At 38.1% G+C, this 121896-nt stretch overlaps 5 protein-coding genes across 11 annotated transcripts in view; 2 read left to right on the top strand and 3 right to left on the bottom strand.

Annotated features, from left to right (window-relative positions):
* Nucleotides 1-328: 328 nt before the first annotated feature.
* Nucleotides 329-28900, bottom strand: smad2 (SMAD family member 2). Of its 5 annotated transcripts, none has more exons than XM_056735993.1 (12): nucleotides 28728-28900; nucleotides 28416-28494; nucleotides 27314-27746; nucleotides 11439-11528; nucleotides 10521-10714; nucleotides 5328-5462; nucleotides 5142-5216; nucleotides 4894-4947; nucleotides 3187-3399; nucleotides 2793-2930; nucleotides 2565-2709; nucleotides 329-2395 (listed from the first exon to the last, which is right to left on the bottom strand). In XM_056735993.1, the coding sequence occupies exons 3-12, from the start codon at nucleotides 27550-27552 to the stop codon at nucleotides 2272-2274; spliced, it is 1407 nt and encodes a 468-aa protein (XP_056591971.1). In that variant the 5' UTR covers nucleotides 27553-27746; nucleotides 28416-28494; nucleotides 28728-28900; the 3' UTR covers nucleotides 329-2271. The 5 variants fall into 5 exon arrangements, with proteins under 5 accessions (XP_056591971.1, XP_056591973.1, XP_056591972.1 ...); XM_056735995.1 differs by having other exon boundaries at nucleotides 27314-27586; XM_056735994.1 differs by lacking the exon at nucleotides 28416-28494.
* A 21035-nt stretch (nucleotides 28901-49935) lies between these two features.
* LOC130412119 (vitellogenin receptor-like) lies at nucleotides 49936-56839 on the top strand. Its single transcript, XM_056737260.1, has 8 exons — nucleotides 49936-50046; nucleotides 50771-50890; nucleotides 51032-51262; nucleotides 51452-51565; nucleotides 51948-52067; nucleotides 56485-56610; nucleotides 56692-56784; nucleotides 56820-56839. The coding sequence occupies exons 1-8, from the start codon at nucleotides 49995-49997 to the stop codon at nucleotides 56837-56839; spliced, it is 876 nt and encodes a 291-aa protein (XP_056593238.1). The 5' UTR covers nucleotides 49936-49994.
* si:dkey-88l16.3 (prolow-density lipoprotein receptor-related protein 1) lies at nucleotides 56792-107521 on the top strand. 3 transcript variants are annotated; one of them, XM_056735865.1, is made up of 46 exons: nucleotides 56792-56895; nucleotides 56976-57144; nucleotides 57235-57403; nucleotides 59146-59374; nucleotides 59735-59854; nucleotides 59949-60167; nucleotides 63407-63727; nucleotides 63820-64038; nucleotides 64139-64306; nucleotides 64866-65144; nucleotides 65220-65435; nucleotides 65613-65819; nucleotides 65890-66156; nucleotides 66234-66449; nucleotides 66858-67067; nucleotides 67166-67432; nucleotides 67521-67736; nucleotides 71925-72077; nucleotides 72210-72476; nucleotides 73497-73712; nucleotides 74948-75100; nucleotides 75194-75460; nucleotides 83712-83927; nucleotides 84032-84184; nucleotides 88035-88298; nucleotides 88374-88589; nucleotides 90023-90196; nucleotides 90282-90482; nucleotides 95582-95743; nucleotides 95833-96048; nucleotides 97263-97492; nucleotides 97865-97994; nucleotides 98072-98262; nucleotides 98871-99057; nucleotides 100106-100321; nucleotides 101244-101427; nucleotides 101500-101701; nucleotides 102243-102407; nucleotides 102504-102707; nucleotides 103245-103791; nucleotides 105518-105643; nucleotides 105867-105974; nucleotides 106046-106279; nucleotides 106531-106807; nucleotides 106895-107009; nucleotides 107461-107521. In XM_056735865.1, exons 1-46 carry the CDS (start codon nucleotides 56880-56882, stop codon nucleotides 107500-107502), a joined length of 9324 nt encoding a protein of 3107 aa, XP_056591843.1. In that variant the 5' UTR covers nucleotides 56792-56879; the 3' UTR covers nucleotides 107503-107521. The 3 variants fall into 3 exon arrangements, with proteins under 3 accessions (XP_056591843.1, XP_056591842.1, XP_056591844.1); XM_056735864.1 differs by having other exon boundaries at nucleotides 97865-98000; XM_056735866.1 differs by lacking the exons at nucleotides 83712-83927; nucleotides 84032-84184 and having other exon boundaries at nucleotides 97865-98000.
* An 11355-nt stretch (nucleotides 107522-118876) lies between these two features.
* Nucleotides 118877-120545, bottom strand: cldn23.1 (claudin 23.1). Its single transcript, XM_056735879.1, has one exon. The coding sequence runs from the start codon at nucleotides 120482-120484 to the stop codon at nucleotides 119678-119680; it is 807 nt and encodes a 268-aa protein (XP_056591857.1). The 5' UTR covers nucleotides 120485-120545; the 3' UTR covers nucleotides 118877-119677.
* Nucleotides 120546-121040: 495 nt separating this feature from the next.
* cldn23.2 (claudin 23.2) overlaps nucleotides 121041-121896 on the bottom strand; it is a 2839-nt gene continuing 1983 nt past the window's right edge. Inside the window, exon 1 of the mRNA XM_056735880.1 lies at nucleotides 121041-121896. This exon is cut by the window's right edge and continues 1983 nt beyond it. The gene's annotated coding sequence lies outside the window, so the exon portion shown is untranslated.

Here is a 121896-nt window from a genome sequence, read left to right as displayed (position 1 = left end):
CAGAAGAAAATAGCGAAAATAAAGTTTGTTCTACCACACATATTATCCATATGAAAAAGAAAGTAAACTTATTATATTGTACATTTTTCTGGAATTGTACCCTTCTAAAGAAAAGTGTAGGACAGATGGAAAATGTACAGTTGTTCATGAACCTACTACATCATTAGTAGACAAACCAAGTAACAAATATTAACAGATTAAATTATAAATTAATATAGATTTTGCATAGTTAAGTCTCACTTTAATATAAACCTTTTACTAATGTAAACATGTAATTTTACAAAAAAAATATTAACTCATTGCGAAATAAAGACAACAGTCATTACCATGAGAATTAAAACTTTTTATTAGTGTATTTATGAAGTCTGCATATGCAACACGCCTGAAAGCTTATCTCCTGAAGTTCACATACTACCAACACATCTCTCTAATGGTAAAACAAGCTCACCAACTGTTAAATGCTTTGCAACAAAAAAGAAAAGTAAATCATATGTATATGCATATACTTCTGGTCCACTTTAAGTTCCATTTGCTTTTCTTTCCACACCCAGTCTAAGATGCCAGCAGAACGCTCCCAGTGTTGTATGGCTGCTGCTTCGGGTTTAAAAAAAGTGGGCCACAACATCTTCATAAGATTTTACTAGATGCACTTAAAAGTACAATCGCTAGAGTAGAAAGATCAATGAAGGAAAATATGACAACTGGTGGGAAAGAGGGGAATGGTTATTTGATACGCCTTTGTCACTGCCACAACAAGTAAATAACAGACAGCTATATCATTCATAAGTAAAAGTTGTACAATGATCACACATACTTAAGTTGAACAGTTATCCTTGTATAAAAAAAGCAGCAACCTGATCCAAAGTCTTTTCCCCAGTTGCAAAACAAACAGAACATTTCAATGTTTTTGTAGCATTCAACAGCAGGCTGAATTTCCCCTTAAGATAACCATATGCTCCAGGGCAGCAAAGAATTCTGTTAAGCAGTTTTTTGGCAAGTAAATGTGGGAGAAGCACCTAAAAAGAAAAAACATTTTAGGACAATTGGTGTTTTTACCATCAGGTTAACCGGGACAGCGGCTTGAATTGTAAACCGAAAAGAAAGGTACGCTTGTAAAAAACGTCATGCTAAATAACCATTTTGATAGGACATTTTATTATGAAGTCATGTTCCTTTAAAAAGAGGGCATGATCTAAAAAAATATTTAATTCTAATAAAAAGGAAGAGAGCTTTAAAGATCTTAAATATATTTATATATAAAAATACATGAAAATACAAAAAAGTAGCTAAAAGAAAGATAAAAGGGAACAAAATCTTGAAGGATAACCTAGTTTATTAACACTTACAGCTTAAATACTTGGATTCACTTTTTTTGTCTTTTATTTTTTGAAAGATTTGGACTGTTTTAATAACCTTTAAAAGTCTTTGTTCGTCCTTAAAAGAAACGATTCTGTTGCAAGAAACCCGACTCCTAAACTGCAGCTAACTAGTGAATATTTAACCAGTTGAATAAAAAGTTAATAGGGAAGGATACCGCACAGGAGGAGGGTTAAAATTGAACTTTGTTTTTTGGCTTGTGTCACTTGCAAAACATTCCTAAGCATGTCTAACAGCAGCATACCTCAAATCAATGCAACATTCTTAAGTAGTGGTTTGGGGCAATTGAACAGATAAACAAAGGTTTAATTTGGCATTCGTTTCAGAAATTTAAGTCAAAAACCATGATCGAGTCATAATGTGCTAAACTGTCAATTATTTGACGTAAAACAAAGGATGCAACTTTTTGCCAGACAAAGTCTCTTTCTTAAACAACCAGATTGATTACCCAAAAAGATTCCCCCTTACAAGCTGAGCATTACGAGTATTCACTTCATCAGGGGGAGAAGAGCTTTACTGCTACATATGTGTGAAGTTATTTACTGCCTTCTTGAACTTTCACACAAAATACCTGCCTTCCCTCCTTTTCAAAACCAAAAAAACTAACAATAGAAATTTCAAATTCTACTACTAATACATTTAATATTGAGGGTTTATGAAAGAAAAGAGAGAATTAAAGGTGCATAAAGCTGATGTGACAGCAAGTGCCATGTTCAGGTCTGAAGAGCAAGATCATCGGGGTTCGGGGGGATTTAGAGATAGATAAAGGGTCACAAATACTATGAAAGAGAAAGGGGGATTATAGAAAGTCTGTTGTTCTCCGAGTTGTTGGTTGATGTGATTGTAGAGTCAGTTGTTTTGATGGGGGCAAGGGAAAGAGATTCATCAAGGCGATTAGGACATACTGGAACAGCGTACAGAGGGCGACCCCATCTGGGTCAGAACCTTATCCAGCCACTGCAGCGGACCGTTCAGGTGCAGTTCGATCCAGCAGGGTGTGCTCGTCACTGTCTGCCGTCTGCCAAACAGGTTAGAATCAACTTATGTTTAACGGAGCAAGTGTGGTGTACCATAACATCATGATTTAACTCTACCATGTTCTGGCACTGTCAAGCCTGCTATTTGTACACATTTTGAACAAAGATGTACTAGATGATATGATAGGACACTTGGGGGGGGATAAATACCTGTATTCAGCTCCCCAGCCTTTGACAAAACTCATGCGAATAGTGCACATCCTGGTCAACTGATATACAGCCTCAAAGCCTTGGTTCACAGACTGGGCCAGTAGTGCAGCAAACTCCTGGTTATTAAAGATCTTCAGGTTACAGCCTAGGAAAGATGGCTTGGCATCATTATTATTAAACATAAATGAACAAATTAGCATAGCAGGAAACATGGGTATTGTATCTTACCTGGGGGGATTTTACAGACTGTGGCAGGGTGCCAGCCATACCTCTGATTACAGTTAGGGCTTTGAACGAAAATGGCACTGTCGCTAAGACATTCGGCAAACACTTCCCCACCAATGTAATACAGCCGGACCCCTCGTCCTGAAACACAAACACAGCATAAACAACCTTTCCAATGCAGCAGTGGATTTGTTTTTTAATAACAGACCAGACTACGCAGTGTTGAAATCAGAGTTATCCAGCAAAATTGTATTCAATGTTTCATAAATTGAGCTGCAACAGCCAAAAGAAAATGGGGTTATTGTTGTATCAATCTCAGATGACCCTTTCTGCCTTATTATTAGCCAAGTTACAACTGTGTATGCAAGTCAGGTTTGCAAGACTATGGGCCGTGTACCTATGTGTCTGCGCGTCATCTCCACAGTTGCATTGCGGTTGACGTTGGACAGCAGCCCAAGGCAGAAGCGTTCAGAGTTTGAGGGGTCTGTGAAGCCGTCCACGGTGAGGGAAGGCTGAGAGGCGTGAAATGTTTCCCCGACACGCTGGTTCAGCTCATAGTAAGCTATGGAGCACCAGAACGCAGGCTCTGAATAAGTCACAGGCTGCAGGTCTGAAACAAATAAAATTAAACTATGAATCAAGGCTTTGAAAAAACAAACTATTTCTTAAGATTCTGTATTTTAAAAAGTATAAAATGTCAGATATTTAATCTGTATGAACTGTGTGCTTATGACTAGGACACATTGCTATCGGCCGATAAGTGTTAATTGTTCATGTTACTATATTTGTCCGGTAAGAAAATTAGGCAGATATATTAAAGCAAATAAATAGTTAATTATTTTCTCCAGCGGAACCATTTTAACCCCACGCTGCTCACCAGCGTCATGAATTGCGCCTTCCGCATGACATCAGACGTTCACATCTAGACAATAGTCTATGCACACTGTTTTAGAGTTTGTGTTAGGGGAGAAAGTTCTGAGTCGGATGTGTGGGAGTTCTTTACTGGAAGAAAACATTAAAAAAATATTTTTGTAGGAACTGCGAAAGTGACATAATGCGAGGATTTAGTAGAGCAATGCACAATAATGGAGCAAGAGGCACTTTTATTATAAAATAGCACCTAATTCAAGCATTCATGACAGTGTAACATCCATTTTACGATTGCAGTCCACAAAGTAATTACTCAAAGTAATTATTTATTTATTTACATTGGATTTTGTGTAAGAGAATCATACATTATCATTGTGGTCAGCGTGGTCTTGCATAAGCAATGTCAGAAAGTCCATGACAGAACGAACATTGGTGCTTCCTGACGGAGCCTAAAAGCTTACGGACACTGTCTTTCAGTCGTGATCATTCTCTTAATGCTATTAGAACAACACTGTCGATGTGGAAACCTTAAGTAGGTATTTATGTAAACAAAAGCTTATGGTTTGTGGCAGATCAGTACTTAAATGCTTTACTTAATAGAAAGATCTGATTCGTCATTAATATAAATGTATCCTGTGATTCCACAATGATTGTGTGTACTTTTGTACACCTGATTCAACTTGTGAATCCTTGTTAGGTTCTATTTCATTTGGTTGCATGTTCTCCGTTTAATTGACGGTATTCAATAAAAAGCCTTTTACAAACTTCATGTTATTGTGTAATATTACAATCATAAATAGTTTGTGGCTTTGAGACCACTGTTTTCTATGGTGCTCTGGAACATCTATATATTTATGTATATATAATCCCAAAAGATATTTTCAGTAGTCTGAAGTCAACAATTTAAAATAAAAGCTGCTATTATTGTATTTATTTGCTTTTGTGTTAGGCCAATATGTTGTTTTTTGGCCCCTAGACAAGAAAATGATCTGTTAACGATATTGGGCAAAAAAATCCTCCTCGGTGCATCCCTACTTAGGACTAGACAACATGGCTACATAACAAAGATTTTTTTGCCTTTTGACAAACTTCTGTATGCAAATAAGTGGATACTGAACCGAGGATAAAAATTCAAATCAAGCTCATAGCCAAATGTTTCATATTGCGGCAACACCACATTTACAAGTTTTCTAAAACTCACACCAAAACATCAAAGATGTTACGCAGTGCTTACCCATGCCATGATTAACCGGTGAAAGTGTACTCGGAGAAAGTTCTGCAGGAGAACCTGACAAGATAAGCAAAAACACAACAAAACTAATCGCAACATGCAATACCGGTCCAACATCTGTAAAAGTTTCCCTATCATTCAGTGTTAAGTATTATACTAATGAAGATTATAATTGAGGAAAAGTAATTGGAGCTCAAAATATAAAGCAAAATACACTTTCTGTCTCACATGACTTCACTGTGGGAATGTACCTGTGTCCATACTTTGATTCATCTGCTGGTCGCTGGCTTCCCCATCCTCACTGATGTATCCCGGCGGGGGGGTTTCTGAATAGATTTGACAAATATCATACAACTTTTAAACTACACAACACAAATTTACAAAACAATCACAATGGAACAACGGCATGTAAAGCTCATTATGGGAAATATCTTTACCTGGTATGTAGTTGTTAGGGGGCTCGATGCCCGTCGGGAAGTTGGTGTTTTCAGGTATGGAGTTGGTGTAGTCGTCAAGAGGTGGCAACTCGGTCAGGATCTCCGTGTGTCTTGGCACAAGGACTGGAGGAAGGACTACACCAGAAGGTGAGTTCAGAATCAACAGGTCAGTGCTAGTACTCAATGCACAAAGAGAACATTCCTTGCGATGGCTTGAAATGGAGATTAGCCATTGTCTGTTTATGCAGTTCTGCAGTGGGACCAATTTAACGTTTGTCTAGCTTCTAGCATTATCTTCTAGATTCACGTATGTAAACAAACCTTAAAGCATAGTTATACATTTCTATATGCAAAACAGCTAAGGGTATGTTCACATATGGCATGTTTGGTTTGCAATTGCTCTGTTATTGTGGTTTATTTGAGTAAATTTAAACGTTGCCATCTGAACTCTTCTGCGCACCAAACAAGCTTTGTGGTTTCGAATAAACTCTTGCGCGGTCCGAATTGAAACATGAACGCAACAAAGACCACATGCATCTACACTAACCAAAAACTGGAATATGGTAAAGTAAAATAGTGACAAATGTGCTTGAAGCAAAAAGACATACTAAATAGCACCAACTTAAAATGCAAGCACTGTTAATACAATGCAATACAATTTTTTTAAGATTCTGCAATTCAACATGGTTGCATATTTAAGATGTTAATTTTTCACATTGAAAAATTTCACACAGTTCCAACATTTAAAAATTCAATAATCAAAATTCTAATTTTAAATTTCATTAACTTTTTTTACTTGTTTTAAAATATAACTTTTAATAATAGACAGACCATTTTTAGTACATATTATTCCGATTTTAAAAAAATTTAGTGGTTCAAATTCGACTTGAAATTCAAATGTGAATTTCACATCCCGGGATCCCAGGAGAAGCAATTGAGTGCTGATTCCGCCGATGCATGATCTCTACCTGCTGCCTGACCGCTTCAACAGCAGGTGGTTTAAGTCTGTTCTGACGAAGACCAAAGTAAGAAATTCAGATACTTTTTTTTGTATGCCACACAGTCCACTCATCTGCTTGATCAAACGCACGCATTACCCCCTTGGTTAAGATGGTGTGGGTTAAGTAGGTATGTACCTGAAAAGTGCCAGCAAAACACATGTGTATCATATGCACGCAAAAGGTAATTTCTTTAGCTCATCAAATACAAACATAAAACTGTGCTATTGATCACCACCATCTTAAATCATCTAATAATGGTTTGAGCTTCAGGGATGAGAATTTTTTAACATGTAACAGTGAATTAATGAACCATACGGTGTATTGATTAAATGTCTCAGAAAACAAGACAACAAAATTTTAAAGCATTACATTAGTTACATAACACAATCACAATAAACTTAAAATAAATCATTTTATTTTGGTATAAAACTAAAAAGAAAATAGCAATAAATATAAATTTTAAACAGAAAATAGTTGTAATTGAAATAATAGTGCAAACAGATGTAAGAACAGGCCATCAACTATTTTCGAACTGAACGTGAAATAATATACAATCTTTTTTTAAAAATCTAAGAATACAATATTTTGTAAATTTAACTTTACAACACCACTTAATGAGAAATATCAATGGAAATAATTATGCCTACTTTTCATCTGAAAAGTTCAGAACGTAAACAAAATAGAGCTAATTATAGCCTTTTCTGTAAACAAATTAATTAAAAAATAATCTGGTATAATGCAACAATAAAGACACCTACCTAACTCGCGTCATTGTTTCAATGTTAGGTCTGGTACATATATGAGAAATAACCTTTATTAAAAAGGTGTAGGCTATACTAATTTGAGTCATCTGGTTTGATCATTAAGCGTTTTTGCACGGTACATCGGCAGCGATGGCGTGGTCCGTGGATGCTAAACTTTACAAGACATAATTAGGTTAATGCCGTGAGTGATTGACATTTAAGCATTTCATGAACAGACAGCAACTGAAGCAATTTGGCATATAGTCACACTCCCATGTTTGTGTGTGGCACATTATTGGAAAACACAAAAACCAACAGCCTGCAACAGTTTGTATCTTTGCACTTAAAAACCATCTTATAGCTGTTGGATCCATAACGCCGTGAGGGATCTTGCTTAGCTGCACAAGAGGTTTCTAGATTGGTCTAGATGGGTTCTAAAGAAAGTGCTGATTATTTTTATCTGGTCTATTTTATCTGGCCTGTTCAAGAAGTTTGCTTGGCTAAAAGATCAGTTTTTCTGTCTCGTATTAACAAAATAAAAAATGACTAACGTTTCCACAATTCCATAACATCCAGCATTTTCTGAGAGTCGCAAATTGAAACAAAATCATGTGAGGAAATTAAAAATAAAGTTTGTAGAAATTGCTTCTACGTCATATAAACAGAAGTGCAAAGTAGAAGAGTAAGCGTTAAAATCAGAGCAGTTGTTAATAAACTGGTAGTTGAGATCTGACCACTTTAAACACAAAAAAATTCCTATACATGCTGACTATGCATAATATTTATGTGAACATGATGTGCTGAAGTAAAAAATAACTTAATTACGACAAGCCAGAGCAAGAGGGCAGTCAAAGTCTGAGCATAATAGGAAGTTGGAAGTGCAAGTAAAATTTCTGAAAATGTTGATGATGCATAAGAACAGATAAGTGAGAAAAACATAACAAAAAACTTAATTGAGCAGATGAGTGGACTGTGTGGCCAGTATACCGACTTGCATCATCTGCTGGTTAAGCTGTCAGACAGCAGGTAGAGATCATGCATTGGCGGAATTGGTGATCTATTGCTTCTGGGATTCCCGGATGTGAAACTTTGAATTTCAAGCCACATTTGAACCACTTACTCGGGGAGGCAAATTTTAACCCGAAAAAATATTAACTGAACATTTTTGTTATTCTGTTCTGCATCATGTTCAGAAAAAAGTGTGTCATTCTGGTTGTAAATCTCTTCACATCCTGACAGATAAATACATTCTGGCGAATATGGCATCCCACTTCACGCAGACATCATACGTCATCAGCGCACTCACGTCCGCTATGTCAATGTAGGGAGAATGGCAGAGAAGCAGCAACACCTAACTTGCCGGCGGAACTTTATTTCACAGTGTCATGTTACACAAGCGACAAATTGCTACATCAAACTCATATGTAAACATTTTTTTTTACTACAGTAATGTAATTCACTTTGTACGGCAATGTTTTCTCACCGGTAAATGTCCCATGTGTCTCGCCATAGCGCCCTCCAACAGCTTCTGATCTGTGCGCCTTCATGTGTTTTGGAGGAGGCATGGCTCCGCACGGCGATTCGCATAGAGGGGGATCATGATTTCTGTGCTAGCAGGCTAAAGCTAACACCTTAACTTATGATGCATTCTGCCTTTTAAATTTCATTAAACGTTGTATTTTAAAACAAGTTGACATTTTTAAAGGTGAATTTTGATTATAGAGTTTTTACACAGTGAAACTGGGTGTGAAATGTTTCAATTTGAAATAGTCACAGCTTAAGTGTTCAACCATATATTGAATTGCAGACTCTAAATACGCAAGCGCTGGTAATGCCACAGGTTTATTTTTGATTAGTAATAATTCAACATGCTTTTCTGCTTCAAAGACTATTGGCATTATAATACTTCCATACAGGAAACGGTAACAAGACGTGACCCTGAAAACCAAGGAGTGTTTATAACATCTAAGCTTGTGCGTGAAAAAGAGGAATTCCTGGCGTTGTTTTGACTGCTTTAAAGACAGACTATGACGTCTTCGTGAGTGATTAGCTTGTTAAAACTACCATCATATGTGCAAGCATACATAGAGCATGTATTACATGGCACACAGCATTGTTTTTAATGTCTGGTAAATTATGTAACAAAAATAACCAAGAGAACCGAACTACAAGTATGAACACATTCTTAATCTTTATGAAAGGGATAGCTCACCTTCTAAATTAACATTTTGTCATTATTTACACGCCATTTCAAACCTGTATGACTTTCTTCCGTGGAACACTAAAGAAGATATTTAGAAATAATTTGGTAACAGAATACCGTTAATCCCCATTGACTTGCATTGGTTTTGAGTCCATACAAATAGAAGTCAATGGGGACCAATGTTTTTTGGTTACCAGCATTTTTCCAAATATCTTCTTTTGTGTTTTTCAGAACAAAGAAAATAACACAGGTTTAAAATTACAACTGGGTGAGTAAATGATGAGAGAATTTTCATTTTGAAGGTCAACTACTCCTTTGAGCAGTTCAGGCATTTGTGTGTCTAAATATTTTAAGGACATGTGAACGTGGGTGCTTTCATAGGCATAAGGCTTATGCGTCACAAAATATGTTTGCTATAATTGCGGATCAAATGAATTTTGCGATTTAACTCAAAATCAGAGAAACTCTGCGAAAAAAAACTTTGCTACTTGAGAATTTCGATATATAGAATCTCAAAAACTGTGAATTTTTTTTTTCTTACATATTTCAGCAAGCACTGAACATTCTTAACCTGAATGCTATTGCTACTACTATCCGCTAGATGTCACTTTTCTTTTTACAACGGGTGGAAGTTACAACAGGGAGCGTATCATTCATTAATTACTTAATTAACATGGCGGATGCAGCCGTTAATATCATCTTCACATAAAAGGCAGCAGTTAATTTGATTGCAAATTTTTTGTTAAACTGTCTCTCAAATGTAAAATAATCTGTTCTGTTTCAATATATACCCAAGTGTGTTTAAAGTTTAAGATACAGGTTTGCGGCTCTTCATTGTGCTTTTGAATCGGAATATCAGAATCGATACCCAGCCCTATTGTGTCCAAGCCTTTACTTTTTTCTCCTGGTGTGCAAAATACTATACTACATGAAAACAGCAAATCTTCAAATACTAAATTAAAAATAGTCATACTTTACAAAAATAATTTTATTTTCTGCATTAAAATACATATTTTAATAAAAATGCATAAAACATAAAAATGACACTTAGTTTACCAGGTTATTCTCTGAGAAAATATCCCTTTTCTATAAAAAAATCTTTTTGTACTTGCCCCAAGTCTGATAGATTTTTATAAGGCCATCATTTTTTAAGACTCATTTTTTGGTAATCCAACCTATCCTTTAATAGGATAATTATATAACCAACAACATTCATAAAACAACCAGAGAAAAAATATTTTCATACCCGGTGTCTCCACCCGTTGGTAGTGGTAGGGATTAACGCAGACTTCATCCTTCTTGAGGTTGAAGGCATACTCGCAGGTTTCGATGGCACGCAGCTCGTGGTGGCTGTGCAGGTCGGGCCATCGCCACAGACGGCAGTAAATGACATGAGGCAGACCTTTACGGTGAGACACCTGCAGACGCCCATCCAGAGATCTGACCCGAGCGTCCCCAGAGAGAGAATCGAGAGAAATGGAGAGGAAGACGTGCCAAATGACAAGAGGAAGACATGCATGGATGGAGGGAAGAGCAAAGAAAGCAAGATCAGACAAGAGAAACGTTATTCGTCCATTATGCTTAAAATATCGAAAAATGTGCTTCAATTAAATATTAATAATGTTGTACAGCAGTGGTTCTCAACAGGTGAATTGACAAAACAATATTAAACAAATGATTCAAACTAACAATATAACCCTGCAATGGTTGTTAACAAGACTTAAAAATGGGGTAAAACACACTTTCCATATTTTGTTATCAGCCAAGGCTTTCCATTCAAGCTCTATCAGACTATTTTGGCACTTGGCAGAAGCTACACAAAATACACAGTATGGAAAAGTTAAAAGTTAAGTTTACATTTGCATATAAAACAATTTCGGTATTGCACTAGGTCTATACTTGATCAACAAAACTAAGCAAAACCAGCTGAGAACCACATTTTCATAATTCATAAGTTTGCTTTTCTAAAGAGAGTTTTTTTTCTTCAAAAATTAACATTGCGAATTAAACTTCTACAATAATGTAAATTTGCTAAAGAAGGAACACTTTAATCTAATCCAAGTTTAACAACATGTTAAATAGATGCCCAGAGAGCCCCTTGTGCTCTTTCATCCCCACCTGTGGCCCGTGGGGTGAGTGTGGCACAATGTCAGAAGATAGTCACCTGGTTTGGTCAGGGTAGCTGTAAAGGCCTGAGGTATCCCACTGTTCTATCGTATTTGGTGTACTCAGTCCCCAAATTTCAGAGCAATTGCTGTGCACAGAAAGTAAAATAAAACAAACAAACAAAAAAAAGAACACAAAGAAACAAAAAAATGATAAACATGGGGCATGATTCATTCAAAAATACCAAGATGAAGTACAATGGGGGAAATCGAAGGGCACTGTTTCTTTTATTGGAGATGTTCCGTGCCATTCACCTCTCTTTGGCAAACCACACAGCCCACCTTGAATAAAAGAAGCCACTCTGATGGAGAATTCACATACAACAGTGAGATGATAAAACCGAAGAGGAACTGACAAATGTATTCATACTTAAAGTGCATTACCTCCAACATGCACATTATAAAATGGAACAAACAGGGCAGTTTAAGTTTTATAAAAGACGTTTCAACTGGATTGGATTTTGGTTGGAGTTCACATTAGATATTAACATTACATCATGCAGCACAGGACAAGAACCTACAACCTATTGTTGTTAACCACATCAAGAAAGCGAATGCCATCAATCCGACACACATGGGGTGAAAGACAGACATGTTGAAGTGACAGTGACAGGACTCGCACAGACTTTGACTGTGACATAATGTTTTGGCCCCCTGTGGTGTACTAGCATGAAACAAGCTGGACTCGAAAGATAGAGAGTCAAAAAAAGACAAGGCAAACTCTTATGAGATGCATGTTATCTTATCACATGAGCACTAAAAAAGCCTTTTATAAATACTTTGAACTTTACACTTTATTTGGTGCAAGAATTATATATTATGTTTTCAAATATAAACATACGCTGTGGTAGCAACCATATGGAGAAGGCCAAGCTAGTTTTTTTTGTAACACTACTTTTCAGTGCTCTTGTTACATGTACTCACTAAAGTAGCAACAAACTGTACAAATTTACAAGCAACCAATTTTTATCCTAACCATACCATACAAAAAAAAATTTTTGGGCCCTATGATTTCCACCGTGCGGAAAACATTAACTGAATCGCAGAATCCAGGCAAAAAAAAAAAACGCAGAATGACACAAAATCTGGCATGTGTATTATTTCCCAACCAGAAAGTAGCGCTGAATGGCTAACAAAATTACAATTGTGCTATCAAAAACAAAAAGAGTGGCACAGTTGTGTGTACAGCATCCACGTCTCACTATTTTTTCCCTGTATGATTCCAAGTATCTACTGTAGGTTTTTATTACAGTTTGTAAGTGAATACTATAGTACACTAAAGGACAGAAAACATAGAATTCAGAAAAAATAAATTAGGTGAAAACTGATTTTATAGGACCATTCAATTTACATGCTTCATTGGTTCTGAAAAAAAATACTAAAAACATCAGTTTAACACCCAGATCTCAGGCATTTACACTCAGGGGGGGAAATTGTTATCTTAATGTATTTGATGTAATAAATTCTTTGATTTTCGATAAGTTTTGATTGTCTGTATTTCTGCCATTTGCCTCTTGTGTAAATTTGTTAGTTTGATGGTGACACTATTTCCAGATTTTTCCAGCAGAAATAAAGGGTAGATTGACTAATTTAGGCACTTGTGACCCTAGTAAAATGTTGAGTGGCTTTAACAGCACTGAAAGCATTTATCAAACTAACAAATCAGCATTAAAACTTTTAAGGGAACAAAAGGAGTGCATAAAAGAACCCATGGGGAAAACATTAACATTTAAGTGGGTTATCCGATCGTTGTGTGCATCACTAACCCTCATCCTGTAAACCTGCTGCTACCTGCAGGCAAAAGTTAATGACACTGACCCTGATGTAATGTTGTCACCCGAGATATTGAGTGATGCTTGCTCAAAGTAAAGCGGGGAAAATAAGTATTTGACACATCGGCATTTTTATCAGTAAGATGGTGTATCCATCAAGCCAAATAGTGAATTCATACAAAGAAATCAGAACATTTAAGTAAACAAGTTCAGTCATAATAAATAAAGTGAAATGACACAGGGAATAAGTATTGAACACATGAAGGTAACAAGGTGCAAAATGGCATAGAAAGTCAGGAGATCAGCTGAAATCTGTCAGTATTAAGAGAGAAACCCTGCCCCCATCAGTACTAATTGATATCAGCTGCTTTAATCCTAATTGATGGCCTATAAAAGGCTTCTCATTACCTAGGAGGCACACAGGAAAGACTTCATGATGGGTAAAAGCAAAGAACGCTTTGTAGATCTTCGTAATCTTATCGTTGAAAAGCATTTTGATGGGAATGGTTATAGGCGCATTTCCAGAATGCTGAATGTTCCTGTAAGCACTGTGGGGGCCATTATCCGAAAATGGAAAGAGAATCAGTTCACCATAAACTGGCCACGATCAGGTGCTCCACGTAAGATCTCTGTCCGAGGAGTCCAAAGAATAATCAGGAGAGTTCTCTAAGAGCCAAGAACCACTCGGGCAGAACTTCAGGAAGACCTTGCATCAGCAGGTACTGTTGTTTCAAAGAAAACTATAAGTAATGCACTGAACCGCCATGGCATCCATGCACGCTCACCACGCAAGACTCCATTGCTGAACAAAAAGCATGTTGAGGCTCGGTTAAAGTTTGCGAAAGAGCATTTGGAGAAGCCTGTGGATTATTGGGAGACTATATTATGGTCAGATGAAAGCAAAATTGAACTTTTTGGCAGTCATTCTACACACCATGTTTGGAGAAGAAATGGCACTGCCCACCACCCCAAGAACACCATACCAACAGTTAAGTTTGGGGGTGGAAGCATCATGGTTTGGGGTTGCTTTTCAGCAAGGGGTACTGGCAGACTTCATTTTATTGAAGGCAGGATGAATGGAGAAATGTACCAGGACATTCTGGATAAAAATCTGCTGACATCTACCAGAAAGCTGAAAATGAAAAGAGGGTGGACATTTCAGCAAGACAATGATCCCAAACACAAGGTCAAGGACGCAATGAAGTGGTTTCAAAGAAAGAAAATCAAGCTGCTTGAATGGCCCTGTCAATCACCTGACCTAAATCCCATAGAAAATCTATGGCGAGAACTGAAGATTTAAGTTCATAAAAGAGGTCCAAGGAACCTTCAAGATTTAAAGACCATTTGTGTGGAAGAATGGGCCAGAATCACTCCTGAGCAATGCAGACGACTGGTCTCTCCATACAAGAGGCGTCTAGAAGCTGTAATCACCAACAAAGGCTTTTCTACAAAGTATTTAATAAAGTGTGTTCAATACTTATTCCCTGTGTCATTTCACTTTATTTATTATGACTGAACTTGTTTACTTAAATGTTCTGATTTCTTTGTATGAATTCAGTATTTGGGTTGATGGCTACATCTGGTGGAAATGTTGTGTCAATAGCCCACTTAGAAATCCCCTTACTGATAAAAATGCTGATGTGTTAAATACTTATTTTCCCACCTGTATATTGTGTCCTTTTTCAGGAGTTTAACATTTCATGAAGTCTTATGAACACAAAAGTTCTTGTTTGCACTTTTTAAAAGATTTACATTCACATGACAACAATTTTTAAAACGATCGGTGTTTACATTAGAGGTCGACCGATATGGGTTTTTCTCTGGTCGATTTTTTTAAATCAGGCCATCGGATGGTCGATATATGAGGTCGATATGTTTGGACGATTTTCTTTGTTCCACCTTAATCTCATAAAATTTAACAGTGAAGTAATTAGAAGTGATACAGAATATTGCTTAAATTAACCATTTATTGAAGACATGTCTCTTCAAATCAGTGCACTTGATTGAGAAAGATTCAGTAAGTGTTTATAGCAGGGTACAAGATGGTAATCTAATTCATAGTAATAATACATTGCTCAAAACTTTTTAGCACTTTCTAAAACTGTTCTGAAGCATGCTTTTTGTTTATGTTTGTTGGCAGACACTGCTATTTGTCAAATGGTCATAATCTAAGTGAAAAAAAAAAAAAAAAATATTACACAGCCTGCTGCTTTTAGTTATATTTAGCTTTAATCATTTTGCAGTTTCATAGGAAAAGCCTGAAAGGAAATTAAAGTAGACGATTTAAGCAGGAATGTTTAGCGAGCACGATTTAGCCAGTGGTTTCTCGTCTTTTAAAGCGGCCCTAACACACAGGGTTTCTGCCAATCTCATATTAATCTCGAGTACGTCTAGAGTAGTATTGCATACATCGTATTTTCGAAGAGAATTTAGTTTGATCACATTTATAAAAGATAGATACAGCTGTACGATTACTTTCGAAATCATATGGCACATGTGCGGGGAGGGTTAGGCTGAACTAAAGCACATTGTCAACAAAACACAGACATCAGTTTCACTCTCCGCATGCGGTTCATGTCCGGCATCTTTTAACGCTGGGATGGCTCCATATATCGGATTCAAGCGATCTCCAAACCTTGCGTTATATCCACCATTTATATAACATTCATAGAAAAATAGATACAAAACAGTTTTATATGTTTGAAAAAAACTTTCCGAAACCTGTACGGTCGTTGGGGGAGTGTATTGAGCACAGAAAAACTACGTAATAAACTTGTTTTTTGACAAGTTGACCATGTTAAGCATGAGAAGACATCACATTGTAAATACGTTTAACATTGTAAATAAGTCAGAATGCATGACAAATCGTTGCAGCACCCCTTTAACAAGGCATGGCTGCAGAGTGCAAGTTAATTCGTCTCACACGCAGCCTCAGGGAGTGAAATTCTCCGGTACAGAAACAGTATTGCTAGCATTTTAGTTTATCTAGCTATACAATGAATGCCGACTACTGTAATAATTGAGTCGCTGGGCTCCTCGCCATGTAATCGATCAAAAACACATAAAAAGTTTTTGGTCGTAAAAACGATCCCTCAGTTGTCAGTGTTCATCTGGGACCAATGGAACAGGGGCCATTGTTCTACTGGTTATGTTTTGATTCAAGAAATGTGTAAATTATACATAAATGAAATTAGTAAATATATTTTAATTTCTTTCAAAGTGGGATGCAATTTAATGACGGTAAAAAAGTCTAACTGTTATTCGTTTAGTTTCATCTAACTAGTTCAGCTATTTTTTACAGCATGCATGAGTTTGTCAACTCAACCTTATTGATAGTAAAACTTTAATGCCCAGCAATGTTGACAGAAAAATACGAGAAACCATTAAAACAAGTGAAACCAGTTAACATGAACTCACATGAACTGCTGTAGGGGGATGTGATCTAAATTTCAACACAAGTACATAAAAGGTTTCCCAATGCTCTTAAAACACCGATGCTGTCACACAATCACAATAATTTATTAATCCTTCAATAATGAGTAGAGCAGATGTGTCAAGCATTATGCAAATTAATGACCAAAGATTAGAAGCAATTCTATAAACATGACCCTATTTTATATCACTTGTGATTTAAATGATGATATCTTCTTTTTAACAATAATAGGATATGAGACTATAACAAATAGACCAGCCCTAAATATTACCGTTACCATAAATACATATGTTTATGTTTAAGATTTGTGCTTACATTCCGCTGGCTCTTATTTGACTCTGTAGTATTACGGGACCTTCACACTGGACGCAAAAAAGCGCTGGGATAAAACAACAGATTCCTTCACAGTACTTGCAATCATTCCTGTAGCGAGGAAGCAAAGATTTTTTCAACCAATGTTAACAGGGAACATATTATAGCATTGTTATTTGTATTTCGTTTTATTCGTTTTAGAAGATAATTAAAGTGGGTTTGAATCCTAGATAACATACAAACTACAATGTATGTATGCAATACACTCTAGTTATAAATATAACATAGCCCAAATATAACTTTTGAAAAAAATTATGGAAATAGTCATATCAAGTGAGTACATTTTAAAGTTAGTTCTAATACCACAAATGCGCCATTTATAAACCACCAAGAATTGCTTAGTGCAAAACCATCTTTTGCCAATTTTACACTTCACTTGAACATGATCCATTTCATGTAGTTTATCAAGTAATTTAACCTTGGAGCAAAAATTTAATTACATTAACTATGGCCTAAAGCATCAATTATTGAGGTCCGAGAATGTTTGGAAAAATGGGGAAAAGGACCTCAGCTGGACAATTTTTAAGACTGAATCTCTTGGATAAAGTGCTAATAGAATTATTTATGCAAGAATTTGGCAGACTCTTTTATCCAAAGCGGCTAACAGTGCATTTTAGTCAATACCAGTATTAGTAGCATGTGTAACTTTGTTTTGTAACTTTATTCACAATTGTACAAGTTAGCTGCTATGTAGTATGTATGTTTCTGCTTAGTCAACAAATTCACGTGTAGGTGGAAGCTTATGCAGTGACAGTATTTACGACTAGGGATGCACCGATACTACTTTTTCCTTGCCGATTCCGATATCTGGATTCTGGGTAACGGCCGATGCCGATCCTGATCCGATCTGATACTAGCACTGTTTTTCAAAGTAGAGTTGCATATTTTATCTTTTATTGCCAGAGGTGGATAGTTCTTAAGCATGTTTACTTTCAAGTACATTTTAAAATATCTGTACATTATCAGAGTACTTTGGACAAAAAATACTTCCCTACAGTATGAAGCACATCATACTTATTCCACTACAGTCCATAAATAAATGGTTTTTTTTTTACTTTAAATCCATGAGTACATTAAAATCTATCAATTTCCTTTTCTTAAGTATTTATACTTTTAGACGTAGAAAAGTATGATTTTTTAATGTAATTAAGTGCTGTATTAAACTTACAAAACAAAAATGTGGTCTCATAAAGTTAAGATACGTGCAAAATGTTTAACAAATAAATCCGTGTTTATTACGCAAAACTATCACAGTATAAAATTCTCCAAACTCGCTCATGCACATACTGGACAAAAAATGATGCGCTTAATACATTCGCTTTTACGTTATTTAAAGTCATGCGCATTGGAAGCAGAATGATGCGCTTAATGCACCCGCTTCCCTCACCAGCATCCCGGATAGTGATGATCCTGATGTCGCGGGGATCTTTGCTTCCAAAGTTCAAACAGTTATAACACAAAGTGAATATATATGTTATGTGTTTAAATCATATACATTGCATCCATCCTAAAGTTAAAAAAATAGTTATTGTGTATGAATGACGCATAACATAGACCGCTTCAAGTGATTGAATCTAAAATCGTTACACTCGGCGAGTAACGTCTCCGGCTAAATGCATTTTAAACAAAACCACAGTCTATTATCTATGATTATGCGAGTAACGTCCTGACTGTTCCCGGACACACGCATGCTGGATGGAGATTGACAGATGACCGCACCAGCGGAGGTCAGAGTTATTTTATTTATGCTTTATTGGTTTATTCATGACATAAAGCTATCAAAATACATGACATCGAATACAGTGCATGACAACTTTTATGGTAATTTCCTGATAGTTAATCCTTTTTGAAGCTGTAGAGTAACATCCACTGGTATCGCAACGGATCGGACTGAAGAGAACCCGTCAGTCAGATACCCGATCCAGCAAAAAAGACCCGTATCGGCCCCAATTCCGATCCAAAGATCGGATCGGTGCATCCCTATTTAAGACATTGATAACAAACAATTGCGCTCATCAATCACATGGGGGAACCATACGCCAAAGTTCTCTAATGTTGCCTTAAAGCACTAATAACAAAAAAGTTATGAAAGAATTTTAATAAGTCAAACCATTTAAATGTTATGCAAATTAATACACTTATTTAACTGTATCTTCTAAATTATTGAATGTATCCTAATGTCAATTAATTTTTTTGTCATCAGGGTATGAGATGATTAATACGAAATTTGGTGTTAATTGGACAAATGGTCTAGATTAGATTTAATTCTTAAATTAGATTTAATTCTTAAAATCACTTTTACTATTGATTGCTATCAAAGTGTGAAGAGACCATAATAACAATTGACCATAATAACAAAAATGCTTAAGAAAATAATTTCCTACTCTACCTTTACAAAAACAAATAATAATGTTATCCTTGCTCATACAATTCTTATCCTTTTGTTAAAATGGTTTATCTGATTCCTAATCCGTTTTCCTCCATTGATCATACCATTCTACTGAGATCATCTAAGAATGTGCTTTTGTTAACTTCGCCCAACCTGCTCGCTCTGTGCTTATAATGTTTAAAGTGTAAATTGCGACCCTGTTTTTATGATGCAATTAATAAGAAGAGCATTTAAATCCCTTGCTTCCATTCTAAAGCCATTTATAAAGCTCAATGAAAGCAGGGCATTAATTATTATAAAAAAAAAGCATTGCAGACAATGTAGTCATCAGGTTACAAATCAATAAAGTTAAAATAAATAAAATGTGAAGCAGTCTGCTCACTGTCCACATAGAGGAGAAAGCCTCACCACATTCTTTCACTCTCTGACGGCATCTTACAGATACACTATCAGCACTTCTACACCAAGACCTGTGCTGATAACCCATGCGGCTGAGAACAGGAAGTCAGGTTGAGATAGATCTGTTCTGTTTTTCCTTTAAAGGCAACACACAAAACCAATAATGAAACATGACTAGCAACATTTAAAAACTGATGCTCTCATACCGCATATCAGAGCTAGTCAACTGGCAGCCCCGTGGGCCAAATACACCCTGCCAATCATCTTTACCTAGCCCGCCTTAACATTTCAAATACGTGAAGAGACTTTTAGAACTGCGTGCTTTAAGAAATACATGTCCTGAGAGGCCACATCTTTGAACGTCCAAAGCGCTGCTAACATTACATTCAATACAAAAGTAATTCCCGTGGCTCAGAACGATAAACTGACGTTCAACAAAGCCATTTGATCCGTCTTTCCAAGAAACGTAATGTTATTTACAATGTTATAACTGGCCATGCACAGCCACCGGCACTGGTTTGTGCATGTGAAAGATTGCGTTCCTAAACGCATCCTCTGCCCTTGAAAGTTACTTTGTCTCAGATACCAGACAAACTGTGTGGTTTTTATTACTGTGTTCATTATGCATGATTTAAATGGCTAAATTTACGAAAAATGGATGTTCATCTCACTCCAGAACTCCCATTAAAGGATCTGCCCTTGTATGTTCGTGAGGCACATGAATGCAATTGATTTCACCTGAAGATGCGATAATAGCGTTCAGTGTCTTGCAGAGATCAATCGATTCGCTTTATATAAGACACCAGTCACAGGGGGCAGGGATTACTTTTGTGCTGAATGTAGTAGCATTTTTTTCATTGATTTGACTAATTAATTGAACTAAATATCTTCATAAATAACTTCTTGAAAAAACAATCCCAAACACATCTTGGATGTACTGGGCGTGAGTAAATTAACAGCAGAAATATAAAAGATAAGTAAAAAAGACAATATCCTTTTAAATAAAATATCATGAAAAGGCAAAAATACTGGATCCAATATTTGTGTGCATGTTTTAATATATGACTGATAAGTGACAGCAGCAAAAACAATATAAAAGGAACAATATGCAATAAATAACAAAATACAAAATAACAAAAGGATATGGTAAAAAAACGGGCCCGCCTTCTATTTATACTTTTGGAAACCGGCCCTCAAAGAAAACCAGTTGAAGACTCCTGCCATATACAATATACTTATGTAAACATCTTCATGTGTTTGTGTAGGATTTCCAACACAAAGTCTGTTTTAACTAATGAAACACATGGTATAGATCTTGATCGTTTTGAAGCATCCGTTTATTAACCTATCAATGGGTCAATGGATACAATGACCACTTATCATGTAATGCGACAAATAATATCAATAATTGTTAGGTTGATTGATTATATTGATTATATATTCTGTTCATTTTCACTACACAACTATGGTGAGAATGAAACTTTTTGATTTGAAAAGCAAATTGCTGCAATTGTCTTTTAGAAACAACAACGTACATTTAAATAAATTTCAAAGGCATTATTCTTTGTAAAACAATATGTTTCTGTACTGTTCCGCTGACATAGTTGTGAGCACTGAAAATGTATGAATGTTTATCCAAAATGACGCTGTCGTTTTTATAAAGGTAAAGTCTGTGTAAACTCTGCACCGCTCGGTTGTGCGTGCCTGAAAGAAAATGATCTGATGCTACCAACTCTACAAAACAGGGAATTTCAAATTTCCCTCATTGTTATCACTCAAAATGACAGATGGCCTTCAGATTTTTCAGTCACTGGACAAAAAAATCCTTCAATGACGGAACAAATTTCCTTCATTCAGGGTTTTTCCTGGCTCAAAATGAGGCCGAGGTGGTGCCATCCTTATCTTGTACACACGCACGTGTAGGCTTCACAAAACACTTCGCATATTATTATTTTTTTAAATGAAAGTGACTATTATTAAATTATATAAAACATTACTTAAATTCAACCAAATAGAAAATGTTTCCAAACCAAACTTTTCAGCCCACAATGAACTAACCAGTCTTACTAAATTTGCAAATCTCATTCATATTCTGCGTTCTCTTTTGGTTTACTGAGCCTCAATGGGCTGATAACAAGACAGCTTTACTGCAGTTACAAATGACAGAATATACGCAGTGAATAAAATCCTTCATTGACAGAACATTTTCAGTTAACGCGAACTCTAGTGTACATAGGTATTGCATATTTATTACCAGACCAAGCGCCCCACACTTTAAAATCCCCTTGCTGAAATGCACAGTTGTATAAATTTTGCACTTAATGTCCGGAAACCATTGGATATATATTTTCATGTTATATTTTTATAAGTGTTATTTTTATGATGTATTTAACAAATTCAAGTGAATGCACCAAAAAAGAACAGTTTACAGGTGTCTTTTTTTCCACAGGTATGCAAGATAGGTTGGAGGACAGTTTAAAAAAGCTTTTGGAAAGCTTTTGAGAAAGCCATTACCGAACTGGAAACGAGCCATTCCCACCAATCCCCAAGGTTAAAGAGGAGATTAGCAACAAAAACAGTTTCCCACCCTTTGAATCAGGGATAGACAGCACTCTGAATGATTCGGGTACAGGTCAGACCTTCAGAAATGCTTTCAGGTCCAGAATTGGAATAATATACATTTATTAAAATTATTTTGTCTTAAACTATAACAAATAAGTGAAAACTAACATTTATACCATAAATGAAAAAACATAAGAGGGTTACTGCTTTTAAACTATGCATTAAAAAGTATCTACTAAAAACAATTAATGTTTGCACCTGTCGCGACTTTTCTTTGCTGATAAATTGCTTCAGACATTATTGTGATAGTCGATGTTATTGTCATTTTAAGTATTAAGTATTTTATACCACTGATAAAGCGATGATAATATTATAATGCAAGTACACCCTTTTAAAGGGTGTAAATGTATTAGGTTTATGGGGCAATTAAAGAACAAATTCCTTTAATATTATATTTGGACAAAGAAATTGGAATGTAAATAATAACTGGATTGTAGGGATGGACCGATTGCAATTTTCTTTGCCAATTCCGATTTTATATCCACAAACTATAATTGACAGTATATAAAAAAAACATAAATTTTCTTCAATACACATTTTTTCATATTTTTTTATTATCATAACATAAATTATTGAACATTACAGTTTCCCTAAATACAGTTCTAAAACCTGCAGTAAATTACAGAATCTTCTCTTGCCCAAATAACTCTTAAATTGAAGAACTCTGAGATTGAAAATAAATAAAATGTATATAATATATAATAAAATATAACTAAACTTAATCACTTAATCGACCTTTTTCATTTTTGTACTCTCACAAAAGTCTAAGATAACAATAAAATACTTCAACTTTATTCTTGTCTGTTTCTGTTTATGAAACTATCACTGCTTTATGTAAAATAATTTTACTATATCTTGGGTCTGTAGAACTAAAAGATGATTGATTTAAGCTGCCACTTCAATAAAAGTTAAAAATCTTATGAGTGAATTCTACTCTAAATACGTAAATGTATTTGCCTTTTTTGTGTTAGTAAAGAACTCAATAAGATATACATCACAAATATTGGTTGATTTATTCATTTTTTTATAGTTTGGATTTTTTCTAGTCAGTTTAGCATCACAGTTAGCATTTAGTACATACCCCAAGTAGACTGAGCAACGAAGGTGAACTACTGGACATTCAAAAATTGTCTGTGCATTACATGATGTGTGTGCGCGCGCGCACGCGGAGACTCGCTTAGTTCGGTGGAACCACGCAGTCACAAGCGAAAATGAGCCGCGAAAGACAGCCGTCTTGAACGGACGTTTACTTTCTTATTTGACGTCATTGCCCGCATCGCTGGCAACATACGATCGGCTTCCAATCGTTAGAGCAAGACTGACCGGCCGGTCACCCGTCACGGCCGATTCCGGTTTCTGACCGGTCGATCGGTGCCCCTCTACTGGATTGTAAATATTTAAAAAAAATAAAACCGACACTAACAGTACTTTTATTATTATTGGTTGATTTACGTTACAAACAGTTATGATGAAGTTTAGGGTAAGCAGAGCCCTTGATATGTGAACTCTAGAGAGGGTAGCACGATTGTTTGTCATAATGTGTCCGTTTAAAATGAACTTGCCCAATCGAGCAATGAAAAACAATGTCTCTTTATCTGTAACGACTTTTTGAGTGGCGTTACATTCATGAAGTGCCCTTCAAAGGAACAATAACACTGTTTGAAATACGTCTAAGGTGTATTCATACATGGGACATGACAAATTTTACTTCACTGTCTGCAAGGCCCTCTCTCGAGGTCCAAATGCAACTTTTGTTTTAATCACCTGTATTGCTGTTTTCGCTACCTACGTATTTAAAGAGTAGTGGTTCTTGTTAACGCGCCCCTTTGTTTTCATATCAGAGTTGGAGATTTGCAGCTTTGACACCAAGCCAATTAGGCCTACAACACTATTCCGAACTGGCTTTATTCACCAGGAAAACACAATGTAACTTCTCAACTCTTTTCACCTGCCGTTGTCCGTCCCGTGTGCGACTGTGCACACGCGTGTGATAGTGTGTGCGTGCGACTATCGCGAAAGGCCTAGCTCTAAGAAGTGCAAAAAGATAAGTGCAAAAAGCTAGAACACCCAAACATAGTATCTGGAAAGTATTGATATTAATCTTTTGATGTGTTATGGTTGCGGCACGCCATCTACCCCATTAAGTCCTGCTTCTTGACAAATTGCCAGATTATTGACAAAGGCAATCAATTGTACGACATGTGGACTGTACTAGAGTTGATATGAAAGGGTGATGCTGTACAGAATGACCTTAACTCAAGTTGTGACATGCTGGAGAAGTCATTTAAAGAAACAAAGTGCTGATATTTTACAACTGTAGACGCAACTCCAGCCAGAGACATACTATCAGATATTTTCAGGCAAGAGCAGATTTAGCCACTAGCCAGCAACTACATTTCTAAATGTCTAGGAAACAACAAATATGTGCTGTTGTTGGATGTAAAATGGAACATAAAAGCAGGCCGGGAGGAGAACTTTCCGACGAGCCCGGGTTTGTCCCGCTACGACCTCACCTGTCAGTATATCATGGGTTTCGCAAAAAAAAAGATTCTCAAGAGTGGATCAGTACCAGCTGTTCGCAATCAAGCTTCATCTCCAAAAGAAGTATTACACATCGTTTTAAAAATCGTCTTTCTTAAATAATGTGTTTAGCACGTTAACGGCTGTTGTTTAAATGTTCACGGCTAAACCAGAGACTTTACATTGGTCCAAAGACAGGTGTTGTGTCGTAACGTTAGTGGTAAAACGCATCGCGCCCATCGGTTCAGAAGACTTGTGACCGACATAATTTCTGTAAAGCTTATTCATTTCAACGAAAGAAAGTTATAGCAGTGTCTTTCTCGGTGAGTTCAGTGTTTTCTCTTATGTCCTAAGTGGGACAATACTTGCAGCTTATAGATACAGAGTGTACATTTGTCAGACAACCTGGTTGCTGATCTTTACATACCTGTCTGTCATATACAAGTAATGCATGAATGCATGTTTTTGCTTATATCCGTGTTTATGTCTGTTACAAATATGCATGCACATGATTTATCATCAATGGCCAACATTTCATACAGCATATGTTGTTCTATGTTTTTGTCTTCTCCATTTAATTTGTATTTATAAACATGGGATTAAGGTGATTTTTATTGCAGTTAGTGTATCATTTATTGCGATTTCCACCATATATATATTTTTTTGTCATTCAAAGCACATGTGTAAGTGCTTTACATGGCCATGTTCAACATATTGTAATAAAAAAAATGTGGTATATTTTGATCTGAAACTTTACAAGGGACATTCTGGGGATACCAATTACTATTTTGACATTGCAGAAAACACCAGGATTTGCAGCCCATTAAAAAAAAATAAGTAAATAAAATGTAAGTTTTAGATTTTTGCCTATTCTGTATGTTTCGGAAGCAATAGAACATCCTGGCTTGACCGGTGCAGTATTGCCTCTTTCTCAGCATCTACTCAAATTACAGTAGGGAAGCTTACACATATAGGAATGAGTAGAAAACTATGTTTCCAAGCAAGCCAGTATTACAGACTGTTTGGATATAGAGTATGAAGATAAACATTATTCGATTGTAGAAATGCACAGTTTAACCGCTTTTACATATTTTTTTCTTTTTCATGTATTTAAGACAAATGCATAATACAGCCATATGTTAAGGTAGGTGTATGGTGCGTTAAACAGACAAGACAATGTTGTGGTTATAAATCAGGATTTCAGCAATTCAGAAAGTGACTGCTTGTTGTAGTAACAATGTCATGTTTCTGTACTACTTAACACGCATTTCAAGTCTGACAACAGAAACAAAAATTATGCAAACGAGAATGCCTTTACTGGGCATTAAGCTGCATTAAAATACAGAATGTGACAGTTCAGAGAGTAGAATTGAAACGGAAAAAAAGTCCCAACACTAGTCTTAACAAATATGACGCAACAACATCACATAAATGTTCATTAGCGTGTAATGCTATCCAGCGGTATAGTTTCACTAAATCCTGTAGGAAACACTGTTTAAACGTTTGTCCATTTTGGGAGACGCAAACATGGAGATTTTCAGTGCTGAGCCAGGCACAAGAGCGCTCTGCTAAATTGGGAATAGCGAACAAGCATCATAGAAAAAGGTCTTAATCTTATGGCAAATTAGAAATTGATGATGAGAGAAAATGTGCAAGATAGTTTACTTAGCAATAAGTGGTTTATGTTTTTTTTTCACGTATCGAAAGCAGAACCGATAAGTGAGGATGTTATCACTTCAGGGCCCATTTAACACTGGGTTTTGGTACCAGTCACTATTTCAAACAGTATGCTCTTTTCTACAGCAGCCTTTTGCAATTGCTGTCTATACAACAACTGTCCATGATGACCTCTGTCAAGCTCTAAAATCGATATACATGTCCATGCATCCATACTCCGTAAAGTGATGAAAGACTAATATTGCCATTATTCACAAAAGGCTTTCCCCTGTCGTAGCAGCTCTTAAATGTCATTACCTAAGCATATATCCCATTGATCCTGGAACCGATGACGATTGATGTAAAGCTATTTCTACATGTGGATGCAAATAATATTCCTGAGCTTCAGCAAAGGAAAAATATTGTAGCATGCTCCTCACACAAAGCTACTGTATGTCTAGAATACCTACATATGTGCAGAAGGATAACATCAATTATGCTTGCTGCGATTTTGAAAATTTGTACAAAAAACGATTAAAACAACAGCATATGGGTTTGGAATTACATGAGGATGAGTAAATGACAATTTTATATTCAGGTGAACTACAAGTTTAAGTTTTAAACTGTAAACATTCAAACTTGCAAAGCGAAAATGTAAGACAACACTGATCAAGAAAAGCAAACTAGTGAGATGTTCTGTTGCTGGCGTACCTGGGGATAGTGACACACTTGGTGTTGCAGTTCTGTGTTGTGATGGCTTTCTCCAGCTCATCCAGTTGACCTGTTTTCTTGAGCTTCTTCACCAGACTTTTGACAGCCTTCTCGCACCATTTCTCCTCCTGGCCATTCTGTTCTCCTCCCCCTCCTGCTCCACTCGACCCACTGGCTGACTTCTTCCAGCCCAGAAGACGCTTTACCACAGGCGGGGTGAAAGGCAAGATGGAGGACATGTTTTGGGGTGTCCAATGAGTGGTCAGCCCCCTACTGGGCAGGTGGATTTAGAGACAGATGGAGGTTTGGTGAAAGTGTAGGAACAAACCCACGTTCCAAACAGACCTTTAAAAAGTGGGTCTCTGGGCTAATTATAAGAAGTAGGGGTCAGAGATGCTTGGGAAACAGGAGAGGAAAGGGAAAAAAGTGTTACCTGAGTGGAGAAGGTAGAAATAAAGTCAAGATTATCACCCTGAAAAGGGATAAAAAAATAAACTCCCTTCTCAGAACAAATTTGGGTTTCTTTTTAATATTATTTTTGGTAAATAAATAAGGTCCATTCTTGTTCTGAGACCACAAAAACTAAAACTTTACATCATCTTTACCTTCGTGCCAATTTGTATTTATTGTCAGACTTTATTAATAAACAAAAGGTGATTGTCTCGATTACTTGGGGAGCATTGGGCTAACAAAACACCATTATTCCGGTAGTTTATCATGATGAAATGAGAATCATTTGTTACTGCTGGACTGTATGCACGGGTCTTAGTTTAAACGGCATACATCTAAGCGCTGTATAAAAACAGCAAATTTTTTCATGTTAGATTAACGTTGGAGGAATCTGGCGTCCTCCGAGTTAGGAGCATTTCTGAACACACATTTGATGCAAACGTGTTGCCTTGTTAAGGTGCAAAAACGGCCTCTTTGACATCCTTTAAGCAAACTGACCAATTAGGAATTAAAAAAACAACAAACCACAAGTTCACCATTGTCTGCATTATTTGTGGCTTATGCAAATAATTTGGTATTCATCAGATCGTTTGTGTACGTCAATATCTTGAGTTTAATAAGGTTATTGTTGATAAATGAAGGCAATGTTTACCTCCTCCAGTGATCTGATGCTGGACCACGAACTCGTTATGACTGCATGGGCCGCTAAACGACTCACTGTCCCGGCTTGCCTACAATATAACAAACCCCATAATGTATAAACTTGCACCATATGCTCCCTTATAAGCATTTGATCTGTGTGCATCCGAATAACACCTGCGATGTTTTCGAGGTAGTGAGAGTATCTGTGATCTGTAATTTTTGTGTTAACCGCTAGCAGGCTGTGCTACTTTTTGACAGAAAAAATAAACAAATTTCAAACGGGGTAGCAAGGCGTTATCTTTTGTTTAACCCTTCAACTCACCCTTTGAGCGAGAAGCCGTCTCTGTGAAAAAGGCGTGAGGTAAAAAATCCAAGTATATCAGATTATTCGTAAAAGTGTAAAAGTCGATTTTAAGCAATATTTTCCTTCCTCCTGTAGCCGAAAATTCAACTGCAGACGACGAGCTTTGATGAGCGCAACCTAACCTTAAAGCGCACAACGTGACACGCTGTCAGCATTAGCCTCGCCTCCTTCTTTCCTGTTGGATAAAGAAAAGCCTGTCACGGGTGTTCCGCGTGTTGATTGGCTGGAAGCGACGTCCGTCTTGTCCGAAAACTTTTTATACGCAATTTTTTACGCAATAGACATAGTTCTTATTGGCTAATCACATCTTCTCTTGTAGTGACGTTAAGGTTCTTGTAGGGAGGCAATGGTTTGTCGATGTGGCTGTCCATCAATTGACATCTTTAGAAAGCACACTTAACAGGATTTGTGAAATTGTAAGCGAGTCGAGTGCTTCTATCAGAACAACAGAATACAATTATTGTGTTCATCCGCGATTCAGTGTAGAAGAAATAGGCCTGAAATGGTCATTGTGTTAATAAACACCGAAGTATGCGCTAATTCAGTATTAAAACATAATAAAGAACTGTAGTAACCCTTAAAAGCATGAGTGGTTCCTGAATCATTATCACATATTGGGCTCTGTAGTGACCTGGGATGTTTAGCTAACGCGATTGGATCTCTTAAGTGCCCAAATAGTTATAAACTGTTCTTATATTTCATTAACAATTAAACAATAATAAATTATAGCATCTTTTTATACTTTGACATTTAAGTTGTCATCAAAACTATGTAAAAAAATTAGTTAAATTTACACTACCATTTCAGACACCGTGAGCACTGCCAACATCTGTATCAAACTATATCTGTCCATATATCCATCTATCCATTCATGCTTTTTCCAAACAAACTTATCGGGTGCTTCTCAATTCTAATTTGTGAATCCTCGTTTCCTTTCCTCGCATCCTTTCCTCGCGTCTTAGCTACACAACTTTCAGGATGCGAAGGAAGGGGTCAAGGAAAAGACGCGAGGACGGAGGAATTAAATCAAGTGAAATGGCATATTCTCGCTCTCTAGCGTCACTTCATAGCGTCGTCAATTGATGATGACTGTACACATCGCACATTGAAAAAATAAAAAATTAAGTAAAAACATACCTAAGGCAGATGTCATAGTCACCACTATACAATAAAATAAGTTAAAACATGCTTAACAGTGCTTAGAAATTGATATAAGTTGTGTCAAATATATGTGTACATAAATATTAACTATATGAATATATTAACTAAATGAATATTAACTTTACTCTCTGTAATAGGTCTACATGTAATGTAATATAATGCTTATTTATAACATTTATGCATGTTTGAATATGATGTTAAGATGTGCAGGGGGAGAAAAATAATACGCATGTCAGAGGATTCCTCGCTCCTCCGTCCTCCATCCTATGACTCGGAAACCGATCGAATAAAAACGTCTCAATTCTATAATTGCATTGGGAGGAGGCGAAGATCGAGGTGAGATAAGCCTTTCTAAGAGTCGTGAGCGAGGATACACATGTATTTCCTTTGCGGAAGTGTCCACAAAACGTGACGCGCGTTTTATTCTCCACCCCCTGCACATCGTCACATCTTTAGATCATATATTCAAACATGCATAAATGTGATAATTACGCTTTCTTTGGTAAATGTATACCTATTTCAGACAGTATAGTTACTATTCATCTAGTTAACACATATATATAGTTAATATTTATGTTTAACATATATTTGACATCCCTTATCTAAACTCCTTTTCCAATTTTTAGCATGCTTTCAACTTATTTTATTTAAGTGAGGATTGTGAAATATGTGTTTAACTTTATTTTTTTATATTTGTAATGTGTACAGTGATCATTAATTGATAATGCTCTGAAGTGACGCTAAAGGGAGTGAGGATCTGCCATTTCACTTCTTTTGATTCCTCCGTCCTCTCTTCTTTTCCTTGTTCCCTTCCCTCGCACCCTGAAGGGTGGAGCTAAGACGTGAGGAAAGGAAGCGAGGAAACTAGGATGCACAAATAAGAATTGAAAAGCACCCTTAGTCGATAAAACACTTCCGCATAGGATACACCTGTGTATCCTCGTTCATGACTCCTCAGAATGCTTCCTCTCTCCTCCATCATCGCCTCCTCCTGGTGCAATTAGAGAATTGAGCTGTTCTTAAAGATGGCTGAGGTCGATCGGTTTCCGGGTAATAGGATGGAGGAGCAAGGAAACGAGGAGGCATATTGAGAAGCACCCATATCCTATACAAGGTTGGGAAAGAATTGGAACCTATCCCTCCATCTTGGGTCACAGGGAGTGAGACAGACAACAGTGCCTACTCACTGCCAATATGTTAAACATAATTTTAGTCACCATACTAAAAGAAAAAAGAAATACATTATTTTTTTTACACAATTACAAACCTTTTTATTATCTTTACCCTTTGACTTTTTCAGGCAAAGGCACAGGAAATGTGTCAAATTCGTGCAGTATTTCCATACAAATGACATTTATTTTGTTGTTCTCTTATTTTTTTGAAGATGTCTCTGAGAGGTGTTATAGGTCTAATTACTGGAACATGCACGTGGCGTCACCAGACAGGTCTCGACACGTTAAGTAAAGTGAGTCACGCCCAAGGAGTGGCAGAAAGCAGTGTTTACCGCTCTCTTTACTCAAATTATATATAACTTTTTTACAACTGATGAAAAACAGAAAAAGCAAATGTATTGCTGCAATTTTCAAAAAAAAAGGGAATACTTAATTTGGATGTTTCTTGCCATTTAATATTTATTGAACCATACCATAATAGTGTTACCGACCTAATTTCTAAACCTCCATATGTTGTGTAAATGTAAATGTGATCTTTTAACATTTTAGGCAGATATATTTCAGTTAAAACTAAAAGCGTAACATATTGTCAAAACCGTAAACATTTGCAAGAGCACTGTAAATCTTGTCAAATTCTGTTTCTTAAACCACTAAAAGTCGTTTTGCTAGAGTAGATTGTCTACACAAGACACGACGCAACACGAGCTGGAAGGCATAGTTTGCATTGTACAACCATGTTGTTTGCATTTTTCTTTAAAACCCAAAAGAGCTAAAAAAATTCCTTGAACTTGATAGGATGGCAGCATCATCTCAACTAGCTGACATTAAATCTGCATATGTAGATGTGTTTTTGCGCAAGCACCAGCAGATGGCTCACCTGAGTCATCATTGAAATCAAATTCTTATTTGTTTTAAATTCAACCATTGTAATCCTGATAGTATTTCCCTTTTTCACAAAATGTAACTGTAATCTGATTATGTCTTATGTCATAACTATGACGAATTACAGTTACTAGTTACAGTTAAAGTATTTCAGTAACACATGTTTTGCTATACACATGTTTATTCCCATTGTGTGTATTGGAACAAAACCAAAAAAAGGAGGGAAAAAAGAAAATTTGACAATGTCACACAAATCTCCAAAAATGTTCTGGACAAATTATTGGCACCCTTAACTTAATTTGGTTGCACACCCTTTGGAACAAATAACTGAAATCAATCACTTCCTATAACCATCAATAAACTTCTTGCACCTCTCATCTGGAATTTTGGACCACTCTTCCTTTGCAAACTGCTCCGGATCTCTCATATTGGAAGGGCGCCTTTTCCCAACAGCAATTTTAAAATCTCTCCACATGTGTTCAATGGGATTTAGATTTGGACTCATTGCCGGCCACTTCAAAACTCTCCAGCTCTTTTTTGCCATCCATTTCTGGGTGCTTTTGAAGTATGTTTGGGGTCATTGTCCTACTGGAAGACCCACAATCTCAGACGCAAACCCAGCGTTCTGACACTGCGACCTACATTGCGACCACAAATCCTTTGGTAATCCTCAGATTCCATGATGTCTTGCACACAGTCAAGGCACCCAATGCCACAGGCAGCGAAACAACCCCAAAACATCTTTGAACCTCCACCATATTTGACTGTATGTACTGTGTTCTTTTCTTTGTAGGCCTCATTCCGTTTTCGGTAAACAGTAGAATGAAGTGCTTTACCAAAAAGTTCTACCTTGGTCTCATCTGTCCACAAGACGTTTTCCCAGAAGGATTTTGGCTTACTTTAGTACATTTTGGCAAACTGTAGTCTTGCTTTTTTATGTCGCTGTGTCAGAAGTGGGGTCCTCCTGGGTATCCTGCCATAGCATTTCATTTCATGTAGATGTCGACGGATAGTTCGCGCTGACACTGATGCACCCTGAGCCTGCAGGACAGCTTGAATTTCTATGGAACCTGTTTGGGGCTGCTTATCCACTCTCCGGACTATCCTGCGTTGCAACCTTTCATCAATTTTTCTCTTCCGTCCACGTCCAGGGAGATAGCTACAGTGCCATGGGTTGCAAACTTCTTGATAATGTTGCGCACTATGAACAGAGGAACATCTAGATCTCTGGAGATGGACTTGTAAACTTGAGATTGTTGATATTTTTTCCACAATTTTGGTTCTCAAATCCTCAGACAGTTCCCTTCTCCTCTTTCTGTTGTCCATGCTTAGTGTGGCACACACAGACACACAATGCAAAGACTACGTAAACTTCTCTCCTTTTTATCTGCTTTCAGGTGTAATTTTTTATATTGCCCACACCTGTTACTTGCCCCAAGTGAGTTTAAAGGAGCAATCACATGCTTGAAACAATCTTTTTTTGTATATACAATTATAACTAATTCGTATAATGTGTTTTTATTATGAATCTATGTTGTTATGTAACATGTCTATGTTACAGAAGCTTTGTTGTTTAGCTCTACAGAGCCCAGAGACAACTAAATAAAAATCTACAACAAATCATCATCAGGTTACAGACATGTTCACAAGTCTCTGAGGTCCGTGTCAAGTCTCAAGTCTTTGAGGTCGGGTTTAAGTCAAGTCTCAAGTCTTTAAAGCAGAGTCCAAGTCAAGTCTTGAGTCTCTGAGGTGGAGTCCAAGTCACATCTCAAGTCTTTGTTCTATTTTTTAGCAACAGTTCTCTCATTAGGTTATTGTGATTCACAGTGTATGAAGCTAAATCCGTTTTGGAATATTACAACTAATTAACAGAATATCTTGGATATTCGAACCAGTGCTGTTACTGTTTTTATACCCTGCGTTTTCTTTTTACTAGGTCTTTGCGCCACATTTACCAGTGCAAAATCCATTTTATGCGCAATAATGATGTACTAATATGAAACATTTTGCTCTAATCTAGGCCAAATTAAGTAATGTACTGAATTGCATGATGTGTAATTAAGTATTCCAAACAAAGATTTAAATGTTTTTACATCATTTACTTGACCTTAGAATGAAATTCTAGAGAAATTCTTAGAATGACCAGGTCATTACTTTATTTTTCAGAAAAGTTTGCATTGTTGCAACACAGAGAATATTAAACCATGAACACATGTACTGTACTAGTTCATTACATCTTTAATTTGAGTCGTTCAAGAGGGCGTATTCATTAAGTACATTCAACCAATGAAACTCATGGCATGCCTCTATAAAAAACAAAGCTTCACTTTTTGCTTGGGACTGATTGAGAAATATCTTTCAAAAAGACATATTACAGAAACGGTCTTACATTTCTTCAATCATGCAAACATTTTACATAGCTTGACCTGATTTTGCTAAGTGGTTGATTTCCTCAGAACAACATATTTTGTTGACCGAAGGACAACATTTTTATAAATAAAACCTAAACCCACTCCAAACCCCAACCCCAACAATAACTTACCCCTAAAATCAGAAGGAAACGATAAGTGAAAAACAATAGAAGCACCTAATCCTGGCGGGAAGAGCTTCAGGGTGACTCGCCTGCAGTCGCGCTTCAAGTTGTGGCGCTTTACCGGCAATTTTGAAGGAAAATAAGACGCTTTGTAAACCGCGTGGAGACAGAGAATACATGTCAGAGCATCCTCTTTACACGGAGAATTCTCTCTTCCGATTATATGAGATAAGAAGCCCATGAGCGCAACCTGATGTCCGCCAGGTCGCACAAGAATATTTTCGTCTCGCATTTATAAGTGTACGAAAATGTCTTTTACAGTTTTCGTTATCATGCATTATTTTATTTTGTTACCGTCCTGTTTTCCCCAGTGAAAACATGTTATTAACCAATCGTTTTCGTTATAGTTTTCATCAACGAAATTAATAATGATGCAAACTATTTAAAGTTAATAATCCCGTATTATATCTGCTGCATTTAAATGGTCTGGACAGAAGCTACTAATGTAAGATTTTATTCGTTTATAACTGTCGATGAACACGAGTCTTCAAGCTGCGTCTCGCATGTAGGCCTACAATAATGCTGACTTTGTGTGTTTACATTAATTGTTGTGACATTTGCTGCAGAGCATAATGGATTGGGAATTAATAAAAAAAAGTGTTATATGATGCGGTCATGTTGGGAAGTAAATGAAGAATGAGAATGAAATATTCTACCAAAACTATACAGGCCCCTTTAAGTAGGTATGATGACAAAATTTTCAAACACCCCTAATCTCAAAATGGATCACATGAATAGACAGAGCTGAAATTTCCCTTTCCGACGACACCTGAATTGTGAAAATCAGTTGAGGATTGCGAAAGTTATGATGTTTATAGTACCGAGGAATATAGTAAAATAATTAACATTAACTCCAATAGAAGTCGTGTGACCGAAAATGCTTATTCACACATTTTTGCTTGTAACTTCCTTATTTTATCAGATAGTTGCATGAAATTTGAATAGAAGGTAGGATTTTGTTAGTTCTCAAATTAAATCATGAAAATATACTGTTTTAGCTGGAATGGACATCAGACCCATGGTACATCACTCAAAACAAATAAAATTAATAAGCGTTCATTCATATTCGTAAACATTTATTTTGAGAATACAAGGGAAAAAAACAATACACATCAAAATTAATTGCTAATTCATATTCATACAACACATATGATGTGCATATTAAACTACATAGCATGACTAATTGAGAGAAATTTCAAGAAAAACACAGTCAGAATGAGTTGAATACCGACGATGTTTTTTTTAGAACGGAGCCTGCATTACATTCGCTAATCTACCCGCCACAAATGTGACTTCACAATTTCCGCGATTTAGTTAAATACTTTCTCCTCGATGGATTTCGATGGAATTTCGTAAGTAACAAGATAAGACCTATGTATTTAGGTCCAACTACCTTTCATTAGTGTCCAAAGCTTAGATGAAGCCCACCGACCGGTTGAACGCAACGCAAATTTTCTGAAAGCCGCGGTGACCTGAAATCACATTAGGGCTGAAATCCCGAAGGGTCCAACGCTTCAGGGGCTTGCACTCTATGTAGTTATCGTCGTATTCTGGAAAAACATACTCCCACCAGGCGGCCAGGAGAAGATATTGAATGACACACACATTTTAGTACCGCGCGGGTTGGAACACATTTTTGAGTCAGAATGTTCGCCGCGAGTGGTTACGATGTCATCATACCTACTTTAAGGGAGCCCCTTGTCTGTTTCCGGTCTGCGTGATACGTCGGTTATGTTACGTCTGGTTGCATGCTGGAGCCAATGGTAATAAAGAACATCGAGTTAATAATGTCCAGCACTATTGTGAATTAATAAAGACACACAACATGGTGTCAGAAGATGGACTCTACGCCTGCATAAACCATATTCGCTCAGACATTTGATCGAGCCTGCTTGGAAGGTGATACACGCACGTGTTGCTGCTAACTTCACCATGGCGGATTGTTTCCAAAGACCCGACCCGCTCAGTTTTGATGGAAATATTGTCGACAATTGCTGGATTTTCGAGCAGGACTATGACATGTTCATTGTCTCCTCCCATATTCGTCAAAGAGTCCTGCTGGTGGCGGAGAGGAGTCAGGGGACAAGGCGACAACCGGAACCCCGACCTGTGAGGGCTCGTTCTCTGGGGTAGTTGCTACGCGAGGGGAGTACGATTTGTCCGGGGAGTCGGATTTCGGTACAACACCTGTTCTGTGAGAGGCGCCGCCACGGATAGTGCCCTGGACTCCTCACGGTCCATAGCGATCCGGAGCCAGTCCATGGAGCCCAGGGCACTCGTCCTGCGCATGTCGGCCAGCACAAAGGGTTCATCGAGGCAGCCATTGAAGATTGCCTTCAACTCTGCCTCACTGAAATCCGTGCTTTGCGCAATGGACAGGAAGTCAGTGGCGAAGACTCTCACAGGGATACCCCTCTGCCGGAATCCGCACAGGATACGAGCCTGGTAGGAACGCATGGAGTCCGTTGCTGCCCGCTGGGTTCCTTTTGGTGGGTTCATTCTGTCACGAAACGTGTGTGGGCAGAACCCAAACGCAGGCAGGTGGAGGTAACAAAGAGACTTATTAAATAAAACAAAACCCACGATGGGGCAAAACAGAGACTAGTAATAACAAACAGGAAACCTTCCACGAGGGGAACAAACAAAACAATGTAGCAAATAAGATAAGTCCAAAACACGAAATACACCGACAGAACTCACGGGGAGGAAACATATACAATACTTGAAACAGGGTAATCAAAATATCATCCGGGGCACGACTAGAAAGGCAAATAAACTACAATGAACCCACGAGGTGTGGGGGGGACGGAGCTAGTCCCTATTAGAAACTAAATAGGGACATAATAACGAGGGGAGATTGCACAGGGACGGAGAAGGGCGGGTGACAAGACTAAACACTAATGGGAGACAGGTGACGGAGATAAAACACTAATGGAAACAAGGGGGCGGAGCTACACGGAACACAGGATGACGCGCGGTAAATTATCCAAACAGCCACGTGTCTCCACATAAAACAAAACATACACAAGACATGATACTGTAACAACCCTGTCCCCAAGGCACGAAATCTAAGAACAGACCGGACAGGATCGTCACAAGAATAGTGTTTAAATAATACTGTTCCTCATTGAATTATCTACACCTTTTATTTAGAGAACAACTTTACGATAAAACATCAAAACCTCCTTGAAGTAGTTGCAGCAAATTCTGTGCTCTAAATAAATTACAGTATAAATCACAGATTAAAAGTACATCGCATTTTTAATTAAAATACATCCAATGATTCCTTGACAACATTTACAAAGCCGTCAAAACCTAGCTCTCATCTACAAATAAAGACGTTATTATAAGTTCAAACTTTTCATTCAAACAAATTCATTCTCTGAGCATTTTTATGTCACGTCCATAACGCAAAATGTCACGTCCATAACGCTGGAATTGTTTTTATGTCACTTAATCCAAATCTAGTTGTTTATTCATATTAGTTCATTGATTAATGTTAACAAATACTACAGTTAATATTTTTAATTGATTACCAATTATTAGTTCAAGTTAGCTTACAAACTTTTAGAAATGGAACCTAGTTGTAAACCGTTATCAATGCTGGTAATGTTGGCCTGTCACAAAATAAATCATAAAGCACAGTGTAAACGCAAATGTTCAAGATAATCAATCAGATTAAGTAATGTAAACCTAATTTGTTAAAATTAATTTTTCTATGCAAAGCTATTTGACCTGTACCATATGTTAGTTACCAGTGAGCAGGAACTGTGCTAATGCCAGTTCTGAGATCAGTCTATTCTTGCTCATTTTGGGATGCATAAATAAAAGTGTTTGATTCATGAATATTAAGACTCAGAAATATGTAAAATAAAAAAACTGAAAGAATTTAGTTTAGTTAACTTTGGTGTAGTTATGTGTAAGTTCTGTCTACTTAATTTCATAAAAAGGATAGTTTAAATATTTAAGTTGCACTTGCTAAGATTTGGAAAGAACTTTAACTTAACAGTAATCAAAATTTGAAAGTCCTGCTTACTTAAACCAAGGACCTCTTAAAACTCAAAAAAAATTGAGGCAACAAAATGTTGGAGTATTGCCAACTGATTCGGTTACTCTGCATTATTCAGCCTATTGTTATCATTCACAAAGGCTACCTGTCCGTTTTTAAGTTCTTTAAACGGGTCGGTGTGTAAGTTGGTGCTTTGCCAAGCTGATAATTTTGGCACCTTTGGTCTGCACTTCGGCGCACGCTTTAACCCGGGTATAATGCCCCTTAACGCAACTGCTTCACTGACAAGCCGTGAACAGACGGAAAAGGCATGTTTGCTGCCATGACTTTCATTTCGTCGTCAACCCCGAAAACTGCAGCGCAAATTCGAGGAAAGACAGTTGTACTCGTCCACTGACCGAAGAGTGCGCTGAGAGCACATGCGCGCGCACACATACGGCTGCCGCAAATGGACAATGGACGCATTTCAGGATGCGTTTTCTTGGAAACGCGTGGGTCATTAAAATACAGGTACAAAATAAATGAGAAATTGGTATCTTTTAAACAGAAGTGTATCGCGCTACTTTTCTAGTACCGGTATATCGTGCGACTGTACTAAAAATAAAATAAATTCACTCCTGTCTCTTCCGAGGTTAGGACTCCGTCCAGCGACTACATTGCATGTTGTCGACATTACATTTGCATTTAGGCATTTGGCAAACGCTTTTATCCAAAGCGACTTACAGTGCACTTATTACAGGGACAAAACCCCTGGAGCAACGTGGAGTAAAGTGTCTTGCTCAAGGACACACTGGTGGGGGCTGCTGGGATCGAACTAGCAACCTTTGATTTACCAGTTCAGTGGTTTAACCAACTAGACCACCATCTACACCATGTCGACAAACTTTAGCCATGGTGTCACGTACACCGTGGTCGCTTGTGAAAAAAAAACAATGGCGGCAGCGCCGTGGGTGGAATTCTGTAGATTAAGGGGAGGTAATATTATAATAAGAGGACATTTTTGTTTAAATTGAGCCGCGCGTCTTCACAACGGAGAATCACATCATACGCGCTCTCTTTATCTTGCGCCAAATGCGCTTCGTTTGAACCCTGTGTGCAGACACTCAGAGCAGGTAAATGGACACACGACAGTAAACAAAATGCAGCAACATGAAGTATTTGTATCTGTCAGTCTGTTTACCGTTTGTAGGTATCCAACCTTTCGACAATATTTGTAATGTTTTATGAACCATAAGTGAAAGTGAAGTGAAAGTGACCTATCTGTCAGGTATGGTGACCCATACCCGAAATGTGACCTCTGCTATTAACCCATCCAGTGAGAAGTGAACACACGCACAGCAAGTGGTGAACACATGTACACCCAGAGCAGTGGGCAGCTATCACTGGAGCGCCCGGGGAGAAAGTAGGGGAAAGGTGCCTTCGTCAATCGTTACCTGCCGGCCCTGAGGATCGAACCGGCAACCTTCTGGTCACGAGTCCGACTCTCTAACCATTGGGCCACGATTGAAAAAATTATGATAATTTGACAACCCAGACTAAAGATTTATAATCTAATTAATTATAAATTACAAAGCATCCAAGATTATTTTCAAGAATTAATTTCAATCTTTAAAATGGGATTATTCAGTCAATTTTGAAGATATTATTGTTATATTTTCACCGAGTATTCTTTAGGATGATTTTATGTAGAAAACTGTAAAAATACTTTTGCTTGTTCTTTACAACCAGGGACACATTATGTTATGAACAACGTTGTAATTGGGAAATAATTTGGAAATGCTAATTTAGCCTTAACAAAGTAACTTTGTTTTCTGTTTTTGATGAGAGCATTTTTATTTCTATGTGGCGGAAATAGGCTTCGATACGTATGTACCAAGAGCTCATAAAAGGTTAACCCCACTAGGGGGAAGTATTTGTCTTATTTTGGGGCTTGGCGATTGCAAAGTTTATGAGCAAATGTCTTCTCTGATGGGCTGATGGCAGGAGACAAGTGCTTGTGTTCAATAATAAACATATGGTTTGAGAGACACCTGTCTGTGCATGGGGTGTATTAAATTCACTACACAATAAGAAAGTAGCGTTACTACACATACTGAACTCACCGAGATAGAGATAGGCAAAGAGATATTTAAAACTCTCCTTCACTCTATTAAAAAAAACGTAGGTTTAATACTACGTTTACATTAGTATGTTTGATGCGTGGAGATTCTCTGTAGAAGCGCCACAGACGCGCATCTGGATTTTTAGCAGAAGTAACGCCCTCCAACTAAAGCCCACTTGAAAACGGCCAAGTGACGTATGGAGTTTTTTTGTGTCTTTCTATTCAATCAAAAATTCTGTGTTTGAGAGTAAAAATACAAGATCGCAAAAAAACTCTGATATTGATAACAAAATTATTTGCATTGTATTCTTTGTGCACTTCAAAAACTTTTCATCACGAAACCACAAAAGTAGCTCTCTTTTTTATTATTTGGTTTAACGTCACTACTGAATAGGTTTAATATATGAATTACCTTCAATATACGTCCCCAAGTAGTCACTATAAAAACAAAGGTATGATTTTAGTACATTTATTCTGTTACTTCAATAAATTACTAACAACATTAATTGGAAATATTTCAGTATATGTGTGTATAATGACCTGTGTACCAATAGTATTTGTTTGTATTCAGTCCAGTTGGAGAAATACCTTTAACACTTGTTCTCTTTCTTGTAATTTAGTAACTCATATTCATTTCTCAGATGACTCTTTACTTGAGGTTACACTGAAGTCAGGCGATGACAGGTGATATTGTGGTGGATTTTAAAGAAAAGGAGGCCATGAATCTACAATGGTTCAGATCTTACTTATCAGACAGATATCTATATATCCATTTAAATGGGAAATCGTCAAATCTCACGCAAGTAAAGTATGGATTACCTCAGGGATCGGTTTTAGGACCCCTGCTTTTCTCCATATACATGCTGTCCCTTGGCAACATTATTAGAAGACATGATATTAGCTTCCACTGTTATGCAGATGATACTCGGCTATATACAGCTGAAAGAAAAAGTATGTGAATCCTTTGGGCTTACTTGGATCTCTTCATAAATTGGTCATAAAATGTGTTCTGATCTTCATCTAAGTCACAACAATAGAGAAACACAGTCTGCTTAAACTAATACCGCACAAACATTATACGTTTTCATGTTTTTATTGAACACAACATGTAAACATTCATCGTGCAGGGTGGAAAAAGTATGTGAAACCCTAGGCTAATGACTTCTCCAAGAGCTAATTGGAGCCAGGAGTCAGCCAACCTGGGGTCCAATCAATGTGATGAGATTGGATGTGTTGATTAAAGCTGGCCTGTCCAATAAAAAACACACACCAGTTTTGAGTTTGCTGTTCTGAAGAAGCGTTGTCTGATGTGAACCATGCCTCGCACAAAAGACCTATGATCAAGAATTGTTGACTTACATAAAGCTGGAAAGGGCTACAAAAGTATATCTAAAAGCCTTGATGTCCATGTGTCCACGGTAAAACAGATTGTCTACAAATGGAGAAAGTTCAGCACTGTTGCTACACTCCCTTGGCGTGGTCGTCTTGTAAAGATGACTGCAAGAGCACAGCGCAGAATGCTCAATGAGGTGAATAAGAATCCTAGAGTGTCAGCATTTTTGTTGACAAATCTACAATAAGGAAAACATTAAACAAGAATGGACTTCATGGGAGGACACCACGGAGGAAGCCACTGCTGTCCCAAAAAAACATTGCAGCACGTTTGAAGTTTGCAAAAGAGCACCTGGATGTTCCACAGCACTACTGGCAAAACATTCTGTGGACAGATGGAACCAAAATTGAGTTGTTTGGAAAGAACACACAACGCTATGTGTGGAGAACAAAAGGCACAGCACACCAACGTCAAAACCTCATCCCAACTGCGAAATATGGTGGAGGGGGCATCATGGTTTGGGGCTGCTTTGCTGCCTCAGGCCCTGGACGGATTACTGTCATCGATGGAAAAATGAATTCCAAAGTTTATCAAGACATTTTGCAGGAAAACTTAAGACCATCTGTCCGCCAACTGAAGCTTAACAGAGGATGGACGATGCAACAGGACAACGACCCTAAGCATAGAAGTAAATCAACAACAGAATGGCTTCAACAAAAGAAAATACGCCTTCTGGAGTGGCCCAGTCAGAGTCCTGACCTCAACCCGATTAAGATGCTGTGGCATGACCTCAAGAGAGCGATTCACACCAGACATCCCGAGAATATTGCTGAACTGAAACACTTTTGTAAAGAGGAATGGTCCAAAATTTCTCCTGACCGTTGTGCAGGTCTGATCTGCAACTATAGGAAACGTTTGGTTGAGGTTATTGCTGCCAAAGGAGGGTCAACCAGTTATTAAACCCAAAGGTTCACATACTTTTTCCACCCTGCACTATGAATGTTGACATGTTGTGTTCAGTAAAAACATGAAAACGTATAATGTTTGTGCGGTATTAGTTCAAGCAGACTGTGTTTCTCTATTGTTGTGATTTAGATGAAGATCAGAACACATTTTAGGACCAATTTATGAAGAAATCCAAGTAAGCCCAAAGGGTTCACATACTTTTTCTTTCAACTGTATCTAATCAAGACCAGATGATTCCTTCAAGCTACCCAAACTGGCAGAGTGCATCGAAGACATAAAACATTGGATGACTAGTTATTTCCTTCTTTTAAACTCTAGCAAAACAGAAATATTACTTATGGCAGCAAAAACACGTAAACAGAATATCTTAGATTACAACCTGCAAATTGAAGGCTGCACTGTTATTTCAACAAATACAGTTAAAGACCTAGGCGTTATGCTAGACGGCAACTTGTCATTTAAAAATCATGCCTCGAACATCACAAAAACAGCCTTCTTCCACCTTAGAAATGTTGCCAAATTACGAAATATTTTACATGTTGCTGACGCAGAAAAGCTTATTCATGCATTTGAGACTTCAAGATTTGACTATTGTAATGCTCTCCTGCATCATCAATAAACAAACTACAGTTAGTTCAGAATGCAGCTGCCAGAGTTCTTACCAGGTCAAGAAAATACAATCACATAACCACAGTTTTATCATCGCTTCACTGGCTACCCATTAAGTATCGTATTGATTTAAAAATTCTTTTAATTACTTAAAAGCTCAGTTAAACTGTTTAAGGCTTTGTATCACATTACAACCCATCACGCTCTCTAAGATCTCAAAACTCAGGACTTTTGATGACACCTAGAATAACTAAATCCACCAAAGGGGGGTCAAGCTTTCTCATAAATAGCACCTAAACTCTGGAATAGCCTTCCTGATACTATTCAAGGGTCAGACACACTCATGCAGAGTTAATGAACAGCAGCTACGCTAATTATTCTCTTTCTGCCTCCGCCTCGGGATGCCCATCCCGAGTTAGGGAGAAATTCCACCAGGTCCAGATGATCGACATATGCCCATCCCCAACTAGAGATTACGCCAGCTACAGCTGCAGACTGACTGACCATCCCAGCTCCACCTAAGGCAATTCTACCACCATCCAAGAGAAATACGACCATCTGACCATCCCAGCTCAGACCACTCCATGCCCAACCAAGAGCAAAGACGGACTACTTGTCACATTAATGCTGAAGTTACATCACATGTCAGCAGTTTGAAGTTATAGCTGCATTCAGTGGCCCTGATTGAAGGTTTCTGGGTGGGTGTTTGTGGGGAGTGGGGGGGCTCGTTGGTTGTGGTTGGGGGGATTCATTTGCTGGGGCTGTTTGGGTCCGGTTTGGCCTTGTTTTGTGGTCGATGTCGGACAACAGAGGAATAAAGTTACAACATGCCATTACTATTTTCCCTGGTTGTTCCTCTGTTTTCTGGTGTCGATCGTGGAGTGGGACCGGGTTGAACCTGCACGTTTTTTGGCGAATGGGACTTTTTGGGTTGCGGATGGTGGGCTCTCCCTCTTCCTCGTGGATATTTGCTTGATCGGGGTCACTGAGTGCAGCTATGACACGTCAGAGGGGATCTGGCCCTACCAAATTAAAAGGGGCTTCATTACAGCCAAACTATGTCCCCATATAAAAATATACTCTTTACCATTTACATTTTTGAAGAATATTTTAATCAAGTTAATTTTAATGCACGGGGGGCACGGTGGCTTAGTGCTTAGCACGTTCGCCTCACACCTCCAGGGTTGGGGGTTCGATTCCCGCTTCCGACTTGTGTGTGTGGAGTTTGCATGTTCTCCCCGTGCCTCGGGGGTTTCCTCTGGGTACTCCGGTTTCCTCCCCTGGTTCAAAGACATGCATGGTAGGTTGATTGGCATCTCTGTAAAAAATTCTCCGTAGGGCGTGAGGGCATGAGTGAGTGAGTGTGTGTGTTTGCCCTGCGATGGGTTGGCACTCCATCCAGGGTGTATGCCTTGATGCCCGATGACTCCTGAGATAGGCACAGGCTCCCCGTGACCCGAGGTGGTTCGGATAAGCGGTAGAAAATGGAATGGAATGGAATATTTAATGCAAGTGCAAGACCATAAATCAGCTGTTATCAAAAAACTTTACATTTTGAATTTTGTATTGGATGTTGTTGCGGCACTCGGAGTAAAGCTGTGGAATGGCCGTGGAGGAAAAATATTTGCGGCTGGGTATTTCGTAACGTTTGCGGCTGGGTAACTACGACTTTGGAAGATCAGGGCTTTAAAAAAACTGCTCACAGTCTTTATGGGAATCATGTCTTTGGCAAGGTAAAATGCGACCGCGTCAGTTACATCTTTACAGCGCTTGCTCGTTCTGTCATACGGAGTTCCTTTCTCAAATCCTTCTTTCGTTAAAGTCGCTTGTTTAAGCCTTGTAGTTTCCGGATGCTTGGTCGTACCGGATTTACTCGCGTGGAATCCCTTTATAATTTGACTGTCGGCATACTCTTTATATTAATCGTTCGCGATCAAATATCGTCATATCGCACACCCCTCGTCGAGAACCATAAAGTGATAGTGGACATCTTCCTTGGCGTCCGAGCAGACTTTTCCCCATCATTCCTTCAAAAGCACAAAAATCATTACAGTATTTGTTATCATTACAATCTCATCTACTTCAACTTGTTACTCTGTAGCCTACTGTGTATGTTTTTAAATGCCCCTATATGATCTAGCTCATTATCTTTTTTTGTGACTGCTTCAGGTCTAGTAATCTAATCCAAAATTTATTAAAATTCAATGGGGCCAGTCAGTTTTATACCTGAATTTAAATGGTACGTTTACTCTGGAACTCACAAAGTCTTTGTGACTCTTTTAATTTTAAACTAAACCCCATATGTTCTCAGTACATGATATATATATAACTATAGTTTGAATTAAAGTCATTCGCTTGTCTAAAGCAAGAACAGTATATTTATAAAGGAAGGTTTAGAAAAACATCACCTATGGTAGCTTAAGTTTCTTCCCTAGCAAACTTTTAAATTATGACAGGTATTGGCAGAATATAAATCGATTGTAGTAGATTGAAGTGATTGTAATTCAATGTTTTAATTGAGTGAATGAAAGTGTCCCTTGCAATCTGATACATGTCAAGACAATGGAGTGTATAAATCAGGTCAGAACATTCTCAGGTGGCATTTTTGAGTAAATGTTTGATGTATGTATACACTGAATGAATATTATTAAACGAAAGAATGGTAATACTATCTTTGTAAGACTGTTGCGTGTATAAAACCTGGGCGAGCAGGCTCATCTCATTTAAAACAAATTTTATCGCTTTGAGACAGCATTCATAAAACAACTAAAGTTAGTTTAACAGACTCTACAAGCTAAAGTTACTATCTAAGGCTAAGCTATCAAGCTACTAGCTATCAAAACTATACAGAGGTATAATTTATTACATCAGATTAAAACATGAATGGTTACACACGAGCTATCCACATTTAAGGATTTAGAGGATTTATAATATAAAATAAAATATAAAAAGAGAGCCAAAATTACCTTGCAAATGACGTGTTGCTCTTCATACCGCAACCCCGCTCCGGCGGCAATGGTTGGGGAGGGTAGTATGCGTAGCCCTTCGATTGAATGTGAACAAAAGAGAGGTCTTTAATCCTGATGTGTAGAGACTGCCCACTGAGATACGGCCTCATTCGCAAGCAAAAAGTCTCGACCCGCAAAAGAAAAGACAGCTGAAAGAGATCAACATTTGTGGTTTCGTGATGAAACGTTTTTGAAGTGCACAAAGAAAAATAAACAATTCTAAGATTTGTACGCAATGCATTTAATTTTGTTTTCAATTTCGGAGTTTTTTTGCGATCTTTTATTTCCTAATTCCAAAATAACTAGTTTTACTCTCAAACATAGAATTTTTGATTGAATAAAAAAGACACAAAAAACCTCCATAGTGACGCCACTGGTTTCAAGTAAGAATCAAATGACAGGAGAGACAGCAAGAGGATGGCATGTTTCAGAAGCAAAATAATAATAAAAAAAAATACACCACTCCCCGGACAAATCATACTCCCCTCACGTGCACGCGCATTATACACAGTTGATAGGCGGAGTTAAGAGTTCTTTTTACCCCCTAATGTACTATTTTTATGCAGATACTTTTTATGTAGACTAATACTTTTTATGCAGACTAATTTGGAAGCCCGATGTTTTACACAATATCATGGTTATAAACTATGGTTACGGTTGTAAAGCGTGGTTGACTTTAAAAACGACAATAAGCTCATAATTGATCTCTATATATACATATATGTAACGGAGTCAAGCTAGTGAAGTGTAGTAAACGTCACTTCCCGGTCTAAATGACGCTCTAGCCACAAATGCTAGAGACTGCGGTCTTTAGCCTCCTCGCTAGAGCCTCCGACTCCCATACCGGACCGATCCGGTTCGAGGACCGCTTAGAGCGGTGCGGATCGTTCCGGTTACATATGTATAAATGTATAGTTACAATATATCTGATATTCTCTTATAGAAGAAGGTGTTAAAAATGTTTGTCAACGTTGTACTGCCAACATTCTTTCATGTATCCCTTTTTTTAAGGATTTTTTTCCTCAAGTGTTACATTTTGTATGACCAATGGAATCACCATTAAAAGACAAAATAAACTGTTTTAAATTGTCTTCCTGTTTCGTTATTATTTATGATAATACAAAAAATGAGTTATTCTGGATTAGCCCATTTAACAGACCATTCTGGAATATGTAAACAACACTGGCCCAGAAGCATTCTCTATTTGTATACAGGTCTAAATATTCTATTCAATGTATTTTTTTCCAACCTTCGTGTAGTGTTGAAAAGCTGGAACAAGAAGCACTTCATTTATTTGAAAGATATACTGCAGGTATGTTTCCAATATATCTTTGGTTGGTGGCCTCATAACCATTAAACTTTAGTTTTATTAGAGTGAGTTTGATGGGGGATTTACACAATTTTAAATTTACACCTGCCAAAAATGTCCTCCCCCTTTATCTCACCTTAATATTATCACTGGCACATCACATATAAGATACTGACACAACTTTATATAGAGGTTGTGTCTTTAAAAGCATTTGACTGTAGCTTCCATACAGTGGGTTTATTATAGGGGTATAATTTCCACAACAATAACCAATATACCCGTTAAAAATGTACTCCCCTCTTATTCTCACTTTAATATTATCACAGGCACGTCACATATAAGATAGCCTACTGAAACATCTTTATAGAGGCTGTGTCTTTAAAAGCATTTGACTCATGTATATTGATTTTGCGCATACCAATGAGAAGTTGTGCATTTGTGTATCCTGCAACGCGCATCCATTTATCCTGTTAGATTCATTCGGATTTTGAGACTTTCTTTACGCGGTTTTGTATTGGACAATCCACACACACGCAACTGCAGATCCATGCGCAACCGTGCAAAAGATAAGAACTACCACTAGATGGCAGGCTTACGGAAACTATAGGTGCTGGTCCTATCATTAGAATATCATCAAAAAGTTGATGCATTTCACTATTTCCATTCAAAAAGTGAAACTTGTAAATTATATTAATTCATTGCACGCAGACTGATATATTTCAAATGTTTATTTATTTAAATTGTGATGATTATGACTGTCAACTAATGAAAATCCCAAATTGATAAGGCCTTTTAATTTAAAAGACAAAGCATTTTCTCATAAAGTTAGTAGATGCAGTTATTAGAATTACAGTGCAGTAGATTTCTGTGCTGTGATGCTGACGGAAACCAGCCTGATAATTGTCCAGATTGCCATTTGAGTTTAGGATTTTTTCAGCTGATTGAAGACAACCTTTTCAATGATCTTGCCTATGAAGGAAGATTTGTTGGTAGACAGTAAGTTTTTGTCTAGATTGCTCTTATTTTAGTAAAGGCTTGACAACTGCAGTTTTTAGGGACTCTGGGAAAGTTCCTGAGAGAAATAACGTATTTACAATTTTTAAAAGATCTGCTTCTAAACAGTTAAACACTTTTTTGAAAAAGGATGCGGGTAGTGTGTCCAGGTTGCATGTCGAGGACTTAAGATGCGTTAGTGTTTTCTCCAAAGTTTTCTGATCAATTGTCTGAAATTCAGATAATGTTGCTAATTTCTTAGATTGTTGTAATAAAGTCAGACTGACCTGAGTGCCATGTAGGGCTTTGCTGACTGCCATTCTGAAATTATTTATCTTCTCAAGGAAAAAAGTTGCAAACTTGTCATCAGAAAGCATTTAGAAGGGGACTTGACTTGGGGGTTTGTTAGTCTCTCTACAGTAGCAAAAAGCCTATGACTGTTGTTGCAGTCAATAGAAATAAGTCTGTCTAGCTTTGCCTAATTCGATATTAAAGGCATGCAGGCTGTCTTTATAGATTTTATAGTGAACTTCAAGTTTTGTTTAGTAAACTTCAAATTTTGTTTTTCGCAAAATTTGTTCAGCATACGTTTTTTCAGTTTGGACAGTTATTTTATTTATTTTAGTCTATTCTAATTTCTTTCCGGAAAACCACCGAACAGGATAAATGGACGCGCGTTGCAGGATACACAAATGCACAACTTCTCATTGGTATGCGTAAAATCAATATACATGAACACAAAATAAAACATTGCAATCACAAATCTGCCTCTATTTGTACAAATCGCTTTGTGTTTATTCAAATCTAAATTTCACAGAATCAAATCATAAGGAATTTGTTTGTGAATCGTAAAATACAAATGTAACGTGTATCACGTTCACGGATGACTGTGCGTGCATTTGTTAATCATTTTGAGTCGGAATTCATCCCATTGTTGATAGGCATATCACTTGGTTCAGGACAGCCAATCAAAAGACATGAAATGACAACATGACGTCATGATGGCGCGTGTCGCGAGCAGCTGCGGAATCTTTATAACAGGTTGTGATTAGTCGGCCCCCGTGCGCGCATCAAACAGGTACAGGTGTGATGGACCCGGGACTTCTCATCTGCTTCGCAGCAGTTTTTATTTTGGTGTCAGGTAATATATCAGCGTACTTGGTTAATGTTATCATAAAGGCTGTGTTAAATTAGTGTATGGATTAAATGAGATGGCACAATCTACCAAACATTCTCTTAGAGCAGAATGTGATATCGTACCTACAAATTGGGACATTCAGTAAATAAAATCCCGTCTGTTTGCTTTTTGTTTAAACTGTAAAGGGCGCAATCATACTGACAAAAATTGTGTTTTAAGGTATAGCATCGAATTCCTATGCACTGATGTGTGATCACGTTTAGTTAAATAGTTAGTTAAACGCTAAATAAATGGACGATAAAACACCAACAGTCAAAATCCGTTCCAATTTTTGTTTCCGCGCATCGAATGTGCAGGGCGCAATCAAACAGTTTGCCTTCCAAACACGGATACTATTCGAGCAGAAACAACGAGAAAGAGTCATTGCCTCGTTATATCTTTATACAACATTCAGACAACGATCCAAACCATTGGAAAATGTACTTATTAGCTGAAATCGCTGTGACAACTGTTTTGAGTCTATATTAATTTTTGCAGTTGTACTTTTTGATTGGTTTGCTCTTATTTAGCCTTAAAGCATGCTATGACAAAAAGTCTGATATTGGAACCGTGGGTGATAAATAATCAGTAAACCATAGGTTCTTGGCTTATTCTTAACCAACTGGGAGCATGCATTCATGTGTAAAAGTAATGGATAAAAAGCTGTGGAATTCGCCTGTGCTTTCAGATGTGTGCGGAGAGTGCAACAGAAATCAGTGGCAGTGTGATGATGGAGTGTGTATACCACACAGATGGCACTGTGATGGTGTTAGTGACTGCCAGGATGGCTCTGATGAGATGGCATGCTGTATGTACCAGATATCACTTGCTCTTATTAAGTTTCATGTCTTCACCATCGTCTCCATTGTTAAGTTTGCTTACAATTAATTGTGTTCATGACAGCGAAAGGGCAAGAATAACACACCACAATTTAAATTTATCCCACTAGCATGTCCACCAAAAGCTTTTGAGTGTGCAGATGGTTCCGGGTGTGTGACAGAGTCGCTGGCTTGTGATGGGCGGGCCCAGTGTTCTGATGGCTCAGATGAGCTGGATTGTGACTGGAGGTCAGGCTGCCTTTCCAGAGACTGGAAGTGTAGGAACAATATCTGCATCCCACAAAACTTTATCTGCAATGAAGTCAATGATTGTGGGGATAATTCTGATGAAGAAACTTGTGGTAAGCTGTATATTCTTAATGTACTGGCTTACTCTTGTGCCTTTCCTCTTTTCTGTTTTTTTCAGTGTTCCAAAATCTGTGGAGCATTGTACATAGACTTTGTTTTATCTACGTGATCATAATGTCATTTCTGTGCACTCCATGAATCACATTACCTGTTTTTTGTTTTTTTTAAACTTGTCGCTATAGGTTCCTGTGGGAAGATGAAAATCCGCTGTCCTGATGGAAGATGTTTAACCCAGAGAGAGATGTGTGACGGAGTTGCTCAGTGCACAGATAGGAGAGATGAGCCTCATACCTGTGGTACAAGATCCTGATTAATATACAGAGGGATATCTCAAACCTTTAATATCATATTGATTACTCTGAATTACAATTTTATACTGAGGATTTGCATCCTTTCATAATGCTGTAAATACTTGATGGCAACAAGAAGCAGCTGGTCTAAAAAAGAAAGGTTCAGATATGTTCTGAGAAGGGATTGTTTGGTGAACGTTTGCACACATTGCTAGCTTTTTTATGATGCGCAACGCCACACTGATGACATGGCCAAGATAAATATGTTTAGAGCGATTCTGTTGGATGACCATGTTAGATGTCACCCTTTTATAATTTTAAAATGATGCCACGTATAGTTTAAATATGTTTTACTTGGCCTAAGTCCACCTATTTTTAACTTGCCCAGGTAAAAGTTGTAGGAATGCAAATGGTGGCTGTAGTCATACTTGTGTGGATCAAACTTGGGGAGCGTTGTGCATTTGTCCCAGGGGAATGACCCTCTCCGCAAATGGACTTGATTGCAAAGGTAAGTTCAAGTTTTCTGTTTGCCTTCAGTGAAATTAATTCATGTTTTGTGTTTACATTTAGCAGATTCATTTATCCAAAGTGACTTGCAAATGAGAGAGCATTTAACATGGCAATCAAGGGGCCTTTTTCATGAAACTAGAGCAGAACGAATTTGTGTGTAAATCCGTGAAAATTCCAGAAGTTGTTTTCAGATTCATGAAAATGTTCATATTTTCAAAATGTTAGTTGGAACAAATAAATTTAGTTTGCTGGCCTGTCTTTTCAACTGTTCAATACCCTGTACTGTGATTGGTTGTAATGCTGTAGCAGATCAAGATGTAATTTTAATTGTAAAGATTGCGACTTTCACAGTTAGTTTTCATTATGCAGTGGCATATAATCAATAGCTTTTAACTTGCATTTGGATGACAAAGCCTCGTTAATTTCTGACCCTGGTGGGTTGTAATAGGAACCAATCTCTATTATCTAATAACTATGGAGCCTAATGTTAGTTTATACGCTAAAAAGTTGTTTAGAAAACCTTAACCCAAGGCTAAAAAATTGAGACATACTTTAAAGCAGGGCTAGTCAACTGATATCCCGTGGGCCAAATGTGGCCCGTCAATCATCTTTACCTGGCCAGCCTTAACATTTCATATAAGTGGAGGGACTTTAAGAACAGTGTGCTTTAAATGTGTGTGCATCCTCCTGAGACGCCACATCATTAAAAGTCCAAAACGCTGCTACATTTAATACGAAAGTAATTCCTGCGGCTAATAATATAATACGTCTTAGAGCGAAATTGTTTGGTCAGTCCAAGAAATGTAATGTTATTTACAACATTTTAATCCGCAATCCATTGCGCATCAAAAGGCAATCGGTTTGCGCACGGGATAGGTTGCGTTCTAAAACGGGTTTTGTGCCCTTGAAAGTAGGCTAACTGTAGGAATGGTACACCTCTGAACGGTTGTTTCAGATAAGGGGAAAACATTGTTTTTAGTACTGCATTCATTATGTATAACAGCTATGTTTATGAAAAACAGCCGTTCATCTCCTCACAGAACTTGTACTACAAAGAATCTGCCCTATTAATCAGTGGGGCACATGAATGTGATTGGATTCACCCGAAGATGTGGTAATAGTGTTCAGTTTCCTGCAAAGATCATTTGACTCGCTTTAGAAGACTCTACATTAACGTCACAAGGGGCAGGGATTACTTTTGTGTTGAATGTATTTGCGGTTTTTACTTTAATTGATTCAGCCAAATATCATCTTTAAAAAACAATGCTACCCACATCTTGGATGTACTTGATGACTGTGGGTGAGTAAATTATAAGCAATTTTTGCATAAAGTAACACATTAAGGAATATAAAATACAATTAAAAAGATACAATATCCCTTTTTATTTAATATCATGAAAAGGCAAAAATAATGGATGCAATATTTGTGTGCTTGTTTTAATATATGGCCTATAAGTAACGGCAACAAAAATGGTATAAAAGGAACAAAACACAATAAATAGCACAGAAATACAAAATGGCTGATATGGTAAAAAACTGGCCTGCATCCTATTTCTACTTTTGGAATCTGGCCCTCAAAGAAAAGTAGTTGAAGACCCCTGCTTTAAAGGGAACATTTCACGAAAATCAGACTTTATCCACGTTTAGGTGATATAATCGGGTCTCTGGTACATCTGCCAACTTGGAAAAATGACAAACCAGTAAATTTGTTAATGTGATATAATGTTACCGCCCCTTTTTCTTAACATGTCCACCCATTGCACTGCCATCATTTTTGTTAGAGAGCATAGTGTATGGTTTGTAAATACGCAATCTATTTGTAATTTTTGCTTTTGCGTATAGAAAACATGACACTTTGTCAGAAGTCTGTTCTCTTATAGAAAACAATGTGTTTGGTGATTAAAGATAAGATGCAGCGTTTCTTATTCGCTTTGTGAACCTTTCTTGTCTTGTTTTTGTTCACATCCCTAAAAAAGGCTGGTCTGACTTCATAACTGTGGAGCTACTGCTGTGTAAAAGGGCGTGCAGTTTGCACAGACACGTCTGACTTTATTATTGACGAGAGTCTGTTGTAAAATGAAGAAACACGTCTGTGCATCCCGCGCGGTATAAAGAAAACAAGTCTTTGCAGCCTGCATTGTAGAAGAACAGTGTCTGCACCATGCTTATTGCCAGCGTATTTCGAGATGTTTTTCAGCATTCATACACAAATGTTTTCACTGGCAAGAAGCCGAAATTCACTCTGACTACTCTTAATGAAGAACAGAAATACGTACACAAGGTAGTGATGCGCAACTTTATGCTTCTGACACTCGCTTGTCACACAAAAGAAAAGGTAAATCTTGCTTGGTCTTTGTCAATGTGTGCTCTGTGACGCTCAAACAAAAAACGGTCTTGCAAAGTCGTTTTTTACTGAAACTTTAGTAGCTCCAGGCATGTGAACAAAGTGCCATTGGTCGGCCAGTTTTTACACCGTGCATAAACAAAAAACAAACCAGTCTTTTTTTGTCGCTTTTATGCCTGCTGTTTGGTGCATCTGTGTGCACACTCACATTGACATCCTTAGTTGAGACATGAGGCATTACATTTTCGCGTTAAACGCGTGCGGATATCGTTGCGGTTTGAATAAGACTTTTCTTTCACTGGTTGATGTGTTGGTGTGCTTTTCCCGGAGAATTGTCCAATAAGGGACTGAGGAGTTGTTGCGTAATGGAATTTTGTTTGAAAAGACTTTCAAAACCTTTAACGAACTCTGGGAGAGCATATAGAGCACAGAAATTCTACGTCATACGTCCAACTAGTTTTTTGACAAGTTTTACATGTGAAGTATGTGAAGCCAGCACATTTAACCGTGTAAGCCCCCTTTAAATATATATTTAGTGTTATAATGTTTAAGCATGTGTGTATATATGTATGAACATGCATACACATAGATGCATATACATGCTTAAACATTATAACACTATCTCTATATGTTATATATATATATATGTGTATATATATATATATATATTCCAGACTTGGGATTTTTTGTCAACGTTGCAAAACGCTGTTCAGTTCCCCACTTATCTAAAAATGACACCACGCACTATATATATTTGTGTTTATACGTATACACACAAACTCACACGCACACACAGAGACTAAAACAGGCCATTCCGCGATTTAATGGCTTGAAACTACAAATGGCCGACTGCTTTCCTGTAGCTCGTTGGTAAGAGTGTGGGTTAGATCCTAAGGGATTGCAAAATGTATAGGATAAAGCAATGCAAGTCGCTTTGAATAAAAGCGTCTGCCAAATGCATAAATGTATAAAAGTGTAAATGTATACACTGTCTAATATAAGTGCGTTGAAGTCAGAAAGCAAACATTTAAATGAACAAAACCCACAACATACAGCATTCCCAAAATCTTTATTACAAAGCTGTATGGCTGTGTATAGAAGTCTCTTGAGGCCACAGGATTCTTTACTTTTTGTTTTCAATTATTGTTGACATATGCTAATGTCAAATAAAATGGCATTTACAAATTACACCCCTTGAATAGTTAATAAAAGGCCTACTTATTATTTATTGTAATCAGCAATAATTAATTGAACAATAATTGAAAACAAAAAGTAAAAAATATATATATATATTGGGAAATTTCAGTTTAAATGTTTTAGTTTAACATTCTCCTAAACAATATTTAATATATTTTATTAAATATTGTTTAGGAGAATGTTAAACTGAAATTTCCCAAATTGCCAGTCAGAATTGGTTAATTAGATATTTTTCACTTAGCAACACAAAAGCAAACAATTATATTTTTGGCAAGCTGTTGCCTGTTTTAAGTAACATTTAATTGGTTACATTAAAGACTTTGGGGGGGATTGGTGAGGGAGCGTGCAGTCTTCCTTTTTTTTTTGTCCTTGGCTGATCACATGCCTGTTGTTATTTATTATTATTATTATTATGCATTTATGCAACATCGCATAGGCGGGGTTATGCTAACTGTGAATGTGCGCATGTTCACCCAATTTCCAAATGATTGGATATGTTTAACTATCTAATCTGATGTTTACAAAGTATTATTGTATCCAGGGATTCTGGAAGTTCCATTTTTTACAGAAGTTTAATCCTATTTACAAATGTTTCATAAGAGGCCCAATCAGTTCAAACTGATGTTTTGTTTTTAATAAATACATAGAAAAGTGAAAATTGCAAATGCGATTACTCATTTTTTGTACCATATCACATATTTAGAAAAATTAAATGTAAAAATGTATAAAATTTGTAGTATGGTTCACTTGTACAGAATTTACTGTACTAACACATCAACAGTCCATTTAACCACTTATTATTTAAAGCCATTACTCCTAAACAAAAAAAATGTTTAAACTAATGTGCAATGTTAACTTTTGTGTACTTTTCCAGATGTTGATGAATGTTCCCAGTCTTTTGGACAGTGTATGCACTTGTGTACAAACACACCAGGGTCTTTTCGTTGCTTGTGTCAAAATGGTTTTAAATCTCTTGGCAATGGATCTTGTGAAGCTCAAGGTAGCCATTTATTGCTTGTAAAATCCGAAATGAAAATGCCAATAAACAAAACCGTTAACATATAATATGTGGTTTCACTAGGGTTCCCAGTGAAGATTTTGACCTTCCGAAAACCGCTTATTGGGCTAGTGAATGTAAAGACTAGGGTGTTTGAGCCACTCCTTTCCATTGAGAGCGACCCCATAGCCCTGACCTATGATATTCAAAAGAATCTTATTTATTGGGCTGATAACCATGGAAATATCTACAAGGCTTCCAACCACAAGAGCATGGTTCTTTATTCAGGTTAGTAATTGTGGGAGACTTGATAAAACTGTGTGAAGTTTATTAAGCAATACCAAAACTACATTTCCTTTATTTATCAGGGCAACCTGGTGTGAGAAGTCTGGCTGTTGATTGGCTTACTGGGCAGCTCTTTTGGACGAGTGTTACACAAAAAGCCATTTTCACAGGTTCCACTGATGGAAGTTCTGCATGTGTAGTCATATCCAAAGACACAGACCCAGGTGATGTTGTCCTCAGTCCAGTTGAGAGGTACAGTATACACTGCTTTAGGAGTCATTACATTTAGGCTTACATTTTTGGGGAACTTTTGAGTCTTAACTGTGACATCTTTTTTTGCAGTTTTATATTTTGGATTAATAGAGGAACGAGTGAAGAGATTACCATTGAAAGGACAGCAATGGATGGTTTGAATCGGACTACACTCATTTTTGTTACCGCACAGATACCAAAAGGTCTTACATTGGATGTGGCAGCACGACGGTTGTATTGGATCAGTGAGTTCAAAATGGTGGGTTGGATGTTGAACTGCTGATCGTTAATACATTCACAGTAGTTACAATAAGAGTCAGAATTGGCTTCAGCACTTTTGATATGTTCAGACTGTCAGTACAACAGTTTGTATCTGATTGAAATCTAATATAAATGATTGATTGTCCACACTGTGGACATAAGTTGCGTACGCACAAAACAAGGCTTTCAACGTGCATTTGCCACTTTTCACACAAAGTTAGTGATCTAAACTTGACATTAGAATGGTCGCACATGTAAGCAATCTCTGATACATGCGTACCCACATTCTGGAGACAACGGGAAGTGGCAACACATGGTAAGTTTGTGAACTCAAATGGAGAATTTGAAATGGAGAACATTTAATTTCACTCTATATCATACGCAAGTCCAGCAGTGTTATTTGTGCTTGTACTCGCTGATTATCGTTTCATAAACACTTTCTTGTAAAATTTGACTAATCATAAATCAAAATTAATTCTAAATATTTAATCAGTGCTGTCTCCGTATCACATTTTTCACTGCAGGACCATGCGTACACATTCTTTTACTGATTTGAAGGAAGCCGAATACAGAAAGTATAATTTTTATAAACTCCTTTATTCACACATTTGATTAAATATTTCACTCTGATTAATGGAGATAAAAAAAATCCTGTGGCATGTTGCGCATTTAATGTTTTAATGACCCCGTGTGTTATGATTCCTCTTAAACTAAATTGCAGAACTCGTGTTCTGAAACATTCAATGTATATAAAACTTTCTAGCTAGAACATTGATCAACGTTGCGCACTTTGATCTTATTGTTGACACTGTGCGATCCGGTGGTAGAGTGGTCCATTGGCTCATATCTTTTACATGTATCGAACCGTCACGTGGATGGAAATATGCAAATTAAATTATATGTAAATGATTTTATGCGTAGTTAAACTAGGTGTTGTAAGTTCCGTACATGTTTATATCGCGTTTGAGATGCACATTCTTCCCCTGACTTGGATTTATAAAGGGAATTAAGCGCAGTTTCTGCCGTACGCATGGTTATTAAATCTGAAAACGTGCGAATGCAAATTCTTCCATTGGTTTCAATTGCAATGACATTGCGTTGACAGGAAATGTTCAACTTCATGTGTCGCTGTGCAGAAAGATCAGTGTATAACATCGCAGTCCCGCACAAACTTTTCGTAAGCCCACTGCTCTGTGTTGCTCTTGCAGTATGGTAATTTCATACGCTGAGCCGTCTGCTGCTGCGCTGGATTACTATGTCTAATGAACCTGCTGCAAATACATTTGACATCCTTAAGGTATATGTGACATTTAACGTTATGTTTCACATGTGTGACAACGTAGCATAAACCAAAAACTATGCAAGTCCAATCTGAGCGCGCAGATTTAAACCAGTACCAGAAATGCGAATTGAATAGGATTTCAAAGCACATATGAATGTAGCTACAAACCGATTCCATGTGAATTTTCTAAATATGAATATGCACAAAAATCTGCTTTGGTCTTGGTCTGAACATGTGTGACCTTTTTTCTAAGCAGGAAGGTAACTGCCGTCAAAACCAAGTAGCTATTTGTCTAAAATCAATTCTGAACACCCAACAGATTTTAAAGCTTGCTTTTGAAATTCATCCAATATTGTTATATTTAAGAGTTTCTTTATAATATAGTGCTTCTATATAAATGCTATTATTTAAGATAATAATTTTAATCAGCAGTGAAATTTCTCCCTTTGTTTTCCCAGTCAATTGAGAGCATTAGGACAGATGGTTCTGGGAGTTACACGTTTTGGAACATTTTTCAAGGAAGTTCTGCTCTGAGCCTGGCAGTCTTCAATGGCTGGTTCTACTGGGCAGATGAAAAGAGACTCTGGCAAACTCCTCAAAATCTACCCACTGCAAAATATAATGAGTTCCTCCTAAAAGCGTCCCTTCCTGTTCTGACTGTCTACCATGAGCTTCAGCAGCCTCGAGGTAAATTTAGCCTTCTTGGGGGTGATTTCCTGTACAGGGCTTAAGCCTAGTCACAGACTAATTTAAATGTTGGTGTCTTGATCGATCTGCCAGTGTAAATTGTTTGTGAAAACTTGCACTGGCATTTCTTAAAATATTTCTGTGCGCTTCTTTTGTCTCAAGAAGCACACAGTAAAGAATTTGCAGAGTATGTTGTTAGTTTAACTAGGATATTTTAGTCTTTTTAAATAAGGACTAGTCCTGGTTTAAAATAATCCCTGTCTAGGAAAATGGCCCTTAATGTTTTTTCTGAATAATTCTGTGGTTACACCATGTGGTCTAGGCCAAACTAAGCTCTATGGTATGTGTTTTTCTACACAGGTTTTTCACCATGTAAAAACTCTAGGTGCAAGCTGTGTTTACCATCCAAGAAAAGTCCTGTTGGATTCACCTGTTTGTGTCCTGAGGGAATGTTGCCTGTGGCTTATGGCTCTTGTGAAAGTTAGTTTTTTTTTCCTCCTGTTTTGACAAATCTTTGAACAATAATTATGTTTTTTTAAGCCTTTTGACTTCTCGTTTTCTCTCCAAATTTCAGATTTTAAGGTTGCCTATGCAACTGCCACTGTCATATACAGTCTGGAGTTTACGGGGAACACCACCATCAAAACTGAACTCTTTACTTCAGATGAGGACATTCAGGCATTCGACATGCACTGGAAACGCGGCTGTGTGGTATGGTGTAATGGGACTGGTCATGTGAAGACTAACAGGCTTTCTCGGGACATGTCAGAGTACATTCTTACATTAAAACCTGGTATGTCGTTAATACTTGACTTATGATCCAAAGCATTCTCTACGAACTCTATGCATGTAAAACTGACCCCTCCTAGCTATGTGTGCTAGGTTTTGTATATCGCTGTGTGCCACAACATGAGTGCAAAACTGATTACACCATTAGCAGTTGTAGGATAAATTCTCAGTATGTTGTCTTCTGGACTTCCAAATTGAAATACAAAATTTATTACAATTAATTGCCACAAAACGAACAACCACGTTTTGGTCTCTTAAACTTTCTCAATTTGATTGGAATGAATGTATTAGTTCGATTATTTAACTTTCTCATACTAAACTGCTGCCTTTGTAATTTCAAGTGACTCGTTTGCTCGTCTTAATTTCCTGTTATACAACTTTTATAATGCAATTTTTCCAATTTAATTTTCAGTTTATTGTAAATATACCACCCAATGCAAAGCATATGCTACTGCTCAAAACACTTGACTGAAATATTTTTCATAATTAAAAAATCTGAAGGGGTATTAAATTCTTTGAGTTCTCATTCTCAACAATGTGTCATTTCTGCTCACGCAGTGGGTAATCCTCTCCCTCCTAAAACCGTCCAAAATCATTATTGAATTACTCTACTACAATTTTAACACTCACTGACAAATGCAGTTCAAGGGAAACAAGGTTTTGACTGGAACCAGAGAAAAGCCTATATGAGGCCAAAATAGATTGCAATTCGTGAAAAACTATGTATAAAGCACCTAAGAACTAGAAATGGTAGTTGAACTTAGGTAAATTTATGGATAGGCTACATATTTGCCAATCTAGGGAAAGGGCATATACAATAAAGATGCTATAATATAACTAGGGGTGCTCCGATCAGGGTTTTTTTAGCCGATCACCGATCCTCGATCACTGAAAGCTGTATTGGCCGATACCGATACCGATCACCGATTATAGGAACTATTTGAAGCTTTCTGAGTACCAAAAGAGAAAGTGTCATGAATTAACTAATGAATATTAGTAAGGTACATATTTGGTAACACTTTCCTTGAAGCATTTATGTATAATGCATTATAAAGAGTTATTAAAGGGTAAAATGCATTATTAATATTCATAATGTGTGTTGTAATGCATTGTATGTAGTTGTAAATAATTATAACCCATTTAAAATGTGTCGTGTTACAATGAATTGCTTAGTGTTATAATGTATTAACTGTAATAACAATTATCTATTAGACATTACAATGCATTAAACTGTGCATTACACTGCTTGAAAACTACTTTTACAATAAATTAAACATACATGCTTCAAGGAAAGTGTTACCACATATTTTCATAAAACATAGCAGCATGTGACATGAGTCCCAGAAACCCTTTGTCTTCCACAATATAAAGTGGCCGTGATCAATGCAAATTTATTACATTATTTTATCTGATAATCTGATATTTCTTTATGCTTCTTACTGTCCTTGCAGTAGGGTTGATGCTTTAAAAAATGTCTCCGTTACTGACAGCTGAGGAGAGGTTGTGCTAGACTTAGACTTCATTTATTTTCAATGTTTCTGTTGTCGGACATAAAATAATAATCTAATTACAAGCAAATGTTTATGTTCTTATGTCCATACAATAACAATGACAGGTGCCTGTAAAAGGTGTTTTGTACTCACAAGAAAGCTGTGGTTTGGTCATATGTGACCCTGGATCACGAAACCAGTCTTAAGGAGCACGGGAATATTTTAGTTATAGTCGAAAATACATTGTAAGGGTCAAAATGATCGAATTTTCTCATGTTCCATTAAGATATTTTGTAAATTCAATATACTAAATATATCAAAACTTTACTTTTTGTGAGTGGATGGCCATTAACTGGCTGGCTTTTATTAACAACTTCAAAGGCAATTTTCTCAATATTTTGAATATTTTGAGTTGTAAACGGGTATATCTCCACCAGATATGATCATATCATGACAACTTATACATCAATAGAAAGCTTAATTATTCAGCTTTGTTTAAATTATGTAAAAATCTTATTTTCCAAAAATGTACCAATAAGACTTCTTTTGTTGTCCGGTTTCACATATATGTGCTGCTTCACTGAACAGAGAAAACGCAGTTAGAGATATTTTTCCACTCACTGAAAGCTATTATTGATACAAAAAGACGCTATTTTATGAAGTAAAAACTCTGTAAAGACGGCACCACAGCGCGCCTGTGTGTATGCGGGGAGTGATGGATGCATCTCGAGTCTCTGTTGACCACATGCGCGTTTAGCAAAACTGAGCAGACATTTGAGAGTAAGATCATGAAAAGAAACACACGTCCCTTCGCGATAGTCTACCTCCTTCCGCTCACAATCACGTTCTTCACGATCACGTTCTAATGACACGGAATGATAAAAAGGGGAATTACAAATCGCCTTTATTGTACTGCGTCAAAATGACGATTGCCTTCAGATATTTTTATCACTGGTAGAACAAATGAATCTTCGGTTGACGCGATCTCTGCAGCAGAGTTGCGCTCGAGCTGCTGAACTGCCCGCTCACTCTGCGCGAGGCTATCTTTGAAAACTAGTCGCACTGCTTTACGTGACTAACCCTCAAACGTCTAAAGAGGTTGTTGGTGTAAAAATGTTTTGGGTGCTTCTCGCATCGTGGAATTCACATAGTACACACGTATCAGATTGATAAAGCATTGTCTATTTCACACACCTTGTAGAATTGCCAGACCTGTGAAGCCATTTTCATATCGCGTAAAATAAATGTCTCGTCAATTTTGCGTCATCTGATCGGCTTTCTGGATCGGCCTTTTTAGAGACCGCCGATCATACTTCCCAAAGTGATTATCGGCCGATTATGATCGGCGACCGATCAATCGGAGCACCTAATAATTTTTATGGTTCCTCCATCAACACATCAATGTATTGGATATTGCAATACAAAAATGTATTACAAATTGCAATGCAAAAATGCATGTCAGAGCTATGGTAATTGTTACAGTGCATGTCTTATTCGTTGAGCAGCCAACATGTGACCGGCTAGATTTGGCAACAGTTTGCGCCAGCGCAAACCTTTCGCCGTTAAAAAGCTCCTGTCAGACACTAAAATTTGTGCAGTAAAGACATAGACGTGGTTATTTTTGGGTCTGACATTCATTGAATTTTGCAGGAAAACTCTTACAAATAAAAATGTAAAGAAATACTATGGAACCATTACAACTGAAATGTTTGGCAAGATTCTGTTATTCTGATTTTCCCCATTTCACTTGCAGCTTGTGTTGTGCGAGTGGATCAGAAGACAGGGAATCTGTACTGGCTGGCCTGTGATGAACTTTCCATCGGTGTTTCTACCATTGGCCCCCTTCATCAGAGTATTTCCAGGCAGTTATATCAAGCCAGAACTGCAATCCTTGACCTTTTCGTGGATTGGCAGAAAGGAAAGCTGTATTGGCTTGAGGGAGGTCAGATCATGAGAATGAAACTGGGTTTGATCGGTGGCCGTGCAGAAGCAGTCTTCAGCTTGGAGGAAAATGGTTTCGGCACCATTGCATTTGATAGAAAAGCAAACAGCTTTCTTTGGAATGGTGGCTCTTGTGCGTGCAACCTTTTGTCTTAAGTAACTATTGGTGTACTCTTGAATATTTCAATTATTTTGGTTAACTTTGAGGACTTTTTTAAACTCTAGTCTTGCAGGTCATGAGTCTACTAAAGGCTAGGAAATACTCTGGAGGTAAAAAGTGTGTCATTCCTGGCTCTATTGTGGCTGCTTATGAACCCTACGTAGTGGCCTTGTTCAGTAACTTCCTGTCAGTATGGAATCGCAAAGATCGAACCCGTATCTCGGAGGTTGCTGTTGAAAATGATATTGTTGGCTTATCTGTTGCTCTCAGGGAGGTCGTGCAAGGTTTGTTATATTGAGTTAATTTTTCACTTTCTGAGGTCTACTGTATCATTATTCGGCCCCTTATCTATACACTTGTTCTGTTAAAACATTGCTTTTTCAGATGACGTGGCTGAAGATGTGCGTCCTACCGAGGTGACTTGTATAAGCCCCCTGGTCTTGTGTCCAGGTTCAACAGTGTGTATCAGTCAGTCTCAGCAATGTGATGGCAAGAGTGATTGTCCTGGTGGGTCAGATGAGGCTTTCTGCTTGTACACTTGTGCAAAGCCAGGTAATGTGGTGCTACAGGAGGTCGGGCTATTTAATCACTGGACTCGATTAATCGCATTAATACGTTTTTATTTTTCTCAAAATGAGTATCCATATTCTGTACTAATAAATGCATACATGTACACAAATACACGTAAATACTTGCTATATAAAAGGCCGTCGCAAGGGTGGTGTGAGGCAAACTTGATGTGAGGTCCACTCCAAGAACTGTTGCTTTGTGTATGTCAACATGTAATTTGAATTCTCTTGGTGAAAATATCTTCTCTTCTTCGGTTGTATACTTCAATTATAATTTTTTAAATGAACACAAGAATGAATAGAAGCTGGTTCTTAAAGGAACCCATCAGTACCGGCCAGGCATGAGGCCATGTGGAGGTGACAATACATGTATTTACATGCATTTCTTTGTGTACGTGAATGTTTTATAAATGCAAAATTAAACCAACATATGATGCAAACAATTTTTTTTATTCTGATTGCTTTTAATAGCAATGAATTGTTTAACAGCCCTATCAGGAGAACAAGGCCCTGTGCTACAAAAAAGTTCTTTTTACCCTTAGGTGAATTCCTCTGTGAGGACAGGAGGAATTGTGTGGAGAGAAATTTGGTGTGCGATGGTCACACTCACTGTCCTGATGGTTCAGATGAGGTCGGTTGTCCTTCTGCAGCTCCTGCAACCTCAACAACAACAACATCATCATTATCATTAAAGTGTCGTATGGGATCTATACCCTGTAAAGATGCCCGTGAGTGTGTCCTGTACAGTCATGTGTGTGATGGAGAGATTGACTGTAAGGATGGGTCTGATGAAGATGACTGTGAACTTCAGTGTAAAACAGGTAAAACCTTAAACGTGTGTAACTTTGGCACTCATTATGTGTGCTAGTGACTTTGAACCAAACGTTTCCCCATAGATCAGTTCCATTGTGCTCATGGGAGGATGTGTATTGACAAAAAGCTGGTGTGTGATGGAACACCTCAATGTCAGGATCGCTCTGATGAAGCGGATTGTTTTATTCGCTCGCATGACTGCAAACACCACTGTGATAATAAAACTCGCTGCATCCCTGAGAGCTTCCTCTGTGATGGAGATAAGGACTGCATGGATACCACTGATGAAGAAAACTGCAGTGAGTGAGGTTTAAGCGGATGGAGGTTTATGTGTACATGCATTATTGTTTATGCATATTGAAAATCAATTAATTTTTTTGCAGCACTAAGGTTACCTAACCTTATACTTGCAGAAATGACTTAAAACCCATTTCATTCGAATAAATTACCCCTTTCCATCGTCCTTATTGTCACAGATGAAATTAACAGTGGAAATCTTAATTTGGCGGAGAACAAAGGTGTGTCGACTTTAGTCGCCTCTCAGCCTCCAGTCTGTAGAAGTCCTTCTATGATGTGTCCAGGAACATTATTGTGCATTTCTCAGACTCGCCTGTGTGATGGGAAGCTAGATTGTCCTGATGGTTCTGATGAAGTTTCATGCATAGATACTTGTGCAAAAATCGGTAAATCACTCAATCTTTAGGTTATATATTCTGCAAATGCAAAGCATTGACGTCTATGAAATCTTTCTAGGTGATTTCCTTTGTAAGGACAGAAGGAAGTGTGTGGAGAGGAATTTGGTGTGTGATGGACAGTCTCACTGTCTTGATGGTTCTGATGAGGTAACTTGTCCACTTGGGCGCAGTAGAACATCAACCACTGCATCATTAAAGTGTCGTGTGGGTTCTAAACCTTGTCAAGACGGCCGGGAGTGTGTCATGCACAGTCATGTGTGTGATGGAGAGATAGACTGTAAAGATGGATCTGATGAAGTCGACTGTGAACTTCAGTGTAAACCAGGTAAAACCATAAATAATTATACATCTAAATTCTTAAACCAAAAACATGTTTAATGTATTGTTTGACATTTCCTACAGATCAGTTCCATTGTGCCCATGGGAGGATGTGTATTGACAAAATACAGGTGTGTGATGGCACACCTCAATGTCAGGATCGTTCTGATGAAACTGACTGTTTCACTCGCTCGCATGACTGCAAACACCGCTGTGATAATAAAACTCGCTGCATCCCTGAGAGCTTCCTCTGTGATGGAGAGAAGGACTGTGTGGATGCCACCGATGAAGCAAACTGCAGTGAGTGAAGTTTCAGTTGATGGAAGTTTGTGTGCAATGCATTTTTGTGTATGCTTAAGGAAAATTGACTACTGATGTCTAGAGATGCCAAATAATTCAGCAGCCAAAATTCTGGTGCATTCATCTTACCCTTACATAAACAGAATAGAGGCCTACTGCTTTTTTGCATTTTGGGGTTTAGAATCATTCTGTAGATCGATTGCTTGCATGTTCTCTGCATCTGTAATTGGTGTAGTAGAAAGCTTTTTAAAGTTAAATCCAAAGTGTTTAATTTTTAAAGAGACTATTCTTTTTTTCTCCTGAAGCCACTTATGTTCTATCATTTCCTTCAGTTATGTGAGTAGGAACACTAAGTTATGGGTTACTCGGTTTAAGCTTCATGAAGATTCTTTTTCCTTATTCTCACAGCTGAAATTAACAGTGGAAACCTAAATTTACTGGCTGTCAAGAAAGGTGCCTCGACATTTGTTGCCTCTCGGCCTCCAGTCTGTAAAAGTCCTTCCATAATGTGTCCTGGAAGTTCTTTGTGCATTTCTCAGACTCGTCTGTGTGATGGGAAGCTAGATTGTCCTGATGGTTCTGATGAAGTTTCATGCATAGATATTTGTGCAAAAATTGGTACATCTTCACTTCATTTTTACTGTTATCTATCTTGGATTCTGTAATATTTTTCCTACCAAATCAGCACATCTCTGACATCTATGAACCCTTGCTAGGTGATTTCCTTTGTAAGGATAGGAGGAAATGTGTGGAGAGGAGTTTGATATGTGATGGCCGTTCTCACTGTCTTGACGGTTCTGATGAGGTTGGCTGTCCCATCAGGGGAAGTAGAACACCAACCACAGCATCATTAAAGTGTCGTCTGGGATCTAAACCCTGTAAAGATGGCAGAGGATGTGTCCTGTACAGAAATGTGTGCGATGGACAGATTGACTGCAAGGATGGATCAGATGAACAAAACTGTAAACGTCAGTGCCGACCAGGTTGGCAAATCTAAGTTTTTACAATCCACTTTTTGTCGGTCTCATTCTCATACTAATCAAATTATCTTAATTTGTTCAATTACGAAAGGTCAGTTTCGGTGTACAACTGATGGGAGATGTATTGAGAAGAATCTAGTGTGTGATGAAACTCCTCAGTGTCTGGATAAATCTGATGAGACTGGATGCCAGAAAGCCTCAGGGATGTGCGTCATGCGGTGCGACTGGAACACGCATTGTATTCCTGAAGATTTCATCTGTAATGGGATTAAGGACTGTCAAGATGGTGCTGATGAAGTCAACTGTGGTGAGCAACATCTAATGTTTGGATGTTAAAGGAGGCATCTGACACAATGTAACGGACCAAACTAGGGATGCACCAAAACGAAAATTCTTGCCCGAAGCCAAACATGATGTGAAACCCTTGGCTGAAGCCTGAATAATACTGAACATGTTTTTTTGCATTTCTTCTATTATTGAAGTTATTTATTTTACTGTAAGACAAACTGAATAGTCAAAATTTGCTTATCATTTTTCTTGCTTTTCAAAAAAAAAAACAATACAGCTTAATATAAAATTGAGCAAAGTAAATGAAATCAAGATATTGAGCCCTCTCCCTTCATGAGTAAGCCTATATTAATTTGGCCGAAAAAGAATGTAATGCAAGCTACTCTATGCCCCTTCAACAAAACGGTAAGTGTTATTCCACATTAGGCCTATAAACTAAAAATCTAAATAAATCAAAACTGTTGGATTATTATAGGCTACATTGCAAAATGATTTTAAGAAAAAGAAGACATCAATGCAAGCAATTCTGACTGAGAATCATATCAGTTCACGTCTCTCCTCCAAACTCCGCCCACAAAAGCTGACTGTTCTATCAGGTCTCTATCGGTACACTGATGTCCCTCACAGTTGTCTAGAATGCCCAAACAATGTGCTGTGAAGCCATGGCTGTGAAAACCATGGATTTAAATTTTTGCTGTTAACTTTTTGCTGTTGTCATGGTTTAACTCTAACATTATATGTGCTACATTAACACTAGTTATTTATTCAGCTTTCTGATTCTAGATCGAAATAAGCTTTCTATCCAAAACCTCGATGATGTGAATTTCTTACCCGGAAGTAAGTGCCGCACTCGTTACTTCGACAAAAGTCTATGCATTTTTCCCTAAGAGTTATGGAAGATGGCGAAAAAAAGCTTTGTGATTAACAACGGATTATGATGTTTACATGTTTTGTCCATCAAGTTTATCTTTACAAATTGACATTTGTTACTTTTGAAACCGAAATACAAAACTAACACAATGCTTTACACTTAAGGTCGCTTGATATCAATGTCACCACCACCAAGCCTCAGACACCTTTCAAACTTTTTTAATAATGTTTTCCCTGGTAAGTAATTACTCCACGAATGAATCTGCATCTACCTTTCAAGAGCTTTGTGCCCACGTTGCTTTATTTGTGAGCTTTGTGCACTGACATCTAACATGCCCGCTAAAGTAGTTGCTTTTAGCCACTTGTTAGCAATCGGCGTTTTTAAGACACAAAAAGGCTTTACAAAATCACACGTGGGTTATAATTGGTGGGTTTTATGTCATAGAATAAAACATGAAAATATTTATGTTCAGTTAACCACATACCTTATTTTTTGGGTGATTTACCAGAAACCCATAGACTTTTGGCGTGATCAAACCGTAAGCCCTAAAATGCTAACTCACTTGTAGGTTTTGCATGCAGCAATAAATCAATTCCTCTGCTCTATTGGCTTACCGCTGTGATGACATTGTGGAGTGTAGATGAAATTCGAAGCTGTACATGGATGGTAAACTTGAGTTGATCATTCCCAAAAAGAGCATGCAGCAGCGAGCCATAATTCTGGTCATTTTTTTTGTTAGCGATTTTGCTGCATTACTCGCAAAAATGCTTTGTTCAGTAGTAGGTTTTTCCAACATTACATTTTTGTTTGCCGGCCGCAAAATATTATTTTTGCCCCGCCAAAGATTTATTTGATCATTGACCGTGCATTCCAAATCAAATATATCACCCTCCAAATGGCACTTCGGAGTGAAAACAACAGTGACCGCTTCAACTGACGAAAACTTTTGACCCCCATGATTCTTTGTGTAGGTGTGTAATGACACAGAAGGGAACTTTAAGAAATGGTTGTTTGGTCGCATACACCCTTTCAACCCTTTGATGCTCTCACTCTGGAGGGTATAACCCTTTGAAGGGCTTAGGGTATCGGGACGAGCCCTTTGAATGAAACGCAGGGTGAGTGTCATCACTGAGTAGGGTTGGGTATCGTTGGGTTCGATTCTGTTGCGATTCCAGTATCTTGGGGAGAGAAAAAAAAATTGCAAATACTTTTTTAATTCGTCACATTTAGGCTGTAACTGTTAACTGTGACAATTCGTCAAATAATGAAATGAACAAGTCCATTTAAAGAATAAATAGTTTGGGTTTGTAATTGCTTTAGGTGAAGTATAACACAAAAATTCAACATAAAATATAGAACATGCAGTTGCTAGATCGTCCATTAACAATTATTTGTGAAAAAGAGTTTTCATTTTTAAAAAAGTAATCAAATTATTCACTTAAAATAAACTAGAACGTGTTGTCCTGTAGCTTCCCGGATGCACTTAATTGAAGTATTAATTCAATCTCTTTTTAAAAATGAAATAATTCCGTATTTTATTCACAAATATCACTTAAAATAAACTAGAACATGTTGTCCTGTAGCTTCCCAGATGCATTTAATTGTGATCACTTTTAAAAAAGATTAAGTAACTGATTGTCTTTTCATCTCTATCTGTTTTTTGTACCCGAAAGTGAGACGCTGCTAATAGCTGCAAGTTTTCTGGTGCGTTTTAGCTGGAGGCTCGGGCTTAAACACGGAGCGTTTCTTCAGTTTAATGACGCGTTTCATCATATAAAATGTACTTCCTCCCTTTCACGAAATATTTTTACTGCATGTGGCAATGCTATAATCTTTTTTCAAAGTTTAACAAAAGTTTTGAACGTTTGCTGCGTTCAAATTCCGATGGTAAGTAGCTGCGCATGTGCGTAGTGAGGTAAGGTCCTTGTCCCAGGTCCTGGCAGACAGATACAACGGTAAAATGCTCACTGCCATTTACAAGTGATTTAAAAAAGTCAGGAATCAATAAACCGAACTGAAATGCATGCGTCCTATCGAATCCCTCATTCTGTGAAATTTGGAACCGGTTCTAAAATGGGAACGGTTCTAGATACAAACCATTTTTATGAAAAAAATGTTATGACTGCTGCACTTGTGATGGCTGCAGGAAAGGACAAACAGAGAGCCTGTGCTTTCTCCCTTATTCGACTTTATTCTGTTTGCACAGACCGATCGGCATGATTTATAAAGGGATATTTTGACACCATATAAGGGTCATTGGGGGTGTTTTCGAATGCAAATGACCATGAACGTGGTGTTACATTTTTTTTTTTGGACTTGGACACTTTAAATTTCATCCTTAATACAAAATATAGAGCCTTTTCTAAACTATTGATAAATAAGCCACCTGTTTTGAATTCTTCATGTCAGCCTTTGGAGGAAGGAACATAGTTGAGTTGAAACTGCTTTTTCAAGTACCTTAGAAATGAATGGTAGATTCGATATAGATCTATAGTTATAGGTCCTGTATAACGGGGCAGTTTCTGCCAGTCATATTAGTCTTGAGTGCTTATACAATAGTATTGCATACGTCATATCTTCCAAGTGTATTTAGTTTGAACAATTTATAAAAGAGAGATACTAGTGTACGATTATTTCCGGAAAAACACGAGGTGGGACTAGTGGGCGGAGTGGGATGGAACTACAGAACGAGCAAGCAACACACAGCACGAGCAAGCAACACGCATCACATCACGAGATTTTTACATTATGCACATACACACCGATTGCCAACATAACAGAGACGTATGACTTTGTTTACTTAACTTTCAGAAACAGTTTGGAGTGATGGGTGGGGAGTGCATCAAGTCATATGGTCAACTTGTTAAAAAACGAGTTGGACCACGTTAAGCATGAGAAGCCACACTTCTCGCTGATGCAAATCAGAATGCATGACATGGTATGATAGCTCCACTATAACGAATTGCCTAAAAACCTAATAACAGCCAATTATAGTCAACATTTAAATTTTTAGGCTCCCTGAAAGGTATTCCTTTCAATTTAATATTGGCTGTCAGGTTTCATCATTCCTCAGCAGAATTTTTTTTACCATCCAGTGTGGTTAGCTTGACCTTTCTTTATGCAGTAGTCAGAAGTTAATTTTTTTTGCAACATTATTTGTGTATGAACATGATTTATTACTAATATAATGTGTTGGGTCAGTCTTGATTACTTTTTACATTAAAATATATTGTTCTAATCAACTATATATTTATTTTTTCCACTTGAGACCTTATGACTGTTTAACTTTCTGTTAAGCTGCATTTAAGGTACATTTTGTATTGTTTATCATGACAGCTATATCCAGAACTTCCCAGGGAAGCTGTGAAAGTCCCTCTTTTCTGTGTCCGGGAACATCAGTATGTGTTTCTCAGGCTGAGATGTGTGACCGAAGAGATTGTCCTGACGGATCAGATGCGGCGGCTTGTATAGATTTATGTGCATCTCCAGGTGAAATGATGGTTTTCATCTTTTGATATTGATATTTTGATATGACTTTGCCGTGAGTGACTAGCCTTAAGTGCTGATGACGTTTGAATAAATAAATTGTCCTTTCTCTCAACCTTGTAATTTTGTTTCCAGGTGATTTTCTGTGTAAGGACAGAAAGAAGTGTGTTGAGAGGAATCTGGTGTGTGATAGTCGCTCTCACTGTTTTGATGGTTCTGATGAGGTCGGTTGTCCCACAATGGCTCCTACAACCTCAACCACAGGGTCATTCAAGTGTCGTGTGGGATCTAAACCCTGTAAATATGTCAGGGAGTGTGTCCTGTACAGTCATGTGTGTGATGGAGAGATGGACTGTAAGGATGGATCTGATGAGGAGGACTGTGAGCTTCAGTGCAATCCAGGTGAAATTATACCATTTTGCTTTCTGATTAATTTTTAAATAGGGATGTAACGATTAACTCCGCTCGCGATGCACAATAAGATTCATTAACAAATTATAAAAAAACTAAAAACTAGTTCAGAAAATTTTGGCCAATACTTCAACCACATGTACTGTGATTAATTCATTATTATATGACAGGAGGCAACACATTAAAGATTTGAACAAGATTTATTCACGTTTATAATATAAAAAAGCGATATAGGCAGAGAATTGAACCAAATACTGCACACAGTAAAGTTATCAATAAATCAGTACAACAATAATCTTTGGCAGAAAAAAAATAACGTTAGTATAACACGTTTCTTCTAGTCTAAAGCCACTGCATATGCCTGATAGCTGTAAGTTTGCACTTTCTCATTTTAAGAATGAGGAGATGGAATGTTTAACATTGTAAAGTCGGAACGCATGACGCATCGTTGCAGGGCCGCTTTAAGTTTAGGATATTAAAGTTTGTCAACATGGCTTAATATCGACCAAAGACAGCGCAGGGTGGCCAGCTGAGGAGGCCGGATAAGCATCGCAGTCAGGTACAAAAAGAGGCAGAGTACAACCATCAGCACTCAAATCTGCTTGAAGAAATTCAACCATTTGTTGATGTATAACAACAAGTAATGGAATAACTATAAAATAATGTTATACGGTTCTCTCTTGTTTCGTCATTATGCTTTTTTGGATTGACCTAAAAGGTGCATGTGCGCATTTGCGTGCAACGATTGTTTAGGCTACTTTAACTACCTCTGGCATTACCATCACTGGCACTGTTATTTTGGGGGTCGCGTGCTGAAAAATTTGGAAACCCCTCTTCTAGAGGTACTTTTTGTATGCATAAATCTGCATATAGATTTGCTTGATTGTCACTGTTTTCTAAAGGCTTAAGAAATTGCTCACTAAAGCCTTGCCTAGTAATTAAAAAACACAGTTTGTTTGATATGTCTTATTATGTAAGAGTTACAGTTTGGTATTTTATATTTTCTCACAGGTCAGTTTCAGTGTGTTCAGGGGAAGAAGTGTATTGACTTTAGGCAGGTATGTGACGGGATTCCTCAGTGTCTGGATCATTCAGATGAAGCAGGATGCTGGAAACCCACAAAGAGCTGCAGCATGCGCTGTGACGGAAACGCTCGTTGCATCCCAGAGGTGTTCATATGTAATGGAATGAGAGACTGCTGGGATGGATCAGATGAGGCTGACTGTGGTAAGAACTCAGTCTTAGGCTGTACTCACACTTGGCCCGGTTGCTCTCAACCACGCCCAAGCGTGACTGTCTCCACTCCCCCGCTGGCCTGCGCCTACATTGTACTTTACCATCCGCACCCTAGCATGCAATTACATTTACACATTTAGCAGACGCTTCTATCCAAAGCAACTTACATTGCATTATCCTATACATTTATACTTGGGGATGTTCAAACCCACAACTTTGCGTTAACGCAATGCTCTTACCACTGAGCTACAGGAAAGCTTGCTTTCGTCATAATGCCTTGAAGTAAACGTGAACAAAGCAATCTTTCTTAGCACAGTGGAATCCATTGTAATGTTCAGTTTGGGGCTTATCGGGTGCATTTAATTTCCAATCCGCTTCAATGTCAACTTTGTACTTTATCATCATAATGCAACGCTGCGTACAGGAATCGGTTTTGTTTAATAATCCTAATATCTGGAGTAATTTTGGCTGCAGGGATCTGCCTGTTTATTAAATTAACAAATCATTCAATATATTAGACATATTTTTTAAAGAACTACCCAATCATACTATCAATTCATGCATCAACTAATATAATCTTAAACCTGGCCTATAGTGTATGGTAAATCAGTCTAATATTGCGTTGGTTACCATGATTTATTGATTTTCTTTATTAAGTGTTACTCTAGATCACAAAACAAGTCTTAAGTATCACAGGAACATTTTTAGTTAAAGACAAAATTACATTGTTTGGGTCAAAATTATAGATTTTTTTATTACTTAATATCTTCGTGGAACATGGATTTTATTGCCAAAAATCATTAGGATATTTATTAAATTTCCTACATTAAATATATAAAGTGAATGGCCTGGCACAGTGCCCCAGATTAAAAACTTCAAAGGCCATTTTCTCAATATTTAGAATTTTTTGCACTCTCAGATTCCTGAGTTTAAACTGTTGTATCTCAGCCAGATATTGTCCTATTCTAATGATCTTATTCCTTAAAGTTTCAGATTATGTAAAAATCTAAATTTCGAAAAATTGTTTGAACCACAAATAATAAAGATAAAATGCAATATTTATTAAAAAAATCACGATTAGATTATTTTTCAAATGTTTTCACTCATGGTCCGGTTTCCTGTTATCTCAGTATGCACCACTAAGGGGTTGAAAATGTGTAGTAATTGTGCAGTCTTTACTAGTTTGGAACAATCTGTCTTCCTCTTAAAAATCACAACGCTTTTAGCAATACCAACCCCACCATCACCCTGCAAGACTCCTTATGTGGCTTGTCAAGGGACGACACTCTGCATCCTGCAACAATATTTGTGTGATGGAAGAAGAGACTGCCCAGATGGTTCCGATGAGCGACCGTGCCTTCGCAACTGTCCATATCGCAGTAATTTCCCTTGTTTAAATTAAATCTCTAGTGTTGAATGTATAACTACATGGCAAGGACAGTCTGTTTGAGAATTTCATATGTTATTTCCAGGTGACTTCCTGTGCAAGGACAGGAAGAAGTGTGTGAACAAAAATTTGTTGTGTGACGCACGCTCTAACTGTGTGGATGGTTCCGATGAGGTCGGTTGTCCCACTACAACTCCTACAACCTTAATGACAGCATCATTAAAGTGTCGCGTGGGCTCGAAGCCCTGTTCAGATGGCCAAGAGTGTGTCCTATATAGTCATGTCTGTGATGGAGAGATGGACTGTAAGGATGGATCTGATGAAGCCGACTGCAGTGTTAATTGTAAAGAAGGTAGGATGTACAATTTTTTTTTTTTTGATGTGTCTTTGCTTAGACATGTCGTCTGGGAAGGTTTAGGTAGATCTTGTCTGTCCTCCTAAAATCATTGAAAATTGTGACTCCGAAGCATTTGATTGGAAAAAAATATCTGTTTAGCATAGGATGATTGAGATTTTTAGCTGTACAACTTGTCTACTACCACAGGTCCCATAATCATTTTGATTTAACTGCTAATATCCTATGCCAATTGGAAAAGAACCCTGACAATTGGTGTGTATGTATGTGTGTATATATATGCATGCATACCTGCTGGTCATGTAATTAGAATATCATCAAAAAGTGAAACTTGTATAATGTATACATTCATTCCACACAGACTGATATATTTCAAGTGTTTATTTCTTTTAATTTTGATGATTATAACTGACAACTAATGAAAACCCCAAATTCAGTATCTCCGAAAATTAGAATATTGTGAAAAGGTTCAACATTGGAGACACCTGGTGCCACACTTTTATCAGCGAATTAACTCAACACCTGCAAAGGCCTTTAAATGGTCTGTCTAATTCTGTAGGCTACACAATGTAGTGTATTTCGGGGCAAACTAGGAGTTTGATCACAGTAAAAGACGTATAATTAATGATGATTAACTATACCTGTTTTATACACTTTATCGGATTCGGCAGACCTGATAATAGCGACAAACTAAATTCACTCGTCCAGCGAGTGATCCGCAGATCGTATATCAAATCTAAGAAATATTACCTTCCTGGCCTTGGAAACATAACACTCTTACTGTATGTAGTACAGTACCGCTCCAGAAATTATAACGAAATCAAGCAGTTTAAGTGACGTTAATATGTGATAAAAAGACACAGCAACAATTCAAGTGTGCAGACAAATGCAGGATTATTGACGACACTAAAGGGAAAACAAACCGACTAAGAAATAACAAACAAACATGAAACGTAAAAGCAGTAAAGAAATGGAAGAAATAGACAAAGCAAAGAGTGGCTGTATTACAAACAACTATTCACATCTGAATGAACCATCGAGGACCGTTTCCTTAGTTAAAAGGGGTTACAGCTTAAACGCACTTATTTAGGAAATAGTTGATACTTGCATTGGTTACCTTTTGAGTGTGCTTGGACAAGGTTTTGTGCCCGTGGAAAAGTGTTCTCAAAGTCCTGATGGTTTCGAAGCAAGCGGGTGATCCGTCTACTTCGTCAGCCAATCCCGGCTCTAAGAAGTTAGCCAAAGTAATTCTGCTGAAAGGAAAAACTGTGTCTCCGAAGAGAGAGACAGGTCTCAGGAGGTGTTCTTGAACTGGAACGCACGAACACACGGAAGAGCTGAGCATCGTTTGCTCTGTTCACGGGTGTTTTAAAGCCTGGGGGGTTCCACGCCCCTCCAAAGTGAGTTATCCAATGTGTTGAGCTGATTTTGGAGCGAAGTCAAATTCCTTTGTTTCGCCTTTTAGCTCATTTGCATTTATGATTACTTAGAAATTTGGTGCTGTAAAACTCTTAGAATTACATAAAATGAGTATGGTAGGAAACGCCTTACTGTGCTATACATCATCTTTCAAGGAATGAAAAGAGAAAAATTTAGATATAAAACATGCCAGTGTTATAAGTAGGCTACATTGACCTGAAGTTTGTACAAGAATGAAAATATAAACAGAATACAACTAAACACACATGCTTTTGAGGTTATAGGCGAGGCTGAATAACATGGGGACAAACATACGATGTGGAGATATAGAGGTATATCCATTTAGAACATTCTTTTGTGGATAAGGAGAAAAGACAGACAATTTCCAGAGGAGATGAAACCTAGGGCACATTTCTTTTAGAGCAAATGGTCCATCGTTGGAGAAGCACCCCATCCTCCCCGTTGGGACTTCTTTGAAGTCCAAGGGAGGTGTTAGAAAACTATCCTGACCAAATGATAGATGCTTGAAGGGCTGGTTATACGCGATGCAGTCGATAGTTCGCCTGGGTGCGTGCGCCAAATATGACATCATCGCAGTGTTCGCGGAGTTCGCTTTGGGTGCGCGTGAGCTCACTGCGCGCCGCCGCAGTCAACATGAAAGCTTTGAAGAGATTTTGGCTGAACATATACGCCTGTACAGACATCTCTAATCATCAGTGTGTCTGTATTATATTGTATTCAGAATAAAACAATATTTATAAACATTGATTTTGAACTGTTCTTATATCTTCTCATTTTATATAACATAAAGACATCCAATGGGTTAATCTATGGCAATGTACATTGAGCAGTCCCTAAGCAACAATATGTAGAAATGTGTCTGCATTATGCACAGAAATGAAAGTGAACAAAAATTTTGATATAAAAATGTATTAAATCAACAAACAATAGTTTGAAATGCATTTCCCCGTCCAGGACATACATCTGCTTAACAAGAGCGATGTATTCTACATCTCCACGTTTTGTGGCATGCAGTGGGTGAACATGCCATCTCCGTTTTAGCCCTTTTTTTATAGTAGCAACAACACAAAATCTCCTACATTTCCTTGTCGAGCAGCTGCTCGCAAGATGCCATTCTGAATGATCTGACGTAATTCCGGTAAAATTCCTACTTTTCTTCTACTTCCTGCGGATTTACAGAACGATTTCGTTCGTGCGCCCCCTGTCGTTTCAAAGAATATCTCAACGGTAAACGTGTCATGTATAAATGTCTCGTCCGTTTGGGGAGTTGTGCGCGCGGACAGCGGAGGCTCGCGAAGCGGAGCAAGGCTCGAGTATAAACAGGCCTTAAGAGAGAGCAGTTGGATCAGACTTGCTGGCACCGGTTAGACCCCTACAGCACTTCATGCTTCCATCTGCTGACCAACTTTATGGAGATGCAGATTTCACTTTCCAACAGGACTTTGCACCTGCTACCAGTACCTGTAAGGACCATGGTATCCCTGTTCATGATTGGCTAGCAATCTTGCCTGACCTTAATCCCATAGAAAATCTATGGGGTTTATGTAAAGAGGAATATGCAATATGCCATACCCAACAATGCAGAAGAGCTGAAGGCCACTATCAGAGTAACCTGGACTCTCATAACACCTGAGCAGTGCCACAGTTGGAGCTCGTTTTGGCTGGAGTCGTTCAGACTAAGTATTGAGTGCTGTACATGCTCATACTTTTCAGTTGGCCAAGATTTTAAAAAATCCTTTGTATTGGTCTTAAGTAATATTCTAATTTACTGAATTTGGGGTTTTCATTAGTTATCAGTTATAATCATCAAAATTAAAAGAAAAAACACTTGAAATATATCGGTCTGTGTGGAATAATTCCATTCCATTGCTAAAATGTACAGGCCCACTGGTGGGTCCAAGTGTTATTACATAGTAGCAACACTACATTAAAATTGGTAGAGTTAAAGCAACACCTATTGTGTTCAAATGAGAACAAAATGTGTTGTCTGCAAATTAAGTAATCTTGTGGTGTCCCTTTCATTTGTTTTGCGCAAAATCAACACAAAATGTTTTAAATGGCATAACACAAAACCTAAAGAGAGAAGTCTGTTGTTTTTGCAAGCTATTGGATCTGTTAGTGTTCTTATTAATGTATTCTGCTTCTGCCATGGAAATCTATGAAAAATTTAAACATAAAAAATAGGGAGGGAAAAAAACTGTCAACTACATGAATTAAGTTTACATGCATCACAAAACATACTAACAGGTGCTCTATAGAACCTCTAAAGAACCATATAGCACCTCACTCACATTTACCGGTAAAACCTTACAAAAACCCAACTTCTATCATTTTTTACTCACAAAGTGATCGCGTATACAGTACATTTGATTATTATTGTCAACCTATGATGTCAAAACATAGGAGCGGTTTTACTCTACCACTTTAGCTGTACCATCACAGACTTATGACTGTTCAAGCTGCCATGATCAAGTTTTACTCAAACAACTACTCCAACAGTGTTTTAAACTGATCATTTGTTTATTCATGTCACAGACTGAAATAGCAATACTATACCAGTTTATTTCTAACATGCGTGTTTGTATAGCTAACTGTATACGGTGTAATCAGCGCTCCTTTTCCAGAAATGGAGAGCTGAATCCACCGTATATATAATTTACATACAGAAACAAGCTGGTTGGTGTTGCTAATTGCTGCTGTCAAAAAGCACGCAATTTAGGGCGCACATCAAAGAAACAACGTGCAGGCGCATGAAGCCGAACCAACCCAAATGGACGGGAATGATTTAAGTGATTGCTTTTTCTCGGATTAGTGCCTTTTTCAAAAACAGCCACATATAGCCTATGGGTAACAAAAAGATTTAAAGAACAGTTGCTTTTAAATGCACATGTACCAAACATGTTTACTTGAATCTTAAATGAAACTCACATCATTTTAAGCTGTATCTTTTATGAATGTGATCAAAACTAAATACTCTTTGAAGATACAAAGTATGCTATACTACTCTATAGGTACTCGAGATTAAAATGAGATTGGCAGAAACCACGTGTGATACACCCGCTTTAATGCCAAATATAAAGGCTCGCTCTTTGTATTGCCCGCCTACATTCCATTTGTGACACTGTACGTGGTTGATCTGATTGGTCAGATGGTCCAATTAGCCTGAGTAGGCTCACAGAAAGGATGGACGAATTGCAGAATGCATCATTATGGTCAGTCAAGGTAATAATAACTGCCTTTTATTTGAAAATGAAAATTGTTTTACAGTGCATGTACGGACTTAGTGGTTGACACTCCATAAACCAAAGTAGGACCTAAAAAATCAAGAATATTTACGCTTTAATTTTCTCTTTACTCAGTCGTGACAATCGTAAAACATTGTTTTTATTTGCAGGGGGGATATTATTGTCCTTCAACTTGAATTTTGTGTGCAAAGGAGTTAAACCTTGGTGGCATTTTTGCCCCATGACCCCATCAATTTCCCACTCTGGTGTGTTACCTACTGTATGCATGTATGTTTTTACTGCATGCATTTAGGCCTTCACTCTTTGTAGGCCTATGTGAGCATTCATGAGTACATACCTAGGGATTTTTAATGTACTACTTTGGTTTATGCCGTGTCCAGCAACACGTTTATGTACATGGGTGTAAAAACATCCATCCATCCATCCATTTTCTTCTGCTTATCCTGGGCCGGGTCGCGGGGGCAGCAGTCTAAGCAGGGCTGCCCAGACTTCCCTCTCCCTAGACACTTCCTCCACCTCTTCCAGGGGGACACTGAGGCGTTCCCATGCCAGCCGGGAGACATAGTCCCTCCGGCATGTCCTAGGTCTTCCCCGGGGTCTCCTCCCGGTGGGACATGCCCGGAACACCTTCCCGGGGTTATCCGGAAAAAAAGCTCAAGCCACCTCCGCTGTCCCCTCTCGATGTGGAGGAGCAGCGGCTCTACTCTGAGGTCCTCCGGGTGACCGAGCTTCTCACCCTATCTCTAAGGCAGGGTTCCTTATATCTTACACTGGAGGGCCGGAGCACTGCAGAGTTTAGCTCCAGCCCTGATCAAACACACCTGAGCAAGCTGATCAAGTTGTTCAGTGTCACTAGAAAATCACAAGTATGCAAGTTTGATCAGGGTTGGAGCTAAACTCTGCAGTGCTCCGACCCTCCAGGGTAAGATTTGAGGAACCCCGCTCTAAGGGATCGCCCAGCCACCCTGCGGAGGAAGCTCATTTCGGCCGCCTGTATCTGGGATCTTGTCCTTTCGGTCATGACCCACAGCTCATGACCATAGGTGAGAGTAGGAACGTAGATTTAACTGTAAATCGAGAGCTTCGCCTTGCGGCTCAGCTCCTTCCCCACGACAGACCGGTACAGCAACCGCATTACTGCAGAAGCTGCACCGATCCGTCTGTCAATCCCCGTTCCATCCTTCCCTCACTCGTGAACAAGACCCCCAGATACTTGAACTCCTCCACTTTCGACAAAGGACAGCCCTGCCGGAGTCCAACATGCACCGGGAACAAGTCTGACTTATGGCCGGCAATGCGAACCAAGCTCCTGCTCCAGTCGTACAGGGACCTGATAGCCCTTAGCAAAGGGTCCAGAATCCCCTACTCCCAGAGCACCCTCCACAAGATGCCGCGAGGGACACAGTCGAATGCCTTCTCCAAATCCACAAAACATATGTGGATTGATTGGGCAAACTCCCATGAACCCTCTACCACCCTGGAGAGGGTATAGAGCTGGTCCAGTCTTCCACGACCGGAAGAAAAAGCTCTGAGTGGCCGCGTTGACAATAGAGGTGGAGAACATGGTCCACTCTGACTCAATATCTCCAGACTCTCTCTGGATCTGGTCGATGCTCGATGCCCCTGCCTTCGACTGCCGCCCGGCCACTAAGCACCGGCCCCTTACGGTCCCTCCTGCAGGTGGTGGGTCCATGGGAGGGTGGCCCCACGTCGCTCCTTCGAGCTGAGCCCGGCCGAACTCCATGGGGGGCCCGACCACCAGGCGCTCTCATACGAGCCCCAACCCCGGGCCTGGCTCCAGGGTGGGGCCCAGGGTGGGGCCCCGGCTGCGCCATGCCGGGCGACGTCACGGTCCTCCAATTACATGGCATCATAAGGGTTTTTGAACCGCTCTTAGTCTGACCCGTTGCCTAGGGCCTGTTTGCCTTGGGAGACCCTACCAGGGGCATATAGCCCCTGACAACATGGATCCTAGGGTCTTTCGGGTACTCAAACCCCTCCACCACGGTAAGGTGGTAGTTCAAGGAGGGGTTAAAACATTATTTCGTAAAATAGGCAGTTATTCTTGCCTTCTCGATTGACTCTCAAATGATTCTTTCCACAATTCATCGGTCTAATCCCCTTCCTTTCTGTCAGTTTACTCTGATCGGTCAGATGGTCTGCTGTGATTGGTCTACCGCGAATGAGGCTCACAAACTTGTGTTTGGGGGAGATTGAAGTTTTCACAGGCAGTCCTAGCAAAACATAGGCAGTTCGTGAATCTGACAAGGGATGACTTGTTTGCCTGATTCACAGTCGAATCCTTTCTTTCCAAGCCATATTACTTTGTTATTCATTAACCTTTGGATTTACAACTTGTCAGACTGCTAAAGCATAATCTTAAAAACACTGCGTTCTGCTCTTTTCAAAGAGTCAACCAAATTTTAAAGGTGCTAGGTAACCACCAAACAGCTGTCATCATTATACCTTGCTCTGTTAACCCGCGTCAGCCAACACTTTCCATCATTGCAGTCTCGGGATGTTTCAAGCAACTCTGAAGTTCCGTCACCACAATGGAAGGCCTGCCTCTCCTTTCATTTGATTGGACAATGGGGGGAAAAGGCGCATGTCAAGTGGTTTTCTGCTCAGTTTTTTTCAACTTCAAGCACTCTGAGCGCTTTGGCAAAAACACAAGCATATGCAGCGTGCAAAACGCCTCTTTTGAAGTGTTTTCAATTGGCAGGGAGCGTGTCATCAAAAAACGCATTCTGTCTGATTGACCCCTTATCCAGCTATTTCAAGAAAATTGGTTGCATTCAGGTGTCATTTTTAAAACAAACTATTTTTTTAATGTATTGTGAACAGTTGGGTATGTTGACAAAAGCTGAAAGTTGTTGTTATGGGAAAATCATATATATAAATATTTAAGTGATATCCCTTCTGAGAGGCCTATAGTGGCAGCAATAGACCTTTATCACAGCTGAATTGACTCTTCCGGGAGGCAACTTGTTAGAATTACGACTGTAAAATGAGAAGCATCTGAGGGGTGTAAAACAAAATACAAAAATTTGGTCTTGAATTATGTCAGCACTTTATACTAATTGGTTTCATTATTTAAGGTAAATCATTCCAAAACAGAAAATGCACACATTAAATTCATGAATGTTCAGGCTGAACTAAGGCCAGTTGGCAATAAAAAGTTGGCCATAATATAGGGGAGAGTAAGAGACTCGGATGATCTTAAAATTATCAATGGTATTTCCGCATAATGCATCCATTCGAAGTTGATTGATTTTTGGGTGGGGGGTTTGTTTTGGTGGATGTCAAGACGCATTACCTGGATAAAGGGTGGAATCTTAGCATTTTAAATTACTTGAAGAGCCAGTGTGCTTGAAGTCTATTGTTTTTGTTTTGGATATTGTTGATGCTTTGGTGTGCCTACTTTACATCTGTTTTTCTGATACATTCTTTTTATGGGGCAAGCACCCACTTGGGTTAATGCATGCTTTTTTTTTCTTTCATACCATTGATTTCATGGGTACTTGATCACGGATACATTTTTTTTACTGTTATTGCCTCCTCAGGGGAGTTTCAGTGTGCCCATGGAAAAAAATGCATCGAAACAAAACAAGTCTGTGATGGCAAACCGCAATGTCAAGATTTTTCAGACGAAAGCGACTGCTTTGTACGCACCAAAAGCTGCAGCCATCGCTGTGACAACAAAACCCGCTGCATCCCAGAGAATTTCCTGTGTGATGGAGAGCGAGACTGTGTGGACGGCACAGATGAGTCTGACTGTGGTTGGTGTCGCCATTATTTTTACATCGTTAAATAACAAATTACAACATTCACAAATAATTGTCTTCCAGAGAGTAATTTGTTGTTTTTCCTACCATCTCTTTAGGGTACCCTGCAAAGGTACTGGATTGCAAGAGTCCTGCAGTATTGTGTAGCGATGGGTCCCTGTGCATACCTCACACAAGACTCTGTGATGGGAAAAGGGACTGTCCTGATGGGATTGATGAAGCATTTTGCTTTGACCGATGTCCAAACCCAGGTACTCTCACTGTACCAACAGCTTGGAAAATACTGCATTTTCATATCAGTGTGTCTTCTTGATTAAAACCAGGCATTAGTCTCCCAAAACTGCCATGGCCCACAATGTGAGTGTGTGTGAGTGTGCGCTCTCCTTCTAACAACCCTGTAGCTTGTGCAAGTCTAATGGTTAAAGAGTAAGAAGCATATGATTTTTAAGTTCCTACTTTGCTTTATGGAATGTCCAACAACAAGATTATTTAAAGGTGTAAAAACAGTCAAAAAGTAAGGTAAGAATAATTACCTATTATGACAAACTCTCAAATGATTTGTTAACCCTGGGGTTATACTCCTTTGGCGTCATTTGAAAATGAATTGTAACAATTGTTTCCTCATTTAAACTACCAAAGGAAGAACTTCTAAGACGCACTTAGTTTCACAACGTAGAACACAGGTTTTAGACGACACATGCATCACGAACTAGCGACAGTGTTTTGGGGGAGGAGAGTGAAGTTTTCGTAGCAGTCCCAGCAAAACGTAGGCGTCTATAACTTATATTTATTCACCTTCGGGCTTACAACTTGGCAGACTGCTTACTTTCAAACACGGCAACATAACACACTGGATGAAACGTTATTTTCATGATCTAATGCTACTTGGGCTTTTTTTTTCATTAAAGTGTGTTTTGGCCTCTTAAATGCTCCTGTACTTTAGATTCAGTAGAAACCTTCTCAAATAAATTATTTCCCACTTAAGCCCAAATTACCCAGTATGGTGTAGATTAGTGCTGTTTATTAGAAGTATGTTTATGAAGCCTCACCATGATAATGTAAACGATTACTGCGGAACGATGCATTTAAGAAAATGAAAATTATTTAAAAATGCAATTAAATATGTTTGACAGGGTAATGTTCTTATTGTAAAAAGTAGTCTCATCACTACTTTGTTAAATAAGATGCATTTATATGGTTTGTCCATTGACTTTAATTTCTAGGGGTGTGACAAGAACCAATGTGTCTTGCGAGATCACAATTTACTTGCGCAATTAGCATTATAGAATGCTGGGCTAGAAATTGGGACCTCGTTAGTTGCATATGCTACCTAAATTTAACCTTTTCGACCTCAAAATATATTTGGGAGCATTCCTGAGTGTGACACCGCATCTTGAGACACTGCATACAAAAAGTTATTTGAATATTTTTTATATGCCAATCCGTTTTCATATAGTGTGTCAATGAATGTGACGATGAGCATGGCAAAATGGATTCAATGCTGTATCCAGGGGCGATTTTAGGTTTTCAATAATAGGGGGGCTCAGCCTCCAACGAGGATATATGTATAGAGAGAGAGCCACACTCTAATCACCACATATTGTATACATTACTAAAATAAATAATTAAGAAAGAATATTCAGAAAAGCATAAATGCAAATTATTGTTATTCAAATGAATATCACATTAATTGGTCAATCTGCAACATTTATATTTCAAAGTGACAACAACAGCCACAATCCATAAAATAAATGTCACAATCAACTGCTGAATCATTATTTAGTAAGAATAACTTGATATGTTTCCCTGCCATTAATTCTGATTAGCACTAGTGCTGTCACTCTCTGCATGACTGCGTGTTCATCTATTACCTCCACAATATGTTTTCAATTAATGATAAAAATACTGAAGCGTCTGAAAAACGACATAGAGCTTCTAGGTACACTTTTATTTCCTCGGAACTCAGAACAATGAATAACACTGCTGCACCGGGCTGAACTACATTAACTCTTATCTGCCCGTCCTCTTTCCGGAGCTGTCAAAACTACCGTCGACTCTCTATAACTATAGCACATAATCATTAGTGACACTTTCTGTGCGCTACAATGTCATCTTGATCGTGGAAGTATGCCGTCATTGGTGTTAAGTGCTTTCATTTTGCTTGAGGTAACGTTCACAAATAGTTGAGGGGTGAACGCACATACAACTTTTAAACAGTGGAAGGGAATGGGTCTTGTATCGCTTCCACATCATATTAAGATGCATTTATGCAGATGTCATGTTAATAAATACACCTTGTAACGTTACTCTGCTATTGATGTTAACTCCAATGTGCTACTGTGTGAACTGAAGAATGCACTAAATAACGCAGCCTAACGCCGTTTTCTTAATAAGAGTTTTAAACGGAACTATAAAGCGTTCTCGAATTCTTGTACAGATTACATTACACACAATATTTTAGGGGGGCTAAGATAGTACTTTAGGGGGGCTTTGGCTCCCCTAAAAAGGGCCTAGCAACGCCACTGGCTGTATCATTGCCAAAATTTCGTTTATCGACATGAAACTTGGTACATGTCATCGCAGTCATGAACTGGAGAACATGCACTGTACCTTGATGAACCATGCCATGGTTCGTAGCGATATGTTATTGAGAGGACTTGACAACTTTACATTATATATCTTGCCATTATATAACTTTACATTTATTAAAATGCTCATAACATTAACAGAAGTGTATTCAATTCACGTTATTATATTTTTGGGCTCAAGAGTTGTTTGATATCGGAGTTGTCATATTACACCATGCTTCCTGTCTGCCACATTGAATTGTATAGAACACATACTTTTTTTGAACTCCTACAAAATTGGTTTGCACAAAATTTGCTATGACTGACATCTGGAGACAGTGCTGACAAAATTATTTTAAAATTAATTAAAATAAACATTTGAAATAATACTTAAACTTATAATTACCCAATTCTTACTGGCAATTTTTTGTGAGAAATATATTTTTGGCAAACAGTTGCTCTTTTTAATCATGTATCGTTAGACTACTTTGGGGAGGATGGGCAGGGTGCGCGCAATCTTCCTTTTTTTTGTCCTTGGCTGATCACATCCCTGTTTAAGGGAAATGTTTCCCAGAGGGTGTTGGGACAAAGCTGTAGTGTTGATGAGGGCACCAAATGCAGCTGATCAGGCACACAAAAGGTTATCCCTCTGTAGAAGTATATTTACATTACATCTACATATTAATATCTACAACATTACATCCATAAAACCCACAGCTAGTAGGCAAAATACAAATCACTATATAAGAGTATACTCATTTTTCAGCTTAAATCTTTATTTTTATTACATCTCTTAAACTTATTTTGTCACAGTTTTTTAACAAGCTTATAACAAGGCTTTATCAAAAACTAGTACCTGAACATTTATATAAGGCCGTTTTTAAATGTTTTGCAGCCACTGAAGGTGCACATAGAAAAAGTTGCCAAGCAATAACTTATTGAAGCGCTTCGTATTATCGCTTTGATTGCTCACGACTACATATGCATTCATTGAATTAGGTTGATTTAGCTCAATGGAAATATTTTTACTTTTCTAATAATTTAAACTGAAATTGACCCCCTAACTCTTGTATAATAAAGGTAAAATAAAAAGTTATAAAAACATGCATGAAGTGTAAAACAAAAAGACATTAAACTACCTCAATGAAAATGTTTTGTAAATAAACAGTGAAAACCGAGTACTGTGACTATTTCGATATTTCTGATACTGTATAACTCAAAACAAGTCGAATAACTTTTTTTTTTTTACTAAATGAGTAATCAAAAGTGGTATCATTGTTGTGTGTGTGTGTTCTACTATACACGCGCACACACACGCACACAAACATGTTTCAACTTGAACTAGCATTTAGACTTTCTATGCAAGCTGGCCAGTTCGATATCTTTAGGTTTGCGGTTTAAAGCCCAGTCTGAATGCTTAGCGAACCAGGACTAAATACATTTTTTTTTGTCTTGACCAAAAGAACCAAACTAGAAATAGGAACATGCTCCTAATAATGTAGTGTTCATATTGTGCTTTTTTCCACTGTTGTAGGTGACTTCCTGTGTAAGGACAGAAGAAAGTGTGTAGAGTTAAATTTGGTGTGTGATGGTCACTCTCACTGTCTTGATGGTTCAGACGAGGTCAGCTGTCCCACTGTGGCTCCTACAACCTCAACTGCATCATTAAAGTGTCGTGTGGGATCTATACCATGTAAAGATGGCCATGAGTGTGTCCTGTACAGTCATGTGTGTGATGGAGAGATTGACTGTAAAGATGGGTCTGATGAAGATGACTGTGAACTTCAGTGTAAACCAGGTAAAACCTAAAACATTTGTAACTTTGGCACTCCGTTTGTGTGCAATTGACATTGAACCAAAGGTTTCCTCATAGATCAGTTCCATTGTGCTCATGGGCGGATGTGTATTGACAAAAAGCTGGTGTGTGATGGAACACCTCAATGTCAGGATCGTTCGGATGAAACAGACTGTTTCACTCGCTCGCATGACTGCAAACACCGCTGTGATAATAAAACTCGCTGCATCCCTGAGAGCTTTCTCTGTGATGGAGAGAAGGACTGTGTGGATGCCACTGATGAAGCAAACTGTGGTAAGTTCACCCTAGCAGCCAAATAGTGTTGATCCAACATACCACGGTTATTCAGTCAAAGTTTGGAGGTCCAGTTTCTGTATTTGCTTGCCAGTGGAGGTCCGGACAATAATTTTTAAAATAAATATAAACATTTATTTATGAAGTAGGCTAAATATGGATTTAATTGATCCCAGCTGGGTATGCATATTGAAATATACAGTAAAAAAAAAACATTGCACAAGAATCTGCTCATAACATACAAAAGGTTGCCTTGGCATCCACACCAGCTGAATTAATTTTAGAATTGGAGCATTGTTCACTATGAAAATCTCTTGACATCCTGATGAACGTATAAGGAAGGTACCTAAACTTTTTTTGAACATTCATGGACATAGACTACTAAGTATGGCAGATACTTAACTGCATTTTCTTTTGCAGTGTTGTAGTGAAATTCGCTTATTCGTCATTTGCAGCTCTTTATCCTGAGCGTCTTTAGCAGGAGACATGCGGAGTAGGTGAACCAAATGATCCTTAGTGATAGTTTCCCTAAAAATCTAAATTCTGTCATCATTTACTCACCCTCTTGTGTTCTACGGAAGTCATGTAGGTTTGAGATGACAAAAGATACTTTGTTAACTGGACCCCATTCATTCGCATTGGTTTTGTGCCCATACAATAAAGCGAATGGGGTCCAGTGCTGTTTGGTTAAAAACAAAAGATGAAAGATTTTGAAGAAAGTTGGTATGCAAAAGATAGACCACCTCCTTCAGGTACTCTCAGGTTTGGTTCCCTGGTGCGTACCTGGGTTTGCATGATAGCTTTCATCTCGCATACGGTGTGGTACGCACATTTTTCAAGACTCGTTGGTGCCGCATGGAGATGGAAAAATTAAACATTTCAGGTGTTTTGACTAAAGCAGCGCACCACGCGTTCTCAGAGCGGTTTTAGACGCAAAATGTTAATCGCCCCTTAGGGTGTGCTTATATTTGTCGTTTGGTTCCCTTGGTTATTTTGGTCTGGACCTTAAATACAGTTTGTCCTGGATCGCTTGGCGTTCACAAACCAAAGATACCAAACCTAAGAGCATAAGTATAGTCGCAATCTGATTGGTCAGCTTTTATGCTGTATATTTGTATGTTTTGTTGACCTAACTGGACATCCAAAAAAAATGCTGTGTGTTATGCTTAATGTATGCTTTCGCATATGATTGAGTTTTCAGCTTGGTGAAACTACCAAGACCTCATGAATTGTTTAAAGCAGTCAAAACGGCACCAGGAATTACTCCATTACATGCACAAGCGCAGATCTAATAATCGGTGTTTAAATGCCTTTGGTCAGTTTTGCCGTGACAGTTCTATACCATATGTCAACAAACCCTAAAATTGTTGGGCAAGGGTGGATTTTCATTTCTTTTCTAGTTTCAATGAATCTAAACTACCATCACTTTTCAGATCGTGTTACAAGTTCTCACATGGACACACCAACCAAGCTTGTTTGCAATGCTCCATCAGTACTGTGTCAGAAAACTTCAAAATGCCTTGCACAATCCCAGCTATGTGACGGAAACACAGACTGCCCTGATGGATCCGACGAGCGTTCTTGCATATATACTTGTCCAGACTCTGGTAATAAGTGAAATATGCATCCCATCATTGAATATTATATTTCGCGCCTGATTGAAGACTAAAGCAAGTATGTTTATCGCATCAGGTCAGTTTCTCTGCAAGGACAGAAGGCAATGTATTCTGAAAGCCCTTGTGTGTGACGGTTATTCACACTGCTCTGATGGATCAGATGAAATGCAGTGTCCCAGCTGTGCCATGCGTTGCGATGGAAAAGTGTGTCTGACGAAGCAACATCTCTGTGATGGGAAACCTGACTGCAGAGATGGCTCAGATGAGAAGAACTGCTGTAAGTTCTCAAGTGGTGGGAAGTATAATTGTTAACGAAAGTGGAATGTTTTAAGACGGCCAATGATTAGCAGAATGTTTAAATGGCTCCTTTCCAAACTATGATAAGGTCCAAAAAGCATCACAAATGTACCTGTACACACGTGCAGCACTTTATAGCACATTTAAATTTGAATATCGTGAAACAGGCCAATATTTTTGTCACTCATTTACCTTTTTCACAATATTCACAATATTTAAATTTGATATGTACCTATATTGTTTAAATGTAGACGGAGACGTATACCATCTTTGTAATACAGCCATGTCAATTTTTTTTTGTTATAGTACTTTTTATAATGTGCATTGCATCACAGCAGCGTACAAGAAAAAGAAAAGAAAAATACAACATTAACTTATGCACAGAAAACATTAAAAGCAATATAATTTTGGGAAGGTACAGACTCCTGTAGTCTCAAGTAGTTTTGACACTGTACGCCAGTAGCACATATTAAACACCGATAACATGGCAGATGATATAACACGAAACGAATAAGAACATAAATCGACCCAAATAGTGCAAATGGAGGATGTGTTGAAGTGTTCTGATATAATTTCGGGTGCTGGGTCATTTCCATACCTGCAGTTTTGTCCGGGAGTTTTATTTCTTTACAGTTTTATCTCTTATGGAAACTCCCGGTAATGCAAACCGGACAGAAGGTCCCCGAACACGGGTCTTAAATGCTGACCAGTAAGGTCATAAATCATTGTACATTCAACTATATATACGATATGCTATGCCTTGCCTTGCCATCATATCTGGGATATACATCCTTAAGAATAAAATCACAGGCTTCACTTATCCGTGCTAATTCGCGCCACATGAAATACAGATTTGGGAGGTAATATCATTTTTAATATTATTTTTATTTGAATTTGATGATTTACAAAATCAACACAATCAGACACCCCAATAGAAAGTACAACGTAAAAAATATATATAAGTATATATGTTTATATTAGTGGTGGGCATAGATTAATTTTTTTTAATCTTGGAATTAATCTAGATTAATCTTGGAATTAATCTAATTCCAAGATTAATCTAGATTAATTCCAAGATTAATCTAATCTAGATTAAAATGGCTTATTTGAATTCTGCCGAAGGCATTCAGAATATGTGTGCTACCCAAATAATGACTAAAAGTAAGTCTTTGAGAACGGGTGTCTCAAGCCAGGTGGGCGTTAGACCAGGGGCTCATCTCCTGCTTCCAAAATGCATCACAAACTGCTTGAGAAAGCTGTTCTACTATGATAATTGGTGATGAAAATAAATTGTTCAATAAGATGTAGTTGTTTCCTTCCGCATTAGCTAAGGGATGCTTTGCGTTTAGGTGGTACTTGAGTCTGGAAGAGCTCCTACAGTACATTTATATTTAGTCATTTAGCAGACGCTTTTATCCAAAGCAAATTACATAGTTAGGGAGCAACAAGCGATATGTCATACAGGAGCCATAATACATTAGATCTCAATACAAAGTTACTGGTTTCAACTAAAGCTAGACCACTACCTGTTGAGTTTTTGAAGCCTGGTCATGAGATGAGGTGGCGCGAATGACGCGAATTGCGCGAATCACGAGAGTTGAAAAATCTCGTTCTCGCCCGGTACAGTGCAATTCAGCTAGGTATACATCCGCGCTAAAATATCAAGGTGAAAGTCATCATAGCTTGCGTAGTATAGACCCAGCTCCCAACCCAACTTTGAGAATAGATTAATGGCAACATTTTTATCGCGCGATAAGTCTCCGCAACGCCGTTAACGGCCAACCACTAGTTTATATACATATTAATAATATAAATAAAATAAATCTGTGATTATACTGAGGAGCAAGGAGGGATACTAATAATCAGGTTATGATCAGAACTTAACCACAGCTTCCAGACATCTACTTATTACAGAGAGTACAGTAGTAGCGTATTCTGGCTCAATGAAGTCCAGGCTCGGTGTGACATAAATTCTCCATTTCTATGACATTAATGAGTTTGTTGCCAGGCTTTAAAACATCCAGTTTAAAATATTGATTTCTTAGCTAAGGTCGTTCCACTCACTAAGGATCTTTGCTGAGAGATTGAAAGTTGTAGTGTTTCTGAGTTTTCCAGAAAAGTAAGGCTATGGTCCGGTTTAACCTCCTTTTGAAAAACTTTCGGGAAAAAATCTAATATAGCAGTCCAGAAATTAAGCAGTTTGTGAGCACCAAAACATATTTGCTAGTGAACCCTCATTTCTAAATCACACGAGGTCCCCAGATAATACTAATCCCATGCAAATAGGGATTCAATTGCATTTATCCTACTTGACATAAAGACCGAAAGAACAACTGATGAAACTGTACCAGTCTGTATTAACAAAAGGGAGCTACGGTTTTTATTTATTGAAATGTCTTGCCTGCATGCATTTAAATCCTTTCAGATCAGAGTTCACGGCCACCTTTAAAATAAATGCCTTGCCAATATTAATTCTTGTTTTTGCATGAGAATCACTTTCACTTTTTCTTTGAAAACTGTCATCAAATTCGTACTTCTCATTTTTCACATCTGATGAAACCCCAGATGTCAACGCTGCTAAAAAAAGTACTATAAATAATAAATAATAAAAATAATAAATAATACTAAAAGTTGTATGAAATCCTACCCAACAGTTGCGAGTACACGTTACAAATGGCCTATCACACGCAGCATCAACGTGCTGGCTAGCAGCCGGATCCTTTTCGTTCGATGTACGAATGTGACGACATGACACATAGACGAAAGACACCAAATAAGGATCTCCGGGAAAGTTGACCCAACAGGGCAAATTACAAACCATTATTCCAAGCTTTCCGTGGAGAATTCTGCAAGGGTAGTGACACAGTTGTAAACGCCATTCTTTCATTTACTTGCTCAATAATTGGTTTTAGCTCATTTTTCCTCAAGATAACATGCGGACTGCCACTTTAAATGAGAAATGGCCAATTCACACAAAGATGTTGTCAGACTCACTCCAGAGTATGAAGTTAATGCAAACGTCAAGAAAACACAATATAATTCTGCCATCCTGTATATTTTGCTTTGAGAAGTTTCTCCACCCTCAATTGCCTTATGCCCTATTCACATTTCAAGCGACAAAGCGACATGATCCCATTCATTTCGATGGAGACCTGGTGACTTCTGGCAAAACCATCAGCAGCAACCATTGGTGACTGGATGGGGGGTGTCTAGCAACGAAATAAAGTTGAGAAACAGAGATAAAAGCGGGGTTTAGAACAAAGATAGCCTGGGGTTAGAGATATTTCAGACTTAACAAAAGTACACCATGTTTTACTCCTCTGCAAGGCATCCTATGTGTATATGACTTTCTTCTTTCAGACGGATAAAAAAAAAAATTATTGGCTCATCCAAGCATTAGAATGGGAGTGAGTGGAGAATGAGATTTGATGCTCAAAAAAGTGCATCCATTGATCTAAGAACTGCTCGACACAGCTCCTTGGGGTTAATAAAGGGAGGAGTATCTTTGCGTCTGCTTAAGAGGAATATCCTGTCCTTTGCAGGAACATCAAACCCTCGTGCATGTGGGGCTGACGGATAACGGAAATTAGACATTATAGTTAATCGTTGTAAATATGGTACACCTAGGATGCCTTGATAAAGCATGGTAAAGCAATTTTTTTTCACAGGCAAAAAATATATTTTGCTTTTGAAATATCCCTTTATGAAAAGCACTTTGTGGTATTTACATTTATCCAAAGTGATTTACAGTGCATTTAAAGTTTCTGCTAAATTCATAAGTGTATAAATGTCTTTTATCAGTATGTGTGTTCCCTGGGATCGATCCAATGACTTTTGCGTTGCCAGGTTGTATTATTAACAAGTCAGAAGAGCACTTGCAGTAATATCATGGATTGAACAAATTTCCTGGGAAAAATATTAAGATGTCTTTTCGATTTTATTCTGACTATAGTCAAATACAAAGCCCAGCCAAAGGAAAAAACTAGACAAAATTTCAGGCCACGTCTGCTGTAGCTGTCGAATCTCTTTGATTCCCACACATTTAGAATGCAAATGCAAAACATAAAATTTTATGTGCGCGACATGCCAGGTTTCTATTTCTATTGGTATGTTTTGGAGGTGCTTGTTTGGCATTGTACAATTAGTTAAATCTTACATGTTAGATTCTACATTGATTTAATACTTCTGCCATCTGCGATCTTCTCCTTCTCTGTACCAAACTTTAAGATGAGGCGAAATGGTAGAATAAAATTAGCAGAGATATAGAATGGTCTTGCAGGTCTAAGAATTGTGGTCTAAAAATTGAAAACTTTTTATGCATTTTGACTGTTCATTTACACGACAACAGAGTTTTGGGTACTGAAAACGCAAACTTTTGAAAACTATCAGTGCGCGTTTTTGAAAACCATGGCGTTATCAAGTAAACTCTGAAGGCTGCGTTTTCCTAAAACTAATGACATGCGCGTGGGTATTTTTACGAGCGGGATTCAGAAATCGAAGTTGGGCAGAGTACCAAAACAATCTTGTGCCAATCAGCAGCAAGGTGCACAGGATGGACAGATTAGTCTGCAGACTAATTTCCGGTTGTATAACACTATGGAGTTGTTTTGGCTTAATCAGCGATATTACAGATCCTCTTCACATTGTGGGAAAAGGAGGATTTTTGGTCAGCAAATAGAAGTACCAAAACGGTGTTATATGACTGGAAATTAGTCTGCTTACACTGTCGTTAAAACAAGGTATGCATATATGCGTGTGCAAGCATGTACTCTCCACAGCGCAACATGCAGTGTTTTTCTTGGTTTACCCAGATCCATGTAAATGCAGATTGTTTTAATAATGCTGTCATGTGAAACTTTATTCTCATACTCATAGCTGCTCTGATTTCCTTTGAATAGTCGTGCAACTAGCCTACAGTAGTATTAGAAAAAAATAAAGACTTGTGATCTTGTAAGGAAAAAGAGCTGTTTGGACATCCTGCTTAGTTTCTCCTTTTGAAACAGAATAGTATTTTTGATGTTGTTGAATTGTCCCTTTTATACAGTATTAGCCTCTTCAAGTATTTATACTGTTTTTCAGATCGTGTTCTTGCAAGTGCTTCGTCCCCAGTGAGATGTCCACTGGGTTCCAAACCATGTAAAGATGGTAAAGAGTGCGTCTTGTACAGCCATGTTTGTGATGGAGAAAAAGATTGCAAAGATGGATCTGATGAGAGAGGCTGTGAGCGTAGATGTAAAAAAGGTAGAGTAGATCTTATAAATACCAATTTATTTTTATTTTTCTATAAAGATTAAACTACCCCACTTCTATCATTCTATCTACCCCATCAGGCCAGTTCCAGTGTGCTCATGGTCGGAAGTGTATAGATCTGAAGCTTGTATGTGACGGCACTCCACAATGTCAGGACCGATCTGATGAAATAAACTGTGTGAAACTCTCCGAAGAGTGTAACCATGCATGTGACAACAGAACCCGTTGCATTCCTGAGGCGTTCCTGTGTGATGGAGAGAAGGACTGTGTGGATGGATCTGATGAAGATAGCTGTGGTAGGTCAATAGCAGTCATCACCAACCTTTTAAAGCTCAAGATCACAGACAAAATCTTGCTATGACAAAGACGTGCAACTAGCCTACATAAGTTTTGAAGTTATTCCATTTACTACGAATACATCATAAATTAAATATACCCTTATATAAAATAGACTCTGCCTTATATTTACCACACTTATTAGACTATAGTATAAATTAATTGTACTATGAGCGTCAGGGCTGGGCATTATGACAATGTATACAGTTGAATAAAATGTCAACCGCTGTAGACTTTTCGGTGTTATATTTTAGTTATAATAGATATGAGAATCATGCAGTACATATGTATTAGTTAATTTATTAAAATTCAATTAAATGCCTACCATAGTAAAAAATTTAAGTAGAAAAAAATATGAACGTCATTAGACATGCAAGTCCTGATGTATAGAACACCTCCTGTCTACGTGAATTCACAATAAATGTATTGCCTCGGCATGGAAACACTATTCGACATATCTAAAATCTGTCAGCAATTTAGTATATTTAATATCTTTATCATGTTGCCGTCATGAATCACCCAGGAGTTTTCACTGCATAAACTGTTTGCAAAATGGCAGACTTCCAGTTGGGTGTAGCTAAAGGGTGTCTGTTGTTATTGTCGATGAGAACTGTATGCTTAAAAATGACTTGTACATTTATAGAGCCCTCCTGCCACACCCACATGCAAACCTTTGGCTGGGCCGAATGGCTGATAACACGGACATAAGTGCCAAGTTTCAAGAGTTTGAGTATGTTAAGAGCCTTTAAATGCACGAAAACTTAAATAATATTACCCTAAGGAAACAATAGGCCTCTAGCCTGTACCTCGTTGCTTGGCCCTTAAAATATAATAAATATAGCACAAGCAGAAACGACTGACCCGAGTATCACTGTGCAATCGCTACTTGGTGGTGGAACTGATGGAACATGCACTCAAATGCATGATAACGTTTTTGCCCAGGCCTTATGATTGATGACTGATGTTTGTGCCACATTTCAAGAGCTTCCAGCATGCCCCTTATCCTGAGAAAAAAACAATTGGGCTTTGCATATAGGGTCCAGGTGGAGGCACTTGAGCCCTAACTAAAGCAGAGCCAGAGAGACGTCAACGGTGTGCTTTTTGTCAAGTCAGTACAGAAAATATGCATGTGGAAATTGTATTTGATAAAAAATTTGTGTGGTTTATCTTGCAGTAGTTGAACACTGCCCGAACGATCGTTTCCAGTGCAGTAATGGTCAGTGTGTGGCCATGATTCTCCACTGTGATGGATATGCTGACTGCCGTGATCATTCAGATGAGAAGGGCTGTCCTCAGCCCCCACACTGTCCTGCGGAGCAGCTCTGCCCCCACACTCATCAGTGTTTGCTTAAAGAATGGTTCTGTGATGGAGATAAGGATTGTAGTGATGGGTTTGATGAGAAGGTGAGGATCCACTAGCTCCTAATGGCCCTTTCACAAGTTCAAATGTTTAATTCACACACCACAGAAAACCACTGCCAATTTTGGTACTGCTCAAAAAGAGAGCACTGTCCTGACAATTTATGCTACATGTCAGATTTTCCTACCCTCAGGTTGTACCGCTGGGAATTGTTTAGGTAACCAATGTGACAGGGTAGCACAGAACAGGCACTAACCTAAATGCAAAGGTTTGGGGTAGGGGTTACCAGTTGGTGTTTCGTAAAATTAATGATGATTAAAAAGTTTGTACTATTCAAACAAACAATGGTGATGAACCTGAATTAATTTATCCAGTAGTGAATTGCAATCCCACAATGTTTCTCTCTTCCTGTCAAGAACTGCGAAGTGACACCACTAGAGTGTGGAGAATTCCAGTGGTCATGTGCATCTAAAATCCAGTGTATTCCGCAAATGTGGAAATGTGATGGCATGAAGGACTGTGATGATGGAAGTGATGAGTCTGGATGTGAGTGTATGTTTCTTGAATTTATAATCAACAAATACTGGCAGGAAGTCAAGTGCAAGGGGGTCTTTTTTTTCTAGGTGGTCAAGTGAAATGCCCAACGCATTTGTTTCGTTGTGGAATTGGTGAATGTGTGCAACCAGACCTGGTGTGCAACAGGGTCCCTAACTGTGTGGACGGTTCTGATGAGGGTTTGGGGTGTATGAAGAACAACTGCTCTAGTATCAGCCTGTCGTGCCAACACTACTGCATCAGTACTCCACATGGAGCGGTGAACCTTTTTTACTTGCGTTGAATTTAAAGTGCCTTTGCAACAGATGCTTATATAAATGGGTCTGTTTATAGAGTTGACCTAAATGCATTGTGACATCTGTCAGATTGTATCTCTCTATACATAGGGCAGGACTTCCATCAAAAATGTATAAGATTATTGACAATTTGAGGTTAAAGTTAGATTATGAGGGCATGTAAGTAAATAAATAAATAAATAAAGAAGCACAGATAAGTCATTTATAAAAACACTACAATATACCAAAAAGTTAATTGTACATAGTATCAAAATGAAAATGCATGATACAGAAATGCGTGCTTTAACTAAAATTGTCTTAAGGTCCTTTGATTCCAACGTATTTTCCCCTTTACATTCTATTGTCTGAAGTCCGCACTGAATCAACTCTGAAACTGATTATTTAGACCGACCTGTACAGAAGTGGCAGAACACATTTTTTCATCAAAGTAGACTATGCAACACATGTGCTGAAGGTGTGGTGTGTGGATGTGCAAATTTTTAAATGGCAAGCCTGCCCCCATTACATAAAATGCCAAATGTGAGAGATGATAAAAATTCAATGTATGTTGAAAGCTTTTTTGTATTTCCAGAGATGTGGCTGTAAGATTGGTTTTAGGCTCCATTCTGATGGTTTAAACTGCACTGATATCGATGAATGCACAGAGATTCAGCCTGATGTCTGTAGTCATAACTGCCTCAATACCCTGGGTTCCTACCTGTGTCAGTGCCATCCTGAATATATACTAGAACCAGACGGTCAGAGCTGCAAGACCTCAGGTATCAGACAGCAGCAGCTTGTTTGCACCATAGAATGCATTTTATCAGGGCAAACAACATTTGTGGCTGCAGTTTTCTTTTAGGTAATATGTTGTATGTATATTATATCTACACAACTAAAGGGATAGTTCGGAAGCAAAACCAATTACCCAATGTTTTGTACACCCTCAAGTCATCCTTGGTGTATATGATTTTCTTCTTTCAGATGAATACAGTCGGAGTTATAATATCATTTGTTCTGGCTCTTCCAAGCTTAGAAATCTCATGCCTCATTCATCCCCATTTTAAAGCTTCAAAAAGTGCATCCATCGATCAAAAAACTGCTTCTCATGCCACCATAGGGTAAATGAAAGCCTTTTGAAGCAAATTGTTTGCAACTTTGTTTGACAACTTTGAGCAACTTGATTAACTCTATTGTCTAATTTAAGTCAACCATCTGCTGTGCATGCATGTAGCGGGAGAGTGGCATTTAGGCAAATGACGCAGGTGTTGTTGTAAGTTCTGTTTTTTTTTTTTGCAATGTCCTCTACGCTGGCACATTAGTCACTGGAACTTGACACATTTGCCTCATTTGCTGGATTGCCACTCAAGTGCACAATAACAAAAGTTTGACAATACAGTTTATAAAGTTGTCAATATGAACCGAATCGATCCGTTTGTTTAACAGAAATATTCATATGGCCTTTATTAACCCCATGGAGAGGGTTGAAAGGTGGGATCGATGGATGCACTTTGTAGCATCAAAATCTCATCCCCTATTTACTCCCATTTAAAAGCGAAGAAGAGCAAGGATTATTGGTATTATAACTGACTGTATTCATCTGAATTCATCTGAAAGAAGTTATATACACCGAAGATGCCTTGAAGGCGAGTAAAAACGTTCAGTAATTTATTTTTTCCTCTGACCTATCGCTTTAAATTGTTGTTGATATCACGGTGGGTATATTAATGTTTTTCAAATCAATATTCATTCAATGTGTAATTTTTAAAGTGGCCTTTTACACCATTTCTTTTGTGAAAATTGTGATGTGGATTGTTTTGCATGCAGAGGAGCCTAGTCTCCTGGTTTCTGGGCAGTACGAGTTGTTGAGTTTGGGTCTGCGGAGCTTCAGTATTCATGCTCTTATAACACCAGGGCATAAGTCCATCTTCTCTCTGGACTACGACCAAAAGGAGAGATGCGTGTACTGGGTCAGTCTTGAGGAAGCGAGCATCAAATATGCCTTCCATGGAGAAAAGAACAAAATTGGCACAATTGTCAAAGGTAAAGAAAGATGGCGCAAAAAACACTCCAGCAAATGCATAGCAACAGGCTAACAACCTCTCACAACACATTAGCACTGATTAGCATCCCGTTAAATACTTCTCCGAATGACCTAGCACCTGCTTGGCATACCACAGACAACAGCTGTGACCCTATTTGAAGGCTGCAGCATTGATTCTTGGGATCGCCTAGGCCTTGAAGGATACATCTGATGGGTCCTTCATTTCACGAGAAACGAAGGATGCATTTTTGGGACAGCCTTACCAGTTTGCAGTTGCGCTGCTATGACTCAATCGTTCTTGAAACGCAGCCTTTGAATTCGGACACAGCTAATCTATCGGAATGCTGCAGCAATTCCTTAGCATTTTTGCTTAGCTTCTTATTAACCTCTCACAACACCCCCACAACTTATTAGCATCCCACTAACTACCTCTCAGAATGGCCTAGCCCCTGCTTTGCACCTCGCCAATGGACACTTGTAACTTGTAAACCAGATGGATTGTGCTATCTGGGTAACTATCTATTTGGTGTCTGCATTTACATCTGCAAGACGTCTGCAATACGTCTCCGAGACGTCTAAACGTCTGTAATACGTCTGCTAAAGATCTGCTGCATAAAAACGTCTTCTAAATATCTTTGAAAGAATAGCTTTACATCCATTCTAAATCATAAACATCTCACAGACATCTTCTAGATGTCTATATGACGTCTGACAGCAGACATCTCCGAGACGTATTGCAGATGAGCACACAATGCATTGTAGATGTCTTGCAGATGTAAATGCAGACGTCAAATAGACGTAAGCCAGATGTATGTGTGCTATCAGGGTAACAAGCACACGTCCCAATTTCTAGTCTAGTTTTCAGATGTTGTTTCAGCCCTGGCAGAGAATTGCTCCATTTAAAAACATTTGCTTGTTCAGGAGTGAAGTCAGACTCCATTGCTGTCGACTGGATTGGAAGGAACCTTTACTGGGTAGATGGTGCCGCTGGTCAGATTTTGGCAGTGAGACTGGGCAGCAGCATTGTAGCACCACAAAATTACACTGTAATTCTGGATGAAGATTTGGAGCAGCCTCGCTCACTTGTGCTTCTGCCGCAGAAAGGGTACATATAACCAAGGTGGTGGTGTTTTTATCTCCCAACTGTTAACATTATAGAATGGATATGTGCTTCCAGGATGATGTTCTGGTCCGAGATTGGAGTTAGATCACAGATTGAGCGGTCTAGCATGGATGGTTCGGAGAGGAAGGTGGTGATAAATCATGGTTTAAGCTGGCCTATCAGCATCACTGTGGATATCTTGACTGACAGACTTTATTGGACTGATGAGAAACTCAAATATATTGGCTCAGCCACACTGGATGGAGAGAACATGAGGGTAATTAATTATTTTATGTTTACATTGGTGTGCTTTTGTTTTAAAATCATCAAGAACTCTGATGCATTAACTTAAAGGCTTTTGCACACAAGGACAACAACGATAACTGTAATAATAAATTCAAAAAAAAGTTCTAAATTGAAGAGCGAGCTTATTCTGAGCCACAACTAAAATGAAAGTGCTCTAAAAGAGATCTACTGTATTTCTTCATACAATTTTCTTTAGATGTCATGTTTCATTTTTCATCCGCTTATTTAAATTTACAGGGCTTATGTGTAAAATGGGAAATTTGCAGCACATGAGGCTAGAATATACCACATATCATTGTGCATGCTATACGATGTTGTTATAGGGTTCAAGTCTTTATCTTAAACAAAATAAAAAATGCATTTATCTTTGTTTCAATCCAAACATGTTTCACCTTTGGTGGAATATAAGAGTTCTCTTTCTCAATGGGGTCTGGAGCTGTTAAGGATCATAAAAGTAGTCCATTAGTCATGAGCCCTATTCCCTATTCCTATTCCATGACGTCTGTTTACAGGTGCTACAACTATCGGAGATGGCCAGTCCCTTCTCTGTAGCTGTGTTTAATGACTTTGTTTATTGGTCCGATACCCGTAGAAGATCCATTCAAGGGGCCAACAAGCTCACTGGCAAGAACCGTAAAGTTGTTCTTAAAAGACCAAGTCAGCCATTCAGTCTCAAAGTGAGTATGCATACTGTACATACTTTACAACATTGGTTATTTCTATAGTTATCTCGCCTTCCTTTAGCACAATGTATATCTTTGTCATTTGTCTAGGTTGTCCACCCCTTTCTACAGCCCAATGTGACAAGCCCCTGTGAGAGACTGAAATGTTCCCACACGTGTCTGCTTGCTCCAGGGCTTAAAGCTGTATGCCGCTGCCCAGCAGGACTCTTGCTGGCAGCAGACGAACTCACCTGTTCCTCTTTTGTCGAGTCCTCATCTTTCCTTCTACTTTTATCACCTACCATGATCACTCAGGTGAATGGAGAGGAATAGATTGTGGGGTAGTTGTAAAATGCATGTTTTAACTGTCACTGATAGAGTTCGTAGCGTTTCTGCTAACAAGCTGATTATTTGTATCAGCCGTGATTAACATATAGTTAATAAAAAAATCCTCATGTCCTTTAAAAGTTGTGTACGCTCTAAACAACCCAGCACTTTTAAGTGTGTGATACATTCTTCTGTGGAACACAAGAAGATATTTGTATGGACACAAAACCACTGTGACAATTCTGGGTTTTACCATGTTTTTTTACGAAATCATCTTTTGTGTTTGGCAGAAGAGAATGTCAGTAAGTGGGTGAGTAAGTTATGAAAATGTTCATTTTTGGGAGAACTACTATTTTAAAGAGACATCTGCAGTGCTATGGGCATCCCCAGGACCAGAATTGATAATGACTGACCTAAATTTCTGCTTGTCAAAATACATCAGTATTTGGGAGCCAGAATAAGTCATTTTTAAAGCATTCTGCAACAACAAATCATCCCAGCCTTATTGTCTTTGTCCCCACACAGATCTTCACACAAAGCCTGCAAGAGACTGGGTTGAAGAATTGGCCGGTGCACCGTGCTTTTGCTCTCCGCAGCGTTAATGAGGCATCTAACTTTGACCTGCTTCTCAAAGACCGCACTGTTTTCCTTGCCGATGCTGTTCAGGGTTCTGTAGCCAAGCTGAAACTAAGTAGCTCTGGCTTCAGAGCAGCAGGACACTTACTACAGCTCAAAGGAGACCTGGTGACGGCTTTAGCTGTGGACTGGGTTTCGGATAACCTCTACTGGAGCAGCATCAGGAGTCCTCAGCTTTACGTTACGTCTCCCGGAGGAAAATACACTTTGCTAGTCCTGCAGGGTGAACTTCAGGAGACGATCTCCATTGCTTTACACCCTCCAACAGGTAGGCTGTGTTTCACTGCAGTCAGCCGGAGGGGATCTGAGCTTCTACCACAGGTGGACTGCGCACACATGGATGGGAGCAATCGCACGCTGCTGTGGAGTAAAGCCAAGATGCCCATTTCACTTGCGTTTTCAGACACCGGAACCGCGCTGTACTGGGCAGATACCGGTGTGTCATTTCGTTTTGGCTTTCATTTAAACACAGAGAACTTTCTATGAATAGATCAGAAGTTTAGGGCATTATGATTTCCGTGAACGGAATTGTGGAATCCTGGCATAAAAACGGAGTTTGCTGTGTAAATAAATGGTACAAAATCTGGTAGATTTAGAATCTTCACAAGGTAGGGCTGGAAAGCTAACGACATTTAAATTGTGCTATACAATTCAATAATTATTTACTTGATTTAGTTTAAAAATGTAATCTGCCTTACTATTTGAGAAACGCAACTGTCAAACACGCAGGTATTTGCGATGACCCATTAAAATAAGTCCTGTTAACTTAAAAAAATTATGATATACCCACATGACAAAACTATCATATATTTCATCATTTGCAGTAAATGGGCTAGTATACACGAAGTAACATCCCTTAAAAAAACCATACATTTTAGGAGACTGTAAATATAACCAATAGTTTACGAGTGATTTTTTTTTCATTTATTAATGTAGTTGTACATTATACCGTGTTCTTGTGAATGTTTTTTGAAACTTCATGAGAAAATTACAGAATGAATTGTATTATAGTTCGATTGAATACTACAGGATACTAAAAAAAAATTTTTTATGTGGGCATATATATTACATTTACATTTAGACATTTAGCAGACGCTTTTATCCAAAGCGACTTACAAAGAGTTTAGGAGCAATAAGCGAAAGTTCATACAGGAGCCATAGTACATTAGGTGCCAATACAAAGTTACTGGTTTCAACAAAAGCTAGACCACTACCTGTTGAGAGAAAGGGTTAGTGTATTTTTTTTTTTTTCCCCATTTGTTTGTCAAGTATTCACAAAAGAGATGGGTTTTAAGTAGTTTTTTAAATGTTGTGAGAGATGTGGTTGAACGGACAGAGATAGGAAGAATGTTCCACCAGGAAGGAGTTGTGAATGAGAAAGAGCGGGAGAGCGATTTACTGCCCTTTTGGGAAGGCAATACAACCCGCCGCTGGTTTGCTGAACGCAGGGATCTCGATGGGGTGTAGGAGTGCAATATTACTGTTGTGTAGTAAAAACAAAAAACACTGAATCCATAATGACATTAGATAAAAAATAAAACTATTTTAATAGGGTGTTTGTAATCTATTCATAGAAAGATGTGCAATTTATGCGTGAACTGCTTAATATGTGAAACCAAATTTTGGTCCAACAAAAGCTGGGTGCTGCTGAGTGATAAAGTAATTAACATATATTTTATTTTTAATGAAAACAGTCAAATATTAAACAAAATATTAAAAAAGTTTTAAAGCAAAAGAATTGCATAAATCAGGACTTTGAACTTTACTCAGCTAACCTCAAAATTAAAAGGAATTAATAAAACTACTGTAGATAAACTATCAAAATCCGAAGGTTATGCGACATCACGGTTGCACCCTATTCATTGAATCTTGTTTTTTTTTATAGCCTTGGTTTCACAGACATGACTTGGCTTAAGCCAGGACTATGCCTTTGTTGAATTAAGATATTTGTTGCTTTTACAAAATGCCTTTCACCTTGAGGCAAAACAAGGGCACTAACATACTTTGAGATATTTTGGGAAAGTTATATCCAGTTATGACAGGTCAAACATTAATTTAAGCCTGGGGACTAGCCTTAAGCCTTGTCTGTGAAACCGGGCCATAATGTACCAAATATTTCTTTAAGACAAATGGATCACTTATAACTGTCTTTGATTTCACAGGGGCTGGATCGATAAGCTCTATTGATATTGATGGCTCTAATTATAAGGAATACAATACTGGACCTGCTTTCATTGTGTCATTTGCCCGTATTGAGGACATCATCTTCTGGGTCACCCTAGAAAATGGTAATCTGCCCAGATACCACTGGATGGCATTGTATTGCCAACTTCCTGTCTCTTAATTCGATATAAAAAGACCTTTATGTCCTCATTGTTTATGATATTTTTGGTAATAAAAACAAAACAATACAATTTGTGTCTGTTAATACAATTAAGTTCCTTTCAAGAGTGGTTTTAATACGTAGTTTTGATGGGCAAATTAAAACTTCATCCTTGCTCCCTGAAACAGGTACAATTAAAGTGTGGTACACTGACGGCTTCAACTCCAAGCAGATGTGGTTTGAGGTCAAGACAAACATAGTAGAATTGAAAGCTTACAGCAAGTCCAGCCAGAAAGGTATCACTGTCTATAACCTTCTCTGAAGTCAACAATTCTTGTCTGATTTACATCTCTTCTTTCCCCACTAGGAACCAATTTCTGTTCTGAAAACAATGGAGGCTGCAGTCACCTCTGCCTGCCCTATCCAAGTGGACGTACTTGTCGGTGTGCACGGGATTACCTTTCCATAAATGGGACAAAATGCTTGTCCAACCTCAAGTGCCCCACGGGCAGTAAAGCATGCAGGGACGGACATAAGTGTATCCATGCTGCAAAGTTCTGTGACCAAGTCCCGGACTGCCAGGATGGCTCAGATGAAGACTGTGAGTGTTTGTCTGTCTTTATAGCATTGGTGTTGTGCTTCCAAATGTATCATAAACAATGCAGGAAATGTTTTTGTACCTAATGGACAGCGAGCCATTTAAGTGATTAATCATTGATTTTATCGCAAATGAGTGATGATTTTAATTAATCATTTGCATTAAAATCAAAGATATTTTGGATAAAAATTCTATGGGATTGGAACTAGGCTTCCTTTGCATGTTAATGGGTGTTTCTGTAAAAACCCAACCAGGTGGTGTCAAATCCAAATCTGGGCCTTGGACAGCTGAACTTTCCCCAACTCAAACAGAGGTTTCGGTCAAGAACCTTGATAGTCGCTCCTGTGATGCGGAGCGATGCAGCAAGCATGGTAAATGTGTAACTGTGAAGGGAGAGGTCGTGTGCAAGTGTGAGAAGGGGTACAGTGGGGATCTATGTCAGAACACTGGTTCAAGTCGGACAGCTCTTGCACTGACCCTGACTTTTCTCTTTGGAGGTGCCCTACTTGCCGCTGTGATCATGAAAAAGAGGTTTTGCCATTACTTTAAAATAATTATTGCTGATTTCTATAAACCAGACACTTGTATGTCATGCCTTTCTCCCAAATATCTCTGCAGAAGGGTGCATGCAGCTGGGCTACATGCTACGGATAAAGAAATGCTTGTGACTAACAAGGAAGAGTGCACAACCTTCTCTCAAAACTTTGCTAATGAGCTGTACAATCCAGAAGAGGTACACAGGTTTTAAGCTAAATCCAACATTGTAAATTTGTGTCAAATATGAGAATTGTCACGGTTGGTTTATCCTTATGTTATTCTAAAATTGGATGATACACTTGCATGAGAAAGCTAAACAGAAATGTTTCCCATGTCCAAGAAAAAGTTGTATTTCAAAGCACTATGAAACACCAGTCATGTACTTGCTCACTAATGCGCTGTCTTTTGAAGGCGAACCGATAACCTGTAATATAAGTGATCATTGAAAATCTATCAAATTAATCGTATGGACTGATCTTAGTGCATTTTGGCATTTTTGGAGCAGGAAACAAGAAACAACGTCCTTTACATGTGTATTTTGCATAAAGTTGATACATTTTTGTTTAGATTTTCCAAATAATGAGACTTGACAATTTAAGTCTTTTGGAAGTTTATTTAGAAATTATACTTTACTCTCTTTCCTGTAGGATCCGATGAGCCCAGCTATCACCACACCTGCTGTCAGCTAAATTTTGTTTCTAATAAAGGCATTGACATCTAAAGAAGTTGATTGATTTTTTTCCAAAAAATCTGTAAATGTTATTTAAATGTTCATATTTTATTAATTGTGAAAGTCAAACGTTTTAAAATAACAATTGTTTGTTACAATTATATTTCGAGAATGGATTCTAGAACAAATTAAACCATTAACATTGATAGAATGAGGTTTTTTTTAGAAGCGTTACTTAAAACTGGATCTTAAAAAATGTATCTCTTATGCCACGTTTACAGTCACAGTTAAATGTGACCCATTGCAATTCCGCAGATCGGATATCACCCATCATAGTGTAAACGGGAAAAAAACGTTTAATTTGGATATTTCGAAATCAGTTTCAGGCCTCATTCATATGTGGAAATAAATCAGATATGTTTCAATGTAACTAACATATGAAAAGGCAGATCGGATTTACTGAGGCATTGCGGTCTGTAGGTAAATAAAACTGCGACAATTTGTAACTTGTCCGCAGTTTTATGACGTATGATTAGGAGGGTGAACGTGTGGATGCGGTTAAATCAAAGACGAAGGCATATGCGCAGTCTGCAATGATGGCTCTGTTTCTCCGCATCAAAATCAATTTAATGTTTGGCGAACTTGTCATATTGCAGAGCTAACATAAAGCACATTTTGCGTTCGTCCATCATGTCTAGAGAGTATTCTTGGCTCAATAACCCGCGTTCACGCATGCGCGATGTTTTCCAATGGTTTGGCAAGTGTAAGCACATAAATCGGATATGCGTCTGAAAGTACGAGTAAACGGACGGTCATAATTCTGATTTGTTGCCTATATCCGATTTTTGAACATAAAGGCCTTCAGGGTGAACCTTAGGCCTCCACCAATGCTCCACCTAATACAGGATTTTAGTCGGTCACTAACCTGTAACGTAGATTTGCAGTAACAAAGGATATAGCGTTATTTACTAATAACCCTGCACACTTTCTGCCAAACATGGGCCCTATCGGTTAACCTTAAGACTTGAGTCATGATATTCCAAAAAAAGCCCAGTAGCCAAAACCAACATAACCGTTTCAAACTAAACAACGTGCCCCTAGAACACACCAAGAACTACACATATCTCTGTATAAACATTAGTAACACCGGAAACTTAAACAAGGCTGTGAATGCGTAAAAGGCTCTTCGTGCCTTGTCTCTCAGGTCAATCAAGAAGAATATCAAAATTGACATCCCAACCGTAATCTGGCTGAAAATAATACAATCAATTATAGAACCAATCGCGCTGTATGGAAATGAGGTTTGGGGTCCTCTCGCCAACCAAGAGTTCACCAGATGGGACAAACACCCAATAGAGATTCTGCAAACAGAAATGTGTAAAAACATTATACGGGTACAGAGAAAAACTCCAAACAACGCCTGCAGAGCAGAATTAGGACTGTATCCTCTAATCATTAAAATACAAAAAAGAGCTTTAAAATTCTACACGCACCTTAAGAAGGCTTTGTGATGGAGTGTGTCTGTGTCGCTGTTAAGTCATCAAGAGCTGAGCCCAGAGAGAAACCCCTTCATCCCACTGATCTCACAACTAACTCTACAACCCCAAACATGCCCAAGTCAACCCCAAACCCCAGCCAGACTAAACCAAATGATCAAAACACAAAAAGAGAAATATCTCAAACACTGGACAGAAGCAACAGCAGAGGCAAAGTAAACTGGAATGCTATCTGTCACTAAACTGATAATATAAAGTGTCAGAATAGCTCACAAGCGTATCAGACCCTAAACTAAGAAAAGTGTTGAGCATGTACAGACTCAGTGATCACCAGCTCACTGTAGAGACGGGCAGACACAGACACACATGGACACCGAGAGAAGAGCGACTGTGTCCACACTGCACACACAATCAAGTGGAAAAAGAGCTGCACTTTATCCTCTCCTGTCCCAACTACACCCACATCAGAGAAACATTCTTCCCCCAGTTTACAAACTTACACAAAGACTTTGACCAGTTTCAACAAAAGGACAAGATCTCATACATACTGGGAGAAAACTCAAGAAGCTCAAACCTGCTGCAAGATATGTCAAGTCCTGCCACGACCGAAGAACAAGCATCACAACACTGACAGGACAAAACACACAAACTGACCCTGTCACCCTCATTGAGAACTTTTAATAAAACTCTTTTTCTGTTTATATTGAGATGTGTGTATATATTATATATATATATATATATATAGATTTTTACTTATAGACTTTTAATTTTATTCTTATTTTTTATCTCAATCTGTATTTCTGCATGTTTATATTTAATCTTGTGCTTTGGCAATGTAAATTTTATTTTATCATGCCAATAAAGCTCCTTTGAATCTTGAATCTACTAAAGTTCATAAACTCAGAATAATGCAGAACAAATTAAAACATGACAATTTATTAGTCACGTAAATGTTTCTTGCGAATTACAATTCAGAGAATACAAAAACAAAGCATCAAATCCATAAAGAATAGTCTATGCATACCTCACAGTAGGAAGATGCGATATGAAAAACGTAGTGCTGCGTGTCTAAAGGCACACATGGCTCCATGGGATACATCAAAGCACTGGTTCTCAACCGGTGGGGCGCGCCCCCGAACACTCTCCCGGGAGGGGCGCGAGTAGGCTACAGGATGGGAGAAAAAAAAAACTGAAAAAAAAAACTGAAAAAAAAATACTTTCATAAAAAGTTATAGTTTTGTATATACATAACTCCTAAATAAAAAATTTAAATGTGTTTGGACTGATTTAAAAAAAAAGAGTTTTGAACAGATTTGATTGAGCGCAAAGCAGGTGAAAAGCGGTTTTATAAAGCGAGTCATTGAGTCGTTCATTCAAACGTTCAAACGGCCGATTCATTAAGAATGAGACAGATGTTTGTGCATGGGTTATTGAATCTATGACTCAATCGATTCGTTCAAAACACTGAATCATTCAAAACACGATTGATTGTTGCTGTGAGATGCGCTATGCTGTGATCTTTGTTTGGATTCATCGGATCTATTTTCGCTGCTAAAATAGACCAAAACAGTCATTATTTCGTCTAAAATGTAAGTGACTTAATATTAATAACTTGTTTGTTGAAGTGTCATATGAAATCAGTGTCACATTTTCAATCGTGAGGTGATGGTAATTTAAGTGATGGTCAATTGTCAGCTCTCTTGGTCGTCAGGTCGTGTGATGCATGTTGCTGAACTGCATTCAAAAGTTATAAATATAAAAACACCACATTTAACTGCAGTATGTCAATTTAGTTTATTTGTGTGTGGTGCGCTCATAGACTCCTCAAGAAGCTGCGCAAGCCTCAAAAGTTTAATGTTCTTGCACGCTTACTGAGTCCGAAACTGTCGTATTCGTTTTTCCATATTCGTCATTTGGTGGCTCTCAATTGTCAAAAACACCCCTCAAAATATTTGCTACGGATACGAAAAATGCAGAAAATCGAACCATCAGAATTAATTTTTATGACGGACGGAAGTTTCAGAGGCTGCAAACATATAAAACATGAGGTCGTATTTAGTTATATATATATAGCCTATATATATATAAAACGAATAAACTAGTCAGAATATAGGCTAAAGTTAAAGCTTTCGTTTAGTTTTTGTGAAATACACGCAGCCACGCACACACAACCATGTTTAAATACATTCATGTTGTTAATAAATAAAAAACACTAAATTGTTGTAACAGCAATATCTCCAAGTTTTGTTTCACTGTAAAAATGTAAGGATCGGCCAATGCAAAGAGAGTACCGCCACCTTTTTCCCCCACTTCAAGCACTGATTATAACACAAACAAATCATCCTCCTGGCGACTTTTTTTTGTTGTCAAAGCGACGAATCCAGTGAATTTTACTGGTGTTTTTGGAGACTTTTGTGATGTTTGGAGACTCGAAAGCACGAATCACTCTGCAGTTAGGCCTACTGTGCACAACGAGCAGCGGGTGCTGCCGTGAGCCCCTCTCCCGTCCAAAAGCACTTCAAGGCGGTCAGTCTCTCAATAGCCTCACGCAGCACTCAAGAGCAGAGAGGAGACACACACCCCTTCGCGTCCAGGCTGCGAATGAATCGCGCATGCGCATGGCCGCCGCCGTTCCCGCCCTAGCTTACAGAGCGGGTTGTAAATGCAAATGTTCACTCACTCTCACACAAAAATAAATCAGTGCATTTAAATTGACTCACGACATAGCTCTCCATTCACTCTGGTCTAGTCTCTTCCCAAGTTCGCTTGTGCCAGCTCTCGCTAGTCTGTTATCAATCTCGATTTACATAGGCCTTTACTACAAACCCCAACAGTCTTTTTAAAGACTAAACCCACAAGCTTAAACTACCCACACGACTAAGACACACACACACACACTACAATCTTTAAGTAATTAAAATAAAATCTATTAAAAATAATTATTTTGTTCGTTTAATTACAGATCGTCCCTAAGTCCCGATTGATTAGCCCCTGATAGTCTCTCAACATAGCCACACACACAGTTACATATTGCCTAAACTTTATTGAAAACACATAACAAAAATGGAGAAATTTCTTGTGAGGACCAACAAGCCAACCAACGCACCACCAGCTGCAAAAAAGCTTCGAAGGTACGATGAAGCATACCTGCAGTTTGGGTTTACAGTTACGGCTGATCTAAGACCTCAGTGTGTCGTGTGTGCCGAGGTGCTGGCAAATGACAGTATGAAGCCCTGCAAATTAAAAAGGCACCTCGAAACAAAGCATCCTGGCATTAAAAATAAACCGGCTGAATATTTTAAAAGAAAGCTTGATGGCCTCCATCAGCAACAGGCAACCATTTCAGTGCACAGCACTGTGTGTAAACAGTGTTTGGAGGCATCGTATGTAGTGGCCCAAAGAATCGGTAAACTGGGTAAACCACATACAATCTGGGGCCCCAACTGCAATGAACCAGCTTTGGGGGGGCCCAGCTTGCAAAAGGTTGAGAACCCCTGCATCAAAGAATTCCCTAGAACATTTTCCCAGCTTCCCTTAAATATACAAAATACCCTTCCTCCACACAACAATTTACATTGTGAAGGACTCTGTCCAGGATCTGATCAGGCCACAAATGGGCATTTGCATGAAGACACAACCTCAACAGTGAGCAGAATATCTTTAAAGCCTAAAACCTATGTTATGAACTACTCTACTATTGTGGATATGAGACCATTGTACCAATTCAGACATTTCAAATATGCATGTGAAGATTCTATATAAGATATGGTATTTGTCAAATCCAGTTCATGGGTGAATTTTGAATTGCTCTGAGTTCAGTCTGAGAGAAAGAGGAGAGGGGGAGAAGAGAACTGATCTAAAGGTGCGAGTTGGTAATCACCATCATTCATTGTTGTATGCTGTCTGAGATGGAGATGCAAACCCTGTGAGGAATCATTGTATTGGATGAAGTTCTGTTTCCTGGGATGTGGTGCCCTTTTGGTGAGGACACCTTGGCACCAGCCTTACAACTGGTAGCCCACAGAAGGTAAGCAGGTCTGAGCCTGGGCAGTACCTGGATGGGAGACCTTCTGGGAAAGCTAGGTTGCTGCTGGAGGAGTTGTTAGTGTGGCCAGCAGGGGGTGCTCACCCTGTTGTCTGTGTGGGTCCTTATGCCCCAGAATAGTGATGGGGACTAGGGTTGTCACGGTACTATAAAGTGTCTTACAATACTATACCGCCTGAAGTATCTCGATACCAAGTAGTATCACCATGCTGTGCCATATAATTCAAATCTATGCAAAAAGAAACACAGATTTAGATTTATAATTTTGTATTTACTGTAATAAACTGTATATTGGGCTACTTTGCACTAGAATACGTCTTTGTAGTAAATGTAGTAATTGGATAAATTGTACCAAATACTGTAGTATACTTAAATATTTACTATGAAAAGACTCAAAATCACTAGCATCTATGAGTTTTAGTAGTTTACTGTAGAAAATACTAAATTAATCTAGATCATTTTCACGTAGGAACTAATTCAAATCTAATTGATACAGCATTCTTTATAAAGGGAAGTATTAGACTTACTTTAAATGAAGAACTAAAACGGCCAGTAGATGGAGTCAATTTTCCGATGAATTAGTGAATCATTTAACCAACTCGTGCAAATTGCCAATTTCCATCGTTAACTCATCCGAGAGATTCAAAACGCACATTCATTTTGGAGATAACACCGCAAAAAGGCAGATGTAAGTGTTCAACTGAATTGTAATGCGCATATGCAACATAAACTACGGTACTACCGTTTCAAAAATAGAGAGGCGTTGCACCGGTTCACCATTCAACCCTAATAGGGACAATATACTGTAATAAAGCGCCGTCCTTCGGATAAGACGTTAAGGAGAGTGTTGAGCGCACCGTTGAACTGTGGCTGCCGTCGCATCATCCAAATGGATACATGCACACTGGTGGTGTGTGAGCAGATTCCCCCCCTCGTATGATCGTAAAGCCCTTTGTGTGTAGACATAATAGACAATAAATGATAGACAATAAAGCGCTATATAAATGCCTCATTCATTCATAATCTCGTGTCCCATTTTCTATCTTGAAATCGGTCTACTTTACACATACCAAGTTCTGTTTGGCTATGCAAAACCACTCCTTCAGTGCTTACAGTACACAGTTTCCCTCCCCCAACAGAATGAAACCTGAACCAACGTGAACAAAAGGAGGTAGCCCTCCTGTGAATGTATTGTTTGAATAGAAACGGCTGCTTTTTGTAGACAGAATGCAATGAAAAACATTATTTACATGTTTGTTTAAGCACCCTTCATATGAAAGTCCTCCTTAACTGGACAACATTTTTATCCTAAATTATATAAATATGACTACTTTTCAAAGAAAAATAAAAAAATGTTTCCAATTAAATTTGGCACATCACTACACTAAACCTTTGTAGGCCTACGAGGGTTTTATACCGGTTCTTGGTCTACAATTTTCCCTTTTTCTTGCCTAATGTATATTTTACGGCATTTAAAATTCCCATTATTATGTCGCAGTGTATGAATATGTTTTACATTTCCTAGTTTTGGACCATTTACATTTTTTGTAAGGCAAGATATCTCCGACAACTTTGTTCAAATATTGCTGTGCACAATTATTAGGTAATTCGATTTAAATGGATTTTACTTAATCTCAACTCAAATTTATTTATATAACGCTTTTCAATTTTCATTGTTAGGAATCAGCTATACATCAAACATTTGAATACAAGCAAAACATTAAATGTATAAAAAGAAAAACAAAGTGAATTAATACAATTCCATTTCACATATGCGTACTTAAGTATATAAATACTGTAGGCCTAATAAATGTAAAGGTGTGTAATTGAATCAAATAAAAACTGAGTCGATTACAGATTCAACTCCTCAGGCAATTGAACAATATATGCTTATGTTTGCCATGATTTTTAGGCACATAGTGTTAAGCAGCACATAACATACGCAATATGAAGTATTTGGTTGCTAATTTACATTGAAACGTTTGTTTAATGGACAAATCCACTATTTAATCCAGTTCATTCGCGCTTTGAAAAGGAATCAAAGCGCGAACGTCACTACGGCAAGCAGTAGGTGCTCGACCGATCTGACTGCTGCATTTTCAACTCCTCCCGCCGATCGGTCTGCAAAGCGCCGCATGAGGTACACAGCTAATTTCTAACTTGCATGCACTGCGTTAAGTCAGCAACAGCGCATAAGGTCGAATACAATCGAGTCTGCCTACATTGCCTAAATTCGGAAACAATTTTCAAACTTGCTCGAATTAGGTCCACCAACATCCCATGTGAGTCAGCTGAAGGGCTGTTAAACCCATTTGTTCGTCCACGGTTACATCAATTCTCGTCGGCTTTGAAGGTTTGTGCACCCACAAGCAGAAATAGTATTAGTCGCCTATCAAACCTACTCAAACATTCTATGCGATTAATATCAATCTAATCTTTGATACATTTCTGTGACACATTTGTTTATCTGTAGCCTACATGGCGACGCCATTAGTAAGATTCGTGAGAAGCGCATGCGCACCGAGCGCCATGTGATTTGAGAATTGAGTGCATCACCTCTTACACACGTGGGAGCTGCGCCACTTTTGTACTGGTGTCAAACTCAGTGCTGGTGGCCACGAGTCAAAAGTTCGGTACGGTGCATACAGCATATATTTAAACTGTAACTGTACGGGTAATATTTTGATGTGGCCCTTATTTACCCAGAAGTTCACTCTTCCTTGCTCGTTCGGAATCAGATAAGAGTCTTGTTCTCGTTTGGCAATCACCTGCTATTGTGTTAAATGGGTGGGTCTTAGTACTGCTCTGAAGGTCTAATCGTCTGGAGTCGGGGAATTTACAGCCTTCTTTAAAAGCACTATCTTTAATTTTGTTGTCATTTCTGGCATTATTTGTGAGGGAGTTCTCCACCTTTGAGTTAGGAATGGTAAGTATTTGCGCAGACAGACTTGTTTTAAAAATGGTCCTTGCTTGACTTATTCTTTAAGTGTTTTAACTTACATTGATAGTATACGTTCTACTAGCGACTGTATAGCTGTTTTTATTTTTATGACTATAGTCTCTGTGCAATTAAGGGGTTTGCTTTGCTTTTTGCTGAAAGTTTTATTGCTATTGTGAAAATGTACAGTTAAGCCCAAAATTATTCATACCCTTTACTTATGTATGACCAAAGAAGGTTGAACTAAATCTGCATCATTAAGGCTGCTGATCTTTTGTTTAAAAAATATTTTCTTTACCAAATAAGAAATGGGGAAATATTATGGCGTTCTCCTCTAATACCCTTTTTTTTCAACATCTGTATATAGGTCAAATACAATTTTGTTTTACAGTATTGCTTCAGAATCTTGGTGTTTCTCCTCTTCAGTTCACTACACTCATTTTCAATAGGTTTCAGGTCAGGGAACTGGGATGACCATTGCTGAAGCCTGGTCTTGTGCTGAGTGATCTATTTTGATTGGATTTTGATGTTTGTTTTTAGATAATTGTCCTATTGGAAGATACAAACTTGGCCGTTTTGCGACTATCTGTTGACGCATGATAGAATCCATGACACCCTTTATCTGAAGATGTCCAGGATCCCAGCAGAGAATTAGGCCAAAAACATTAAGATTATACACCATTGTTAATTATTTTTCACATAGGGTACTTTATTCCTGTGTGCACCAAACCCAGTTGTGTTTGCTAAAAAGCTAATTCTTTAGTTTCATCTGACCAAAGAGTCCATCCCATTTGAAATTCCAGGATTGTCAGTTACTTTTCGAATGTTATATGGTCTGATAAATCTAAAAAACAAAACATTTTGTATCATCAAACACTTAAGATTGGTTTGCTGTATCTTTAATGTTTTGGACCTAATTCTCTGCTGGAGAATTAGACATCTTGTTCAGATAAATGGCATCATGGATTGTAGCAAATATAAATAGATACAAAATCAAAACCTGACTGCCCCTCTTAAAAGTCACACAATAAACCAAGTTTGGATCTTCCAAAAAGACAATGATCTAAAAACCCTGAAAAATAATGAGTGGAGAAAACTGAAGAGAAAAAAAATGTAATATAAGATCAAAAGATTGAGATTTATTTTCACAGCCATTCTTTGGTCGTATTTATCTAGGGTATGAATAATTTTGGGCTTAACAGTACATTTTCACGATTGAGATATAAATATCAGCAACAATTGAATTCAAGATGTCAAGATGCCCACTTAGTTTTTTTATATATGCCAATTTATATGCCAATGTAAATCTGGAGAAGTTGGTTATGAGCCCCCTACAAATCAAGTCTGCATTTCTCTTTGTTGCAATGCAGAGTTTCAACATGTCGGTCTCTACCATCAAGCCTCTGGCCGATGGTGGCATGTCTCATTCTCTATTCACTTGTGCCGATGATAAGTGCATCCAAGGTAGATGTGTGGTGGTAAATGGGGTGCCCGTCTGTGAATGTAAGTTGGGCTACATGGGTGACACCTGTAATGAAACCATTAATGAGGCTCTCTCCTTACCGCTCACCCTTGGCACCTTGGCATTCCTCATTGCCTTTATCATCCTGATCTTTCTGCTGGCATTCATTCGGCAAAAGGCAAAGCGGAGGTAGGACTTGACCCCCCAAAAATCTTCAATGTCCTATGCATAGTGACTGTTATACATTATAAAAAATACATTTTGAAAAATTAAAACTGGAGATGAAGCCATCAAGTCGCTAAAGGTACGATGAATGTGTAACACATTGCTTCAACAAGCTGCACAAACCCCAAGTATGAGCAATAGTAAAAGTGGAGTGTGCCATAGCAACTTATTACATGATAATTGTTCAATACACAGCTATGTGATTGTGGTGTTTACAAACTACATGTATAAAGTCTTAAAACTGATCTAATCCGTTTAGAAAAAGGGCCACCGAAGAAATGGAGCACATATTTAACATGTCTCAATGCAACATGCCATAGAAAAGGTTTGCTATTCTCCCACCACATATCACACTTTCAAAAACTCAATACGACAAGGTTATAATTGTATAAGGGTACAATAAGATAACAAGCTCTATAAGATAACACGCTCTCTCCCTGCCTTTCTTTTTCTCTTGCTCTTTTACTCTTAACAGAACTTGGGATGGAGCCATCAAAGCTTGCAGCACTGTTACCCCAAATTATACAAGTTTTCACCATGTCATGTAACACTTGTACACAAGTGTGTATACTTTATATCTTTAAAGTTATTTACATACTATGTATAGAGATATTTTGTTAAAGTGAAAACCTCTAGTAATTACTATATTGCATGACTGAGAATGATTGTATACAAAACATTTTATGAAAGCCCTTTGCATTGTTTTTGTTCAAAACTTGATGAATTTGGTTGACACAGCTGTATGGGGAGATGAATGTCTGTCATCATAAACATGTTGACTAGGTGTAGAGCAATGCCAGGTATGCAACTGTTTTACTTTAGTCCTGACTGTGAGTTTGAATAAATACTTAATGGGTTTTATGGACTCCAGTCACAGGCAGGTATTTCAGGTTGCTTGTTGTTGAAAACGGTCATGCTATTTTTAAGTGTCACAACAACACTGTATTGAACCATGTTTTATTAAAGTTTAAAGTTGGTCTAGTTTATTTGCAGTAAAACCAGCACTATTTGGACAGTGTTTTATTTTAAAGATAAAGAGTTTTTGTTAATAGACTTAAAAACATCCTTTATCTTTTATTGTTTAAAGTGTCTGTAATTGAGAGATGTTGTCCTATTATCGTTTTGTTGTGGTTCAAAAGACTTTTTAACCTTAAGGAAATATAATCTTGCATTTTTCAATTGCATTATTAAATTTCCTTCATGTTGAAATCATCTCATACAATATCATGGTTTTAAACTTACATTTATTAAGTTGAAGATTCAACAACTTCAATTTTTGTCCAAGTTCTATCTGAATACAGACTAATTTAATCATTCCTGAATCCTGATTGAAGGCATTTTGCAGTATATCCTAAACATTTTAAATAAAAAAAGACTGATTGTGTTCATATAAATGGGCCTAAAGGTAAAATGAATGTACGGAATGTATTGATTTAAATAATAAACTGTGCCACATAATCCTTGTAGAGCAAAAGCGACATTCTTTGTTTATCGAGTTTCCTTCACATGACTAATGGATCACTTGGCAATTCAAATATCTCCCACATTGAGAGGCTTCCAGAAAGAACGTGATCAACCTGTTTTACTGGTTCTTCCACATCACAGAAGTTCAGTCCTAAAATCCCTATGACTTTAAAGGCCGTATTTAATTTTAGTATTCAAGTTAAAAGTTGTATTTACACATCAAAAGAAATTTCGCACAGTTTATTGCTTTCATAGTTTAGTCCGTATAAAGTAATTGAAGTAACTTCTTACAGATAAAGCAATTTATGTTCATCTTAACAGAAGGATATGTTAAGGTCATTTTAAATGGCAAATTTAGAATCTTCATGTTTTTTGAGGAAATTCCACCTTTCACCATAAATGGCAAGTTCAATAAATGACTGCTGTCAACATTCATCATATTTCCAAGAGTATGACTTGTTTAACAAATTTTGTAGCAAGTGAATTCCTTCAAAGTGTTCAAACTGCCATGAGGTCTTCACAGTTTTTGTTAATGTAATGTAAGTCATCATAAAATGTAGAATTTCACAGATCAGCGTCATAAGGCCTGCCAGTGTATGATTTGTTAATTGTCCCTATGTCTCGAGGTTTAGCTCTTGGGAAGTCCAGGTCGTCATCCACTGACTTTATAGAGTATGGTATACTGCTTCCTTCACTACTTGAATCATAGTTACTTGGTATGTTGACCCTTGGTATAGGTGTTGGTTTAAATGTTGCTCTGCCTGTGTTGGTTTGAGGCTTTTCTCCACGGTTCCGACCTCCGCAGCAGGAGCATATCCCAAGGAACATCACAAATCCCCCAAGGACCTCCATGATGCCCCCAATGTAGCCCAAAACGATGCAGTATCCTACACGAATATCATCTGCTTTTGCTGGGTCTCTTTTTACCGAGACGGAGTTGATGCTTGTCAAAACATGGGTGTACCATGCAATTGGGATGATGGTCAGGAGCCCGGAGCAGGAAATAAGGAGACCGCCAAGAGAAGCCAGCATCCATCTGGGATTGTCCCTCCAGCATCTGACTCCAGGTGTTGCCACAGCCAAACCGACTGCGGTCACGATCAAGGATGCGACCATCATGCCTTGAGCAACAGAAATAATCTGATGGTCAAAATATGTTTGGTCATTGCTTCGTTGGTTACACTGTTGTGCTCTTGACGTTGTAAAAGTCCTGCAGATGTCCCAGATTCCCTGCTCCACCACCAAGTCTTGAGGTTCATCAGTAAGGGAGTGGATGGTGCGCCAGTTGGGCGCAACAGTGCTGGTCAGGTTCAGGATCCATCCACAGGGTGCCAAGACCAAGCCGAATATCAGGATACCTGGAGTTCTCATGATTGTGGCTATAGCTGCTGTCCCCTTCTAAAGGGAATGAGGTATTTCTAGTGCTTAAGAAGAAACATACTGAAACTTTGAAGGAGGTGGATCTGTCTGATTAGCATCTGAAGAGGTGTGGTCTTGAATGTTTGGTTCATTTTAAACTGGTTTTAACTGCATGCCACTCTTTCAACTAGACATGGAATTCCAGTATGTGTAACTAAAGGATGAGCAGAAACGACAACATGTAGACTTCACAATTGCAATGTTGTACCTATAAGGTTTTGAGTCAAACGTAGTGGTTTTGTATGTTGGTTTCAGCCTCTTTTATAAACTGCCTTATTTGATCATAGGTCATATTCGTATCTTACATTTACACACATACTCTATTTGCTGTTGTTATACATGTTATTTCATACATTCATGAATTATTATATGGTTAATTCAGGTTGATTGAGACACTTGAATGAACTGATAAAAAAATAAGTGATTATAAATGGTATAACCTAAAACGTTCAGAAAACAGTGACCTAAAAGGACAGACAATTAACAGGACAAGAAGTTGCACTCAACATCATTTCTAAATATTTTTTATTATGGGTATATATTTTATCACTCAGTAATTAATATACTCCAAAATCACAGTTCTCCTTGGTGAGTGCATAGCCATCACATCGATAATCATAAAATACAGGAAAATAAACAACATGATGGGTGCAAGTCAGGTACAAAATTACCACATACTCAATTAACTTATACAGAGGTCTTTTATCTCACTCCTGTGAACACCAGAGGCGGTGGTGGAAATAAACAGAGGTTGATCACTATTAAACCTTTTGCTAAATATGCTCCTGTAGCCGAAAAAAACATCACTGGTGGTGTGTGAGGAGAGACCCCCTCATATGATTGTAAAGCGCTTTGGGTGTATAGCAAAACACAATAAAGCTATATAAATGCCGCATTCATTCATGACGACGTTGTAGGCCTATGCCTATATTTTCACACAGTGTCATCCAATAACTGACAAATACTACACAATGATTTATAAATGTATAAATGGAGGCCCATTCGATCAAACATTTCTACTTTTTCTTAGGTTGTTGTGATTATTAAGTCTTTATTTTCACTACTTTGTAAAAATCAACAGACTCTCGCGTTTACAGTCATGCTGGCTAAAGCCTAAATGGCAAACTTACTAAGTGTGATAATGACAGCTTATTGGTTTTGGCTATGACAGATCGATACTTTCGATTTCGATATCCATTTTTCCTCCCTTCGGCCTGTTTTTGTATGCGGAGGAAGCAAATGACATTGCGTGATTTGACACTGCCTATAGTGCAAAGTGATGTGGCCTGTTATCACGCAAGATAAAATGAAAATATATATCTATGCATTTAAGGTCATCATCAAGGTGTTGACATCTTTTAAGA

The sequence above is a fragment of the Triplophysa dalaica genome, chromosome 22 (genome assembly GCF_015846415.1).
Source record: "Triplophysa dalaica isolate WHDGS20190420 chromosome 22, ASM1584641v1, whole genome shotgun sequence".
Taxonomy (NCBI): domain Eukaryota; kingdom Metazoa; phylum Chordata; class Actinopteri; order Cypriniformes; family Nemacheilidae; genus Triplophysa; species Triplophysa dalaica.
This window is presented reverse-complemented; position numbering and strand designations above follow the sequence as displayed.

Excerpts from the sequence above, each read along its gene's own strand:
- LOC130412119 (XM_056737260.1), top strand. The coding sequence starts at position 49,995 with ATGGACCCGGGACTTCTCATCTGCTTCGCAGCAGTTTTTATTTTGGTG. Across the intron at positions 52,068-56,484 it reads AAATGGACTTGATTGCAAAG|ATGTTGATGAATGTTCCCAG; the intron begins GTAAGTTCAAGT and ends GTACTTTTCCAG. Across the intron at positions 56,785-56,819 it reads GCCACTCCTTTCCATTGAGA|AATCTTATTTATTGGGCTGA; the intron begins GCGACCCCATAG and ends GATATTCAAAAG.
- smad2 (XM_056735993.1), bottom strand. The coding sequence starts at position 27,552 with ATGTCCTCCATCTTGCCTTTCACCCCGCCTGTGGTAAAGCGTCTTCTG. Across the intron at positions 4,948-5,141 it reads GAATCAAAGTATGGACACAG|GTTCTCCTGCAGAACTTTCT; the intron begins GTACATTCCCAC and ends TTATCTTGTCAG. Across the intron at positions 2,931-3,186 it reads GATGACGCGCAGACACATAG|GACGAGGGGTCCGGCTGTAT; the intron begins GTACACGGCCCA and ends TTTGTGTTTCAG.
- si:dkey-88l16.3 (XM_056735864.1), top strand. Across the intron at positions 65,145-65,219 it reads TGAACTTCAGTGTAAAACAG|ATCAGTTCCATTGTGCTCAT; the intron begins GTAAAACCTTAA and ends GTTTCCCCATAG. Across the intron at positions 98,001-98,071 it reads TGATGAGTCTGGATGTGAGT|GTGGTCAAGTGAAATGCCCA; the intron begins GTATGTTTCTTG and ends TTTTTTTTCTAG.
- cldn23.1 (XM_056735879.1), bottom strand. The coding sequence starts at position 120,484 with ATGAGAACTCCAGGTATCCTGATATTCGGCTTGGTCTTGGCACCCTGT.